This window comes from Mus musculus, chromosome 14 (assembly GCF_000001635.26).
Source record: "Mus musculus strain C57BL/6J chromosome 14, GRCm38.p6 C57BL/6J".
In the NCBI taxonomy this organism is placed as follows: Eukaryota; Metazoa; Chordata; class Mammalia; order Rodentia; family Muridae; genus Mus; species Mus musculus.
The window spans coordinates 111,566,900-111,711,078 of record NC_000080.6 but is presented as its reverse complement, the minus strand read 5'-3'; the positions used below and the strand labels follow the sequence as shown (position 1 = coordinate 111,711,078).

At 36.0% G+C, this 144,179-nt stretch overlaps 1 protein-coding gene and 1 long non-coding RNA gene across 11 annotated transcripts; one reads left to right on the top strand and one right to left on the bottom strand.

The window, feature by feature from the left end:
• Positions 1 to 27,934: 27,934 nt before the first annotated feature.
• Positions 27,935 to 35,964, bottom strand: Slitrk5 (SLIT and NTRK-like family, member 5). Of its 4 annotated transcripts, none has more exons than NM_001378768.1 (2): positions 35,545 to 35,962; positions 27,935 to 32,141 (listed from the first exon to the last, which is right to left on the bottom strand). In NM_001378768.1, the coding sequence occupies exons 1-2, from the start codon at positions 35,609 to 35,611 to the stop codon at positions 29,260 to 29,262; spliced, it is 2,949 nt and encodes a 982-aa protein (NP_001365697.1). In that variant the 5' UTR covers positions 35,612 to 35,962; the 3' UTR covers positions 27,935 to 29,259. The 4 variants fall into 4 exon arrangements, with proteins under 4 accessions (NP_001365697.1, NP_001365699.1, NP_001365698.1 ...); NM_001378770.1 differs by lacking the exon at positions 35,545 to 35,962 and adding an exon at positions 34,018 to 35,052; NM_001378769.1 differs by lacking the exon at positions 35,545 to 35,962 and adding an exon at positions 34,799 to 35,052 and having other exon boundaries at positions 27,938 to 32,141.
• On the top strand, positions 35,567 to 130,424 carry Gm30439. Of its 7 annotated transcripts, none has more exons than XR_001781448.2 (5): positions 35,761 to 36,718; positions 74,153 to 74,318; positions 115,130 to 115,268; positions 122,762 to 122,889; positions 126,610 to 130,423. It is a non-coding gene; the product is annotated as a predicted gene, 30439 (long non-coding RNA). The 7 variants fall into 7 exon arrangements; XR_003951223.1 differs by having other exon boundaries at positions 36,114 to 36,718; positions 122,787 to 122,889; XR_003951224.1 differs by having other exon boundaries at positions 36,249 to 36,718; positions 74,139 to 74,318; positions 122,787 to 122,889; positions 126,610 to 130,424.
• The last annotated feature ends 13,755 nt before the right edge of the window (positions 130,425 to 144,179 follow it).

The following is a 144,179-nucleotide window of genomic DNA, read 5'->3' as shown; positions in this document are numbered from 1 at the left end:
AACTAAATGAGTATTTATACTCCAAAGTAGTGCAAATGTTTTCCAATTTGCATGTATTCTTAAAAAAATGATGCTATTCCTAAATTAGGAGAGGCAGGGAATTTAATACTTCCATTATTACTATATTAATATAATTTTATTTATTTTCTTAGATATAATTTTGCCATATGGATAAGGGTGTATTTGAGGTCACCTTGGAGCCTCAGATGTCTTTGAACCTATACAACTACTGTTGGTTCTCCTGAATGATGGAATTACAGATATGATACCAATTATAATAGTCAGTTTTATTCACTCATAGATTCTACTAAGAAAAAAATTTATTGGAAAAAGGTAAATTTACGGAGCTTGTGGGGTCAAACGTGCATTCATATGGATTTGCTTTTTCTGAATAGAAGATTATTTGAAGAAGACAATGTGAAAGTGAGATTAAAATAAAAGATAGTACGCTGTTAATTAAGATGGTAATAAATAAATTGATTACTCTCTTCCCAGGTTTTCAGCATCTAATACTTGGGAGTGAGTTATATAAGTTATACTAAGAGAGTAGGATCCTCAGCAATAGATGGAGACACAGGAAAAGTCAGATTGCTTCTAAGAACTCTCAGTGTCGTCCTGCAACTTCAAACCCAAAATGGTGTTTGAACATAAAGTGAAATTTAAGATGTCATAGAAGACATACAGTAAGGAATAATGAACCAATAATTACACAAAGGCCATGAATCCTGATGTTATAAAAAATGTTGATCCATATATTCCATCTGAGATAGAAAATGATGTTTGGAAATATTCTGAGGGTTGAAGTACAGTGAAAAAAAATCCTAGCAAACATTATAGTAATTAGTAATGCTTGGTTTATATGGTTTCGTTATCCTTCTTTGAAGCTGTGGTGGGCTCATGTGATTGAGACACCTGATGCTGGAAGTACTGACTACTAAGCACTGGAACTCCTAGTGGAATAAGTGCTGTAAATCCTATGGGCGGTCAGCAGCTTCCAAGGTCTTGTTAGAGAAAAAAACTGAGTTGAATTCTCAAACTTATCAGGGTTTTTAATAAAAATGAAATATAAAACCTTGTTAGTTCAAAGGTTTGCCCAGAAGATATTTACACCATGGAAAAATGCAAAAAATTAAATTCCATTTATAATTAAATTTACACACACTTGCTATAAGTGTCTGGAAAAGAAAGATCAGATCATTTATTTATTTTACACATCAATGTTTAGATACATATCAAAGAGTTTATGAACTTAAAATTGAAATTTTTAAAAATTATGCAATCACTAAATGAAAACTAACCATTTTAAAATATAGGATGATATCTAATTTCTAGAATACTCATTCAGTTCCCCTAATGATATTAACTAATTTTTGCATTTTGTTAAGAAAATATTTACAAATAATAACTGGTCATTTTTCTGAATAGTATCATCATGACCACCTTCAGGTATCACCTTTACTATGCTCTCTCAAGGAAACAATAGATGCTTCAATTGCTTGTCCAGAGCTATCTCTTTCATCACCTTTGCTAAGTGTTGAGTAATTTCAGTTATTGACAAGTTTGCTGAGGAAATTGGCAGTAGTTATGGAGACTTGTATATTTTCAAGACTATACTCTTTACATTAGAACCTTGATTATCTATGAAAAGAAATATGACTAAGTTTCCAAGGAGAGTTCAAATGAAGCAAGTGTAGTTTATGCCAGCTATTCAAACTGAATTGTTTTAACTGAGTTATTTTAGAACATGCAAATAAGAACTATTCAGTACTCAAAGGATTAACTAATTGTTTCTCTTTAGTTTTTCGAATGTTTAACATACCCAACCAGTGTTTACTCTTTCTTTTTAAAATAAAATTTCTGTGGTTCCTTGTTGTATATGTAAATCGGTAATTTTTCTTGTAAGTTAAAATCAATAAACTTGAAATTTTCAAAATTTTTAACTGTACATTTACATTTTCAGTCAATAAAATTAAAATATTTTATTTTGACATTTCTTAAATAAGCAAAATGAATGGATTTTTGTAAGGTGTTTATATAAATTTAAAATAGTTTTCAAATTTGATAAATACATTTTGTAAGGTTTGGTTTGTTTGTTTGTTTGGAGACAGGGTTTCTCTGTATAGCCCTGACTGTCCTGGAACTCACTCTGTAGACCTGGCTGGCCTGAAATCCACCTGCCTCTGCCTCTCAAGTGCGGGATTAAAGATATGTGCCACCACTGCTCAGCTTTGTTAACTATTTTTAAATTTATCACAGATGATTTCCTGTGTTTCTAAATGTTTTATGACTCTGTTTATTTTTCATTAGTTAAAATCATCTTTGTATTTGAAATTTCCTTTGTGTGTCTAATTCTCCATGTGCAGGCTCAGTCTATAACTAACTCTAAGAATAAATGTTTGCTTATATATGTCTGGATCATCTCTGCTTCTTCAATAGTGTATATGCTGCTTTGAAATATAGGAAACAAAATAAAACAAAACACACAAAATTCCCCAATGACCACACACACAGAGTCTCGTTATCCCTAAACCAACTTTCAGGTGTATTGGCAAAGAATCTTCTAATAAATATATATTATCAGAAATAATAAGTGTTTACACAATATTCATATTTCATTTTCACATTTATTTTTAAATATTTAATTTTATTTATGATTACTTAGGTTCATAAAATCATATTGGATATTAATATTTTTTACTTTAAGTATTTTTCAAGGTCTTCTTTTTCTGAAAGCCATTTTAGAATGTAGTCAAGTACCATGCTATTTATTTGCAAAAACATATATAAAAACTTGGCATGGTTTTATTTTCTGGTGAATATTTTAAGCTCAATCAATGCTTCAGTCAATTAACTGATAATCCAACTTAGTATATAATTACACAGAATAACATGATTAATATAAACCATTCTTACATTTTACTATTTGCAAAACGTATAGTACCCTGCCTAGAACTATTTCTAGAACTGTCTAGTTTATCTATACTTCAAATTAATTAAATAAAACCCCAGGATATTTAATAACAAGATATCTATATATTTCTAACATATTTTCATTTTCTATTGTAGATGGGAAGACTCATCATGAGCTTAGTGGCTTACCATGGTACACATCAATTTTATTTTGATACAGTTTGGGATGTCAGATTTCTGAAAGACTGTATAGATTAAAGTCATTCCATTGGAAAGGTCACGTGCTCCTGAAGTCCTTTGAGGAGTGCCTCCTGAGGCTTCTAGAGAAGCTCACCTTTCCTTTGCTATGTCACTCATCTCCTTCCCTCATCCAATGCCTTGGTCTTTAATCTCCCTGCCTTTTATGAGGACCTTTGCCATCATATTTTGCTGTTAATTATGTATATGTAAGATAATTGCCCCATGCCAAATATTCTGACTAATTTTTTTTACTCTAAACTTCTTTACTCTGTGAAACCAATTAATCCTAGAATAGAAATCTCCTCCTCATAAATAATATTTGATAAAATAAAAGCAAGCTACAGTGTAAAGTTTCAATAAGAAAGAAAAAAGAGAAACATTGTATCTAAAAGAGGAGAAGCAAGAAAAAGGGTGCCAGGAGGGAAATGACAAGGGGAAAAGGGAGGGGAACAGAGCTGGGGAAGGAAGGGGGAGGAAATAGGAAAAAAGGAAATGGAAGGGGAAAAGAAAGGAGGAGGGAGGAAAAAATAAGAACACCAACAAGCATAAAAGGCACAAAAAAAGATGAAATTAGTATTTCTTCTGCAAATACAATACTAACAGAAATTATTGCTTTTAGAGGAATAAGTCAGAATGTTAGCTATTAGAGAATAGCTATTAAACAGAATTCTCTTCTAACATCTTTCTTCGTTACAGGCCTGAATGCAGACAATATCATAATGTGTAGCTAAAGTCTTCACGTTTTAGTTAAACTTAGATTATTTCCATTAAGCAAATACTGCATGTGAAAAATACTGTAAGAAATAAAAATACTGAAATATAATACAATAATTAATGCTAGAGATGGTTTATCTATAATTAGGTATATCCAAAATACTAATAGCAGACTAACAGTATTTTGCCAAGACACTGCAAGTTAGATTTCAAACATAAAGAGGAAATCATAACACACCTTGAAACTGCATATGATCTCATGAAGATGACTCAATTGGCAATAACGTTGCCTTGTGTGTTTTTATCTTTCCAAACATCTTTACAATAGAATATAGCATTTGTTTTCAAATTGTCATTGCTTTTATATTTGGAATCATACCTAATATTTAATTACAATGTTAGCTATTTTTATTTCTTTTACCTTTGTTTCAGGACTAAAGCAGTATTTCTATCATCATGAGACAATATAGCAGAAGATAATAGTAGTGAATATAATCACATACACCACAAAGTCAAAGCCTAAATAAATTTTAAAATACAGCGTGCATTAGATTATATATTAAAACTATGGATTGTTTCATGTTTCACTATTAACAAGGCAGCACAATATCACTGCTATTACCATTAAGGAGAAACAAGTACACACCAAGTGACCACCAGTGATGTTTCTTATAAGACTGTCAGGTTCAGGGGTCCTAGAAAAGATCAGTGCACTACAGGTGTAATCTGATCTCAAACCTTGATTACATATGCTTGAAAACCAAAAACCTCTCATGCCATCTCATCACGCCTGCTTCCCACATTTCGTGCCACGGCTGACCTATAAAAAGGAGGAAGCATCAACCAAAATGGGTGACGATGTAGCTTGAAGTGCTTCTCCTCCATGTGCAATCACAAATCACAGGCTGAGCCAAGATGTAAGGACACACGCCATTCTCTACTCTCATAGGAGATATTTCTACAGGTAAAGCTTCGCTGCTGAGGCTGCTGATCAACTATTGCTGACAGTGGGGTTTGCTTCTTAATAAGGAGGTAGTTATGCTTCTTGAGGAAATTTTCTACTTGGCATTTCGCCCGGAAAGAAACACTGTTATGACCTACAAAGTCAGGTGACCTTCCTCAAAACTCTGATTCAGCTTCATGTACTCATTTGCTTGCTTCATGAAGACTGTTCATTCACAAGAATTCAACAATTCCCAAAAGGGATGTTTTTAGTATTAATATGTGACCTTTTAAAGAGAGACCCACGTTTTTCTCAACGACAAACAGAACTTCCACTTTCACCCTTTAAACCTCACTTATCAACATCATCCCTAAGCTTACATGCTTGTCAAGTTGTTTCCTCCTAATTAAGCCACTAATTCAAAACCAACTTAATAGTATGGTGGCATAACCGTGAATAAAACAATTCCTTCTGCAGGAAGTGAATAATTTAGGATGGAAGAGTGACAGGCGTGTCTAATTATAAAACAGTCCATCAACCTGCTTTTAGACCTAAGAATCAAATTTAATGATGTACATGAAATGACCTCTGTTTGAGTACAGTGCTTAGAAAATGATGAGTTATAAGAACTTCCTGCCGAAGGTGTGGTCCAGAGGTGAGAAACGGCATTCCAGATTAAAGGACAGAAAGACCATAAGTGGTCTTGACTATGAGAATACTTGGACATGAGAATGAGAAATTGAACAAGGTTCCTAACATGTAATGAATCATTTTTTATACTAAAGACCTTAACTTAATTGGTTATTCTAAAGATCTTCACTTAATGAGAAAAGTGTGTGGGATGGGGTGGGGTGGGGGTGGGGTAATATCAGGAAGACTGCATGCAAGGAAATAGCAAGATCAAGTTTACACAAACTACTCTGATAGACCTGTAGAGCAACGATGAAATTGGGCAAAACCACAGCACAGTAAAAATATAGATAGGTTTGGTATATCTCAATTAAACTCAAATCACTGAGTGTAACAGCAAAGCAGTCTAAGGCTGTAAGTAATATACAGTAGAACCAAGTGTGGTATTGGATTAAGCAATGATTGCTTTGGAGTTTTAGCAAAGAACAGAGAAGAAAGGCTAAGAGTTCCAAGTCGACTACATCATCACTAAAAGCCAGTGGAATGCTATTAAGAAGTAAGCTCTTGCATTTGAGAAAACATGAACCAAGTATACTTATATAGTTACATGTATGTATAACATAAGTGATTGATACATAAAATATTAAGGAAATCCTGGCACTAAGTCTTGAAAATTTTCAGTCTGATTAAAAGTGGGGGACAATACAGACATTTATCTGAAGATATATACCTGCTCAATTACTGCATGACCAAATGTCCAATGTCAGGAATCAGATAAAAACTACAATTATGTATCTAACTTCACATTCATTGTCATGTTAATTTTGCTGAAGAACAGAATAACAAATGCTGGTGAGCTAGTGGTCAAATATATTTGTGTTTGTGCTCTGTAGAAACATATTTGAGTTATGGTGTAACTTCCATAAAAAAATCACATGCTAGCTCCTCAAAACAAAACAGACAAATAAAAATGAACACACAAACAAGAAACTCTGGTTATTTACCCAATGAACAGAAAGCAAGACCTCAAAGAAAGACTGTAAATTCATGTTTAAAGTGGTATAAGATAGACTCCACCCAAGTACACTAGTCAGGTAAATCTAAAGACAATTTAATAAAGAAATGATATTATCATCTTAAAAATGATATAAGATACAAAGTCCTAGTATAGCATCTAGGAGGATAGGATGGAGATAGCTCAGTAGGACTGAGAATTTAACATTCAAAAATGAGGACTTGAGATGTACTTGATTGCACCCAGGTAGAAAGCCAGGTATGCATATACGCATGCCTGCACACATGCATGCATGTGCCTGGAATGACAGCACTGAAGGGACAGGCATAGGGAGATCTCCAGATCTCTTTGGTCACTGAGCCTGGCCCAAGTAGTGAGTTTTTTGTAAGGTTACGGAGATAGAATAAAATTGAAAATTATCAAATGATATAATAAAAATTTATGGAGGGGAAGGAGGCTACACAAAATAGTACAATGCAGTATCTAGAATGAAGATATACTAATTAATCTGTTGCCTGTAAACTTTCAACAGTAGTGGTGTAGAGAGGGGCAATATATATTCTTTGCTCTCATTGCGGAATATGGTTTTTTGGGTAAGTCAGAACAACTGCTCTTACTGGTTGGGACATCTTCTGGGTATATGCCCAGGAGAGGTATTGCTGGATCCTCCGGTAGTACTATGTCCAATTTTCTGAGGAACCACCAGACTGATTTCCAGAGTGGTTGTATAAGCTTGCAATCCCACCAACAATGGAGGAGTGTTCCTCTTTCTCCACATCCTCGCCAGCATCTGCGGTCACCTGAATTTTTGATCTTAGCCATTCTGACTGGTGTGAGATGGAATCTCAGGGTTGTTTTGATTTGCACTTCTCTGATGATTAAGGATGCTGAGCATTTTTTTAGTGCTTCTCAGCCATTCGGTATTTCTCAAGTGAGAATTCTTTGTTTAGCTCTGAGCCTCATTTTTAATGGGGTTATTTGATTTTCTGGAGTCCACCTTCTTGAGTTCTTTATATATATTGGATATTAGTCTCCTATCTGATTTAGGATAGGTAAAGATCCTTTCCCAATCTGTTGGTGGCCTTTTTGTCTTATTGACAGTGTCTTTTGCCTTACAGAAGCTTTGCAGTTTCATGAGGTCCCATTTGTCAATTCTCGATCTTACAGCATAAGCCATTGCTGTTCTATTCAGGAATTTTTCCCCTGTGCCCATATCTTCGAGGCTTTTCCCCACTTTCTCCTCTATAAGTTTCAGTGTCTCTGGTTTTATGTGAAGTTCCTTGATCCACTGAATGGATACAAAAAATGTGGTACATTTACACAATGGAGCACTACTCAGCTATTAAAAAGAATGAATTTATGAAATTCCTAGACAAATGGATGGACCTGGAGGGCATCATCCTGAGTGAGGTAACACAATCACAAAAGAACTCAAATGATATGTACTCACTGACAAGTGGATATTATCCCAGAAACTTAGGATACCCGAGATATAAGATACAATTTGCAAAACACATGAAACTGAAGAAGAACGAAGACCAAAGTGTGGACACTTTGTCCCTTCTTAGAATTGGAAACAATCACCCAGGGAAGGAGTTACAGAGACAAAGTTTGGAGCTGAGACAAAAGGATGGACCATCTAGAGACTGCCATATCCAGAGATCCATTCCATAATTAGCCTCCAAACGATGACACCATTGCATACACTAGCAAGATTTTGCTGAAAGGACCCAGATATAGCTTTCTCTTGTGAGACTATGCTGGAGCCTAGCAAAATCATAAGTAGATGCTCACAGTCAGCTATTGGATGGAACACAGGGCCCCCAATGGAGGAGCTAGAGAAAGTACCCAAGGAGCTAAAGGGATCTGCAGCCCTATAAGTAGAACAACATTATGAACTAACCAGTACCCCAGAGCTCTTGACTCTAGCTGCATATGTATCAAAAGATGGCCTAGTCGGCCATCACTGGAAAGAGAGTCCCATTGGACTTGCAAACTTTATATGCCCCAGTACAGACCAAAAAATGGGAATGGGTGGGTAGGGAAGTGGGGGGGGGGTTATGGGGAACTTTTGGGATAGCATTCTAAATGTAATTGAGGAAAATACGTAATAATAAAAAATATTTAAAAAAAAAAAACATGGCCTTAAAGAAGGAAACAGCAAAAAACAAAAAAACAAAAAACAAAAAACAAAAAACAAAAAACAAAAAAAACAACTGATCTTGGGAAGGTCACTAAAATCCAATTTCTCATGATTCCTAGTAATCATAAAATTCATAAACAGAAAAAAATAGTTGATTATTTTGGCAAATATGGCAGAAATTTTGTATAAATCAGATTTAAATAAATAACCTTTCCCTTTTGCCTTTGTAGATTTCAAACCCGTTCAGTGTATTTCCTGACTCTTAAACTTTCTAAATTGGAAGAGAAATAATTATTTTAGAATATAATGGTTTTAAGCATGAAAACATTTTGCTTCAAATTTTAGTTTCTGGCTAAAGAACTTGAAATGTAAAGATTATGATAATGGTATTGATTAATTTCTTTGCTTCTTCATTTGAGGCTCTAAAGAAAGTGGGAGAGTGAACTTCCAGTTTTTTACTTTGCTTGTTTTCCTGGGGTAAGAGGCACTTGTATGCATGTTATAAGAAAGGAAGGCTTTCTTGTGTGACTCTACTCCAGTAAAGAGAGAAAATGGGCTGTCTGGCTGGAGCACAGTTTTGAAGTAAGCCGATTCTTCTTCAAGAACTAAGAGTTTCTTGTGGGTACCCCTTCACTTCCAACAGCTGCTTTGCAAATCAAGGCTTTCATTTGTAACACACTAATTGTACAACAGAGTAAGAAACATCCCAGCCATTGTGGGGCAACTGGAAAAGGTAACTAGCAATCATGAAGAAACGTAACAGCTTTGCATCAGCCTCTTCTTAAGAAAGGAAGCAGTTGAAGCCGGGTGAATTCAATTTAAATTATAAAGTGTATGGAATAAAATATATCCTTATAGGTCTGATACACAAAGACTCGTATGTTGTTAGGAACGTATGGGACATGTCTGGGGATATTCTATAAGGTAACATCACTAAATCCTCACGTGTCACAGGTAATCCAAGGGGTCATGATAATTCATGGTTATATGTTAATATCTTTCACAGTAAAAGGGAAGTTCACAAATAGGTTCTTCCATGTGAAAAGAGAGAAATATCTGCAGAATAATAGACATAGAAAAGGGGAAATTCAGGTAATCAGATAGATTATTATGTGCAAGAAAATACGATATGTTCTCTAAGGATATACATGAACACACACACACACACACACAAGTAAAAACTGTATTTACAGGACACTACAGTGAATTCGGCTGATTGCCATTGAGTGGGATATACTCAGATTTTAATGTGTTACTTCTCAACCTATAGGAAATGCCATGCAGTTATGTGGCTCTCAGCTTGTAACACTGTCAACAAGTACAAGGGGCCTTTGAAAAGCCCACTGTGGCTCTAGCAAGTCGGCTCAATGGGTAGTGCCGTGAGTTGCCAAGCTTCACAATCTGAATTTGCTCCCTGTATGCCACATAGCAGAAGAAAGAAAAAAATTAATCAGGTTGTGCTCTACCCTAGTCAAGTGCACTCCTATGCAAGCTTGTGCTCATGGGAGCTTACAAAACTAACTGATTAGATAGATAGATAGATAGATAGATAGATAGATAGATAGATAGATAGATTTAATATACTTTGTCATCTTACATTGATTTTTGTAAAATGCTTTAGTCCATAGTGAACACTGTAATTATATATTATATGTTTGAATTAATATTAATTTGTTAATTAAAATTATTTTCTGAATGCACCTTTGGTTCCAGATGCTTAGAAGTTAAGGCTCCCCAATAAAGCTTACTTGACAAAAGAAATATTTAATAATGTAAAATTCTGCATCAAAACTATCCTATAAAGAAACTGCTAATGTAACTTTTAAGGTTCCGGACTTTTGAAAAACAGTGTACTTCATGAATATACTTCTTTTATGTCTCCAAATAAACTCTAATATAAATGTTAAACTGAATTAGTCTAAATTCCAGGTTTTTACTTGAATTTCTGGCTTTCATGAGTTGAAAGCTAGATATTAGAAGATCCCCATATCTCTCTCTCTTCTCAGACATATTTTTAAAACAGTATATATTCTATTTTGTATATTGTCAAAAGTACTTTTCTTAGTGCAAAGTTTGTGATTTTACTGTTTTTTATTACTTTGGGTTTGGAGTGGACAAAACTGACTATGAGTTCAAACATAATCACTTATTGGATAAACCTTTAATTTGTTAGATTTTTGCGGAATTTATTGGAATACTTTAGTTTCCCTGTTACTCATTTTTCTACAATCAAAAAATAATATATTATTTTATATTTTCACAATTTAATATCTTATATTAATATAATTTAGTAGGATAAATTGTACATGTTGAAATCAATAAGGTATCTACAACAATAGTAGACTAATACGTGTAGAAGATAACTATGTTTGAAGAGAACAGGTAATCCTAGATCACTTCATGGCTGCAGGTACAATCCCTACATCATATTAAGTATATGATACATGTGAAATATACTGACTTAGAAAAAGTGAATGTTTTTGATGTACACCATGACTCCTAAATAATAGGCATTAAGTTAAAGAATTTACTTTACTAAAATTAATTAATTTCAGAAAAAAATTATCTCACAAATAGTGTTTTGTTCTTATGAACATAAAATTTAGTTTTGGTTACATTTTCTTTTTAAATTGTCATTATACCTGGATGCACATGCATTAATACATTAAAGTACATTAACCACACTTTTCTTTGTTCCATATGGACTAACCCCTTTCCTCACCACGTTTTCCTCATTGCTGGCATTAAAACTTTGGTTCAGTGAGCAATTCCAGGTGTTAGTACTATATATAATTTTCCAAATGTTAATGTTATAAATCAAGTTTCTGTTTGATATGAATATAAACCTTGTTCCTGATCCACTTTCCTTTATCTTAATGCATGCAGAAATCCAAAGAAAATTTAAAAAATCAGCTGATCAGAGTATCAATTTATAATATCCCTGTTGACACAGACAACATGTTATTATTTTCAATAAGACATTTTTCTGTAGGAGTTATGACAAGGAACATACTTTCTGGGCAACATCCATACTCTATGCCTATAACAATACTGAACTGTGTGCAGTTACTACAAGCATACCTAATTGTGAATATATAGTATAAAAGTCAGCCACAGTCACTAATATACTGAACACAGCCAGACAGGAAATATTGGTGAAATATTTTTGTGTGTTTTGAGTGATTCACCTCTTTACAAGGCAGCCAGTACTGCTTGATTTGCTATGAACTTAGCTAACTATTCTAAATGCTTACTAGAATGAAAAGGAGGAAGGAAAAAAGAGAAGACGACACAAGAAAGCTCACAAAAGAAGGAAGGAAAAGAGAAGGCAAATCAAGGAGGCTCTCTCCTCCTCCTTTCATCTGTGACTGGGGGATTTCCTAGTCGAAGGAAGACCTTCAGAGTATATAGATAGCACTTATTTCTAGTACTATTTGTTTTTAGGATCACTTTTTGAGTATCTGTTGCCTTTAGTTCTTGCTGCTCTATGAGAATATCATGTAGTAGATAAATTGGTTTCTAAAAAAATGTATCGGTTACATTCGGAGACTAGGGAATGTCCAAGAGCATTGCTCTGGTATCTGCCGAAGGTCTCCATGCTGTGCCATAATTTGACAGAGGAACAAGAACACACGTGTGAGACGAGAGAAAATTTGTCAGACTGTATCTCCCATAACTAAGTCCTGATATAACAGCCTTATTTCATTTATGAGCACAGAGCCTCCATGACCTGGCTACCCTGTAATGTCACCTCTTCATAACATTACAACAGCAATTGAATTTCAGTATGACTTTTGAATGGAACCTTCAAACCATAACAGGATCCAACCCACTACAGTGCTTTCCAAATAAATTGAATTGGTTTTGGTTAGAAGAAAGAAAATTAAAATGCACACAGGAGCCATAATTTCTATGAAATATAAAAGCTTTAGGCAAATAAATTGAAAATGTTTTCTTCAGAGGTTTTAACAGAAGTGTTCCGAACTAATAACCTTGTAGCGTGATGAATTTTAAGAAGAAAATATGAAAAAATTATGCGAATCTCTCTATAGAATTCATAGACAAAATGCATTGATATTTGATATCAATAAAATAAACAAAAATTACAAATGTGATTAATAATTTAAAAAGCATTGACTATTATTTCAAAAGAAATGTTTAGCAATTTTTCCAAAGAGTAAGATATAAATTTCAATACATTAATATTGCATACACACACACACACACACACACTGGCTTGTTGAATGCAAAAATCAATTCTGTTTTATCATCTTTCATTATGTTAAAGTGTCTATCTTTCTCTTTGCAAGTTTTTCTTTGAGGCCTTGTTGACATCAACAGTGAGTTTCCCTATGTGTGTACCTATTGTTGATCATGAGCAAAAATCTTTCTTTTGTTCTTTCAGAGGTATATCTTACTTCAATTTAACAAGAAAATCCTCAGTTCGTGACAGAAACCATCAATGTCATACAATTTTTAGATATTACATTCAACACCCCCATCTACTTTCCTTTAAAAGTAGACACTTACAAGTTGAATCAACCAAAAATGTGAGAAAAACGTTTCCAAGAAGTTAATAATCCCCTAGCGAGAGAAGCATGAGGCCATGTGCATTTTTCAATTTCAAAGCCTACTGTAATAAACACCTCTTAAATGAGTGCTCAGTACTCACTCTTCATATTAAATAAAATAAATATTTTAAATACATGTTTTTATTTTACTAAAAACACTGATTATTTATTATAAATAGTCATAACTATGGCATTCTCCAGACTTGTGTATTTTAGCATTAACAACAAACAAAAGCACACGAATTGTTCATGTGTGGTTTTATCGAGGTAAGAATATCTGTATGCTAAATCAAAACTTAGCAGCATGATATACTAAAATTAACCCTCTCAGCAGAATATTAACGAGGGGCTATATCCATATGCATGTCAATCATATTTTTACTTGGTCACAAGTTATAATAAAAGCATATACATCAGGCAAGCTACAAACCCTTTTATCTATAATAGTGTACTGCCTGCAAAATATATTAGTGCAATGGTGGCACCTAGCTTGTGAGAGTGATCACCATTGTCTGATTCAAATCAAGACCTACTACCTGAGTCAGGATTCAGACCTGACACTGCTGGTGTGACCAGGAATCTGAGACAAGATAGCTCTGGACCTAGTGTAAAACAAAATACTACTGTTCTAAAACAAACAAACAAACAAACACAAATGCCATCAGCAACAAAAACAGAAACACAGTATTGCTATAAAATGACTCCTAAAAATATATTCTGCTATGCTTATAGAGTAATGCCTTGCTCGTCTATTATCAGAGAAGCTCTCTCCTGCAGCAGATCAGAACAAATGCAGAGACATACACCCAGACACTACACAGAGTGTAGGGGATGTCTCTATCAAATCCTTCACCTCAGGGTTCCCTCTTCGCCAAGAAAGAAGAAAGTGGAATAAGTACAAAACTCAGAGGAGATGAAGGATACCAAGGAGACAAAGTCCTATAAATCAACATGATTGATTCTCTCGTATGAACTCATAGACACTGAGGCAGTATGCACAGGGCCTGCATAAACCTGTACCAGATGGGGTCCGAGAGCTGGAAGGGGTGGATACATGCCTCCACTCCCCAAACAGAGTCAATCGCCAATACAGAACCATTTGCAAATGAATGTTTAGTTCTCTCCCAGGGAGTCTCACAGGGACAACAAGCTACTCTGAGGATAGGCCATATGTCCAGCAGTAGATGGCCAACAGAAGATGAACTCAGAAGAAGAACTGGAGGTTCTTTGCCTCATCATGTCAGGTTAGGGCCTTGTTTTATTTTTTCTAAAGTTTATGTTTCTTTGCGTCTATAGTACAGCTCTAGTTTAGTGCTTTTATGGGATTCCTGAGTGGGTCTTTGCTCTCTATCTGTTTTTGTGCCTTTTCCAGGGCTCTTTAGGTTTGTTTATTTTATACTATTCCAATGTGTTTTTATTTTAACCATTATCATACCATATCATATCATATCATATCATATCATATCATATCATGTCTCATATCATAATATTCAATCCCTGTTTTTTTTTTAAAGAGAGACAGAAAAGAATCCAGAGGGAGGTGAGGTGAGTAGGAACTGGGAGGAGAAGAGGGAGGGAAGAAGTAATAAGAACATATTACAAGAAAAATATAGTTTCAATTAAACAAAAAGAAAATCACACACACACACACACACACACACACACACACACACACACACACACACACACACACATACACAGTGGGCCCAGTATTGCCTTAGCCTATAACATCCAAAAGCACACTTTCTCAAGAGTATGACCAACGAATAGTATAGCTTGCAAATTTTTCCGAACATCATTCTCTGCTAGTCACTGAAGGAGGAAAAGAATTGCTAAATTTTATGCTTCTTGTTTTTTCAAATCATCTACACATTACACTGTGAGCAACTCATACCAAGTATTCACAGTAGGTTGCTACCTGTATATTTTAAACGACACAAAGATTGAAAACATAACTCATTCATAATACAGTATTTTAAGAATGTGACTGTCATAATCTAAAGTCACGTGGCTCAAAAGGGACAAGATTTAACATTTCATTCCTAACATATACAAAAACACAAAATATAAGTCTGTCACATCAGTTTACAATTGCTTAAGCTCTTCCCTACGAATAGTAGTTCACATAAGTAAATTTGTATGAAGATACTCATAGAACCAAGTCTTAAGAATTGAAAAGTATGAGATATCTTATCAAAACATTATTCTATATTATCTTATGACCTGTTTAAGCTGCCCCTTTCAAGCTTGTATTTCTAACACTAAAAGCACTTCTGATTTAAGTTACTTTTAAAATAAAATGAATAAGCACAGAATCTATTTTACTCAGAAAAGAATCTCATAATTATACAAAAGTTACACACTTGGGTGTATCTTATTTGAGTCAGTATTAAAAGGCACATTTTAATATACATGGTCACTTGCTCATTTGAACAGATGTTCCATTAAAAAATTATATCAATAAAGTGGAAATAAAAAACATTTAGCAGTACATGACATGAGATCAAATGTTTATAGCATCTAAGCATAGGATTCCCAATTTTATATCAGTCAAATTTGTGTGTATGTTAATGTGCATAAAATATATATATACATATATAATATGTACACATATATTTATATATGTATATGTTTATACACACACACACACACACACATATATAATTGTTTTACTGGTTAGGTTTTTCTCACCTTGACACAAGATAGAGCTATATTTATGTTGAAACCTCAACTGAGGAAATACCTCACCCTACTGGAGTATACACAAGCTTATACTACAGAATTTTCTTGACTAATAATTGATGTGGATAATCCAGCCCATTGTGGGCAGTGCCATCCTTGGGCAAATCATCCAGGTTTGTAAGCTTCAGTTCCTGCCTAATTTTCTTTCCTGATGGATAGGTTGTAAGCTGTAAGTAGAAATCCTACTTTTCCTATGGCTTTTGTTCATCTTGATCACAGCAATAGAAAGAAAACTAAGGCATTTTCTAATCTACTGATTTCTAAAACAGAGTAATTTCTGATTAAATTTGTTTTAATTTATGGAAATAAGGGGGAATCATAAACATAGCCCAGTTTTGACTTTCTTTGTAGTAAAATTGAGGGGAATACAGGTAAGTTTTCCTTTTAATGGAACATAATTTATACTACTTACATATATGTATTTAGTTAAAACATGCTTCTAATTATTGTTTTGTTCACATCTTCAAAATTTCTCATCACCACAATTTTTAATGTTTTTCTAACAAAAGTTGCACATGTAATGAACAAAGAAATGAGTCTTTGTCTTCGGTGCTTCGTTTCCACAACCAGTCGGATTGTTCTACTGCATTTCATGTGCAAGGTCTTTCTCTAAAAATGTTCAATCCAGGGCTAAATTTGCTCTCCTGGTATCTTTCTTACTATTATTTTCACACAGACTATAATTATTTGAAGGAATACAATTAAATTTTTAACCTCAACATATCTTCATCTAAGAGGTTTCCACATAAGAGTAGCACTTTTCTGAATCAACAGAATGAACAAATGGTTAGTCAGTGTTTTAGGTTCCTAGAGGGATAAACTTCAAATTATAATCAAGGCCCAAAAGTACAATACTTCTAATGATGTGATGCTGTGTCACTTGCTATGTCTGTTTGCCTATGTGTTAGGAGTTCCAGTGACTCTCACAAATATAACAAGTAGAATAATTTAAATATTTAAAAGAAACAGATCTCAAAGTCAGGTTAAAAACAGTGATACTATATATAATACAATATTTCATGAAATTATATATCGCCACCATATACAAAGATACATGCTGTAAAATATCTTGATTTCTCCACATAAATATACACAGAATTACTGTATTCTGTGTGGTTCAACTGTCAAATTTTATGTGGGTCACTCATTGGCAAAATATTGCAAGGAAATAGATGTAGTATTATGTTAAGAATATAAAAGAAATAACTTAAAACAGAAGCAAATGTGTTAAAATTTATGAATTGTAAAAATTGTAGACATGGGCATTATAACAATACATTATAAAACATTCTTAGTCTAATAACAAAAATAACTCATATGAATAATTCATGGAAAGACAATTTTGTAACAATATTTTATATATATTGGGGTACACAAAACCAGAGAAAATACTCTACTCCAAACCTCAAATAGTGAATGAATTCTGAAATTCTATCATTTCAGTTATAAAACACTAACATGCTCAACAGAAAAAGACAGAAATCTTCACACATGTATATGTGTTCTGATTCAATAAGTACTTACATTAATTTACATCATTGCTCTTTCCTTTGTGGCACCCATGCAGGCAATGCAATAGGGTCCAGATCAGGTGGCAGTCTATACTTTGGGCTTTAAACACACAATGACTTCTAGAGGAAAAGTGTAGCAGTAATGTGACTTCACTGAGGAAATTTCCTCCAGATGGAATTTAATCTAGCACATCCCATATTTCAGCATAAAAATTAATACCACTGCTAAAACTTTACAGTACAATAGAACTAAGTATTTAAATTTTTAATGCAAATTTTATATTCTGATCATTAACTGCTTGATAGGTATTAAATGTGTAATTCTTTAAAGCTAACTTAAGGTACATTATTTTAAAATTGTCCTTGTTTTCTTATATCTACCCTCTGAATATCTTACTCACACCATTTCATCTGCATCAGACATTTTTTGATTCACAGAAATATTTTCAAATTTGAATTAATCTTACTCAGTAGTGAAAATAAAGACAAAAGTAAATGAAACAAAGTTGTTTGCATTATTATACTTAGAAATTTTCTGTAGTGGCATTCAAGGATGTGCAAAAATATTTTTTTAATCTTTGATTTTTAGTATTTGCTGTATTATTGTAATATAAGCTACCTTAAAATTAATTTTTATTTCAAAGTTTGCTAATTAGTGGATATCTGAGAGTATGAACATTCAAACTACTAATACAATCCCCATTTTTTAAAAAAAGTAGATAGAAACCGACATATGTTGCACCATACCTCAGAAATTACTTTTCTCACTAATTTAAATATCACCTCCTTATGATTTTCTCCTTTTGACATTTTTGAAGGTATGCTGTCTTTAGTATTATTTATAACATATTAGTGGGTTCAATCTGACACATGTTATAACATTCTTAAATAGATATCTAACAATAAAAACATTGACTAAATTTATTCATCATTAAGAAAAATATTAAATTTGTGAATCTATTTACAGAATTTACAAGAATCTATTTACAGCTTTCAAGATAAAGCTGCCTCATAAAAGTATTCAGAGAACTTTATGATTCAGTATAGTATGGCATTTTCCACTATTTCCTAATGCTATCTTTTCTTTTGTTGTCAAAACAGAAATTATAACTTCAGCTACTAAAAAATTATGTATATAAATTCCTTCCCCCTGAAAAAGAAGGCCAAAAGAAGTCTGCAGTTCAAAATTATTCATGGATCTACTTGATAAATAAAATACATGTATTTGGTAGAAGATTAAGAAATTTTCTCTTTTAAGATGTTGATTCCACACTAAACACAAATGGTTGATTTTTTTAATTTGTGAAATTCATTTCTAAGATAAGTTGTTTTTATTTCAGAATATATGTAATTCAGTTCTATAAACAAGTGCAGGACTTAAATAATAATCAAGTTGTATTTTATTTCAAATAGCAAACAAAATTTTATCTTTTACAACAGCAATAAAAATTTAAATTGTACAAATGATAAGAATAGGAAATTAATTTGATACTAAGAGAAGAGATACTAAAAAAATATCTTTCTTAAATATAAAAGTCTAACTTGCATTTTGTTGTACTAATTTTGGAACCTGCTTGACTTTTGTTCATTACATGTAATGTATTTTCTATTTTCCTTTGAGATTTCTATTGAAATATTTTGGTAATATTAGTGATAATACCTTCTTATGAACTGAAGTGACTTTTTATAGGAATTTCCACAACAATGGAACAGCATCCCATTTCAGTGTGTTAGAGTTGTGTATATAGCTGATGCTTTTAGGCAGTAACAAAGTTTCTAAACATTAACAAAAGGAGTATTCAAAACAAAAGCTTTAAATTTAATTTTCCAATATTATTTATAGCGGTTAAAAGAGTTGACCAAATTTTGAAATGTAGTAACCTTAGTGTCCTGCTGAAGCAGGAGAGGATGTTGCAGGAAACTATAGTTCAGACTCAACTCACAAATTCCCAAAACCTTTTAAGGGATGACAGCAAAAAATTACTTCGTCATTCAATTGCTCCTGAATGTCAAAATTAAGAAAGTTTGCACAGAAAAAAATAGCAAAACAATGCTCATTTAAAAAAAATATCTCAATGACAAATAGTGCTGTTTATAATTCATTATGAAATTCAAACACTTCTATTTAGTAAAGTGCCCTGTTTTCTGTAGTTTAACCAAATATGTAAGTCACATGTTAATAATTCTATTTTCTTTAAATATGGAGTTAGCTGAAATTCTCACCAAAGTTTCATGAATGATGACCAATCTATGTAAAATAATTGGGAAAAATATAACAGTATATATTCTCCAAAATACTCTTTTCTGTCATCATGGAGCATTGTAACAAAATGCAATATTTTAAAATATTAACATTCCTCACTGAAATATGCATGGAGTCAGGCTTAGGGAAAAAAAAAAAATGTCCCTGTGAAACAACTGCCCTGAGGAACGTACTATTCCTTCTGAACTGCTTTTTCCCTGGAGGTAACATTCTCATTAAAAAGATGAACTGATTTTATCATAGCCGTGGGCAATACACACTGTCCAGAAAGGATTTCTAAATAGATAAACACCTCACCAGGCTCAAAACACCAGGAGCACAATGTGCTGACAATGCCAAAAATTTCCCTTGCTTCACCAGCTTCTCTGCTGCAACATGTTCCTAACATTAAGATAATAATAATGTCATGGCAAAACAGAAATTACAGTAACAAACAAAAGTAAATAATTACAAGACTAGAAGAATAATTTAGGTCTGTATACCTTATTTTTAATTCCATTTCCTTTACCTTTTTCAAGTGGATAAAAATAGAGGCAAATTTGAAACATTTCCTAAGTTACAATCTATTTAAAATACATTAATATTGTTTCCAGTGTTTTCTATAAATTATCTATGTCGATTTACTCTCTGTCCCTCTCTGTCTGTCTCTGTCTGTCTCTTTGTCTCTGTATCTCTGTTTCTGTGTCTCTGTCTCTCTCAATGTGTGTTGGGAGTACAGTGATTGGGGGTGGGTGCTAGGGATTAATCCCAGGACCTCAATTTTGCTAGAAAAGAACAGGACTTCTATTACTCTAGTACAAACAAGCTCAATTCTAACTTAATGTTATTAACAATGTCTCTGACCCTGAGATTGATTCTGAGGTGGGTAACTCAGGAAGTATTTGATACTCACGGAATCCAACTGCTCTTCAAATATCTCTCACTGAGCATTTGTTCTGCAGATATCTCTCACTGAGCATTTGCTCTGCAGATATCTCTCACTGAGCATTTGCTCTGCAGATATCTCTCACTGAGCATTTGCTCTGCAGATATCTTTCACCCAGCATTTGCTCTGCAGATATCTCTCACTGAGCATTTGTTCTGCAGGTATCTCTCACTGAGCATTTGCTCTGCAGATATCTCTCACTGAGCATTTGCTCTGCAGATATCTTTCACCCAGCATTGGCTTACTTTTGATTGCCAGCCAGGTAAGTGCAAGACATAGGAAGGTGATCCAGTGACAGATACAGCCAACCCAATTAAAACACTTTCCTCTACTGTTCTTTTTTAATAATATATACTAAATGTGGCAGTAATAGTAACATTCTCATAAAGTTAGATGATTCTGGATCATTTAACCAGAAAGAAAAGTTATGTTCTACATGAAAATCAGTGAGTGCTTACGTAAAATAAAGCCACAATTTTTGTATAAGATAGTGCAAGTATCCACTAATACTCTTTATTAATGAGTTAACTTGCAACACCTCTAGAATCTTCTAGGACATTACTTTGTAGCACATGATTGTGTTCCTTAATAAATTAGGTAATGATTTAATTATTTATACCTGCAATATATTTGCCATAGTTACTGCCCAAAATTCTAATTATTAAAGCCCTCTGTAAAATTCTTTAGGGATTCTAAAGGCATTGGAGAAATATATGAGATTGTAATTAAGATGAGGAAATAACACTAGCTACAATATTTAAAACTAGTGAGGTCTTTTTTCAGTATTATTATGATAGTGCAATTTTTTAAAAAATAAAACCTGGAATACAGCCCTACAGATTAGTAGTCATTATGGAAGAGTATTTATCGACCTTTGGATATTAAAATAGAAAATACTGTATATTTATTGTATCTTTGACTTCATTCTACGAAAATACAGGAGGTTTTTTCTTTGTTTGTTTGTCTGTTTGTTTTTTAATTTTTGGTCATTATTATTTCAATCGAAATCACAATGATGGAAGTCACCTGAAATACATTTCCCAAATGTTTTAAATGCAAACAAACTAAGAATGAAAAATAAAACCATCATTTACTTTAAATGAACACTCATTTTAAAAGAAATAATGAAAATGTAGATTTAAATTATGCGAAAAGTTCAAAATGACTTTTTACTGTGAAGATTTGTATTCAAAACTAAAAAAAATGCACTGAAAAATTTTTTGCAAGTAAGTTATCATTTTAAACTATCTAGAAATGGACACTTAATTGAAATTGCACTGTGAAGTAACTTTTAAAACAAATATGCCTACATACTGCAGTAAATAAAGATGATTTCATCCACAAATATTATCATGCCATATATAGAGGAATCATTCCAGGACCAATGATAATCAATTCTTGCCCCTAAATTAGGATCACAGCTGACAAAACTGATTTGATTATTTTCCTTTTTAAAAATTAAATTAGCTAGGGCTTTTTACCAATGTTGCAAAAGACACACCAGAGGGGGAAAATTCTGAATTCTAGAATCATAACTATACATCTTAGCCATTGATTATCATGTGGCTTGACATAATATTAAAGAATTTTAAATATAATATTATTATCTGTGGTACAACTTAGTTCACATTCAAGGAAGGGAGCAATTATAATCATATGATTCAAGTTGATAGTAAAAAGAAATATCATATCCAGAGTACACTTACATAATAAACATATTTTTGCCTGAAAAGTAATAGAGGTAGATTTTTAAAATATCATACATTATAGGCTAATTTTATATTCCTCGAGAAAAACTTTAAAAACAGGAACCCATGAAGAGCTGGTGGGTTTCATCACAGTATTTGGTATTTTAGGAGGTATACAACCTACTGAAAGTAAGTTACCAGCAAAGTAAGCTTAATCAAAATATGGATCTAATGCACTATTATTATGTTCAAATACATTGACATCATTCTTGGCACTTCTGAATCATATTTTTAATTTCAGTCTAATTATAAAAAAAATAAGTTTGCCTAGTCATCTCTTTCATCCTCAAAGACATTGATATTTCAACTGATATTTGAGTTTTTTGTTTTGTTTTGGTTTTGGTTTTGTTTTGTTTTGTTGGTTTTTGTTGAGCTGGCCTTTAGTACTCTCTTCGAGCAATCAAAACTTGAACATTTTGCAAGAAGCAAACAGTACATGCTGTAATAATCATTTTCTATGGCAATAAGAATTAACTCCAAATAACTACTGCAGCTTTTCTTAGGACGGTGTGAGCATGTAGGAGCCCAACCATGCCACAAAGTAACCTAAATTATGTTTCATCTTTGGTAGACTCCAAGTAACTTTTAATAGATAACCTTGACACTCATGTATTTCTGGCATAGTATCAATGTTTTAGCTTAGAGATATTCTCATTTTTCTTACATTTAATTTGGATGTCTTTAGGTTATAAGCCTAATAATTCTGCCACATACCTAATAATTCTTCATATACCTAGCCAATATATTCTGACAAGCCACAGAGCAAGACCTTCAAATCCATAACTTTGCTACATACATTCTATATCACAGGGGCAGATTTTATTTAAACATGTTTGAAATTCAAGTACTCTTATAGCTTAACAGATAATGTAATATTATGTTAAATTGCTAGGTTAAGAGTCTATGGGAGACACTGCACTAGTCCAAAAAATAAGCAAATCCGATTTCAGTTTGTCTAGAAAAACTAATTAGTTTGTTCTGGTGAAATAAACCCCAGATTTTTATTAACTTAGCTTGTAGGTCTCCCATTGCATTAATTACTGTTTATTAAAGTACGATGGAGTATATGATAAAGCACAGTGGGGGCTATATATTGAAGCAAGTGTGTCATGTGAGTGCATTAACAACAGCTTTTACTTGTTAAAGATTCCATGCATACATGGTGATCATCAGTGAGTGACAAGCCTCTAGTGACAACTTAAAAGCCACATCCCACTTTTCACACTGCCTTGCCAGCTTCCTATTTAATCAGCATGGAATGAAATGACTTGTATTTCCTTTTAACACAAGGAGGTTGAATTAATATGACTGAAATTAATTAGTTAATTAGAAAGCTATACCAACTTCTTTTGTTAAAAATGGGAGGCAGAGAATGATTCTCATTGCAAGAATTAATAACAACAATGATACTGTTTCCATGTGTCTATCTAATCTTGGTTACTGAGCTTGCAAAAGATAAACAGATAAAAGATACAGTGAGACAAGCTGACTGCTCCTATGTATAAAATTTCCTGATCAAAACAATGTGGTATTTGAGGAACATCTTGCTAAACAATTAAATTGGGGTTAATGCTATCTTTTGAATTTTATTAAAATGCACAATTACCACACTGCAAAAATACAGCAAGTTTGGTGTCAATATGAAGCTTTGTCGTCAATGAACTATACAAAATTGTCTTTTAAAATATATAAGTTGAGAACACTAGAAATTGTCATTGATAGTAAAAATGATTTATAAGCAAAAGTTAAAAATATTCATTTCCTAAACCACTAATTCTTGTACATAGATGTATGATTATAAATTTGATTTGATAAGGAGTTATTACAATAAATATAAATTGAACTGAAATAACTTGATGTGTTAAAATATTTCTGACAATGAACAAAATGCCCACACTTTGTTCAAAGCATCCTTAGTCCCATGAGCTTTAAGTGAGGCATGGCTTCTTCTATGAACATTTTAAATTAAAAATATCCATCTAATACTGGTTCAAAACTTCAAGTTTTACAAATACATCTAAGTTTTACCCACATATCTGTATATTTACACTAGAAATATACAATATTTGCTCAGGTTTACTGATTATTACCCACCTACAAATCATTAGACAATTTTATTTTAACATAGTTTCATGATAATCCCTCTTACAGTAAACGGCGCTCTGATACTTAGTAGAATTATGTCTGACATACTTCGCAATATGCAATATATTGATATGTTTTTATTTTCTCAGAATTGTAGAAAGTCTAATGACAACATTTGTATTACATTGATTCTCAGTTAAATATCTGTATTTTGGTCTTCAACAACGTTTTTATAAGAAATAACCTACACCACTCCAAATTCTTAAATTAAATGTTACTCTCCTTAGAAATGTATATAAAATTATTCATTTTAATATCAGTATAGTTACCGTTAGATATATTTGATCTGTGACTTTTGAGCCAAATGGTCTGATGAAAACAAAAGAAGAAGAAAAAGCATTAGTTTCTTGTACATATTACATCACATTACTTTCTTTCCAATTTAACATTCTTCAATGCACAAAACATAAACATTTAATTTGAAATTCCAAAGGAGCAGTACAGGAAAATTGAATATGCAATGATTCATAGCCCATCTGCTGTTTCATGTCATACATGGTGACATACTCTCATGGACATATTATATGGGCACTGCATTTGCAGGAAGACATTAGCATTCATTTAAAATTAGGAGAAGATGAATTCGTTCAAGAGAATATAAATAAATATAAGATATTGGATATGCAAATTAAATTATTGTAGGCACATAACTATCTAGTTAATTTAGTGAAACTGTCATGATTCTGCATTGCAAAATGCTGGAAATCCTTACGTCCTCAAGAAGTAAATGTAAACAATTAAAGTTTAGTTAACACTTTTATACCACTTTTTGCCTTTTAAAGTCAAGTAATTAAATGTGCCTGGATTGTAGTATTTAAAGGAGTTCTTTCAGTATTTCCAGCTTGACTTCAGTACATTAAATTTTTATTCTGAAAAAAAATATAGTTGCAACAACTTTTTTTACATCAGCAAATATTTTAACTTTGACTTATCTAAAAAGTATCAGAACGTGCTTCAAACCTAATTCAAAGCCTATTTGGGTTCTGCTTTTATTTTCTGTAATATGTGGTTCTGTGATCTGGGAAACAAGAAACGTTGAATGGCCAGTTTTGGCAATTCAGACAAGAACTAAATATTTTTTGCTCAATCCCTTTCTCTACTGGACAACAACAATAACTACAAAAAGTCATACGTAAATAAATAAGTAAATAAAATGAGAGAGGAGATGAAAGAGGCCAAAAGGTAAGGAGAAGAAGAATCATAACTGAATAAGGAAAGAAAATAACATATAATAATCTGAGTTCCTTGCCAAAACTACAACTGATTATCAAGAATACCATCAATGTGTAAGGTGAAAATCTTAGGTCACTGTTTCCATGTATGTGTGCATTTTCTGTCTCCAAGTATGATTTCCCAGGTTGTGGTTAAGGAAAAATTATATGGGAAACAGAAGTGACATATGTAGACGTGACGACATTTGTAGAATAGGCATGAAGACCCAATGAAGATGTGTGAAGTTTTGTTTCACACACTGATGACAATATTGAGTGAAAATACCTATAATAATAACTCAGTGAGTGACTTTTCTACCAGTATGCAAATTATGGGAAAGACTTATCTAAGACCACTGGAGTTTTTACATTATAAGCAGAAAAAATAAAATAATATTTATCTCTACCTAAAAGGATATTTACATTAGATTATGCAATATATTTAAAAGAATAATCACAAAATGTAAGCTTAACTTGCACCCAAATTTTACTTGGTGACTGAAGCAAAGCAGACTGGTCTCCAAATGTTGATGGGGAGTATCTGCAGGGCCCCAGAACTCAATCACATACCACTGCACATGTAATATAATAAAGTATCAGGATAAAGATTAAACATCAAAAACAAAATACACAAATGTACAAATTTAAGCTTCTATTATTCATGGCAATGTATTGTTTGAAGCCTATATAAGGAGAAAGATAATTTCCATGTATTCTTGGCAATATGATTCTGAACAATTTTTTTTCCAACCTAACAAATTGAAGATTAATCTATTTTAACCTCTTAATTGGGAAACGTTAACAGATTTTAAAGTAACCTTTGTTAACAATCCACATAATTTTCAACTTTTCTGTTTTATAAAATATAGTACTCTAAAAACCTCAGGTTGCAGTATAGCAAAAATAAAAGAAAGAGAATTATCAAAGGAGATCACAGGAATTAGTGCTGATTTTTTAAAAAAAAAAAGTTAAATGAATATATGTTAATACATTTTCTTTGGAAATTGTATTGTTCAGCCATTTGTCTTGATGTTGATTATTTATGACTTTAAGATAAAAAGACTTGTTTCATGGAGGCTTCTAAACAGCATCAGCATTTTATCATTTATAAAATACTATCATATTTGAATGTAAGAGTGGGAAAGTGATAGTAGCACTCTCCAAGGGGAGAAAAAAATAACACAGTCTGTAAAGAAGAGTTCTCAATCACACTAATGTGAAATACTGCTGTTTTTTTGTTTGGTTGTAATCTTTGAATCTAAAGTAAAGGAGGTAGATGAAGAATCTGAGATAAGGTTTTATTTCCATGGTAATATTGTAGCACTACTAAGCTTATGCTTTTTCTCCTGTGGTAACATAACTTGGGAGAGCCAATGTGGAGAGTGGATAGCTCCCTGCTCTTGGTGAAAGTAGCATTGGCATTGGAGTTCTTTCTTTCTTTCTTTCTTTCTTTCTTTCTTTCTTTCTTTCTTTCTTTCTTTTTTTAAAAATAATTCATCGGGAAAACTGTGTCTACCATTTCAATCTGAATTGGAGTAGTTACTGTCAATTTACTCACGGGTGAATGCTGCCTCTTTGTGGCAGAATGCCATGGCCATTGTTCCTTAAACAGGAAGTTCATAACCAGCCCTTGCTATAGCCCACATTCTAGGTGAGCCTACGGTAGCAATGAAGTGCTCCATGTTTTCTGAGTTTCAGATTGAGTCAAACACTTCCTCTGGGTAAATGCTCCTAGAAATTCATGGGAAAGCCTTTGTCAGAGGTGCACAGCTCATACCCACAAACATTCCAAACATTTATGACATCCGTTATCTTTAGATAAGGTATCCCTCTAAATTGATGAACAACTTCACACAAGTTAAGATGTGAAAGCCTTCAGGCTGCAAAGACAGCTTGGAGAGGGCACATATAAAACTGCGTAAGAAGAATGAGAATTAATGTATTACTTACCATGATCCATGCATGTCCTAGAATCACACTCCAGTGAGGAAACATACAATTTAAATATCATTAAAAAACATATTCAGTGACATTCAAAAAATCATAATTTGTTGACCCAACAAAGGAGTAAATTCTATGTATGTGTATGCATGAGTGTACGTACATTGACATTTTTATAATTAGATGTAACTTATTCTTACTAGGAAGAAAATAGCTACCAGTCCCTGAAGTGTGAATAAGGGTGGTTCCACCATCTCAAGGAATCATTACTTAAATCCCTCAAAGTTGACATAGTTATCAAGTGTTTATTCAGAAACTATTTAAAAAATTACATGTGCTGGGATACATATGAGACTGTAACAATAGTAGTTCTGTCTTTCAGAGGTCCTGCTTGTCATTAGCATCTGCCCAGAGGGATAAAGACATCATACAGAGACTTGTACAGCCCATCATTTGGTCTTCTGAAGTGCAAGTGCACGTGGATCTGTACAAATGCAACTGGGTTTGGTTACACAATCAAAAAAATCGGCTACAATAGTAGTCAAATCAATACATCATTTTGGTTCACTAATAAAAATATTTTTCAAACTTCTCTGATACAACCAAAAACGTATACACATTTCCCCATGGAACAAACCAATTCATTGCCCCATCTTTTCTCCTTTTATATACTGGGATACAAACAGCTTCATTTTTTAGTTTCTTGTGTTTTTTTTTTTTTTTCTTTCTAATTTCAGGTCCCATTGGATGGGTGGTATGTACTTTTAAAGACTTTCACCATTATTTCTCCACGTCTTTAAATATTTAATAGGCCTTTCTGATATCACTCTAGTTTTGGGAACGCAGCGAATCCAGTGCAACGACGCCTCTGTGAAAATCATAGGCTAAATAGTGAAGGAAAGAGGAATGCTAAATGTGCATATAAAAATAGGTGCTACAATAAAATATTTGTATATTTCATCAATAAGTTATTTTGACTAATCAATTATGGATCATATAGCTCTGTAATTTTAATGATTTGTCCACATCTAGAGTGAGCCTTTCTGGATCACAAGATTTTTTTTTTTAATTCAGACGTCCAGAATGCATACAAACACATCCTTTAAAAACAAAGGAAAGGATTGAGGAGGGAAGGTGGGAGGGGTGGGAGGAGAAGTGAGAGAGAACAAACTTCCTATAACGTTGGGGTGTGCTAATCTCTCAACCAATGCTCTAAGGAGAAGAGTGTGGGAAGAGGAGCAAAAAGATGAGAAGAATCTAAGCTGCTTCCACCAGCACCCTCCTCAGAACTTCAGAGCTCCGCCAAAGGGACCACAACCTGTTTCAAGTCACTCTTGATGCAAATCGCCCTCCAGAAAGCCCTTCTGTCTTCCCCCACAGACAAGAAGCGAAAGTGATGTGCCTAGTTTACACAAATGTTTCCCGCGTGTAAAATTAAAAGGAAATTGCACACCCTTTCGGTTAGCTTCCACCGAAGCTGAGAATCCCGTGCCAAGGCACTTCGCCCTAAATGTTGAAACGACACAATTAATCAAATGGGTTCACCGAGTGTGTCTGCTTGCTTGCTTGTTCTAAACGCAAAAGCTCCAAGAGAGTTTCTTTGTTTTTTAGAACTGACTAAATGTGGTCTGTTTTTCCAGCACTTCGAGGTAGTCCGGCTCAACATTGAGTTTTGCTTTTAACTCCAGGTACTCGTTCCGGTTCGGTTCTACAAAGACAGCACCCGGAGGGCTGTAGAGCACCGGTTCCCGCAGCCTGCTCTCCCCTGCACCCGGGTGCAAATACTGATGGGGGCGTCGCAGGTCATAGTTTGGGGAGAAAGTGTAAGCAGCCGGGCTGCATGGGAATTTAGGGTATTCTGGGAGGCTGCTGCCCGCAGGGGTAGTGGAGCAGTGTTTGTCTGGCTCTAAAATGCCCCTGTAAAAGCGATCAGCGTCCTGCACCGGCGACAGTAGGTCCTCTCGGGGCTCGATGGTGCTGACGCTGTAGGCGGGGCTCCTCAAATGGTGGCTTTCCCGCCTCTCCTCCTCCCCAGGCTGCATCTGCATCTGCGGAGGGGGCTGCTGCTGGGGCTGTTGCGGCGGCGGCGGCGGCTGCTGCTGCAGGTGGTGGTTGCTGCTGTAAGTGACCTTGAGCTCGTGCAGGTCTTTGTAATCCTCCACGGAATTGCCTTCTCGAGACCGGTAGATGGGGTTCTTGCACATGTGGCCCAGGGGGTGAGGGATGTATTCATACACGTGGCCCGCGGGAGTCTTCACCTTGGGCAGCGCAGGCCCGCGATGGTGCACGTGTGCGTGTGGGTGGCCACCCCCGCCGCCGCCTCCACCCCCATACACGCTGTACTGCATGTTGAAAGAGCTCACGTCGGAATTGTTGGTACTGGTGTGGTCGCTCTGGTTCTTTTTCCTCCGTTTCATGACCAGCACGAAAAGGCCTGCTGCCACAAAGACGGACATGATGAAAACCAGCAGCAGACTGAGGATCAACACGGATAAGGGCACAGAGGATGCCCCCGTCCCAGCTCCTAAGCCTGCGGGGGTCCCAGTGCTATTCAACCTCACAGCTGGAGTCGCTGCGTTCGTCCTGGATGGTACCTGGATGGAAGAGGGCGTGGGCGTGGAAACCACCACATCAGAGTAGTCTGGGCATAGCAGTTCAGACTTGATGGACCGCATGTAGGTCTCTGCGAATTTCTTGGGCGCCTTACAGATCACTTCGTCCACTAACACCCCCACTTTGAGCTGCTCAATCCACAGCTTCATGCCCACCACGTCGCAGGTACAATCCCAAGGGTTGTCATGTAGATCTATTTGAATGAGGGAAGTCAGCTGATCCAAAACTCCACTCACTGGCAAGGAAGTGAAGCTGTTACCCCTCAGGTTCAGCCTGAGAAGTGTCAGGCCAGAGAAGACACCGGAAGGCATGGCCTGCAGTTGGTTGTTATTCAAGAATAGCAGCTGGAGGTTTGGGACGGGATCAAAAGTCCCAGCCTGGATCTCACGGATGAGATTGTACTGGAGGAAGAGATACTGCAGGCTCTGCAGGCCATAGAATAATTCTGGGCTCAGCCTCTCAATCCTGTTGCCATTCAGATAGAGGCGTCTCAGGTTGCCTAGATCCCCAAAGGCCCGGTCCTGGATCATGGAGATGCGGTTATTACCCAGGTGCAGGAGGTCTAGACCGGTGGCTTCCAGGAAGTCTGTTCTGCGCACAACAGTGATATAGTTCTCTGTCAGGTACATTTTCTTGGGATTGTAGGGCTTGGGCTGCAGCTCCGCGATGCTCTCGATCTTGCGCTCTTGGCAGTTGACATTGAGACCCAGATCAGAGATCTGCAGGTTGCAAGTACATGCTGTAGGACATTCCAAAGGCACCGGGGATTTGGTCTGGTAGGCTATGCTGGGGCCATAGTTACTGTAGCCCAAGTCTTTAGAGGGCTGCCTAGAAGTGGGGCGCACTCTGGGTTTGTTGGGCTGGCGGGTCCCCTTAGGAGGCTTCAAGGGGGGTTTGTAAACAGCAGAGGAAGAAGTGGCCACAGAGTTTACAGAAGCTGGGGTGGTATGTAGATACCCCGTGGTGCTTAAAGGAGTCTGTGGCCTCATCTCGTAGTCAGAAATGAGTTTCCTTGGACAAAGTTCCTGCTTGGATACCTCGTCCAAATCCCTGCCGTGTAGACGGAAGGGGGTCTCACAGACCACATCGCCCACAAGGGCTGAGTAGGAGATGCTGTCCAACCAATCCTTGAGAGAAATTAGTTCACAGGAGCAATTCCAGGGGTTTTCCTCCAGCTGTAATTCCACAACTTTATCCATGTGTTGCAACAGCCCCACATAGGGCAGAAGTTTCAGCCTGTTCCCCCTCAAGTCCAAGTGCGTTAAGGGCACAAAACGGAAAAGATTGTTGGGTAAACCTGACAAGAGATTGTCATTGAGGATAAGCACCTGCAGCATGTGCAGTTTCCCAAAAGCATTGGGTTCAATGACACTGATGTAATTGTAATCGACCTGCAGGTATTCTAAGTTCTCCAAGCCAAGAAAGGTATCATCTCGCAGAAGTTCCAATTTATTATTGTTTAGATGGAGTCGCCTCAAACCCCTCAGCCCATGAAAAGCCCCAGTCTCAATGTCTTGGATAACATTGCTACCCAGATGTAAAATTGAAGCCCCTGTGTAATTAACAAACTCATTGGGATAGAGGCGGCTCAGAAGGTTTCCAGACAACAAGAGGTGATAGATTGGGAAACGGGGAGGGCTAATTTCAGAGAGACTGATGATGCCCCGGTTTTCACAGCTCACAGTTAAAATGCCGTCCTTTTCCTCACAAGGACATGCATTGTCACAGATTTCCCCATAATAATCGATGGTTTCTGCACAGGAAAGGACGAGAGATGTTACAGCAAATGCTAGAGTCTGCAGCATCCAGCTATGCATTTTTCTGTGAAGGTCCTGTTCCAAAGTTACTGGGGGGCAGCAAACGTGCATTTTACCTCCTGCAAGGGAGAGAGGAAAGAAGGAAATAACAGAGCATCACACAAAAAAAATTAAGGGGGGTAATCAGCAAGTCTCTCCTTCCCAATAGTTTTTGTCTGAAATTCAGCAGGGCATATACACATATATAGCACCTCTTCCCCTGCCCGAGTGGAATATTGATGTCCTTCAGACTTTACCAAAATTGATTATTCAGTTTGGTTTGAAGTTTCATGTTATTTTCTAATGAGCATGCCACCAAACGCCAGGGCCAAAAAGTGGGAATGGGTGGGTAGGGGAGTGGGGGTGGGGGGAGGGTATGGGGGACTTTTGGGATAGCATTGGAAATGTAATTGAAGAAAATATGTAATAAAAAAATTTACAAAAAAAAAGTTAAAGGCTGATAAATTCCTGTGTTACTATTCTCTGGCCTCTTCCTATCAAAACTAATCCACAAATATACATAAAATGGCTGTCAGTACAGTTTCATGGCACCAGTTTAAGGAGAGAAAAAAAAAAAACCAGCTTTTTTTTTTTTTTAAATAAGGTTCTCCATCTCACCTCTACTCCTGCCGCCCCTTGCTTTCTACCAAAAATCTCTTCTGATAACAGTTTACTGTTAAGGTCTCCCGTTTTTACAGACAAACGTGTGGCCACCATACTTTGGGCTATTTTAAACCACCATAAGAAAAGTAAGCGTAGCAATGTAAAGAGTACTTTTCTGAGGCAAAGGGATGCAAGATCAGGCATCAGGGAGAGCCAAGAGAAGCTTTTAAATCGCCAGTTGTCCTCGGGTCGCTGAGAATGGAGGTGTGAGTGTGTGTGTGTGGGGGGGGGGGTGGGGGGGCGGGGAGTGTGCGTTTTCGCTTTGCTGGTGGACTTCACCACAGCTATTAGGCACAGCAGACGCCCTAATTGTATGCACCATGCCACTTAGCAGCGCTTCTTCTAGAGCGCTCTGTGACCACTTCTCCTCATTGATCATGCCAGCGACGCTGCTACCAAACCGCATCTTTAACCACTGTAACAGTTCCGCACGATGGATTACAAAGAACTCAGCAAAGGCATCCGCAATCTCAGAGCAACTCTGAAGACTGTGAGTTGAAAGAGGACATTTCGACTGCCTACCCGGAAGCAGCTACAAGTAAACCGTGGACCAGAGGCAAAGGCTCCAAGTCAGTTTGCCATGGCATGCAAAAGTAACCCCTTTGAATGAGCAAGATTTGGAATGAACCTTGCCAACATCTCCATCTTTGAAGTTGCTTAATATATTTAAATGCCAATGGTCCCTCCCTTATTTTCTTTCCTCGTAGAAATGATTGAGACAAAATCTAGACAAGTGTCACAGGTCAGTGTTTTACTGAGTAGTATCTCCCCAACAGACCACTTTGTAGTCCTCCGCACCCCCCACCCTCATTCTTTCCTGTCACTGGAGAGATTCTTTTGACTTATTACTTTGGGTTGACAGAAGCACTCTTAAAGGACGTACGTAAATGGGCTTAATGTGCTAGTGTTGCTTTAGGGAGTGTAGCTAGAACTGTTGGGTTCTGAAAACCTATGCCTTTTATCTGATCAACCTGATACCTGCCTCCCTACCGAAACCTAATGAGAATCTCAAGCCAGAAGTAAAGTCAGGAGGTTTCTGAAGCAGCGATTCAAGCTTGGAAACCTTGCACATGATCACCAAGTCGCACCAACCCGCCTGGCTCAGAGCGTCTGCATTCGCACGCACATGTGCAAGAGTGGCTATGAATCATTCACATTTGGCTACCCAGAGGGATCGAGACCAATCGGTGGAGCCACACACAGTACAGAAACGTCCCTATTATATCAGACTTCCCCTCAGCACAGCAGACGGCTTGGGCTTTAAACACCCTTGTATGAAAGCAAAACGTTTACCTTGAAATCTGGGTTCTCCGCTGGATCAAATGTGCACGTCCATTCAGCTGGATTGGATCCCCTCCCCCTCCCTCGCCGTGCTTCCCCGCCCCCATTCACCTCCTTCCCCATCTCTGAGACCATTGTAAATTGTGCCCAGCCAGTATTAAATTCGAACGTTTACAACTTTAATTCAGTTCTGGTTAGCCAGGGTCGAACAGCCTTTTCCAAACCTCCTCTCCATTCGCCCCCTCCCCTGTCGCCCCCAGCCATCAAAGGAGACAGAAGATTTAAGAAAATAAAGTTGAATGGGCTGGGAATGCTAACAGACTGACTGGGAAAAGCAGCGCCGATGTAAAATCGCGGGGTGCATCACACGTTCTCGTTTTATTAAAAAAGAAAAGAAAAAAAAAAGAAAAGAAAAAAGAAAGAAAAAGAAAAAGAAAAAAAAAAAGGTAGAGGGCGGGGACGGGGGGTGGGGGCAGTGTTTGTTCGCTCCCAAAGAATTTAGAGCCTGGATCACTGCCTGCCGTATCCCTGCATTAAGCAGCATGGAACCGCTCCGGCTGGAGCCCAAACCCAGGCCCGACCGGTGGCTCCCGGCACAGCTGCTGGAACCACCGCTCGGGCAGAGGCAACCGGAGTTCCAGGACGCGAGGCTCCCCCTCCCCCACCCCGCCCCAAAGCAAAGGAAGGGTAAAGGGAGGAAGAAGGGGAGGGAAGAGATGGAAAGAAAGCCACTTCGCCATACCACCCAGACACACACAGAAAACCTCTTTTGCAAAGTAAACCGCGGACTTACCCGGTCTCACATCTCAGGGGCCCAGTCATCATAGCGACCCTTTCAGAAAAACACCTCTTTGGGGTGTGCACCGATTTTTGGAAGCCTAGGCAGACACAGAAGGCTGCCAGCCGTGCAGGCTGAGCAGCCAGAGGGAAGCGGCACCCGGACGCCGCGCCGCTAGCCCCGGGCCGCCGCCGCGGTGGCGACCGCGGGTTCCGGGGCTCCCCGAAGGGCTCTCCCTGGCGCTCTCCGCGGTAGCCAGGGCGGGTAGTGGGGTGTGGGGTGTGGGGGAGGGGACGGCCGGCGACTCGCTGGAAAGGCAGCTCGCGGCTGAGGCTGGGAGCCGGAGCCGGCAGGGCGGGGAGGGCGCAGTGGGGAGGGGAAGTGGGGAGACCGAGGAGGGGGACGCGGAGCGGGCTGCCCGGCCCCGTCGCCTGCTCAACGTGCTGGTCAGCCTGGTCGAGCGCTCGCTCGCACCCGCTCTCACTCACGCTCGCTCGCACCATCGCTCCCACGCGCGATCCCCAGATCTCAGGGCCCCCTCGCCGTACCCCCCTGACCCGGCCGGTACTTACTGTTCCCATCTGCACTGGGGGCAACTTTCTCCGACCCAGCGATGGCAGCCGCCCCCTCCAGCCGCCTCGGGCTCTTGGCACCCTCCGGCCTGGGATCGCGCGGGCCGCCCTCCCCTCCCCCCTAGCCTCTCCGGGTCGGCGTCTTCACCACATTCCCCCCTAGTCAGTGTCGCACGCCCCAGGACGAACCAGAAGGAGTGGGGCTCGAGGGTGTGCGTTCATCGCCCGCCTTCTTCTTGCAGCGCACACTGTACATGGTAGTGAGGGGGCGAGAGAAGGTGGTACTGGCCCCCGGGCTGCTTCGGCGGCGGTTCCTCCGCTGCGCTCTTCTCCCCCAAACGCCAGGACCACCGGACCCTGGATGCCTCTGTCCCCAAGGCAAACCTGCAATCGCGGCCCCTAATTAGTATTTGAAAGGCTCCCGCATCCTCTTGGCGGCTTCACCGCTCCCGGGGTTTGCAGCGGATTTTTGCTATCCCTCCCCAGATGCGGCGCACGATCCTCATTATTTGCAACTCTTTATCTCCGACATCCTTTGAGGGGTCCAAGGGGGGTAGGAGCAGCGTTGCTCTATGCCTGTGGCATGTCCTGGCAGCTTGGACGCTCTATAAAAAAAAAAAAAAAAAAAAAAAAAGAAAAGAAAAAAAGAAAGAAAGAAAAAAAAAAAAGAAAGAAAGAAAGAAAAAGAGAAAGAAACTAAGAAAAAGTCACGTCTTCTCTCATGGGATCTGAGAAGGCAGTCACATCTGCTGGGTAGCGGGTGCAGGGCCCGGTCCGCGGCACTTGTTTATTGTCGCGCCGCTGGTGCGAGCCAAGCTGCAGCAGACATGATGGCCCGGGGCGAAGCAGGAGCCCAGTGGCCGGTAGGTGGCAGCCGAGGGCGAAGGCGTCCCTGGGCTCTGGAGGCATAGCCAGAACCCCCTTAGATGTCACATTCGTGGAGACAGAGGAGTCTTGGACCATGTGCGCAACTGGAGCGTAGGAGTGTGCACTCGTCTTCTCGGAAAGGAAGGGCTGGAAATAACCCTGACAGTGTTAGGCTTGGTGGCGATCAGGGACAGATGACTCTTACCGGTAGCCGTTTGCCCAAATGCTTCTGCCCTTTGGAAGAGTCTTTGTGGCAGTGTGAGTTGTCTCCAGTAAGGGACCCTGGAGGGAGTGGCTCATCCTAGCTATAAAGAGTGTGTTATTTTTATCTTTTTTTTTTAAAGAATCACTTTTTCTAAGTATGTCGGAGTGATTGAGCAGAGAGAAAAATGAATACCCTAAGCGAACTAGAAATCTGGAAAGAACCGAAATAGAGGCAGTGTCTCATGACACTTTACTTGAGGACTCACCTGATGAACTGCTGATCAACTCTATAGTAAGTATGACTGGCTTCTACCAGGAAACCAGACAACTTCCTCCCCTAAAGGAGGTCTGTATATTCATAGGATGTGTTTTACGTTTTAAGAATTTAAGGCCTGCAGCCTTCACAAGGAGCAAAGGAAAATTGTTTTGAGTTAGGGGCCCAGAGCAGGCTGCTCATTCGCTTCAAACTGTCTTAGATGGCCAGTTTGGCCATGCAAGTGAATTTTAATTTTTCTATTCTGAAATTATGTTTTAAACATACATAGAAGTCTCTCAGTTTTCACTAATGGGAACTTATTGTGGTTATAGTCTGATTATACGCGATTGATATTAATAGATTCCAGGGGTAGTATTTTATGTGTTTGTCTATAAAGAGTTCTTCACAGCATCCATGTATGTTCAATTTCAAGGGCTTATATAGAGGTAGTGAATTATTTCAACCTTTTGGAAATTTTAATGATTTTAATATTTCTTCTACATAAATATGATGAGTATATGTATTCTAGCTAAGCCGTAAACACTTTTTTGAAGCAGTGTTTATTTCCTGTAAGTTTGGGTGCTCTTCGAGGGAGAAAAGAGTGACGTAATCTGTGATGTCAGTTGATGAAAATCTTAGAACAAAATTAAGTTTGCATATTCTGTCATAGGAATGACAGCTACTGGGCTCAAAATCACTTAAAAGTAACACTTGCTATCCCTTCATTGAGTTCTTTATCCTATAATCTGACATCACAATGTATGAACTTTATTTTAAAGTGTAAAATCAACTTTATTCTTTAAAATTGTGAATATTTAAATTTACATGTTAATATCAATCATAGCCGTAAACCTTCAGGATGAAAATACTGAGTCTTATCAGCAACCTAATTTGTAATGATTATTAAAGCAGTATAATTTCTGATAGGTTGTGAACTGTCTCAATTATTAGGCTGAAATCTTAGGATATCTCTTTTAGAGTATTAGTGTGTGACACCTTCACAAGCCCACTCAATATAAACAGGACTTTAAGTTCTGTTTTGCAGTATTTCATTCTAAACAGTACTCTATTTAAAACAAATTTTGTCAAACCTCCAAGTATCAGAATATAGTTGTACTATGTTTAACAATTTTGCATGAAGCATTTATACCCACATTCCAGATTCTCCTGTATAATTCAAATAAATAAATGAAAGCTTTTAGCATTGGCACAGGAGCTCAGACACTATTACCACTAGATGTCCCTACAAACTGCTCTGCTGGGAAAGGACTTTTGAGACACCCTGTGACAGAGACTAGAATAGACTGCAGTAGGAAACCCACCACAGGGATAAAGCAGAGCTTCAATTTTTAATGCATGGGCTTCTATTTGCTTTGACTGTCGGCTATTTTCTAAGAAACATAGAAATTGATAATATACAGATGATATAAAAACCAAGACTTTCATTCACATGATCAAATATACTTGTTTGATCTCTACTGATCAATCGTGATATGATGTGTGCATGTTTTCTCACAAAATTTAGGTAAACACAATTGACTATTTAAAAGTATCTGGATACTGAAAAATGAAATTAATGATCAAATAGTTATTCCAAGAATTAAGGTTCTTAATAATAAATTCAATACTATTTAGCTAGGTTGGGTGAAGAAAGCTGAAGAAGACACCTGTCCAAATGCTTGAGAACATAGGAATACCATGATAAGCTATGAAGTAGCACCTGTCAGGAGTCCATGTCACAGATAGATGTATGATATGGTAACAGCACAGTAAGCTTTAAACTCACGTTACAATTCTATCTTCTGCCTTGAAGTGGAGTACATATTTTTCCACTACTTAAAATGTATTATTATACTATTGTCTATATTATTTTTGGTGACCTATGAATGCTTTGGGGAAATTCTTACAATAAATGTACTTATTAAAGTACTCTGTTTTATCACTGTGTTGTTTTTTCCTTCTGCATATCAAAGTGCTTAGACAAAAATTACATATCCTTGTGATGCAACCCAACAAGAATTATAAATGAGAAAATTCTTCAGTAATAACAGTGAGATGTTATGAGCATTGATCAACGTCACCAAAATCTAAAGCTATTAGGACTTCCATTAGTTTGTGTTAGATCATGCTTCGTGGGTAAGAGCTGTACAGCTAGATTTCAGATTTCCCCAAACTAGATCCAATGTTACTTGTGTGACAGTAATGAACAGGAATTTCCTACAATCCATTTTATATCTAAATTAAAATACATTTATTTCATGAGGTTGTAATGTCAAAGTTAAATCAATTATAGACCTCTAAAAGGAGAAATTAAACTCTCACTTGTATTGAGAAAAGGGAGTCATGATTGGTGGTTGCTTTGATTCAATTATAAGGAAAATAATCCAAAGTATATGTTTTTTATCTAGTATGCTACTCTCAGAATTAAAGCAAACACAGAATACTGCTTTACTTGTGAACTTCACTTTGGTGGGCATATTTGGTTAATATCACTCAAATAATTTATTCACCTATGAAATTAATGGATATATATATACCATAAACGTGAGTTTTTTCATTCCTTTATATACATCATTGTAAATATACTCTACAATTTTACATGTTAGATAATGTTATTGTGTATATCATATGTATATTCTTTGAAAGACAGGTAAAATATTGATCAAAGATAAAGATGCATTCATTTTTTTGAGCAATTACATTTTCGAAAAAATAGTCTATCAAAATCAAAAATGTACAAATGTTAATAACATAGTGACCATGTACAATTTGATATTGCAGGGTAATCTTGGCAGTAGGTTGTTGCATTTGAACATTGCTAAGGACAATTTCAATACAAAATTCGTAAGCATTCATCTATGCTTTGAAGAACTATTCTACCTTGAATGTAACGTGTACAGGAATACATCTTTGCCATTATTTGTACTGTATGTCAGTATAGCATCCAATGGTTTTCCATATAGAAAAGAGTGGAGGAGAAAAGGCAGAGGGAAGGGGGCAGGGAGGGCGAGCAACAGGCAGGGAAGGAGAGCAGAGAACGAATGGGTTTTGTCTTGAAGGATATACATGCACTAATCCATTAATGGTTATTATCTCTTAGAAGACAAGAACTCCTAAGAACTGAGGTTGCTGCTTTTGTACTTAACATGTATTCTAAACTTTACTACATAATATTTCAATTTATATGCACATTTATAAAATGAAATTTAAAAGATCAATATGTGCTTGAAAAGTCGCATTATTCGAAATAATGAAGAGAATTCTGATGAAGACTTGCAACGAGATTCTCAAAATGAATCTCTAGCCCAAAACTTCTGAAATATATTTTATGTTGTTTACAAATAATAATATTGCTGCAGACTCTGGATATTTTTCAAGATGAGTGTAAATTAATCAGTTGACATATTTATCCCAGCAGCTCTTATTTGTGGATTTTGTTTCTGGCTACCAATATCTACTGACAGAACAGCAACTAACAGGTTCTAGCATCCATTCTGCTGAATATCCAGCCACATCCTTTGCAGCAGAACGTTAGTTCCATCGTATTGTTGTGGATGTGAAGGAAAAGATCAACATCGTTCTGTAGAGCAGAAGAGTGAACAAACCTCTGATTTTTTTTTTAGGGTATTTTTGCTTTTTCCTGTTATCTACATGGGGATGATAAAAAATCAACATTTGTGTCATATTTAAATGTATAAGCTCTCCTCAGACCCAGCTAGAACAAAGGCCATCTGGCTTGTTCTAGCGCTGCTCAGACATGTGTGTATCACTGGACGGCAACCTGTTCTGCCAAACAGCTAGTTTGGGTTTTTATGTTTCTCTTTGCTAGAACAGTGACTATTCCCATGGAAAACACGGCTTCTTACTCCTAACTCACCTCTTGTCATGTTTAGAAATCCAGTCCAATTAGGTATCATCTTCTGTTGTATTTGCCCACGATCTTTTTTCTTTCAACAAAAAAAGAAATTTCTCTAAAACCCAGATTTATCACGAAAATTTCAGAATTATTTTGTATCTGAGATTCTGTTTTGATATTCTGTAATGAACTCTTCTAATTAGAATAATCCATTCTAATAGCATTCAATGATACTCCCAACAGCTCTTTATTCTCTCAAAGTGATGGTGTTTTCCCAAAGAGTAATGCACAATTTTGTATCGCTAGTGCATCTCACAGCCTCTGAACTAGGCCTTTACATACTCATAATAATCTCAGAAATAAAAGATGCAATTAAAAATAAATGAGGAAATAATATCAAGATTGAAAATAAGGGACATGACTAAAGAATAAAGCAAGAAATTTTCACATGACCCAAACTTCCCTATTATGGGTCCCTGGATTGCACATTTGTATTTGTGAAAACACTTCTCTAGGTGATTGATAAAGATTAATTTTGCTTTCTCATGAAAAACTATATGATGATCACATAATTTTATAAACAATAAAATTTAAAATGTCACATTCTTGGGAATATAATGATTAAATTTATCATTAAAAGTGCTAAATTTTATTACATATTGAATTTTTAAAAAAGTATTCTTCTCTCATTTTTCACATCCTGACTGTAGCTTTTACTCCTTTCTTTCCTTGCCGACTTGCTCCCCTGCAGATTCAAGATGGCCCGTAACTAGAGAAAGGATAAAGATATTGTTGTACAAACACAAAATGGAGTATTACCCTGTTTATATATTTTTGTAAAAAAAAGTGAAGTTATGAAATTTGCAGACAAATGAATGAAACAAGAAAGTTTGGTTTGTTCTATGCTACTTTCATGAAAAATTAACTTCTGTAAAAATAGATTTCACAGCTCAAATTTTTTGTAAGATTACATAATGTGATTTTGGTCGTTAAATAATACATCTTCAATCTACCGAATGTTTTGTAGTGACAGAATTCATAGTCAGTGTCAATAACATCTTATAATATGCTTAAATTTTTACTTATTATCACATATCTCAATGGAAAAAATAGTCAATTTTGATTTAAAGCATCAACCTGAGATTAAAGCTTAATTTTGCCATCAATATTTGTCTTAATTACTACATTGTCTCTGAAGTGACTGCTGTGTACACAGAATTTGATCAATGATTATGGTACTGCTTTTTCTGTTTTTTTTTTTTTTCTTTTTTCTTCCAATTTTTATTAGGTATTTACTTCATTTACATTTAAAGTGCTATCCCCAAATAAGTCCCATATCCCCATATGAGTTCCATATACCTTCCCCCCCCCTCCCGCTCCCCTACACACCCACTCCCAATTCTTGGCCCTGGCATTCCCCCACACTGAGACATATAAGTTTGCAAGACCAAGGGGTATCTCTTCCCAATGATGGCCAACTAGGCCATCTTCTGCTACATATGCAGCTAGAGACATGAGATCTGGGGGTAGTGGTTAGTTCATATCGTTGTTCCACCTATAGGGTTGCAGACCCCTTCAGCTTTTTGGGTACTTTCTCTAGCACCTCCATTGGGGGCCCTGTGTTCCATCCAATAGCTGACTGTGAGAAACCACTTCTGTGTTTGCCAGGCACTGGCATAGCCTCACAAGAGACAGCTATATCAGGGTCCTTTCAGCAAAATCTTGCTAGCATATACAATGGTGTCAGCATTTGGAGGCTGATTATGGGATGGATCCCTGGATATGGCAGTCTCTGGATGGTCCATCCTTTTGTCTCAGCTACAAACTTTGTCTCTGTAACTCCTTCCATGGGTGTTTTGTTCCCAATTCTAAGAAGGGGCAAAGTGTTCACACTTTGGACTTCATTCTTTTTGAGTTTCATGTGTTTTGCAAATTCTATCTTGGGTATTCTAAGTTTCTAGGATAATATCCACTTTTCAGTGAGTGCATATCATTTAAGTTCTTTTGTGATTGGGTTACCTTACTCAGGATGATGCCCTCCAGATCCATTCACTTGCCTTGGAATTTCATGAATTCATTGCTTTTAATAGCTGAGTAGTACTCCATTGTGTAAATGTACCACATTTTCTGTATCCATTCCTCTGTTGAAGGAATTCTGCGTACTTTCCAATTTCTGGCTATTATAAATAAGGCTGCTATGAACATAGTAGAGCATGTGTCCTTCTTACCAGTTGGAACATCTTCTGAATATACACCCAGGAGTGGTATTGCTGGATCATCTGGTAGTACTATGTCCAATTCTGAGGAACCTCCAGACTCATTTCCAGAGTGGTTGTACATGCTTGCAATTCCTCCAAGAGTGGAGGAGTGTTCCTCTTTCTCCACATCCTCGCCAGCATCTGCTGTCACCTGAATTTTTGATCTTAGCCATTCTGACTGGTGTGAAGTGGAATCTTAGGGTTGTTTTGACTTGCATTTCCCTGATGGTTAAGGATGTTGAACATTTTTTCAGGTGCTTCTCAGCCATTCAGTATTCCTCAGTTGGGAATTCTTTGTTTAGCTCTGTGCCCCACTTTTTAATGGGGTTATTTGGTTTTCTGGAGTCCATCTTCTTGAGTTCTTTATATATATTGGATATTAGTTCCCTATCTGATTTAGGATTGGTAAAGATCCTTTCCCAATCTGTTGGTGCCCTTTTTGTCTTATTGACAATGTCTTTTGCCTTACAGAAGCTTTGCAATTTTATGAGGTCCCATTTGTCAATTCTCGAACTTACAGCACAAGCCATTGCTGATGTATTCAGGAATTTTTCCCCTGTGCCCATATCTTTGAAGCTTTTCCCCACTTTCTCCTCTATAAGTTTCAGTGTCTCTTGTTTTATGTGGAGTTCCTTGATCCACTTAGATTTGACCTTAGTACAAGGAGAAAGAAATGGATCAATTTGCATTCTTCTACATGATAACCACCAGTTGTGCCAGCACAATTTGTTGAAAATGCTGTCTTTTTTCCATTGGATGGTTTTAGCTCCCTTCTCAAAGATAAAGTGACCATAGGTGTGTGGGTTCATTTCTGGGTCTTCAATTATATTCCATTGGTGTACCTGTCTATCGATATACCAGTACCATGCAGTTTTTTCACAATTGCTCTGTAGTACAGCTTTAGGTCAGGCATGGTGATTCCACCGGAGGGAGATTCTTTTATCATTGAGAAGAGTTTTTGCTATCCTAGTTTTTTTTTTTGTTATTCCAGATGAATTTGCAAATTTCCCTTTCTAATTCATTGAAGAATTGAGTTGGAATTTTGATGGGGATTGTACTGAATCTGTAGATTGCTTTTGGCAAGATAGCCATTTTTACAATGTTGATCCTGCCAGTCCATGAGCATGGGAGAGCTTTCCATCTTCTGAGATCTTCTTTGATTTCTTTCTTCAGAGACTTGAAGTTCTTATCATACAGATCTTTCACTTCCTTAGTTAGAGACACGCCAAGGTATTTTATATAATTTTAGACTATTGTGAACGGTGTTATTTCCCTAATTTTTTCCCCAGCCAGTTTATCCTTTGTGTAGAGAAAGACCATTGATTTGTTTTAGTTAATTTTATATCCAGCTACTGCACTGAAGTTGTTTATCAGGTTTAGAAATTCTCTGGTGGAATTTTTAGGGCCACTTATATATACTATCATATCATCTGCAAATAGAGATATTTTTACTTCTTCATTTCCAATTTGTATCCCTTTGACCTCTTTTGTTTTCCAATTGCTCTGGCTAGGACAGCAAGTACTATATTGACTATGTAGGGAGAAAGTGGGCAGCCTTGTCTAGTCCCTGGTTTTAGTGGGATTGCTTCCATTTTTTCCATTTACTTTGATGTTGGCTACTGGTTTTCTGTAGATTGCTCTTATCATGTTTAGGTATGGGCCTTGAATTCCTGATCTTTCCAAGACTTTTATCATGAATGGGTATTGGATTTTGTCAAATGCTTTCTCAAAATCTAAAGAGATGATCATGTGTCTTTTGTCTTTGAGTTTGTTTATATAGTGGATTACATTGATGGATTTCCATATATTAAACCATCCCTGCATTACTTGGATGAAGCCTACTTGGTCATGATGGATGATCATTTTGATGTGTTCTTGGATTCGGATAGTATGAATTTTATTGAGTATTTTTGTTGTGTCTTTATGTGGTTTAGGTATCAGAGTAATTGTGGCTTTGTAAGAATTAATTGTGTAGAGTACCTACTGTTTCTATTTTGTGGAATAGTTTGAGAAGAACTGGAATTGGGTTTTCTTTGAAGGTTTGATAGAACTGTGCAATAGACCCATCTGGTCCTGGGCTTTTTTTTTTTTTTTTTTTTTTTTTTTTTTTTTTTTTGGTTGGGAGACTATTAATAACTGCTTCTATTATTTTAGGGGATATAGGATTGTTTAGGTCATTAATCTGATCCTGATTTAACTTTGATACCTGCAATCTGTCTAGAAACTTGTCCATTTCATCCAGCTTCTCCTGTTTTGCTGAGTATAGCCTTTTGTAGAAGGATCTGATGGTGTTTTGGATTTCCTCAGGATCTGTTGTTATGTCTCCCTTTTCATTTCTGATTTTGTTAATTAGGATGCTGTCCCTGTGCCCTCTAGTGTGTCTGGTTAAGGGTTTATCTATCTTGTTGATTTTCTCAACCAACCAGCTCGTGTTTGGTTGATTCTTTGAATAGTTCTTTTTTTGTTACCACATGTTTTATTTTGCCCCTGAGTTTGATTATTTCCTGCCTTCTACTCCTCTTGGGTGAATTTGCTTCCTTTTGTTCTAGAGCTTTTAGGTGTGCTGTCAGGCTGCTAGTGTATGCTCTCTCTAGTTTCCTTTTGGAAGCACTCAGAGGTATGAGTTTTCCTCTCAGGAATGCTTTCATTGTGTCCCATAAGTTTGGGTATGTTGTGGCTTCATCTTCATTAAACTCTAAAAAGTCTTTAATTTTTTTCTTTATTCCTTCTTTGACAAAGGTATCATTGAGAAGAGTGTTGTTCAGTTTCCATGTGAATGTTGGCTTTCTATTATTTATTTTGTTATTGAAGATCATCCTTAGTCCATGGTGATCTGATAGGATGCATGGGACAATTTCAATATTTTGTATCTGTTGAGGCCTATTTTGTGACAAATTATATGGTCAATTTTGGAGAAGGTACCACGAGGTACTGAGAAGAAGAGATATCCTTTTGTTTTAGGATAAAATGTTCTGTTGATAGCTGTTAAATCCAGTTGTTTCATAGCTTCCGTTAGTTTCACTGTGTCTCTGTTTAGTTTCTGTTTCCATCATCTGTCCATTGGTGAAAGTGGGGTGTTGAAGTCTGCCACGATTATTGTGTGAGGTACAATGTGTGCTTTGAGCTTTACTAAAGTTTCTTTAATGAATGTGGCTGCCCTTGTATTTGAAGCATAGATATTCAGAATTGAGAGTTCATCTCGGAAGATTTTACCTTTGATGAGTATGAAGTGCCCCTCCTTGTCTTTATTGATAACTTTGGGTTGGAAGTCAATTTTATTCAATATTAGAATGGGTAATCCAGCTTGTTTCTTCAGTCTGTTTGCTTGGAAAATTGTTTTCCAGCCTTTCACTCTGAGGTAGTGTCTGACTTTTACCCTGAGATGAGTTTCCTGCAAGCAGAAAACGTTGTTTCCTGTTTGTATAGCCAGTTCTGTTAGTCTTTGTCTTTTTATTGGGGAATTGAGTCTATTGATGTTAAGAGAAATTAAAGAAAAGTAATTGTTGGTTCCTGTTATTTTTGTTGTTAAATTTGGGATTTTGTTCTTTCGGCTGTCTTCTTTTACCCTTGTTGAAGGATTACTTTCTTACTTTTTCTAGGATGTAGTTTCCATCCTTGTTTTGGTTTTTTCCCCTTTATTATCCTTTGAAGGGCTGGATTTGTTGAAAGATATTGTACGAATTTGGTTTTGTCATGGAATACTTTGGTTTCTCCATCTATGGTAATTGAGAGTTTGGCTGGGTATAGTAGCCCATTCTGGCAATTGTGTTCTCTTAGTGTCTGTATGATATCTGTCCAGGATCTTCTGTCTTTCATAGTCTCTGGTGAGAAGTCTGGAGTAATTCTAATAGGCCTGCCTTTATATGTTACTTGACCTTTTACTGCTTTTAATATTCTGTATTTATTTAGTGCATTTGTTGTTCTGATTATTATGTGTCAGAGGAATTTCTTTTCTGGTCCAGTCTATTTGGAGTTCTGTAGGCTTCTTGTATGTTCCTGGGCATCTCTTTCTTTTGGTATGGGAAGTTTTCTCCTATAAATTTGTTTAACATATTTGCTGGCCCTTTAAATTGAAAACTTCAGTCTCATCTACTCCTATTATCAGTAGGTTTTGTCTTCTCATTGTGTCCTAGATTTCCTGGATGTTTTGAGTTAGAATCTTTTTGTATTTTCCATTTTCTTTGATTGTTGTACCTATGTTCCCTAGGGAATCTTCTGCACCTGAGATTCTCTCTTCCATCTCTTGTATTCTGTTGCTGATGCTGGCATCTACGATTCCTGATTTCTTTCCTAGGGTTTCTATCTCCAGAGTTGTCTCACTTTCAGTTTTCTTTATTGTTTCTACTTCCATTTTTAGTTCCTGGATGGTTTTGTTCAATTCCATCACCTGTTTGGTAGTGTTTTCCTGTAACTCTCTAATGGATTTTTGTGGTTCCTCTTTAAAGGCTAGCTGTTTACCTGTGTTTTCTTGTATTTCCTTCTTAATGTCCTCCATCATCATCATGAGAAGTGACTTTAGATCCATGTCTAATTTTTCTGGTGTGATGGTGTATGCAGGACTTGCTACGGTGGGAGAGTTTGGTTCTGATGATGCCAAGTAACCTTGGTTGCTGTTGCTTCTGTTCTTACACTTGCCTCCTGCCATCTGATTATCTCAAATGCTTTCTGCCCTCAATATATCTGATTGGAGCCTGTCTTTCCTATAATCCCATTTGATTCAGGACTCCTCAGAGTCCAGCTTTCTCTGTGATCCTTTGATTGTGGGCTCCTGTGAACCTGAGATTCTGGGTGTGTCAGAGTTTTTGGCAGTCAAGCTTCCTTTGAGACCCTGAAATACTGGTGTGACCCAGGTCCTCTTAACCTGGGATACTGTTGTCCTTAGATCCTGGGCATGTTACAGTGCCTGCAAGTGGTGTCTTCTGTGTGGTCTGTGGAGCTGTCTGGTCTGTTCGAAACCAAGGTAAACCAGAACTGATCAAAAGGAACCCGAGCCTCTGGTCAGGAAGGGCTCTGGTGTCCTTGCTCCTGCTGTCACAGCCCTCTCACAACTGGTGAGTTGTGTTTCACTCACCAGTCCACTTTTTCAAAAAGTGATTTGTAAGAGCTTTATTCTGAGTAATTTTTAATTTATATATTTTGAGAATTTCATATGTGAATACCCTATATCCATTATTGCCACACCTCCATCCCCCCTTCTGACTTCTCCCATTTATCTGTATTCCTATGAAATTTATGATACATTTTCCTAAAATTCATACAACATACATGGGTATGTGTTTTGTACAAATACTCTAGGTATATAGATTGATCCACACTAGTGTGAAACGGATGCTATACCATGTGATTCATTGTTGTTTAAAGGTGTCACATCTGGGTCTGGTTACTTATTGCTTTTCTCCCACAGAAGAATGCATAACATTTTTGGCCACCATGGGCTCTATTATAATTAAAAATGTTTCATTGTAACATTGATAAAATAGCACTTTGAAGTAATGTGAATAACCTTATTTTTAGCGAAAAGGTGGTGAATGTTAACAACAGGACTCTATTCGATGCTCTTTGCTGATGTATAATATGATTTTTCAACCCACAGTTAAGCAAGAGCAGATAGCTTGCGCTGCTTGAATAGTCAAAATTAAAAGTAAGCAACTTATGCGCACATATACATGTACTCCTCTAGGTTGGTCATTTGGTTTTTATTGTCTTTTTTCCCATCTAACTATTTCAATGTTTTAATGAAATAGTCTAGCTTACAGATAATGTCTTGGTTGTTTTTCTGTTGCTGTGATAAAACACCATGAACAAGGCACCATGTAACGGAAAAACTGTGATAGAGCTCATGGTTCCGTTTCCTGATGGAATAGTTATACCATGGTGGCTGGGGCACCTGAGAGTTCACATCTTCATGTACAAGCCAAGGGCAGAGAACGCAGAGTGGGTGTGGTATATGTCTTAAGAAACCTCAAAGCCTAACCTGCCTAGGATACCTTCTTCTTCAAGGAAAAACATCCTTTTTTCCCCATATTTTTTACTTATTTACATTTCAAATGTTACCCCCTTCTCATTTTCCCCTCCACTAACTCCCTATAACCACCCCCTACACCCTGCCTCAATGAGGGAGCTCCCCTTCCTGTTCACCCACTCCCATGTCACTGCCCTAGCATTCCCCAACACAGGGGCATCAAGACTCCACAGGACCAAGGAACTCCCCTCCCATTGACGCTAGAAAAAGCCATCCTCTGCCACACATGTAGCTGGAGCCATGGGTCTCCCCATGTGTACTCTGTGGTCAGAGGTTTAGTCCCTGGGAGCTCTGGGGTGTCTGGTTGGTTGATAATGTTGTTCTTCCTTTGGGATTGCAAACCCCTTCAGCTCCTTCAGTCCTTGCCCTAACTCCTCCATTGGAGTCCCTGCCACTCAGTCCAATGGTTGGCTGCAAACATCCACATCTGTATTAGTTATGCTCTGGCATTGCCTCTCAGGGACAGCTATACCAGGCTCCTGTCAGGAAGATCTTATTGACATCAGCAATAGTGTCTGGGTTTGGTGTCTGCAGATGAAATGGATTCCTAGGTGGGGCAGTCTCTGGGTGGCCTTTCCTTCAGACACACATCTTAATACATACACCAATGAAAAATTAAATATTGAAGCATATGTGCCTGTTGGGGGGGGGGAGGGGAGGTTGCTGTTCAAACCAACAAGATAATAAAAACCTGAAATTCAAGAAAATAGTTTTGTATAGCTTACAAAGAACACATTCTAGAGGCTAGATTCTAGACATTGATCTGAATTACAAGGACTCACAGTACCTATCTGTCTGACTTAACTTGATGTTTTTCAAATGGATACTTGAGATTTTCACCAAAGTTTAAAGAAAAATAAATGTGTGTTTGTGTGTGTGTTCTGAGTGTGTGTAATTAGTTTTTATGTAAATTATTTCTAAATTTTTCAATACGTCTTTGATAAACTATTTTGAAAGAAAAGGATCAGAAGTGCATTCTAAATTATCAATGTTCAGATTGCTCTTGGGAGGGTTGTGCTATTACACTATCAATTAAACTGATAATAAATGCATCATGAATGCTGATATAATTCAGCCATATAAGGAATATTTTTATTGCTAGCAAAATTATTATCATGATGACTCAAGTATATAGAATGAACATAGCAAAACTTTTTTTTAATTCAGACAGTATTATTTATCATGAAATACAATATTTCTTCAGAAAGTCTATCAGGTGAAACAGCGGTCAAATATACTAGTTTTTAAAACTAAAATACATTTTTAAAAATATATATACAATTCCTTCTGTTTTGGTTTCCCTTATCCCAACTCCTTTCTAACTCTCCCAACTTATCCACAAACCCAAATAGAAACCTTTACTTTCTCCCTCTCGTTAACATGTAAATATGAAGATAATAAAGTAAAATAAAATAGAGTGAACTAGGACTAAGCAATCAGAAGAAAAAGTTACCAATTAAAAGCACATGAAAAATAATAGATGCAATGACATAAATATTTGCATATATAGAAATTAAAAAAACCATAAACAGGAAACCTTAATGTATATACAAATATCTGTAAGGTGAAATATTTTTACTAGTAATAATTGTAGTAGTAGTAGTAATTAATAATAATAATAGTAATAATAATAATAATACAACAAAGCAATGTGAGACAAAGTACTTCTTAAATGATGTTGTCCATCTACTGGTGAGCTTGGGGCCTGCCCTTAAGAGTGTTTTGTGAGATTCCTCTGGACAAAAGTAGTATTTGGTTTAAGAGTTCATCATAGGAGGAACAAAAATATGAACTAACCAGTACCCGTCAGAGCTGTGTCTCTAGTTGCATATGTAGCAGACGATGGCATAGTCGGCCATCAATGGGAGGAGAGGCCCTTGGTATTGTGAAGATCATATGCCAGGGGAATGCCAGGGCCAGGAAGCAGGAGTGGGTGGGTTAGGGAGCAGAGCAGGGGGAGACTTTAGGAGGCTGTGGGATAGCATTTGAAATGTAAATGAAGAAAATATCTAATAAAAAATGCCTTAAAAATAGTTCATCATAGATTGGAAGCAGCTTCTAGGCTAAGAATGGGCCTGGTAGTGTCCACATCTCCTTGCTGTAACACCTTGTGACTTAGACTTGTGCAGGGCCTGTGACTGCTGCCACAGTCTCTCTGAGTTCAAAAGGGCTTCTATCTTTCTGTGTACAGAAGGCCTTCAATCCTTGGTGTCCTCGATCCTCTCTAGGAATCTTTCTTTCTCCTCTTCTCAAAATTCCCTGTGGGGGGTGTATTTCATGGAGACTTTCAATCAGTATTGATTGCTCCAATGTCTCTTCCTCTCTGTATAGTGTCCAAATGTGGGTCTTTGTATTTGCTCCTATTTGCCAAAGAAGTAAATTAGTCTGATGATGGCTGAGCAAGAGACTGATGTCTAAATACAGCAAAGTGCCCTTAAGATTTTTATTAGCATATACATATATATGTGTGTGTGTGTGTATATATATATATATATATATATATATATATATATATATATATATATATATATATAATTATATTAAGCTACTATATATTTATCTCTGTCTGTCTATGTCTATGTCTATGTCTACATCTACATCTATCTCTAGCTCTGTCTCTATCTCTATCTCTATCTCTCTCTCTCTCTCTCTATCTCTATCTCTATCTCTATCTCTATCTCTATCTCTATCTCTATCTCTATCTCTATCTCTATCTCTCTCTAATTCAGCACAATAGTAGTTTTTTGTTTACTGCCAGGTAACTGACTAATCTAGTTTCAGATTCTGGGCTACACAATCACTGTTAAGGGTGGGGTCTAGCTTATGGGACTTATATCCAATTGGATATTGGTCAGCTATACACACCATCTTTGTTCCAATATCCACTAGTACTTTTTGCAGCCAGGTTACAAGATTGAAGGATTTGCAGTTGAGATGTTCACCTTTCTTCTTTGGAAGTGTGCAGGGGATCTTTCTTATAATTTTAATTAGATATTTTCTTTATTTACACTTCAAATGTTATCCTCTTTCCTGGTTTCCCCTCCAAAACCCCCTATTCCATCCCTGTCCCCCTGGTCACCAAAGCACCCACTCCTGCTTCCCTGCCCTGGCATTCCCCTACACTGGGGCATGGAGCCTTCTCAAGACCAAGGGTCTCTCCTCCCATTGATGTCCAACTAGGCCATACTCAAAATACAATTGACAGAGGTTCTTTCAGTACTGTGAACACCAGTCAGTAGGAATGAAGACTGTAGGTAGGCACCAACTAACATCTATACCTTTAGTGAATTGTATAGGTGTTGTGTTTAGTAATACGTCTTTACCATTTGTTTGTGAAGAAGAATCAATAGCCATTGGCAAAAACCCAGGTTGTTTGAGGTTCCCATGGGGACTCTTTGGACACCAACTCAACATATGTAACTGATTCTTGTACAGAGAGACCTTATTTGGTCATGAGAGGTACCTAATCAGGGCTTTTTCTCCTGTTATTTGGCCATTTGATTTAAATCATATTTGATATATGTGTGATCAAAATCAAATACATATATTTGTGTTGTGTTTCCATATGACCCCTCAAATGGCTCTTAGTTTTGTCTATTTCTCCACATTCCCTGCTTCTCCTTTGTTCCCTCTCCTTTTGTCTAGAAAGCCATTTCCTATACTAATGAATTTAAGACTATTCCCAACTTCTATCAGATTCAGTAGATCTTATGTTGAAGTCTTTGATCCATTTGGAGTTTGTTTGTTTGTTTATTTGTTTGTTTATTTATTGGTCATTTTAAAAGAAATTTTAATCTATTTTTTACACTCCATATTTTATTCCCTCCCCAACCCCGATCTACCCTCCTACTATTTCACATCCCATACCTCCTTCCCACCCTCTGTTTCTACTTGGATGTCTCCACCACCCCACCACACCTGACCTCTAAACTCCCTGGGGCCTCCAGTCTCTTGAAGGTTAGGCGCATCATCTCTGAATGAACACAGACCCGGTAGTCCTCTATTGTATGTGTGTTGGAAGTCTCAAATCAGCTGGTGTATGCTGCCTCTTTGGTGGTTCAGTGTTTGAGAGATCTCGGGGGTCCAGATTAATTGAGACTGCTGGTCCTCCTACAGGATCACTCTTCTCCTCAGCTTCTTTCAGCCTTTCCTAATTCAACAACAGGGGTCAGCTGCTTCTGTGCATTGGTTGGTTACAAATATCTGCATCTGACTCTTACAGCTGCTTGTTGGGTCTTTTGGAGGGCAGGCATAATAGGTCCCTTTTTGTGAATGCTACATAGCCTCAGTAATAGTGTCAGGCTTGGGACCTCCCCTTGAGCTGGATCCCACTTTGGGTCTTTGGGCCTGTCCCTGTCCCTTCTTTATTATTATTATTATTATTATTTTAATTAGGTATTTTCTTCATTTAAATTTCCAATGCTACCCCAAAAGTCCCCAAAACCCTCTCCACCCACTCCTCTCCCACCCCCTCAACTTCTACTTCTTGGCCCTCGAGTTTTCCTATACTGGGGCATATAAAGTTTGGGAGACCAATGGGCCTCTCTAACCAATGATGGCCGACTAGGTCATCTTCTGATACATATGCAGCTAGAGACACGAGCTCCGGGGGGTACTGGTTAGTTCATATTGTTGTTCCACCTAAAGGTTTGCTGACCCCTTTAGCTCCTCAGGTACTTTCTCTAGTTCCTCCATTGGGGGCCCTGTGATCCATCCAATAGCTTACTGTGAGCATCCACTTTTGTGTTTGCTAGGCCCCAGCATAGCCTTGTAAGAGACAGCTTTGTCAGGGTCCTTTCAGCAAAATGTTGCTAGTGTGTGCAACGTTGTCTTTTCCTCAGGTTCCTCTCCATTTCCATCCCTGTAATTCTTTCATGCAGGAACAATTATGGGTCAGAGATGTGACTGTGGGATGGCAACCCCATCCCTCACTTGATGTCCTGTCTTCCTGATGAAGGTGGGCTTCATAAGTTTCCTCTCCCTACTGTCAGGCATTTCATCTAAGGTCCCTCCCTTTGACTCCTGCAGTTTATTATTGTAGTTTTGTAGTACAATTTGAGATTGGGAATGGTGATAGCCCCAAGAGTTTTCTTATTACTATATAGGTAAATTAATTTGTATGATGTATAAAAATATAAGTAAAATAAACCATGCATAGCATTATGTTTTACATATCTTGTTTTTGTGAGTGTGTGTTTCAATATGAAACTAAAAATTATTTTGTCAAGGTCTGGAATGAAAAAAGTTGCATTGATTCCATAGATTACTTTCGGAAGGAATGATATTTTTGCTTTATTAATCCTTTATTATTTATTAATTGCTCACTTCTGTGAGCACAGGAGATTCTTTCATCTCATATTATCTTCCATTTCTTTCTTCAGGTTTTTAACATCTTTATCACACTAGTCTTTCACTAGCTTGTTCAGAGTTTCCTCAGGATATTGTGTGTGGTGTGTGTGGTGTGTGTGTGTGTGTGTGTGTGTGTGTTTGTCAAAGAGGATCCCAAGATAGATGTTTGTGAGCCACCATGTGGTTTCTGAGAATTGAAATCAAGAACTCTGAAAGAGCAGTCACTACTCTTAACTGAGCCATCTCTCCAAACCCCTTTTCAGGCATTGCTAAAGGGTTTTCTCATATTACTTTCTCAGCCAGTTTGTAATTTGTATATAAGAGGGCTGCTGATTTTTGTGTATTAAGTGTATCCTGCTACTTTGCTAAAAGTGTTTTTTCAGATATAAAAATTTCCTGGTGGAATATTTAGGGTCAATTATGTATTTAGTCAAATCATCTGTTCATTAAGATTCTTTGAATTATTTACTTCCTGTTTGTGTTCCCTTCACAGCTTCCCACTGTATTATTCCTCTATCTAAACCTTCAAGTATTATCTGTTGTAAATGGATCTGAAAATAGTTGCAAACTTTGTCATATTTAAGTTTCTTTCCATTTAAGCTGATTTGGCTATGGGTTTGAGGTATACTGCCTTCATCATATGGAGTTCTGCCCTTTCTATGGTTAATCCATAAAAGACTGTTATCATGAAGCAGTGATAGATTTCATCAAAAGCCTTTTTCTGCCTATGATGAGATGATTTTCTTCATTCTGTTTGTATAGCAGATGTTTTTATTAATTTATTTTTGTTTAATCATCTCTGAATCTCTGGAATCAAGATTACTTGAGAGTGGTGGGTGATCTGGAGTCATGTTCTTTGATATTGTTTGCAGTATGTATGCAGAAATGAAGTGGAAATTTCTGGTTTTGTTGGAGACTCAGTTGTGTCATGTTTTTTTTCTGGAAGCTGTCCTATAGGAGGGTGTTTTGCTGAAGCAGACACACAGAGGGAGTGTGTCTTTCCTAGATGCTTTCCTGATAAAAAGTCATGTGAGGTTTTATTAGACAGGACAATGTGATGTTTGGCAAAAGAATAAATATAATTTAACGGAGAGTGAGCAATGCTCTTGTTTTGGATTGACTTGCAACTCTTTGCTAGTTTTCATTGAGTTTCACTGATGCTGGACTTTGCTGATAATACTCTTACCTTGGTTTGACTTGCATTTTTTTTTTTTCACTGATAAGTGGAGCCTTGTGGTTCTTATGGATCAAGCCTCTGCTACTGATTCATGCTTGCCATTTGCCTAGTGGACTGGACTGCTGAAAACAAAGATTGGAAACACCCCAAAGAATTATTTCTAAACACACCCCAACCATTTCATATTAACCTGTCTTTTCCCCTACTTCTGGTGGGTGGTGGGCTTGAAGGGAGGTTGAAATGTTAAAGAACCATAATCAACGTAGTTATTGAAATATCTAAACCTACAAAGAATTTCTCTATCTATGTTTCTAAGGGAAATTATTTTACAGTTCTCTTTCGGTATTTAGGTCTTCCTGTGGTTTAGGTATCAGGGCAACTATATCATAGAAAGAATTGGAAATGTTCTTTCTGTTTCCATTTTGTTGAATAGTTTCAAGAGTATTGGTGTAAACTCTTCTTCAAAAGTCTGGTAGAACTCTTAGCTAAACCATCTGGCTCTTGACTTCTTTCATTGTGAACTCTTTGATTATCCTTGTTCTAGGGCTTATAAGTCAGTTTAAATTGCTTATCTGATCTTAGTTTAAACTTGGCGGGTGATACAAATCGAGAAACTTACTCATTTCTTTTAGAACTTCCAGTTTGGTGTTGTACAAATTTTTAACAACAGTCTTTATGATTATCTAGATTTCTGTAGAGTATCTTGTTATTTCCCCTCTTTCATCTCAAATTTTATTATTTTGCAATTCATTCCTCTACTTTTAGTTCAAATTTCTAAGGTTTATCAATCCTATTGACTTTCTCAAAGAGCAACTCTTCGCTTCATTGAGTCTTTGTATTGTTGCTGTTTCTATCTTTCTTCTGCTCCTTGTTTGATTATTTTTTTGTCATCTCCTTTTGGATATGAATTTCTCTTTTGGTTCTAAAGCTTCCAGCCATGCCATTAACTTGCTAACATAAAAACATAAAATTTCTCTCTCTCTCTCTCTCTCTCTCTCTCTCTCTCTCTCTCTCTCTCTCTCATTTTAATGCTGTATTTTAGTGGTATAATCTTGCCTCTGATATTCCCCTTTGTTGTGTTCTGTCCATTTAGGTATGGTGTGTTTTATTTTCATTAATTTCTAGAAAGCCTTGCATTTCATTCTTAATTACTATCTTGATCCATTTTTCATGGGTTGTATTGGGAGTTGTTTTGTCTGAGTATGTTTGTTAGCTTTCTGTTATTTTCAGTCTTGAAATCCAACTCTACTCCTGGTGGTCAGATATAGAATACAGGACATTATTTCATTCTCTTTGCAAGTGTTGAGACTTAGTGTACAAATACATGACCACTTTTAGAGAACAATGCACGAGGTACCGAGAAGGAAGTATATTCTTTTGTGTTGGAGTGAAATGTTCAGTAAAGACCTGCTAGGTTTGTTTGGCTCATGACACTATTTAACTAGTTACAGCCTATCCATAGTTTCTGTTGGGATGGCCTGTCCATTGGCTGGAGTAGGGTGCTGAAGTAACCCACTATCACTGTGTGAGGGCCAATGTGCAATTTAAGCTGCAGTAGTGTTTCTTTCATGAAGCTTGGTGCACAGATGTTTAGAATTGCAATTTCCTCTTAGTGGATTTTTCCCTTGAGGAATATATGGTGTTCTTCCCTATTTCTTCTGATTAATTTTGAATTGAAGTCTATTATGTCAGATATTGAAATTATTATGGCAGCTTATTCCTTTGCCCATTTAATTTGAATATCTGTTTTTCATCATTTTACCCTGATTTGATGTCTGGCCTTGATGTTAAACTATATTTCTTCGATGTTACAGAAGAATGAGTCCTATTTTCACACCGAGTCTTGGTTATTTTATAGATAAACTGAAACCATTGACTGTTGAAAACTATTAATTAATAGTATGAGTTGATTCCCATTATTTTGTTGTTGTGGTGTGTATTTTTTTTATTTTGAGTGTGGTAAACTCCTTATGGTTGAATTTTTCTTTCTTTGTGTACTGTAGAGCTGCGATGTCTTTCTTTTTCCATCTATTGTGCTTTAACATTTTTCTGGGTTTAATAGTCTGGGCTGGCATCAGTGATCTTTTAATCTCTGTAGAACTTCTGTCTAAGCTCTCCTTCTTTGACTCACTATTAAAATGGCACATTGTTGGAGTCTCCCACTATTATTGTGTGTGCTTCAATGTGTGTTTTGAGCTTTAGAAAAGCTTCTTTTGTGAATGTGGTTGCCCTTGCATTTGAGACATAGGTGTTCAGAATTGAGAGTTGGTGGATTTTTCCTTTGATGAATATGAAGTGTCCTTTACCATCTGGCTTGATAACTTTTGGTTGAAAGTCTATTTTATTGGATATTAGGATAGCAACTCCAGCTTGTTTCTTGGGACCATTTTCTTGGAAGACTTTTCCCAGTGTTTTACTCTAAAGTAGTGTTTGCCTTTGTTGTGGTGGTCTGTTTCTTGTTGCAACAAAATGTTGGATCCTGTTTGTGTATCCAGTCTGTTAGCTTATGTCTTTCTATTGAATGCTATGGTGTGCTTACATACAGGAGCCTAGCATGGCTTCCCTCTGAGAGGCCCAATAAGTAGCTGAACAAATCAGGCACAGATATGTATACCCAACCTATGGACCAGGGACCCCTGTGGTTGAATGGGAACAGGCTTGAAGAATCTGAGGAGGAGGGCCACCAGCAGTTTCAACTAACCTGGACCCCTGAGATATCTCAGATATTGAGCCACCAACCAGGAAGCACACACTATCTGATATGAGGTCCCTTTGACACATAGACAGCAACAGTCTGCCTGTCTAGCCTCAGTGAAAGAAGAAGCCCCAGGGAGTCAGGAGGGCTGGTGGGGATGCAAGGGGATACACCTTCTTGGATATGGGGGAGGAGGAATGGGATGAGAAACTATCAGAGGGCAGAAAGGGAGGAGGATAATGATTGAACTGTAAAAAATGATTAAGGATAATGATATGTTTATATGTTACTTGGTTGCCCTGTCCCCATTTTTTTTAAAGCTTTTAACATTCCTTTTTTTGTCCTGAACATTTAGTAATTTTTGGTTTTTGACTTCTTGTTTGTTTGTTTTTTTGTTTTTGTTTTATTTTTTGAGACTATGTGTCATGGGAAATTTCTTTTCTGGTCCTGTCTGTTTGGTTATATGTTTCTTGTACCTTGATAGACCTTCTGTAAGTTTGAATTTTTTCTTCTGTTATTTTGTTGAAATTATTTTCTGTGTCTTTGACCTGAATTTCTTCTTCCTCTATTCATATTATTTGGAAATTTTTTGTTATCATAGTTTCCAAGGTTTCCTGGATGTTTTGTTCCAGGAATCTTTTGCTTTTAAATTTAATATTCTTTTGGGCTAATGTAATCATTTATTTTACCTTGCCTTTATTGTGCCAGGTTCTCTTTTCGATCTTTGATATTCTGATGAAGAGGCTTGCCTCTAAGGTTTCTTTCAAATTCCTAAGCTCTTCATTTTCATTTTATGCAAGTTTAGGTTTTATTTATTGATGATATCTCCAAGTTAATGCCTTAAACTCTTTTCTTTATTTCCTTCCAGTGCTTGTGTATTTGTAGATTCTATTTATGGATTTTATTCATATCTTCTTTAAAGGTCTTGAACATATTCATTATGGCTATTTTGAAGCCCTTGTCATATGTTTCAGCTATATTGCCTGTATCAGAGTCTACTGCGGAGTTGCTGGGCTCTAAAAGAGACAAGTTGTCCTAGATGTTATTCCCAGTATTGTTCGAATGGTGGCTGAGCATCTTTGTTTCAGGTGATTGGATATCTAGGTGTTATTATCTGGTCCTGTCTTGTGTGTGTGTGTGTATGTGTGTGTGTGTCCTTGTGTGTTTTTTCACTGCTTGGTTCCTGTTGCTTTCTCTGAATCTTCAGAACTTGAAGTGCTTGTACAGTACCAGGCAGTGAGTGATTCTGTGTTATTGAAACTGTGGCAATTGGGATCTCAGGCAGATCTTGTTTCTAGGCATTGGGAGCTGACATGAAGGAATTCGGATGGGCTAGAATGATGGGTATGTGAAAGTAACCAAAGGAGGGAGGGAGGCTTGGTTTTCCATGAAGATCTCTGAAGTCACTAGGGAATAGAGGAAGAAAGGAAAGACAGACCCCTGCAGGGAGTCTGCTACTGGGGTGAAGACTCTGGAAGTGGACTTGGAGGATGGAATGGAGAGTGAAGATTACCCACTTGGTTCCCTGGCCAACATGGCCAGCTGGTTTCTTGAGAGACTGTGCTCCAAAGATGATTAACTTCAAGATAGTTACCTGATTCTACTCCCTGGAATTCACATGGTAACATGGTAGAAATAAAGAACCACATTTTACTGTTTTTTTTTCTGACCTCTGTTTAAGTGCTGAAATACCACACACACACACACACACACACACACACACACACACACACACACATAATGTAAAACATTATTGAAATATCTATATTATGACATTTTTGCTGTGTTTGAATTTGAGTAGTCCTTAATGTTCATTTGTATTTAATAAGTAGAAATCATAGAATCATTACATATATACTCCATAATATCAATAATGATATCAAAAGAAGAATAACGTCTACTTTTCTATATATAGCATATGAAAATCTGGAGCATAGTTCAAATCCATTACATGAATATTTTAGAACATGATTTCATGAGCTAGGAAATTTTCTTATAGCCCTGAAAGGCCCAGGACTTACTTCTCTGTATTTATGTCAGTATTTCTTCTCGATAAGTATACTGAGAATTGATAAATTGGGCATATTGTCAATTTTCACGTAATGAAAACTATGCACAATAAAATTGTTACTGACTCTCCTTTCTTCCTTTCATCTCTTTGTACATATATCCATGCTAAAACATCATGCAAAGAGTACATGTACACATCATGCAAAGAGTACATGTACACATCATGCAAAGAGTACATGTAAACATCATGCAAAGAGTACATGTACACATCATGCAAAGAGTACATGTACACATCATGCAAAGAGTACATGTAAACATCATGCAAAGAGTACATGTACACATCCACCTTGGGAATCCATGACCTTCTGACCTCCTTCGAATGCAAATGGATATTGCTGCTGCAGCACTAGAGGCTGAATCTTGGGGATTTTCCAGAAACTCCCAGTCAAAGAGCAATGAGTGCATTCTCATAGCAGCCCTCCCAACTCTCAGAAGTTAAATGTCCTCAAGGCATATGGTGTTGCTCTAGTGTTTCCTGCACATACCTAAGATTCAGAGAAACTAAAGTCTGATAACCATTTCTTCTATGGGAAATATATTGCAGAAAAAATATTTAGTCTTGACCTGACCAGTAATAAATAATTAAGCATTCACAGCTTGTGAACCATCATTGCCTAAGAACATCACTTCTGCTGTGGTTTTGTAGCTAATTTCCACTGCCAAAGAAAGAACTTTGTGTTGCAATAAACTGTCAATAACTTTCTCTGGGCAAACACCTGCAGATACCTGCTGACAGTGGTTGGATAAGTTTTAGGATCATAGAAATTACAACATAAACTAGATTCTGCAAAGAAGTATTAGATATGAAGGTGAGAGAGTCAAAATCTGAGGAATCTCTCCCATGTGCAAGTATTTTGTGTTTCTATTACACTTGACATAAAGAGCAGAATAAATTATCTTCTGAAAGGTGTTATATAGCTTAGGAAAGTCATATAAAAAGAAGTTACATTTGCAAGTAAGATTTTTGGTTTGCAATAATGCAATGCAATTTATTTTCAGATTTTTCAGGTGAAATGATTAATTTCCTGAAAATGTTTACTCGTATATTCTATGTTTCCATAGAGATCAAAAGATTAGAGTCATAACAGACTTTTAATTATGTTTTGTAAAATAGCTTTGCATGCTGTTTTTATATCTGAATATCTTAAATGAGAATTTCAAACTTCTTTTTCTGTAAGAGCTTAGCCCAGTTTACTCCAAACTGGAGTAAGTATATTAAACCATAATCTATTTAGGTTTGTTTGGTGGGTTGGTTTAAGCAAAGGAATGCATTTGAAATGTATAGATTGGTATTTGCTGATTCACAGTGTAGATCAATATGGTATGGATGAAGAAATCTAGTTTGGTATATTTAGTGAGTTACTAAGTTTTATTTTAGACAATTTATTTATAGCTACATTCAAATGTAACAACATTTAGAGCATTCTCAATGTTAATTTTAGAATTTGTTATCATGAGAAGTGATAACAAAAAATACAGTCAGTTTAAACGAATTTCCGAAGTGTTAGGTCTAATGAGGAAGATAGAGGATTGCATATTTGGTTCTTTATAAGATTTATTGGTTTACTCTTATGTGTATGAGTGCTTTATTTGCGTGTATGTCTGTGCACATTGGGTGTGAAATGACTGAGGAGGCCAGAGAAGGCTTTCAGGTTTTTTGGGAGTAAAGTTATGGATGGTTATTGGCTGCTAGTTCGGACTGGAAAATAACTGGCTCTGTTGGAAGAATAGACAGTGCTCTAACTGGGTGTGCCTCTCCAGCTTTTACACACATAAAGAAACAGGCAGCGCTATTGCAACATAGAGCTCAGTCTCCCACTGTTGGAAAATTATATGGATCTCCCCATATACTCCTGTATCAGTATATGGTGATCTGAAACAAATGCTTACATGAAGCTAGTAACTTCTTCTGAAAATCCCTGTGTAGAAACAACACATTACATTTCACAGGTTCTATGGTCTGTTTGTTTCTTTCTTTTTTTGTTCAACATGTCACATAATTTTCATATGATTATCAGGTACTGAATATATTATGTTTATAATTTGCTTGGATAACTGTAGAATTCCTTTCCATAGGGTGAGCAATGAGTTCATAAGAAAATTATGAAGCTAGAGTCATAAACACGTGTTCTCACTGGTACAAACAAGTCTAGTCAAGCTTAGTTTACTGTAGACAAAGTTTCTCTGTGATAAGTGTGTCCTACCATTTCTATAATTTAGACAATAACTTCCGCATGTTAATTTTCTTTCTATGATTTGATTAATCTGTATTTGTCTAATGCCAATTAATACATTATAATAGGTCTATATTTTAGATTATGTTATCAAACTTCATATTTTATCCTTATTGTTTTGATGAACTTACTTAGTAATTATATAGTGTGTATTCTATATTATGATTTCTCTCATTCTCTGCTTATTTGCCATGACTATCTATCACCAGACATCTCAATCAGTCACTTTTCTGATTCATGATGTGTTAACCATTTACTTTACCCAAGGCCATCTGTTTGACTATAGAATCAATACTGGATCCTGGTGTAGTTATCAGTTGGTACACAACAAAAGTCAATGATTTTCTCTGTTTCTAAATCTATCAGTAGACCAGAGATCAGCAATGAGAAGTAGAATTATGACCCCTGTGCCACCCGGCATTCATAACTGGCTGTTGTACACATGCATTATATGTACAAATCCATTATAGCATCTTCAGCTGCTGTGAGTTCCTGATTCCAATGCTTGTTCATTGTCTTGGAGAAAACTTTCAAAGATCAGTTGCCTAGCTTCCTGGCTTCCCAGATTCCTGCTCCCACTTTCTTACTGAATATTCTTTCACAATAAGTAGGAGACAACAGAGAAGCAGACATTCCTACAAATGTCTTCAGGAATATATGTAAAAAGACCAAACAGAAATCTAATGTAATATATAATGCTTTATTTTATTAAATCATTTTTATAGATATTTGTTTTACACTAAGCAAAATTTAATGTAGTGACTTAATGTATTTAATATAATGATTCAGTGGAGGAGTTTTTATGAACATTCCATGAGTTTCCAATGCTATTTTTCATATTTTATTAAATATTTAAAATGTTGCTTATTTTAGCTAAATATGTGCTTCTGTTTCCTAACACAATTTACATTACTTGTTTAGAGTTAATTTTGAGATAATCCACACAAACTGTTTAAAACCATCTCTAGAATGTTACAATAACTGAATAAGTGTTAGTGATTACTATAAATAGTTTATTGTAATATTGGCAATTGTTACAGGCATTCCTGTAGTTTGTATCTGTGTGACAAAGAAAGCATTGAAGAATCCAACATAAGATCTGCAAGATTTTCTCCCCCCAGAATAGACATTGTTTAAAGGAAGGCTATTGTTGATCTTAATTAAATGTGGATTTGTAACACCCAAGAATCTACCAAAAGCTTAAGTGCATGTTGGCTTCCAGATTTAAATAATTCTTTTTGTTTACTGGAATTTAAAATTGACAGTGTTTGAAAGATGGCACTTCAGATGATATCCACTACAGATCCACACATGAAGAAATTTATTAAAACTACCTGTAGCACATGGAAAATTCCGCTGTGCTATTCTGTTGATAATGTCAAAAATCATGAAATTGTTTGAGTTATTAAGTGAAGTTTCAGTATAAAACATATTTTGATATGCTAAAGAGAAATTGTAAAGAAGTCATTAAACTGTCTGTGGGATAAGTATGTGGTTTGACCTATATTAATGTATCTGTAACATCAAAGTCAATATTTAGATAAGAAAATGATGGATGCATTTATTGAAAATGAACAGTCACTTTAAGCTTTTAAGAATTCAAAGTTAGAACTTATTAGCGTATCACAGTTGTAAAGCAGTATAAATGTATGTATCAATTCTGAATGTTGCTGAAGTGTATTTTTATTAATATCAGTGTGTATGCATATACTGACATTATGTGAATTAAAAAATTCTACTTAAAGGGAAATAAATATACTTAAGATCCTTTGTTTCTGCATTTTATACAGTTTATGTAGTACAGGAATTTATATTTTAAGCATACAAAAGTTTTAAGTTTTTAAAAGACTAATGAATTTTTTCAGTGACAATTGGGCACATGTATAAGATTCGTTCTGACTACTGCCGAGTTCTTTCCGATGCTCTTCCATCACATTTCTCTTCCTTGCCTTATGAATTTTATCTTTCAGTTATTGCATCATGAGGATTCCACTTTTAATTCTATCAAACATTTTGGATTTATGACAGTAGCTCCAAAGTTATTTTCAGTTACATGTATAAAATACATAAAAGTTAGGTCATAATCCCAATTAAAAAATACCTTTCTTAAAGTGAAAATTCAAAAGGAAGAATATAACTTCAATGCTAAAATATAAAAAACGTGTTTTCTTGAAAGAAAATATTTTAAGCCTTGATATTTTGCTTAATTATATAGTTCGATTTTATAGGAATTTGCTGTTGGGCACTTTGTATGCAAAAGAGTGCTATGTGAGAAGTTTTTTTTTTTTTTTTCCAAGGTTGCAGATATTTTTGGCTTAGATTTTATAAACATAAGCAGAAACTAGATATTCAAAAAATCTCTTTAGCATGTGTGCCAATTCAGTGTTCAAAGATCAGAGAACAAAACAATATATTTACTACAGATTCTGTTCTGAAAACAACCCAGTTTGAAAACAAAGTTTTAAAGTGTATGTGACTATCAGCTCTGTGTGTGATTTTCCTGGCCTTGACTCCCTTTAGAATAGCAACTGCATACTACAAGTAACATGTCCTTGCAGCTAAACAACTCAATGACTGAAGTTACATAAATTGTGATCTTTGAAATTTGTGATTTTTTGGAATACTTTTCTATAATTTTGTAGAATTTTTTTTGCATTAAAATCTTTAATTACAGATCTTTTACTTACATATTATGGTTTCTGAATTTTTTAATCTGTTTGTTTTATTGGATATTTTCTTTATTTACATTTCAAATGTTATCCCCTTTCCCAGTGTCTCTCCCTCCCAGAAACACCCTATTACATCCTCCCTCCCCCTGCTTCTAAGAGGGTGTTCCTCCACCCACCCACCCACTCCCACCTCTCTGCCCTGGATTCCCCTACACTGGGGCATCTATGGTGCCTTCGTAGGACCAAGAACCTCTCCTTCCACAGATGCCTGACAAGGCCATCCTCTGCTACATATGCAGCTTGAGCCATGTGTACTCCTTTGTTGATGGCTTAGTTAACCCTGGGAGTTCTGGTGGGTCAGGTTGGTTGGTATTGTTCTTCCTTTAGGGTTGCAAACCCCTTCAACTCCTTCAGTTCTTTCAACTCCTATATTGGGGACCTCTTGCTCAGTCCAATGGTTAGTTGCAAGTATGTGCTTCTATTTGTAAGGCTTTGGCAGGGCATGTCAGGAAACAGCCTTATCAGGATTCTGTCAGAGTGCACTTCTTGGCATCCACAATAGTGTCTGGGTTTGGTAACTGTTTATGGGATGAATCCCCAAGTGAGACAGTCTCTTGATGGCCTTTCCTTCAGTCTCTGCTCAACACTTCATCTCCATATTTGGTCCTGTGAGTATTTTATTCTCCTTCTAAGAGGGACTGAAGCGCCAACACTTTGGTCTTCCTTCTTATTGAGCTTCACGTGGTCTGTGAATTGTATCTTGGTTTTTTGGAGCTTTTGGGCTAATATCCACTTCTCAGTGAGTAACTACCATGTTTGTTCTTTTGTGATTGGGTTACCTCACTCTGGATCATATTTTCTAATTCTATCCATTTGCCTAAAATTTTCATGAAGTCATTTTTTTAAATACTTGAGTAGTGTAAATGTACCCCATTTTCTGTATCCATTCCTCTGTTGAAAGACATCTGGGTTCCTTCCAGCTCCTGGCTATTATAATAAGCCTGCTATGAACATAGTGGAGCATAACTTGTTTTTCTTATGTGTGAATGTGTTTGTATTGTTTTCTTGTGCTTTGTTCTTTTTTGTTATTTATTTACTTGTATACAGTCTTCAAATATATACATTCTCTCATTTAGAAGAGTCTATATTGTGGATACTTTTCTTTTTTTCCTTATACCACTTTATTGTTCTGTTGTTAATTTTATGTCTATTTCTGTATAGATCACCTTTAATCAGACTTCATTCTCTGGTATGGACATTTTACTGACATTCACTTATATGGAGATTTACTGCAGAATGGTCTCTAGCTTTATATTTCCTTCTTCTTGTGATTGATTATGCTTAAGATAGAACTTTGGCCCTTACATTTATGTCTTGGCTAGCTTTATGTCAACCTGACCCAAGGTGGTTCAAGCTAAAAAGAGAGAAATCTCAATTGAAAATAAAAATGCCTTCATAAGGTCTGGCTGCAGTTGTCCTCTTCATCTTAATTGATGTGGAAGGGCCCAGTCCATTTCGGATGCTTCCATCTCAGGGCTGATATTCCTGCTCCTGGTCTCTCAATGAGAAAGCAGTGTGAATAAACAAGGTGGAATGGGTCAGTTAGAATCTCTCTTCCATGGCTTGAGCTCCGGTCCTGATTTCTTCCAATGATGAATGGAAATAGCCAAATAAACTCTTTCCCCTCGGTTTGTTTTGGTATTGGTGTTTCATCATAACAAGAGTAACCCTGGCTAAGTCAACATGTGAATGGAGAGCTCTGTCACTAAGCTATGTCCCCAGGCCCAATAGCCTTTGAAGGATTAAATTATCAAGTACAGTCTCTTTAGCTTATTCAAAGAAAAGTTACATACCACTCAAACAAAATAAGAATACTTCATTATTGCACATACAGACACTTCTTTTAAACATGTCATGGTTATTTTATTTCCTAACAGCATTATGTACTATAGAAATAACGTAAAATTTTTATAAGTATGTGTAATCTCTAAAAACCAATGATATGCACACATTCCTTTTTATCATCCTTTTACTTTATTTGATAAAGATAAAATATATGCAATGTACTCTAACATTAGGTTTACTTATTCTTTTACTTACTCACACATTTGATTTGAGGCAGGGTTTCAGGTAGCCCAGGATGAAAGTCACAACATAAAATGACTTGACTTATTAACCCTGCTGCTACCTCTTGGGTTTAGCTATTACAACCTCAGCCACACAGCATACCTTCATTTAGATATGTTGGTCTCTAGCGTTCAGAAAGGGTTTTTGTCCTTGTCATAGCTTATCACTACAGTCCAAGGAGTCTAACACAGGAAACACAAGTGATGCTTTTCCCAGGTGACTTCTCCAGAAACAGGCCAATGGTGCTAGTTTGTTTCTTTTCTGTGAAGCACTTTGTTTCACTATAATTTAAATGTAATTTAAACCCAGTAGTTCAGCATTTAACTAATACAGACCTGTTTGTTTGTTTGTTTATAGTTTGTGAACATTTTTATGTATTTTTTATTTTCTGTTTTTAGTTACTCAGTTTACATCCCACTCACCCCCATCTCCTGGTCACCGCATCCCATAATCCTTCCCTTCTGCCCTCCTTCCCTTCCTCTCTGAGAGGGTTTAGCCCCTTCTAGGGATCCCTCTTCATGGCACATCAAGTCTCTTTGGGGATAGACACATATTTTCCCACTGAGGCCATAATAGCACAAAATTTATGGGGCAGGGAGGAGGTATGGGGTGTGGACCAGCTGGAGGGTAGAGAGAGAGGGGAATAAAATCTGGAGTGTAAAAACATATAAATAAATAAATAAATAAATAAATAAAAGATTAAATAAAAAGGATTGAAAAAAGTGGCAAGAGCTTCCCCATCTCAGCTTTTATCCCTGTTGATTGTATAATTTCCCTCTCCCCACTTCTTATCCCCCTTATCTTTGATGTCAGTTGAATTATCCTGTCAGGTTTCTATTTCCTCAGTTTTTCACTTTATATTCAAGGGGAAAGGATTGTATAAGGGGCTTGTGAGCCTGCAAGGGAGCAGGTGAGAACGTTTCTAGGGATGCTCCTGGAAGGACTGTTTGCAGCTTTTCTGTACTCCTGAATTGCATTTCTGCTTGGGATTTTTAAGGACAAAGCCAGCATGGTTCCAACTACTGTAGGTTCCTTATAGCATTGGTGCTCTGTATGAGGATAATCTATTAAACAAAGAGATGTTTTGTTTAACTGCCTGGAGAGACAGCTCAGCAGTTAAAAATCACTGGTCACTCTTGCAGAGGACTCAGGTTTGGTTCCTAGCCCCAAGATGTCTGCTCACAGCTATCCTATAACTACAGTTCCACGGGATCCAGTACTCTGTTCTGTTCTTCGTGGGCATAGCACACATGTGGTGTCCAGACAAAATGCTCATATGTATACAGTGAAAATAAATCTTTAAAAAATATACATAATAGGGCCAGCAAGACAGATCAATGATAAAAATGACAGCTCAATTACCACTGTACTGCCCAATATGAGTCACAATCTATGATTCTAACCCTTTTTTAATTGAGAAATTTAGCTATCACATCTAGTTTTGAATTTAATTTTACATACAGGGGCATTTAAGGGCACTTAAAAACCTTAAAATTAAAATTATTGTTGTTGTTGTTGTGTTTATGCCAGAGGATAGAGTTGGGGGAGGGGGAGCAGCTTTCATGGGCGAGTCACAATTGTAAAAGAAAGAGAGTTTTAGCTGGCACTTTAAAAGCACTCTCCCCTGTATTTTGTAGTGAAGCATAATATGTTATTTAAGTTTCACTAAAATGCCATAAATAATTTACGTGGCATTGATCATGTCTTACAATTTACTGATAGGTTGCTGAAGAGTATGGAAGTACTCGTGTGTATGTGAACTCCCGAGGGAAAAAGCTCTCAGCCTTCAGAGTTACACAGCAAAAAGCTCTCAATTCTGAGTTCTTTCCTCAGTCGCACCTTTGTTCTTCTCTCTTACCTCCTGCAGTTGTATCCGGATCTCTAGCATCTCTGTTTCTATCACCCTCATCTCAATTATCGGTATCCAACATCTCCATGTCCATCTTGTTCTCTTCTGGTACTTTTCAATCTTGGGTCCTACGAGAGTAGAAACCTGTGAGGCTGATTAGAAGACACAATTTCTTAAAATAAATAAATAAATAAATAAATAAATAAATAAATAAATAAATAAATGATTTATTTACTTATTTATTTATTGGCTTTTGACGTTTTGACCGGGAACTTGCTTTGTACTCTAGGCTGGCCTCAAACAGACATCCACCTGCCTCCACTTCCTCTGTGCCAGAACTAAGGTCATGGAGCACCACACACAGATACAGTGAAATTTAAGATGCAAAAAATATACATGTCTGTAAATTAAAATCAACTTCATAATTAACACTGGAACCTCTGAAGTTTGAGTTCTCTGCTTTCTGAAAAGTCTTTCTCTTATATGTCAATGAATTTTATATTGTCTTTTCTTTTGCTCAGGAGAAACTTTGCATAGCTCTGTGATGAAAAAATACACAAGGACTTCATGCTTTATTCTTGTGACTTATTGTGATATAAGAATTGTGCACTTTAAAATTACATAAGAATCATATCACCAGAATAAAAAATAAATCCAGTTTAAATCTGGTTAAAGCAGGTTGTGGAAAGTTTAGTTAATATTTTTGAATGGAAACTTAATGTACTTGTGAACAAATAGTATAAATTCATTACTTATTTAAAATACAATTTCAAACTTAGGAAAGTTGAAGAATTTTTCTGTTGATAGTGCCAAGATTCAAGCTTATCTTCTATGTAGTCACCAAACCTTCCCCATTTTTCAATGTTTATTATTCACACTGTGTGTTCTTCTTTCTAATTAGAGTGTAACAATCGGCCATACACAAAAAATTATCATAAGGGCAAGTCAGGATAGACAACACATCATTTTTAGAATTAATGTTTTGGCAAATATTGGGATATTGTTTCTGATAATTATTGTAACAGCCCCAGTAATTGCACATTTTTAAATAAATAAATTCTTACCAGCAGCTTATTCAATTATGTGAGGATTCTTTCAAAAATCCCTGAAAACAGACATGATTAGCATTACAGATGGAGCAAGTTATATTTAAGGATATGTGTGTGTGTGTGTGTGTGTGTGTGTGTGCATGTGTGTATAGATATGCATAAAATAAAAATTGATAAAAAGAGTTCTTGATTGTGAAAGAGAGTAAAGCAGGTAACTGGTAATGTTTGAGGTAGGAAAAGGAGGATATAAATAATGTTATAATCACAAACACAAAATCAAAGAATAGTTTTGATCCTAAAAGTCAGCTGTTAGAGAACAATAGGAATCTTTTCTTTTAAAATTAAAATATATTGGTTATTTGAAAATGACTCCAAGTGACTGGATTTTGTTAAACTTTTTCCTATGAGTTTCTTGGTGTTAATTCAGATTTTTCTGGAATTAAAAATTGTGTGAAATTGCATATTTGTACTGTTATAAGAATCAACCATTTTAGTTTTCTCTATGGTTCTCATTCAAAAATTTTAACTTAAGGTGTATGACAACAACAGAAAATTCTTAAGGTTAATCTTGTGGTCTTGAATGAACACCATTCCTTTGAAAACTTTCAACTGCATCGGAAGACAAGTTGACTAATAGGAAAAGGAGAAGACGTTTGGTTTCATGATGATTTATATAAAATTAGAAACAACACATTCCTTATGATAAACAGTAACAATCGATGAGATTATGGCTACATTAGTACATCATTTGTAAATTAACTTTCATTACTTAAGAAGATATTTTACAACAGGATAAATGACAGTGCTTATTATGTTAGACATCAATGGGGTCCCATCAGTTTCTCTGGCTTCACTCTAAGAAACAATATCGAAATGAAACCTGCATGGAAATCCATTAAATAATGCAACCACAGAAATAACAATTTAGGCATAGGTTTTTTTTGCACAAATTTTTAAAATATTATAATTATAATATTCTCATCCTAATTTTGATTTTTTATTATTTATAAGATTTAAAATTTTTATTTTATTTCTTTATTTATTTTATTAGATATTTTTTTATTTACATTTCATATGTTATCCCCTTTCCTAGTTTCCCCTTCTAAAGCTCCCTATCCATTCCCCCCTCCTCCTGGCATAGTTTTAATAAGAGTTTTGTTTTAGGTTTATTTGGAGTTTTTTTTTCCTTATTCCCATAATAAATGCTGTAAAAGCTCTACTAGAATTTAAGTAATGTAAAGGAAAAAAGTTTGAATTTCTGCTCATTTAATACAGCTAGACCCCAAGCATCCTTGGATTACAATTTAATGAATGAGAGTAAAAATAAGAATTTTTTCTTGTAATTATTTAACCCAATCTTATAATTGATATCATGAAGGAGAAGTTTTATAGCTATATTCTACAGGCATAAAACACCATTTTCATTTGTCAATAGATGATGAAATTAGAAGTAAACATCCTAAAAATAAAAATATCCCTGAGGATGAAGGATGCTGAGCATTTTTTCAGGTGCTTCTCAGCCATTCGGTATTCCTCGGGAGAGAATTCTTTGTTCAGTTCTGAGCCCCATTTTAAATGGGGTTATTTGATTTTCTGGAGTCCACCTTCTTGAGTTCTTTATATATATTGGATATTAGTCCCCTATCTGATTTAGGATAGGTAAAGATCCTTTCCCAATCTGTTGGTGGCCTTTTTGTCTTATTGACGGTGTCTTTTGCCTTGCAGAAGCTTTGCAGTTTCATGAGGTTCCATTTGTCGATTCTCTAAGCAGGACATGTAAAGTGCATGATGGATATTTAATCTCTGTAATCTTAAAATTGTTCAAAATTTCATGATTGATTGCTGAGAGAGGTAGATTTAGCCTCAAAGAGATGATTTTCATAATTAGTTATCTGGAAAAAAAATGGTTAGCCCTGAAATCATAATCACTCAACCAACAAAAATGGAGTCAGAAGGTGATGTGTATATATTTATATGCTTCTCTGTGTAATAGTAATCAAAGAAAAACATGCCATCAATTTGAGAGATAGTGGGAGAAAAGGCACAGAAGGGGCAAATAAGACATGAGACAGGTTAAATGGAGAACAGAGAAGGGATGCAATCATATTTTAATTAGAATATTAAATTAATGATGTAATAGCCAGTGCCAATAAGCTTATCCTGATCCTAAGGCTCAGGGAACATTGTAGATGAGAGGGAATAAAGATGGCATCCAGAGGATCAAGAACTTTGCTATACAACTGTGTCTTCTAGTCACATCAGAAGGTATATCCAGTAATTCTCACTAATGTGACTATCCAACATGCCAAGCTATGTGCGAAAAGCCAACAAGGCCTCAGGCCTACACAAAGTACTACAGACAACTGACTAAACTTGGCAATGGGAGATGTGCAAAAACCATACCAACTAGCTTTCTGGTGCCAAATTGTCAGCCTAGAAATTATACATTCAAGTAAGTTTTCATAGAATTAGCAGGATAAATGTCAGAGTATATATGTATATACAATTACCTATACTCAGGCAATAGTAATTAATGAAGAAGTAGTCTGTCATAAAATCTAAGTATGTAAACAACGAAAACAGATTCAGCAGGCTCTCTCTCTCTCTCTCTCTCTCTCTCTCTCTCTCTCTCAGTGTGTGTGTGTGTGTGTATGTGTTTGTGTGTGTGTAAAATTAATAAAGAAGACATGGGAATAGTTGGAGTGAGAAAATAGAAGTTTATGTAATTGGATTTTAATTAAAAATATATATATAGTAAAAATTGCATGTGATCATCTCTATCAACACATACTTTCTTTAAATGATATATACATGTGTTTTTTACATTTCTAAGTAAAAAATACCAACACTCATAGCTTTATGCTTTATGCCCTTTTTTAACCTTTAAACTTTTGCAACTCATTTTTGATTTTTTGATTTTCTAAACATTCAATTGGCAGTTTACTTTGAACTCATCATTTTATTGACATGTAGTTCAGCCTAGTCTCTGAGATAAAGATTCATTTAAGTGTTATTTTTGTTTTCAAAACTCAATAGTAATTTCTTAATATCACCCATTAAGTAAAGTTCTAACAATCTTGCAATTGTTGCTGGGTCTAAACAATATCAGTGTATCTCAATCCACTGATAAACTTTGTGCTTTTTAAAAATATCCTTTGTTGTGATTCTTGTCATAGATATCTCTCTCTCTCTCTCTCTCTCTCTCTCTCTCTCTCTCTAGTGCTCCTTATTTTTGTCTTTCTAATCTAAACACCTTTGCTTCAGTCTCTGCTCTTGGTTTACACTGATTGTCCAGCTGGTGTGGTTTAACTTGTTTCTCATTTCCTTCTGTTGTTTCTAAACCACTAGTGAAATTGAAAGACAACCAGAGGAATTTTCATGTAACACTAGGCCAGTTCTCAGTCCTTTTAGCATCTATAAGATAGAATGATTGTAGCTTTTCAGCTGCATTAAAGCACATATATAAAATTAAATAATCAATAATGATTTTGTTTCTGTATAACAAAGATAAAAAAGATTCTCTGCACTGTTTTGTCCAGACAGAATTTAGCCAGAGTTATTCAGAAGCAACATGGGAATCAGTATCTCTTTATCTCGGGTTCTTTTTTGTCATTATTTTTATAAATGTACATGTAATGGAGTAATGTTTTGTTATGTATTATCTCACTCATTGGCTTTCCTAAATGACAGTATTTGCAGGTCACCCCCAGTTACCTGGTTTATCAAAAGGGATGTGGACTGAAAATGCTGCTTGGCCTTTACTTCTCTGCCAAATGAAAACCATTAGTTAAAAATGTGCTACGTCTCCTTTGCCATCATCTCTCATACTAATTTTATAAGCTGTGTGAGATATGCTGTGCAACACAACGTTGGCCCGGGAGGATCCATACCATTAAATTTGACTGAGGCTGGAGCCAGAGCTGTTTTACAGTGTGTGGTCTCCCCATCTTCATGAGAGATAGTCATGGAATCTGACAGCACAGGCTTTGTCAAGGTAGAGTGTGCAGAGTGGCCAACAGCTGCTTACCAGTTCACGGAATGTGTTGCAGAGGGTGATCTTAATGAGTGTTTCTAATTTCCATGTTTTTGTCTGAATCCCAGATTTTTCTTTCTAGGATTCCTTCACCTAACCAGAACTGACTTCATCAGAGAGTTATGATGGTTAACTCTATCAGTCTTCTACCTGAATGCCCCAAGATATTGATGAAGTCAACAAAAACATTGAGCCTCAGAACACAAGAAATCTTGGACAAACTGGGAGACAGCTTGTCAGTATCTAAGGTATTTATCTATTCAAAGAAATGTACATAACCTACAGGCATAATGTTCCCACAGTATTAAATAATATAATGAACTGAAGGTTTCTTCCAAAATAAAAATCATTTTCTTATGTCCAGTACTTTAGACATTAACATGTAGTGTTACAAGGTAATTATCAAATGATTTTGATTTGAAAATGGATAAACATTTTCCATAAGACACATATTAATCTAAACAGCCTTTTGGATACACACTGTTGCTATTCAAACAAAGTGTTCTTAGTATAGTTTATGTATCTTTGACCCTAGCATCAGGAAACATAAACTTTGAGTTGCTCTTTAGACTATGCTATCTTGGTCCTGTTGTACATGATGTTTAGCAAGTGTTTGATTACTAAGCTGTGTTCTTACATCTCGCAGGTGGTTTTAGTTTTGTTTTTGACAAGGTCTTCCTGAATATCCTAGGCAAGTCTTCTGCTTTTCCTGCCTCAGCCTCCCAGGTGTCTTAGTCTACAGGTCTGTTCTGGTGAGGTGCTTTGTTTTCTTTTCATTTTTTAAATATTTTTATTAGGTATTTTCTTCATTTACATTTCCAATGCTTTCACAAAAGTCCCCCATACGCTACCCCCCAATCCCCTACCCACCCACTCCCACTTCTTGGCCCTGGCGTTCCCCTGTACTGAGGCATATAAAGTTTGCAAAACAAATGGGCCTCCCTTTCCACTGATGGCTGACTAGGCCATCTTCTGCTACATATGCAGCTAGAGACATGAGCTCCGGGGGGTACTGGTTAGTTCATATTGTTGTTCCACCTATAGGGTTTCAGACCCCTTTAGCTCCTTGGGTACTTTCTCTAGCTTCTCCATTGGGGGCCCTGTGATCCATCCAATAGCTGACTGTGAGCATCCACTTCTGTGTTTGCTAGGCCCCGGCATAGCCTCACAAGATACAGCTATATCAGGGTCCTTTCAGCAAAATCTTGCTAGTGTATGCAATGGTGTCAGTGTTTGGAGGCTAATTATGGGATGGATCCCTGGGTATGGCAGTCTCTAGATGGTCCATCCTTTTGTCTCAGCTCCAAACTTTGTCTCTGTAACTCCTTCCATGGGTGTTTTGTTCCCAAATCTAAGAAGGGGCAAAGTGTCCACACTTTGGTCTTTGTTCTCTTTTTTTGGTTCCTACATACAAAAGGAGATTGTTTCCACTTTCATGTTAAAGCTTAAATTTTCTCATGGCACTTGCATCTACGAAACTCTAAGCCAAAGAGTCATAATCCCACTGTAAGACATGTAGCTGCCTGCTCTGGTGTTTTGTTTGTTTGTTTTTATTGTGGGGCTGCTATAATTGATTATTGATGGGAAAAAATTGGAAACAGGCTCTTAGCCATTTATCCAGTCTCCCTTCACTTCCTTCATGACTGTGCATCAGTGCAGCTTTTTAGAGCAGTAGAGGTATCACTATTTTGTTCCAACATTTCCTGACTCTTCTGTGGTTTAAGAAAGGTGACAGGTTGCTTTATACACTACTAAAGTTAACATAGTTTGGCCTTTGAGTGTAGACCCATCATATATCTGTTTCTCTAATTGCTTTATGGCGCCCCCTTCCACGATTCAGTCACCTAGCTTTATGTGACCAGTTAAACAACTATCATATTATAGAGAATCAACACCAAAATTTGGTGCAAAGTAAAAGTAGAGCAGGAGACATAAAGAAAGATTTTGTCCAAAATTATATGGGATATCAAGGTATTTTCCCCCTTTCTGGACTCACTATATTTAGAACAATTAGAGTGTGTCTAACTGCTTTGTCCAAGCATGCAGGTACATATTATACAACTTGCAATATTTCTGTTGTTGAAAACTCACACTCTGTGAACTCTATTTTTCCACTGAGAATTAGCATTTAATGATTGTTGGTAAAATATCAGGAAAAAATGTATGCCTAATAGAATATGTTTAATTATCTATACATTGTAACTTACAGTCTATTAATATAACAATGTAAAGTACATTTATGGCATTCATATAAAAGTAAATAAAAGGAGTACTCATGGCTATCCTAACATTTTTCTTCTATTTCCTTAAATCAATTTGAAAACATTCTACAAAGTGTTGTGTCTAACTCAGCAAATGGACAAATTTAAGGAAAAAAAATCACCATTTTTATAGATAAACCTTGTCACCTAAAAACATTTTTAAATATAGGGCATGCTTACTTTTACTCTTAAAAGGTTTGTTTGCCTGTAGTTATACTGTCAATAAAGTAGCTTCGATCCGTTAAGAGTAGTAGATAGCTTTTTACAGCTTTCTCCTATATATGCCAAGTACATTTTCCACTCGGCTCCTAAAAATGATTACTCTTCAAATTGTAATGTTTTGTTACATTTATTTTTATAATAGTCTAGATTTCTGTCTGCAAAGAAAGAGTTATAAATTTTCCTAAAAGCTTATTTTAAAGCATAGACTTTATTATTATTTCTTTTATCATTAAATTATTATTTTGTGTTGTAAGTTTGTAGTATGATTATATGAAATTGTGTGTGTGTGTGTTGTGTGTGTGTCTGAAAGTGAGTGTATACATGTGGATGAGCAAGGTCTTTGAGGTTGTATTTCATTAATGGATTTCTGTTTAAAAAAAAAACAAAAAAACAAAGAATTCCTTCTGAGTCTGACGCTCATCAGCGTTTCCAAGCTAACTGGTCCAGGAGTTCTAGAACACTCTCTATTCTTTAGTAGTAGTTATATAATTTTTTTGTTTTTGTTTTCTGGGAGAAAGTCATTGGTGTAAGTTGAATTTATTGAATGTGTGGTGCTTGTAGAGGTTTCAAAGATCTATGTTCATGATCAGTTATACTTGTAAAGTGGAACACTCAAGAGAATAGTATATAGATAAGTTATTCACAGAGAGTAACTTCAGGATAAAAGCAATGTTTTCTCACGGCTCTAAAGTTAGAGAAATCCAAGATGAGAGAACTCACAGATAGTGTGTATACTGAGAAATTACTCCCAGGTTCAAAAATAACAACTTCCTATACTGAGAAAAGAAAGAAAGCCATTTTGAGTATTGGTTAAAGTTGCTAAAATTTCACATTTTTAAACCTGTTCATCCAGACATAAAACAAAACAGGAGACAGACTTGCTTTTGAGCTACTTTTGGGCCTTCCAATAAAAGTTGTATGATTTTTTTTTATGTTCCTTTCTCGTTCAATTTCTTCTGCTTTCTGCTTGTATTTATTTTCATTTAATTTCTGCATTGGCCAAAAGGACATGAGAGACATTATGAAAATATATATTGCAATATAGAAAAACTAGAATGGATGTAAACTATGAAAAACTAGTGAAAAAATAAAACTGAAGATATAAAATTTAGGGGATAAAAATGAAAGTGATGTAATAATACCTGTGTAAAATAAGCATGCAGTTGGATAGCGTATGCCTGAACTATGCAACTCTCTCTTCTAACTACAGTTATGTAGGGAAAATAATTATTTTGTAACTTCCTGTTCTGTAATTCAAAGATTTGTAAGTCCTCAAGAAAAACACAAATATTTGAGGTATTTGGAATCTACTAAATGATGCTCCTCAAGTAAGTTTGAATAGTGGAATTAAGATATGATTTTAAGAAATACCATCACAGTTTACACATTGGTGAACTTTAAATAATTGGGCCATTCTTCAATAAAGACAATGAGTGATGACATCATACCTGAATTACTGCCTATTTCATTGACAACATAGCTAAATTCAATTTAGATTTGAGACTATCATGGAAAAATGTATAAATATATTTTTAAGTTTGATGTAATATCTTGATATGAGATGACAATTTGTTAAATGCAGTTATCTCAGATGATTTTTGTTAGCTATAAAGTTATTATACGTTTAATATTGAACTACATACTTCTACCTCCATTGGACTTTACAATAATTTTAGTGCCAAAAAATATTAAACACCATCTAGTTGAGATTACCAATTAGGTAAAACCTCACTCTATAATTTTAGAAATTATGTAGGCCTGGTAACAGTAGAGATATTGTGGAAGAACAACCATAGCTAGGCTGAGGGTCATCTTTAGCAAATTGTTGTAGAGCATCAATTTATATCAAAAGTTAAGGAATAAAAGTTCTATCAAAATACAACTATGGTAATCATGCTGACTTTGGAAACCCTAAGGCAACTGTAAATCCCCATCACTTCAAGAATTCATAAAAAGACTTTGGATATGATTGCTTCATCCTCAACTATTGCAAACCTTTTTTAAAAACTAGTATTGAGGGCTAGTAAGATGGCTCAGTGGTTAAGAGCACTGACTGCTCTTCCAAAGGTCCTGAGTTCAAATCCCAGCAACCACATGTTGGCTCACAACCATCTGTAATGAGATCTGGTGCCCTCTTCTGGAGTGTCTGAAGACAGTTACAGTGTCCTTACATATAATAAATAAATAAATCTTTAAAAAAATCAAAACAATACAAAACTAGTATTGACATAAAAAAAAGCCCTCTTTTGAGTTGTGGATCAAGGTTTTTTGAGAGAGTCCCACATTAAAGACTATCACTATTGTTTTAGGTTGCCATCTGGAGTTTTAAGTAATTGTCTACTACTGAAGAAACAAGACCCAGCAGACCCTCAGATGGAACTGAAGTAAATGCCTTATCCTTGACGAGTAGTTTTGATGTTACCAGAAATTACAATAAAAGCTTCCTAAAGATGGAAACAACCAAAAATTCCACCTAAGTTTATACCTATGAACCCCCAAAATGACTAGAACATCAAGATACTTCTAAAGGTGTAGCAGTAGTATGCCAAACTTGCTAGTAGCTAAAGTTCTCTAATTGGACTTAAGATTCATACAACAAGAGGGAAACTATTCCTGTTACCTAAAACCCTTAAATTTCTTGGTGCTAGTGACTTCATCAATTTCAGGGAAGAACCAACAACCCCCTCTTTAACAAATCAGCACAATAACAACTACATATAAATGTTTGTCATTATACCTCCATAGAAGTATAGTCCTGACTGTTCATTAACAAGTGCTTTTTACAACAGACAGAGACCATTGCAGGGACCTATAACCAATCAAAATACAAGAGTTGAGGAGCTCAGTCCCATTGAATACATCTACATAACAATTTCTGTACCAAAAGCTCAGGGAATATTGTGGAAGAGGGAGTGGAAAAACTGTCAAGAGTCAGAGGTCAGGGAAGTGGATCTGAGCTTGTGTTGACACTGAAATAGTTGACTTGTGGTTTATTCATTATTTACAAACAGTTCAAAGTTTTGAAGATTGTATTAACAAGGATTGTCCTTATAAGATATGACTTGATATTAGAACTAAAATTTTTTCCAGCAGAATGAAGGTTTTAAAAAGGTAATCTGTTCAGGCATCATCAGAAATTTACACTGCATTCTCTAAAATGTACACTATGTCTGGGTGTTTTCTGGTCATGTTGAGGCAAGTAAAGGGGAGGCTACGTGCCTGAGGTTCTTTCTGTTTCCAGCGTTCTTGTGAATCCAACTGAGGCTTTACCTAGAGACAATTCTCAAAACTGACTAGGAAAAAAAACTGTGCCCATACCAGTCACAGCCATCTGTCAGCCAACTGATTATATAATTATGGAATGTCATTGAACAACCAACGGAAATCCCTAGGGATAGAGTAATTTTTTCACGTTCCCTCAGAATTCTGCACATGAAGGCTCCTTTCCCACACTGCTCTGAGGGAAGTTCTCTGACCCTTTACAGTCTTGCCTGATGTGTCTTGTTACTCTTGGTCAACAGAACCTTTGCTAAATTTATTTTGTCAAAAGACTTTAGTTTACTCATATAGTTACAATGAATAGGAGACTGGAAAAGCTAGCTGCCTATGATTTAGTCTATCTAAAGTTCTTAGCATATGCCTATATCCCATTTACATTAGTAGGCATTTGGCATCCAGTACCATCCCCTTCCTCACCAGTTTCCACTTGCTTTCCATGGGTTCAATAATTTAGTGGACCTACTTTATATAGGTTATATGTCATTCTGCAGAGAATGGCACAGTCTCACTATCTTGGCTCTGAGCCACTAAAGAACTGAACCACCTTTTGGTCTGATATCTCTAAGCTGCATGTTAACCACTGGCTGACCATTTAATGGTGACCGTGGTTATCAGGTTGAATGTTTCACATATCAGTGCCTGTGTTCAGTGAGTCTTGCAGGGTAGCCTAACCATGTATTACAAGGCTGATGTCATTTTCCTCACCATATTTCTCCAGAAGATCATGCCACCTTATATCATCAGAGGAAACGGGCAAAGGTTGTTCACAATATAGTTTTATAAAAGAGTATCAGGTTTATATTACTCTCATTATAAGCATTGCTACCTTGTTCTACTTTATTTTTCATTCCACTTAATCTCTTACTGTACCTAACTTATACACATTATTATGTACATGTTCATGAAAAAGGTAATCTCTGAAATACCAAGTACCCATTAAAATCTTAGAGGACAACCCTGTATAAAAGGATTGCTGCCTTTGTGCCAGTATCATATTATCATGTCTATATGATTTTTTTATATCAAAGAGTCCTGTGTTTATGAACTATACCACCTTACTTCTACAGCATCAGATACTAAGTGAGGTCCATGAGTCTGCTAGCCACATTATATATTCTTTACAATGGTTTTTAAGGCTAGCATGATGTTTCATAATATAACAGCATATCCTAAAAACCAGCAAAACCTTACATAATAATCTAAACTAATTAAATTTTAAAAGTTTCTAACATGAGATACTCATAAAACATTTGTATAGAATGTAATCTGAAAGGGGCAAAGTTGCTGGTGTTTTTCAGTGACAGAGAAGAGAAGCTATTTTTCTAATGCAGAGTGATCAGCTTCGTTCTTTCCAGCATATGATCAAGTTAGGAACTCACAAGTGGGAATTATCTCTGAACAGTTTTAAGAACATTGCATGCTTTGCTGTATTAATTTTCATTATGTTATGGCCTTGTTAGTGATTTATAATTTTCATTATAATGTGACTAAATTGAGAACAGGACACAAAGTAGCATATTCAAAATTGCATTAGTATTTAATGATGTTAGGATACAACGCTATTTAAAATTTATCTGAAGCTAACTGTTCACAGAGTTTGTACTCCTTAACCCTAAGCATCGCACCCCCGACGCAGGACGACAATACTATTCATCCAGTAGTGGTGGATGTTGTAGTGTTAGGGACGGGTGGCCACGAGCCCTAGAAATATCGGTAGAAATATTACTTCTTGCCATACATATGACTTACTTATCATGTTTTGAAGAAATAGTGTAGAAAACTCTATGAAAGTGTTCACCCTTGACCTTATATGACAGCCATATGTGGAAAATATGTTGAGATATATTGAGCAAAATAATTAATCTCAACACTAGGGAGGTAGAAGCAGAAACAGTTAGATCTCTGTGAACTCAAGGCAAGCCTGGTCTACAAAGTGGGTTCTAAGAGTAACAGGGCTACCATATCTTAAAAAAAAATTAAAATTAATTTCACCCTTATTTTTAATCCCTTAAAGTTTCTTAACATTTCCAACATAGCTAGTGAGGAATCAAATACTAACTTTCAAAAGAAATTTAAATTTTGACCACAGTAATTATTATATTGTAGCAGAATTTATTTCTTGTACTGTACTCTATTGTCAAAACAATGTAATTGTAGCACAATAGAGTACAGCACAATTTGGAGTTTTGTGATAATTTGTATCTGGTGATATTAATTGGGCTATTATCATTTTAATAGTTAAAATATTTGAGAATCTATTGAAAAATTTAAAAAATGGCAACATAGGTCTTTATGCACATTGTATATTTGAGGGTTGTATATGTGTGTTTGTGCACTTGTGTGTGTATGTGAGTGTGTTTACATTTATATCATTAGAGTTTATTTATATATGTATATATGTATGTTTATGTATGTAAGTGAATATATATGTATGTTTGTACTTTGACCAGTGTGGAGATACTAGACTTATATAAGTCCACCATTACAGTATTTGCCATAAGCACATTCTCTAAACTCTAGCAAGAATATCATTGTTAAAACAATATCATGACATTTTATTAAATGCTTGCTGGTATAAATTACTACTCTATTTTTGACATCACCTGATTAAACATTCCATATTCTGTATTGCATTATAATGATATTGTTGATATCATTACTTCAAAAATAAGTGATCTGGAGCCAGACATGATAGGTCATGTTTGTAATTCCAGTGATCAAAAGGCTGAGCCAATAGGATCACATGAATTTGAGGCCAGCCTATTTTGTATAGTGTGTTTAAGTCCTAGTTGCAATAGAGAATGAAACCTTCTTTCTAACACCATGGCAACAATGTAACTGAATGGAGCCAACAGAGTTAAATAAACTTCTGAGTCTCGAAGGAATAGTAAAGGATGATAATGTTATAATGAAAGACAAGAAGAGTTGTGATTCATAGAGAAAGACCCTTAAACAAAGGGAAGAATTTTATGTTTGGCTAATTATTACTGATTTATAAGCTACTTTGAATAAAACACTGTGATATTTTTCCTTCATGTCTTTAATGTATTTTATAGTGGACATTAATTCTCAAATATTTCTCATTTTAAATGCTATGTTTACTTATTAGTAAATTCAAGCTTGTAATTTTCTTCTGTGATAAATAGATGATGGATAGGAAGACGGATGATAAAATGTTTACGGCATTGTATAAATGACAGTCAAACCCTGGGAATTGCTGAAACGGTTCTGAGAAAAAGCTATAATTGGAAATTATATGGCTTTATTATATAACCAGAAAAAGAAAGATCATAAATCTACTTATATTGTTAACAGTAAGCACTCATATAATTGCTTTTTAATTAATATGTAATAAATTGCTTCAACTGTCACTTTAATTAAATATACAGTATCTGAGTATTTGGAGTGTTTGTGAAATCTGTGATAAATTGTATCATTGAAAGCTCCTTTTATACTTCATTTGGTTGTGCACACTAAGATGAAAAATTTTGTAAGAAGAAAAATCCCTGTTCAAAATATTTACCTTCAAATTATGTCACTCGAATATACACAATTATTCAGATGGATAGGATCGCTTATTTGAAAATTTAACAATGTTTAAAACTTTAGTTTATATTGTCAAATGTTCTATCTCTATTTTATTGATGGAGACCTAGGGTGTTCATTAAGATTTTACCAGTTTGTATGTGCAAAGCTCCATATGTGTTCTTATGAATTACAGATTACTTCCCACTCCTCTTCTGGACATTGGAATGGAAAGTGATTTACATTTATGCAAACCCATTATGCTGTTTTTCAGGCATTTTATATAATAGTTTTAAGAGATTAGAAGTGACAACAGCCATAAAAAGGGAAATAACCATTATAAAATCGAATCTGAATCCATGACAATTTGTGGGAAAGTATTGTCTTTTCTTACTCAGTTTTCCCCCCATGTACCTCTTAGTATATCTAAATGGCAAACCATTTTCTACTTTTCTACTTAAAAATACTCTTTATTGAATAAAGGAAAAGTATTGCCATTTTTGGAGCTGAAAGAAAGTTGTTCCATACCATTTTTCACTGATACATAACTATATTTCACAGAATTTCGCCAGGACTTACATTTTCTCATTAATGTAAATAAAAATATTATTTGGTATTATACTTAGAATATGTATAATATTAAACAATATTCAAAAGTATGTGAAATAAACATTGGCATTACAACATCAGAAACATAAATACTGATAGAATTACATGCATTAATATCTTTGTATATTGATTATAAATAAACTTTAATGTAATCAGTAATTCTTAGTACTGCTAAGTTGTTCTGGAATTTGTTTATCTTTAGAATTTATTCAAAATTATAAATGCATGATTACACCCATCATTCTAACATATATATGTATACAATGTATATGCACATTGTACATTATATACATTATATATTCATTTATACACACACAAACACACATATGTATATTTCAACATTTTAGAATGAGCTGGTTGAATTGAGACCAAGTTTGTCATTAATTTTAAATCAGTTTACATAGAAGAGATAGTCTAGTATATTCTATTCTACAGGGAAATTTTGTTCATGGCCTTTCCATTATACTAGCCTATTTAATTTGTTTTTGACATTGTTAAAGCAACATAATAAAGAATGTATGGAGCATACTATGCTTTTTCCTATCCACCTTTTCTCGTTTAGTTGTATTTTTTTAGATCAAAATCTTTCTTCTAAATTTGATCTCATACTTAATTGCATTCTTTTTAAACTTCATTCATACAGAAATTCAAAACACTCTCATTAAATTGACTATAAAACTTCATATGACAACATCTCAGAGCCATAGATATTGTCTCCCCAACCCCCCGTGCCTTCCATGTGCAGCTATACAAATCCTTTTTTCCCATTAATTTATTTACTTATAAATTTAACATTCCAATCACTCCCCCTCATGGTCCCCCCTCACACAGATGTTCCTCACATTCTTTGTCCCACCTCTCCACTGAGAGGGCTGGGCCACCCTGGGTATCCTCCCCTCTGTTACTACCATGCTCATGTGCATTTAGAACACTGATTTTCTGTCCTGCATTTTCTTTGTCAGTTTTACCTAACAGAAGAACGTCTCCAGACTGTACATATTTCTTCACTGAGTTATGGCACTGTTCTCCAAAACGCTCCATATATAGAAATCAAGAACATCATTTAAATTTTGGAAGCCAATGTCGGATATCAATGTAAATATTCTTTCAAAGTATGAAGTTTCCTGTGGAGATGTTTTTCTTATGAAATAAGTGAAATTAATTTATAACCTCACTGTAACTAAACAGTCTAACACAATCAAGCTAGTCTAAAATGATAGCATAGAGTTGCTATTTACCAGGTTGTAAATTTATGGTTAAAAACAATATTACCTTGTTCTTCTTTCCTGTCATATCTATTGTTTGTCCTTAATTTCTAAGCAAGCATAATGGACACTATTACAGAGTCTCAAGCTACTCATTCTGTCCTACCAATCTGTCTAAATTCCCAACACTGAACTTGACTTATAAGTTCTGCTGAAGGCTTTGTCTCTGAAGGCAGTTTGAGTCCTCACCAATTGCATGCGTATACAAGTGGATTCTCTTGAGAAAAGGTACTGTGAATATACCCATCATTTTCAACATGATTCAGATTTCAACATTAACTGGCATCTTCCAATTTTGAACATGTCCTCTAAGGACCTGTAAGTGCCGGTATCCCATACTCATTTTCTTTTTCCTTAGAGATCTTTGATTGATATCCCTCCACTTTGCTTTAATTTATTCTTTCACCATTTCTGGCAGATTTTTATGCCTTCAAAATCTGTCCCTGAATTCCAGCCTTTCACTAATCTCATATTACACCCAGTCTTGTTGCTGCATTCCTAACTATGTGGTGATAATTCTAATCTTGCCATCTCAAACCCTGTATATCTTTAAGATAAGTCTACATTTCCCTCTGCCACAAAGTCTCTTGAACTATAATTTTCTTCTTATTTTTAAATTAATCTATCAGGTATTCAACATAGAGCTAGTGTACAGGAATTTGCAGTGAGGGCCAAATGTCATCAGAGGGAAAAATCAAAAACAGAAACATTTTTTTGTTTTCCATAGCAACCGCTAACACATTATTTAAAACAAAAATGATCATACAAAATCATGAACATTTACTCATACTTTATATGTAAACTGAGAACTGAGAGTTAGCACTATATTAACACTAGCAGAAAACACACTGTTATTAGTATTTAGGAGCCTCATAGATAACTGATTGATAACATGAAGAGCTCACATTCCCTGCCAACCTCACCCCAGCACACCCTGGAGTATTGTCATGGATATATCTAGCTATTCTTTCTATTTCTATTTCCAATTGTTCAGAGAGCTCACTCAATTTATTTCACACAATGGTTCAGATCTGTCCTTTCCTTTCTATTACCACTGCCACAGAACAGTCTCAAGGGTCCCATGACCTTTCATCCAGAGAATTATAGGAAACTTTTATGTGATTTATTTTCTTCTAAAACTTTTCTTACATTGTATATCCAATACATTCTCTTTTAATGATGTTTTCTTCTAAACCAGAATTTTGACCATCCAAATTTGAAAGGAATATTTCCCATTACTTTGAACTTAGATAGATATGTAAATAGATAGTAGATAAATTGATAATAGATAGGTAATAAATAATATGTAAATTGTTTTCTGAAATTCAGTATTTTATATCATAATGTGGTATTATTTGCAATGATTTTCAAACATACATATACCCTAAAGCAGTTCAAACTCACCTGTGTAAACTCATTTTGTATATTATTTCATTTTCACTTCTGCTGGTGACATATGGTTATCCCTCCTTCCTGTAGAATTCATGTTTTTATTTAATTTTTTCACCAGTCATTTGGAAAGACTTCACTGTCTTTGCATTAGCAAGAGAAGAGCCTAGATAATTTGGACTTTGCACGTTTGCTTTATCTGCTTACCCACTCTACTTATATAAATTCATTTTAAATGAACATATCATCAGATCTTCTGGTAGGAGGTACAGCCTCAGAAACAAGGGCCAGCATTAATTTGGCAGTCCAGATTCTGTCATCATTCGATCATCACAGATGAGGACTTCCATATTTCCAAATATTTTTTCTTTTGTTCTTCTATTTTGAAAAAAGAACATGAATTGAAAATATCTATAATAAAATAAAATGATGTGAATTCTTACCCTAAAAATGAGGAAAATTAAACACAGGGCAAGGGATTTTAAATATTACTTTTATATTTTGAAAATACTTTTTCCTGTTTGAGTTTTACTGAAATTAAAGATTAAGAGCAAGAAAAAAAACATATTCATGACATTTAAAAGATTTAAAATGAGATAAAATTGTCTTTGGCTTATTAAGTAAAATGTTTTAATCTATTTATTATTACTGAGTTGATAAATTCATTTTTACATACATCACTTATCATTTTACATACTTATATTCAATTAATATATTATTAGATGTAGTATTGCTGATTTTCTTATCATGTTATACATATTTTGTTTTAGTGAGTTATCAACTCATATGTTATAAATTATAAATAAAATATTCTATTCTTTGGCTAATAGGAATAAATTAATGAAGTACTTCTTATTCTGAATATACAACATATTCAATATTAAATAATTGTTTTTCATATTTCCTAAACTTGTGTAATTTATATTTACATTGTACTATGTATAATTGTTGAAAGTACAAAACACTTCAAGGTTAAATTACATAGTTTGTTTGTAAGTTACAATTATCAGAATATATAAATGCCTCTCATAATCAAATAGTTCTTGCTTATATAGAAGTTTCCAGTTATAACGTGACAAAATGTTTGGATAGAGTGGTTGTTGTTTTCTGAAGGAAAGTGTGACCCAAAGACAGAAGCCATACCAAAGGAAGCAAAATGTTAAATATTGGCATAAGGAAGCATTATCCCTATGCACTGCCATCATTAAAACGAACTGGGCAGTGCAATATTCATTTCAGAATGAGGTAAACATTTTTTCTCACAAATGAATAACCTGACTTACTTTATTTAGTAAAATACACATCTTAAAACTTTAATATGTTCAAACATAATATGTTCAACTGATGTAATAAGACAACATTGTAGCTTCAGGTCTTAGAGATCAGAGCAGGATGATCAGAAGTCCATGAGCCTTCTTTCTCACAATCATTTATAAAATCTATGTATATATCTTTGTGGACTTTTTAAAATATATATTTGGATTTATGTTATCTCATATCTTTAAAAACTCATAACCTTGAAATTATTTTAAGAAAGGACAATTATACTAATGTTTAATAAATGTTGCCTACAATTGATGTCAAAATTTGACTAACTCATAAATTTATCTTTCCAACAAGTCAGCTTTGACATACTCTTAGACTATTTAAAAACAAAACAAAACAAAACAGTAATCAGTGGTTGATGAAATAGCTCAGCATAGAATGATGCCAGCTGCAAAGCCCAATGTCCTGAGTTGAATCCCTGGGACACACGTGATGGAAGGAGAGAACGGATCCAGCAAAGACGCCCTTTGATTTCCACAAGTGTGCTGTGGAAAATAATTAAATAAGTAGGTAATATAAAATAAAATGTAGTAATGGATGAAATTAGCCTTTTTAGAGGCAGGCCAAGTTTCATCTCATTATTTAGTCAAAAAAGACCATTCACTTCTCATCTTCCTGCCTCCATCTTCTGAATGCTAGGTTAGTAAGCATGTGCCACCATGTCCAGTTTATGTGGTCCTGGGAATAGACAGCTATGCAAACACGCTGTCACATGAATTACATCTTCATTCTTACATTTCTTTCCCAATAAAGATGTCTATTTTAAGTTATTGTGTGTCCTTCCATATAATTTGTAGCTTCCTTTTCTGAGAAAAATTACAAGTATATCAAAAATATAAACTAGGTTGGCTATTTCAGTCCCTAAAATGTTCACATAAAGACCTTCATATATACTTTGAATTTTTTGAAATTTTTGCTTGTATAAAAGGCAGAAATAAAGTGGAAAGCATGGGTCTGCTCCAGGCTCTCTGCAAACATGTTGTGGCTGTAAGGTGGATAGTGTTATGGGTCTCCTAACAGTTGGAGTGGGTGCCTGCTCTTGAAACTCTTTTGCCCCCCCATTGAGTGGGCTTGTTCAGCCTTCATATGAGGGGTTTTCTTTGTCTTATTTTGTCATGCTTTATCCAGTTGGACTGTATGTAGTCTCTTGAAGGACTGCTTTCTTTCTGAAGAGGAAATGGAGGAGGAGAGGACCTTGGGGAGACAGGGAGTCGAGAAGATCTAGGAGGATCTAGCAGTAGTGGAGGGATGGGAAACTGTGACTGGAAGGTATTGTATAAGAGACGAATCCACCTTCAATTAAAGAAAAAACCCTTAATGTCTGCCTTCAGAACATTCATATGTGCAGTAAAAATAAGTTTAAACTCTGTGTGCTTTGAAGGAGCAATGTAAAATTTCATGTAGTGATTATATCAGATTTGGTTATTATAGACACTATTATAACAGTATTAAAAATAGATCAGACACCAAGGAAATACAGAATGAAATGATTTCACAGCAAGTTAAAATAGTTCCTGTAGATAATGCTAGGGGTCTTCAACCAAGTGAGATGTGGGAATTTTTAGGATTGAATTGGCATATTATCATTCAGGTTTTGAAAATATCTATAGTCTTTAATATAAGTCTCATGAAGAGGAACTATCAGATCAGATTGCTGCTAATTTAAAAAGTTATTTCTTACGAAAGATAGGGAAATGGTCGGATTGACCTGTGTTTAAGAAAATAAAATTATTTTTGTATATTTTAATTTATGTTGGTTATAGTGTATGCAAATGAAGATGTCCTGAAAAAACACTGGAGGGAAAATGATGAGTAGAATTGAAAGGTATTTTAGATGTTTAAAGATAAAACTTAGTTGCTGTGATTCCTTCACATTTGAATTTTTATCTTGTTAAAGTTACATTCATTAAGGCTATGCTATTTCTTTTAGAAAACGTTAATTGTATTAATATCATTTAAATAACTTTAATATTTAAACTGTAAGTTGTCAATGGATGTTAGCTAAAATAAACAGTAAAATGTGATATCTCCACTCATGTATCATCTGGGGTGAAATTTTGTTCTAAATAAATTGTTCTAGAGCCATATGGCCTTAAGAATTGTGCACCAGCTTGTAAGGAGGAGATAGAAAAATTATCATAAACTGAGCTGCCTGACAGGAAGACCAAGTTCCAGGATCATCTGATGCAATCCACAGTTGAGAGACAGCAATGGAGAAGCAGGGGATGGACCTGCCTGGGGCACGGGCTATTTTTATACTATTTTCACATAAATAATTATCTGTCAATAACCCTAACACTTGTCTAATAAGTCTAACACTCTTGAGTCAGCAGATCTATTGAAAGTTAAATAATTCTATACTCAGTTTTGTTTTTTCGACTTATACATTCTTTTAGCTCAATATCCATTTGTTTTGATCAGTTTTCCTTTAGTGATGTTCCTTTTAACTTAATTTAATTATTAATTTAATTTTTATACATCCAAACAATTTGAATTTTATCTCCTTATCATATTGAGCCATGTAATTAGGATGCAATATTTTGCAATATTTTCAATTTTCCTGTTAACTTTGAGTAAAAATCAACTTCATCACATGATTAGAAAAGATGTCAAATAAAAGTGTTAGGTCTAACACTCAACCACTGTACATTTCACATGTATGTTTAATACTTAATTTGTATTACACCTGTCCTGAAATGCCCATGGAAATGATGTTCTCTGACACCGAAATCTGATAGGAAGTTATATGAAAGCCACAAATAAATGAAGTTAGCTGCAGTGATAGTGGCACCGTGAATAAATGGAATTGAGCACTATAATAAGGTATGACAGCAAGGGAGACAGTTAAATAGGATGCATACTGAATTCACGAAATCAACATCAGAGATGTTCTGCTTCTGAGAAAACTGGAATAATTTGAAAGAGGAGCCTCATGAATCTGTAAATCAGTGTGAAACAATAACTGAGAATGGCAATGCCTTTGAAAATCCAATCAAAATCAAGTCAAGAGAGATTCAGTATTGGTAATAAATGTGGGTCTGTGTTTGCTTTAGAACTCATTGAGAAATCTTTGAATGGTTGTAAGAAGGGAAAGAACACGCAATTAGAGTTTTAGCTACATGCAAGACCACTCTGAGATTTCAACCATGAAAGAGCAGTGATTGGTTAATAGTGTCTGTCTCTAACCTAAGGCAAGAAAGCTTCATGTTTGTTATATAATCCCTGGACCTGGGAATGGGACGACCCAGAGTAGATATACATATGATATATGCAAAAATTAATCAGCAATTGAGAAGCATCTTTATTGCTATGCATGTCAATTTAATGAAACATAGCTTCACTGACCTACATATGTGTTTATTTTTTGGTAACTAGGTTTAAAGTAAGCATCCCAATAATAAAATGTGGAAATGATAAGGTGCCGTTAGATACATTGGGGACACTGGCGTATCACTTCTATCACATTCTATTGACTTTAGAACTTAACCATATTCTCAAATTGAAGAGAAATAAAATTGAATGAAAAATTGAATAATTTGGGTACATAGTTTTTCCTTCTGTTCTCTGAGGTCAAGTAAGACCTGGGTTATTTGCTTTGCAACCTACAGTTACCTTCACTATGAATTCTCATAATTTTCATGCCATCATGATATCATGAATAAGATAAATGGCCAATATCTCATCATCTTGATTACACAAATGTATGGATAATGTCCCTTAGGTACTGTTTCTTAGTTATGTCTGCTTAGGTATAGTTCCTGATGTCCTGCCTAAGGAATAAAGGAGGCAAGTCTACCCAGAATTTCTTGGTTTAATAGACAGTAGAAATTACAAGAACTACTGAAAGATGTAGATAGCACAGAATCACAATGCAGTTATGAGCCCCAAATAGTTTTAGATCCTGCAAAAAAACCTGTAGCTAGCTTATTGGCTATGTCACAGTAGTGTTACCTGGAACCTGTAATGGATCTTTTCTGTTCCTTACCTTTCTCTTCATTCTCCTTGACTTCTGAAGCATCCATTCCTGTCTATAATGTATTAGTCATGTTTGCTTCAAATACTCTTCTCAGTCCACATTCTTAATATATCAGGCCCTTTTAAAATTTGTTTACTGTCTCTGTTCCCATAAATCTAACAGAGTGGTGCTTCTATAAAAATAATTTATGGCCATTTTCTGAAAAAAAATTACTCCATTAGATAGAAAGAACAGCTTTTTCTATAATTTGAAGTTCTTTGGTGTCTGCTAAGTAGAAGGTCTGCTATAAAGCTGGTTTAGTTTGGGTTTGTTGTATGTGGGAACAGAGATGTGCCTGAAGCTTGTTAAATCCTCTGGGCTGCAGCTAGCTATGTCACTGCTGTTATGTTCTTGAGGGCTCAAAAATGTGATCTTTCTACTTGGATCAACTTACCCTTTATTGTTTGAAATATAGTAGCTAGATTCCAAGACAGAGTAGAACAATACAAGCCCATGGCCTTTGGTTGTTCAGTGTTAGGGATCCATAGTATTATTTGTTTTATAGACAACAGTCTAAGGAATCAAAGAAACACTGACAGCGCACTACTCCTCTATGCTAAAACTGCCATATTGTAGAGAAGCGAATTGAACGGAGCACAGAATTAGATGCTACAGTTAAATAACTAAGAATTAAGATGTGCACTGGTGTCCATGTATATTTTACTTATATCCATCCAGGAGAGACGTGACTGGTCTCATATAGAAAAGACAAATTCTCAACTGGTAGCATTTTACTCCAGGCTATTTCAGAAGGCATTAGAGCTCTGGATGTGACTAAAGGCCACAGGACTACATGTATTCCACATTCCTTCTGACACATGTATCTTTAGTTATCCTTTGATTTGGTAACAGTTGTATGACATAACAGATATGCAAGGATAGATGTCCTTAAGGGCAAACATGTCCCTTACTGATCTTATCAGTTGTGTTGTCAATGAAAGTATAAATGTTAGAAAGCCAGCAGTCTCAGCATCAAGTGGCATGATCTAATTATTGTTACTTTTAAATTTTCAAGATCTTATACTATATGAAGAATATATGAGATAATAGTAAATAAAAGTAGAAACAAATGATAGAAAGCAATTGCCATTTACAGTGTACAGACATAGAGTTTTGCATTGAGTAGCTAGAATATAATGTTATTGTTACTAAGAATATATTTTCTTTTATGATTGAAATAAAATCTAGAATTTTCACATTTGCAAGCATTAGTTTTCTATTGAGTAGAAAGCAAATTTGAAACTTGGCAAAATTGATAGAAACTCCTCAGAATTTTTAATTTAGAAGCAATAATATAAAAACATCTTCAGATGAAATATATAGGACTATGAGCTTACCTTTTGAAAGATAGTCAGAAACTCTCTGAAGAAGGAAGTGAGAAGAGGCATAAAGTAGTAGGTGTGAAGACTGCAGGAAGCCATACACAGTGAGGGGGCAGGCTGCAAAAACCACAGAAACTTAAACTCACCAAGAAGGCTGAAGTACCTGAATCCTCTTTCACTTCTTTCCCTATGGATTTAGTCATTTTCATTAACATCAATAAAGCCAGGATAATAAAAGTTTCTGGACTAATTATTTCGAATTTGCTTCCAAATTTCTTGCTTTGTGCTGCTCAAAAGCATGTTCCCCAGGGAATATTAAATCTCTTAACCTTCTCAGAGAAAAAGTGTCCTTCTTGTCCTACAAAATCTATTTATTTCATACTTTTACTACAATTTTTCCAATTTGAGTATTTAATGTCAAAATACCTGTATTAAACCATGGTAGAGTAGAAACACTTTTAATTAGTATAATATTAGAGTGCACCGTAATTTTGATTGTCATTAAGTATATATTTGTGAGTTCCCTCTTGTGCATGTCTCTCTGTGGTCACATCTTTGGCTCTATGTGGAGGAGAAGAAAGACACCCTGATAGAAGAACTTGAAGGCATTTGAGTCAATCTGAGACCCTTATGTGCTATTTGAATATTGATTTTTTTCCTGTCATCTTTTTGAGTTTTTTTCTGTAGAGCCAGCTGTCTTTGTTATGCGTTCAACATTAGAGTTAGAGTATTGGAAGAATGGTAGACACAAAGGACAGTGGGAAGGTTTCCAAGAGTCCAATTAGTGCAGCTCTTAGTAATGTTAAGCTTGCCAATGTTTTAGACAGATGCAGTTCTTAGAGCTTTATATAGACTAACCACACTCACAATTCCATTGGGAATTAGACCACAACACAGATATTTATAAAATTCATGCATTACTTGTTAGTATCCTTTGACCACCTTTTATTGCATGACTCTTGAAAATCCAGGACTGGTGATTCCGATTCACTATGTAGAAAGAAAATATAAATCTACTGCTGGAGATGATATCATTAGTGTTGTAATAAACATAAAATCAAGGATTCCCATCTGCAATTTCTAAGTTCATTAACAGATTTTAACGTATATCAAATGACATGTTGGGCCAATGACTATTAAGTAAAATAGTGGAAACCTGGATTCTAGCTAAGTTGGACATTAATTTGTTTCTCTGACAAATGATGATAACATTTAAAAAGGAGTGTCTCCCTCTCTTGAACTTTAGGTTTCCAGTTATACCAACTTTGACAAAAATAGAATGCTCTGATAAATTAGAGATAGAGGAAACATAGATACAGTGGATAATTTAGATATGAGTAGGAGAGAAAGATGGATGAAAAGTCTCAGAGGGCAAATTCATGGCTACAGGGTGAGGTGAGTTACATCATTGAACATTGTGCCACCATTGTCAAATAGAAGATTGGGACAAAGTAAGCAATTCGTTGAATTATTTCTGTCATTATACGTCTCTTATGTTCTCATGTGCTGATTGTGTTGGTTTAAGCCTTTGCATTTTAATCTATTACGTGAAATGAAATAAAGTCGCTTCACTGACTTAAGTGAGTTAAAATCATCTTCAGTGTTGGGAACAATCAATTCTTCCAATCAATGTTCTGTTAAAGCTTTATTTGGAGAAAATGTCTAAATCTTTTCACAAATAAAAGGGAATACACATAGATTGTTATGAAAGAGAAGTTATCAGAATTGTTAGGGATACTGTTATTTGCCATTTTTAAACATTTTTTTTTCTGACTTCGTTAGGATTTATGAGTTTCTCTCCTAAAGTGAACTCTATGCTCTCTCCACAAATCAACTGTACGAAGACCAGAACTTACTGAAACTCACCTAAAGTGCAATAAAACCAACCAAAAGGAAACCAGGAGTTCAGTTTTGCACAAATGAATAATGTTACAGCAGAGAATAATATCCATCTTAGCTCTCCTTCCCTCAAATGCCCCTTAAGAATTTATGCTTCCAATGAATGGCCAGTCTAGTGGGATGCAGTTTTCTAGGCTAAGATGTAAAATATCTTAAAATACGTTTGTAACTGAGTGACTGACTTTCTACTATTTTCAAATAATGGGACTGCAAATCAGAGCTATCATGTGCAAAAAGAATTGACTGGAAACAAAATTAAACTACCGAATGATTTTTTTGTCTTATACATTCTATGTCACCTGGAAATATATGAGTATATGTTGACTAAGTATATATTTTCACCATCAGTGACATTAAAAGGGGAACAATATTTCTTTTGGTTAGCCTGCTTTAAGCCAAATTTTCTGAAAAAAAAAAGTTTATGACTGTACATTATAGACTTATCTATTTGTGTCACAGAGATGAAAACTGAAAAAAAAAGAGCCAGGTAGAACAACTTTAATATGTTTCTGAAAGTGCTTTGAAATAAATATTAAAAAGTTACAGGTGCATTAATCACCTAGAATATTTTGTGGCTAAAAGTTCAGGAAATTTATTCTAAGTTATATTTGTACTTATCATGTAATCTTTTTGCCCATTTCATTTCTACATGAACCATACAGATTTAATTTCCTTATTTCTTCTATTTAAATATATATTTAGTAACTGAGTGGTGTTATACTGGGGGCTTATCTTAAAATGTCTTTTCCCTCACTATAGAAATATAGCACAGATATTGTCAAAGCAATATTGCTATTTTAAAGGAAAAACATTAAAATATAATACTATTATTTTAATGAAAAGGAAGTAGTATTGTTAATTTTTAATCTAAAATACAAATAGGCATTTTAAACTCTGTAGTCAAACAGATGATTAGCAATACTAGTTTTATAAATAACATGAGTTCATAAAAAACAGATATCCAAATTGGGAGATATTTAGGACACAAAATATCCATGGAAGAAATCAATGCTAACTAGAATATAAAATCATTAGCTTTTACAGCAATAAAGTAACACTTTATATACTTCATATTAACATTTGAAGAATGATTATCAGACATGTGTATTTGTGTGAAGAATAATATTTATTTTAACAAAAAGGATGAGGCAATGAATTTGTAAAATATCGTTTACTATATAATAAGACAGGCATGAGAACCATCTCAGCCTCGTAAACATACTGACAAAATAACTATTTAATGAAGCTATTGTATGGGGTGAGAAGTCAGGCATGTAATATTGTTAAATGACTATATATTGCTATTTACATAAAAGGTAGCCATCGTACTTATAATAGCTTATGATGTTTATAATTGTGTCTATATTTTCTAGAAAGAACTTTGGTAACCCTGTCTATTGATCTTAAAATATTTACATTCTTTAGTATAATATTGCCATCGCTACACATTTGTTTACTTGTTAAGTACAAATCCAATTTAAAGTTTATGATTATTACTATATATCTTGTACACGATAATGTGTTTTATTATGACATTTTCAAAATACATATAACATTTCAATCACAAGCCCCACCCATTGTTGACCATGTAACTTCTAGTAGATTGATCACAGTCCAGGGCAGGTCCCCAAAGCCAAGACTAGGGGGAGAGAGAACAATTATTTGGGTGAGAAGAGAGGTAGAAGTGTATCTGGGAGAAATGGGGTTCTGAATTTTATCAAATACATGTATGGGTTACTGAAAAATAATAAATACATGTTAAAATTTGATTTGCTCACAGACAATGCTTTCATAAAAAACTTTCAAGAACAATCATATTACAAGTAACATTTGAGCATTTTTCTTATGAATATTTCACCAATAAAGACTAAATAAGCATTCTAAAATATTGTGTTTAGTATAAAAGTGCATTATTTTTCTAAGTGATAATTTGAAAATTGGAATGAAATATAAATTTCTAAATCCAAAACACAGTCACTGTTTCTTAGTTGAGTTTATAGGGGACATTGAATGTGGATTTAGAGAGTGAGTCTCCACCTTGCCATCATTAAACAAAGGTTTCTGACACTCATGCCTAAGGTGTAAGAAGAAAAATGGTTCTTTCCAATGAGTCAGGTTTTGGTGGGGGGCGGGTGTCAAAAAATCTGAGAGATATTCTTAAACTTTACCATTTCTAACAGAATTCAGGAAAGTCCAACTTTGTTTGTAATAGTCTCAGGAATAAGGGTAATTTAAATGGTGCATGTAGAGCTTAGAGCTGTATTGTCTGCTGTTCTTAAGGCCTGACCCTGACTTTGGTTCACTGCGCTGGAAAAGAATCATACGAGTGATAAACCTTGATAAAGTAATATTTTTATTTAGAAGTAAAAGCATCCATGACATTTCCATAGAATTATAAATATTCCATTTTAAGCACAATTCTTTCCAACAAAAATGATCACAGTAATCAGCACCTAAACTACAGCTACAAAATTGTCATAGTTATGAAGAGACACCATGACAAGTAACTCTTACCACGGACAACATTTAATCAGGGCCAGCTTACGGTTTCCGAGGTTTAGTCCTTTATTGTGGCACAAATCATGGCGGTGTGTAGGCAGACATGGTGGAGCTGCAGAGAGAGGTAGGTGGGGAGAGGATGGAGGTCCCCCTGGGATAGCAAGCTACTCAGGGTAGCTTGGATTAGCCCACAGGGCTCTGCCAACAGGGAAGATTGGTGGAGAAAGGCAAGGTTACCTGCATGTTTCAGGAGTCTGTTCAAGGTAGAGGAGAGGTGGCAGGAAAATGGAGATGCCCCTGGGATAGCAGGTTGCTCAGGACCAAATTTTTATTCTTTGTTATTAAAATTTGTGGTGGTTTAAGGCTTAAGAGAGTAGGGAGACCCGTGTAGCCCTATGCACGCTCCATCAGTCTCTGTAAGTTCATATGAGCTTTGCTTAGTTGACTTATAACCCCTTGTTTCCTTGGTGTCTTCTAGTCTCTCTGGCTCCTATATTCTTTCTGCCTTCATATCCACAGCATTCCCTGAGTACCAAGGGGAGGGATTTAAAGGAGCTCTTTTAGGGCTGTGTTCCAAGGTCTCTCACTTTTTGCATAATGTCTGGATTTGAGTCTCTTTATTTGTTATCATCTGCTGCAGGAGGAAACTTCTCTAATGATGGTTAAGCAAGATATATTGAATATAATCAGTGTATTGGTAATTTTCTTTCTTTTGTTTTGTTTTAGAATAATAATATTTGGTTTTATCATGTTGTCTGTCTAATGTTGGAACCTGTATCACCCAGGCATTATTGGGTATAGGTCATACTCGAAGGATTGAACCTTAAGTCAAATTAGATATTAGTTGGTTACTCCCACGGACTTTGTGCCACCATTCAGCTGGCATATCTTGCAGAGAGGACACATTTGATTATCACAGAGTTTGTAGATTGATGGGTGTTTATGTTACTCTTTTGGAAGCATACAAAGTATTGTCCTGAAGAGCAACACTAGTCTATAGCAATGGTGGGTCTAGGTAGGAAACACCTAAACTGCCCAAGTCTTCAGAGAGTTGTTCAGATATTGCCTTTAGCCAGGGCCCTTGCTAGCAGTTTGCAAAGAGTCTTGACAACAGTCCAGGCTATTTGTGATTTCCCCTGGAACTCCTTTGGCCCAAAACTTAATTAGACGGAACCCAACCACAGGACTGGGAGCTTCTTTTGATGGTAAGTGATGTGCAATGTGGATTCTGTCACCACCATTATTTGAAGATTTTATTCAGATAGTTTTCTGTTTGCATATATTTAAGAAACTCCTATTCCATTAGGTTTCAATATTACTTTTTATTTCTTAAAGATAACCCTAGCAACACACACATTCTGGGACAGAATTGTTTTTAAAACCACCAGTACCTACAGTTCCATGACGACCTGATCCTTATGTCTCTGGGAAATTTTTCACACTTGTGAACATACCACACATAGACATATGCACATACCAGTCACCAGAAAAATCATTTTTAAAAAAGCTTTACAAAAGTTACATTACATTTTCATTATGGTATAATGGAAATGATTTAAACTCCATTGTACTGTGAATGCTGCCAAATTATAATATCTATAGCTGCTGATAGTGAGGATTAACGACTCAGACATAAACAAAACATCATCCCTTTTAAATCATACAGGACATTTTAGGACAGAGAAGGGAAGGTCTATAAAAGACAGCATATATAATGAAAGACTTAAAAATGGTACTCTGAAGCCCTGATATAAATATTGTGTTCATGAACTCAGAAAAACTGTGCATCCCTTCACTAAGACACTCCAGACTAGCCAGATCAACCATCAGACATAGCAGAGGGAGGGACTCATAAAGCAAAATCGCTTACTGCTTTATTTAGTTTTGATGGAGAAGGACCACTGCCTTCAACTTTGTACCCACTGGTGATCCCACTAGGTTCCAAAAGAAAGGTGCAAATCCACAATTACACAAGTGACACTAGTTAACAAATTTCACTAGATCACAAAACAAAATAATTAGACATAAGTATGAAAAAGTTATGAAGTAAAGAGGGGTAAATAGAGGCAAAAGGAGGCTGGGCAGTAGTGGCGGACGCTTTTAATCCCAGCACCTGGGAGGCAGAGGTAGGTAGATTTCTGAGTTTGAGGCCAGTCTGGTTTACAGAGTGAGTTCCAGCACAGCCAGGGTTACACAGAGAAACCCTGCCTCGAAAAACAAAAACAAAAACAAAAACAAAAACAAAAACACCAAAACAAAACAAAAAAAACAAATAAATAAATAAATAATCAATAATAGAAGGAAAAGGAGACAGAGGGATGAGTGTGTGATAATGATCAGTACATGTGACAGAAATATGTGAAGATATAAAAAAATGGTTTCCATTTTATTTTATGTATATATGTGTTTTACCTGTGTGTGTGTGCGTGTGTGTCTGTGTGTGTGTCTGTGTGTGTGTGTGTGTGTGTGTGTGTGTGTGTGTGTGTGTGTGTGTGTGTGTCTGTATGTGTGTGTGTGCACAGTCCATTCAGAGACCAGAAAGTATCATTAGATTCTGTGGAACAAGAGTTATACAAGATTCTGTGGAACAAGAGTTATACATGATTGTGAGATGTTCTCTGGGTAGTGGGAATAAAAACCAGGTTCTCTAAAGACCAAAAACTGGTTTTAATCCCTAAACCATCTCCCTACTCTCTTAAGCCTTAAACCACCACAAATTTTAATAACAAAGAATAAAAATTTGGTCCTGAGCAACCTGCTATCCCAGGGGCATCTCCATTTTCCTGCCACCTCTCCTCTACCTTGAACAGACTCCTGAAACATGCAGGTAACCTGTAGCTGAATAATGTGGAAGAAGAATCTGTCATCACTCTACGGATTAGCTCATCCCCTCATACAGGCTCTCTTCTGTATTTCACCGTTTTCTCTAATAAAAGCACAAGTAACGAACATTCCATAGTCTCAGCATCCAAATTGTTGTGTTAAAAGTGGGTCTTCAATAATACTCTAAAACAATAATTTTGTGTTGTGTGGGCTGTGTATGTCTTTATGTATACAGTTGTATATACATATATGCTGCATATCTGTTTCACATTTTAATTAATGTAGCTATTTCTTGAAATGGAGTTTTAGATATAGATCTATTACTTTTACTGTAGACACCTAAAATAGTTTTCCCGGTTTTATCTTGAGTTACTTCCTTCCTATGTAAAATTTGGTTATAATTTATAAATGCATATTTGCTACATGTAAGCAACATAAAATTTCTAGGACATGATATAAAACTAACTGAACATATATTATTTTAAAATTTTTTCTCTGTCTCCATCTCTGTCATCTGTCTCTGTCCCTCTCTGTCTCTCTATTTCTCTCTTTCTCTGTCTGTCTGTCTGTCTCTCTCTCTCCCTTTTCTTTTTGAGACTCATTCTAACTATGTAGCCTAGGCTGACCTCAAATCAATACTTCCCCCTCTCTTCCAACAAGCTGGATATCATGCATACAATGCAGCAGCAACTTCTTTTTCCTGTGACATTTAAGAAAAGATTTTTTTTTAAATTAAAATGAATTATGTAGCAGAAATCATACACACATACTACCTCATTTGCAGACTAAGCACTATGTAAAATGTAAAAGTACTTTCCACTTTGCTGTGCAATTTAAATTTCTAAAACAGAAAAAAAAGGAAACAAGATTATTTTAAAATTTGACAGAATATGCTACCCATATCAATATGAAGACCAGTTTCCCTTTGAAACGCAGGCAGATCCAGTGTCTACCTTTGGACTGAGGTGGGGGTAAATATTCAGGAGGAATCAGCATACGATGAAGAAGCATCATGATTTTTAATGTCTAAGGCTTCAGCTTATATCTTGAGATCGAATGAAATAAAAAGGGCAATATTTACATATTTTAAGTTTAAAACACTTTTGGTAACGTATTTTTAACTTAAGTCTTGGGAATTTCCTTAAGACCTTGACTAATTGTACAACATTTGGTACTCATCATACATAAACTGACTGAGATGTGAAAAATATTATTTATTTAATTTACCAGAGTATGTAATGCTATGAACTGAGGATCATTGATCTGATAATAATTGACCAATACTGATGTTATTACTTATATTTAACCCATTTTTACAAAGGTAAAATTTCAGTGGAAATTATAACTACTTATAATATTTTTAGTTTTTTGTTCATATTTCCATAATTCAATAGCATATCCTATATATATGTATATATTTGCACACACACATATATATGAAAACTAAGAAATTACATACATATATATATATATATATGAAAACTAAGAAATTACATACATATATATATATATGTATGTATATATATATGTATGTAATTTCTTAGTTTTCATGTCTTGTCTTTGTTTATGGAAGAGAGTATTTTATTTCTCCTGATTGTATGTGTAGGGGATTATTTTCTTGAAGAGAGCTACTAAATAATATTTTCAATAGTATTATACTGAGTCAAGGCTACAAAGGCAAGCTTTAATTAAAATGCAAACATGGTATATTTATACACAAGTGTTTTCCCCATTTTATGGATTTTCAGCTCCCTTCCCTTCATATTTGGTAGTGTGTAAGTGTCTTTGCTTAAATCCCTATCTGTGTTCTATGCATATGTTCCCATGCATTTCTGTATGTGATTGCCTAATAAAAACTTTGAGGATCATGAATGTCTTTTCCCTATGAGTTCCAGAAAGTCCTGTATATTTTACTCACTTGCCTCTTCAAGGTGTGCCTTTCAAACTACTTATGGAAAAGTAGAGTGGACTGAGAAACTGAGTCATCCAGGCTTCACAGAGTTCTCTGAATGTGGCTTGGTGGTGTATTTCGGTTGAGAGAATGAGGATAGTTTTATATAGAATGTAAGGTAAATGTAGACACTTTATATTCTGAATAGAAAGACATATGGGAAATATTTCATACTTAGCCCTTTATGTAGATAAATTATTTAGAATGTATTATATTCATACAAATTTAAGAAATTACTTATTAAGTGAATATCTTTGACATATGTTTTCTTGGTATTTCTGAGACACTGGATAAAAAAATAATAAATGCTATCAGATTTATCAATGAGTCTTTAATAATACTTGCACAATTTTAGCTTTCTTTCTTGAAAAAAAAACAGTATTACTTCTATACCACAAAAATAGTTTATTGGTTTAAGAATGAGATAGTTTCCCATCAAAATTAGGATCTAGACAAGGCTGGTCATGCTCTCTCTGTCTATTCAATACAGTACTTGAAGTTCTAGCTAGAGCAATTAGACAATAAAGGAAGTCAAAGGGATAAAAATTGGAAAGGGAGAAGTCAAAATATCCTATTTTCAGGTGATATGATAATAAACTTAAGTGACCCCAAAACTTTCACCAGAGAACTCCTAAACCTGATAAACAACTTGGACAAAGTTGATGGATGTAAAGTTAACTCAAACAAATCAGTAGCCTTCCTATACTCAAAGGATAAACAGGCTGAGAAGGAAATTAGGGACAAGGCACTGTTTAGTCAAAAAAAAATACCTTGGTGTGACTCTAACCTAACAAGTGAAAGGTCAGTGTGACAAGAACTTTGAGTCTTTGAAGAAAGAAATTGAAGATCTCAAAGATGGAAAGATCTCCCAAGCTCATGGGCTGGCAGGACTAATATAGTAAAGATGGCCATCTTAATGAAAGCAATCTATAGATTCAATGCAATCACCATCCAAATTCCAACTCAATTCTTCATAGAGTTAGAAAGAGCAATTCTCAAATTCATTTGGAATAACAACAACAACAACAGCAACAACAACAACAACAACAAAAGTCCCAGGATAGAGAAAGAAAACTATTCTGCACAATAAGAGAACTTCTAGGGGAATCACCATCCCTGACCTCAAGATGTACTACAGAGCTAGAAGGATAAAAACTGCATGGTATTGGTGCAAAGAAAGGCAGGTAGATCACTGGAATATAATTGAAGCCCAGAAATGAACCCACATATCTATGATCTTTGACAAAGGAGCAAAAATCATCCAGAGGAAAAAAGACAGCATTTTCAACAAAAAGTGCTAGTTCAACTGTACATCAGCATTTAGAAGAATACAAATCGACCCATTCTCATTTCCTTGAACAAAGCTCAAGTCCAAGTGGACCAAGGACCTTCACAGAAACCCAGATACACTGAATCTAATAGAGAAGAAAGTGGCGAAGAGCCTCAAATACATGGGCACAGGGGAAATTTCTGAACAGAACACCAATGGCTTATGCTGTAAGACCAATAATCAACAAATGGGATCTCATAAAATTGCAAAGCTTACGTAAGGCAAAGGACACTGTCAATAGGACAAATGGGCAACCAACACATTGTGAAAAGATCTTTATAAATACTACATCTGATTGAGGGCAAATATCCAATATATACAAAGAACTCAAGAAGTTAGACTGCCGAGAAGCAAATAACCCTATTGAAAAATGAGGTACACAGCTAAACAAAGAATTTTCAACTGAGGATGATTGAATAGCTGAAAAGCACCTAAAGAAATGTTAAACATCCTTAATAACCAGGGAAACGCAAATCAACACAACCCTGAGATTCCACATCACACAAGTCAGAATGGCTAAGATCAAAAACTCTGGTGACAGCAGATGCTGGCGAGGATGTGGAAAAAGAGGAACACACCTCCATTGCTGGTGGGATTTCAAGTTGGTACAACCACTCTGGAAATAAGTCTGGCAGTTTCTCAGAAAATTGGACATAGTACTATCTGAGGAACCAACTATACCACTCCTGGACAAAGTGTGGGTGCTTCAGTTCTTAGAAAGGGGAACAAAATACAGGAGCAAAAAGGGAGACAAAGTGTGGAACAGAGTCTGAAGGAAAGGCAATTCCAGAGACTGCCACACCTGGGGATCCATCCCATACACAGTCACCAAACCCAAACTCTATTGCTGATGCAAAGAAGTGCATGCTGATAGGAGCCTGATATAATTGTCTCCTGAGAGACTCTGCCAGAGCCTGACCAATATGGAGGCAGATGCTCACAGCCAACCATTGCACTGAGCAGTGGGTCCCCAATGGAGGAGTTAGAAAAAGGACTGAAGGAGCTGAAGGGGATTGCAACCTCATAGAAAGAACATTAATATCAACCAACCAGACACCCCAGAGCTCCCAAGGACTAAACCACCAACCAAGGAGTAAACATGGAGGGACCAATGGCTCCAGCTGCATTTGTAGCAGAGGGTGGCCTTGTCACGCATCAATGGAAGGAGTGGCCCTTAGTCCTGTGAAGGCTTGATTCCTCAATGTAGGGGAATGCCAGGGTTGGGAAGAGGGAGTGGGAGGGCGGGGGAACACCCTCATAGAAGCTGAAAGAGGGAGGATGTTATAGGAGGTTCCCGGGGTGGGGGTAACCAGGAAAGTGGACAACATCTGAAATGTAAATAAATAAAATACCCAATTAAGATAAAAAATAAACAAAAAATGTAAATTAACAAAAATTACAGATTTTTATATAATATATGATAAGCAATGTAACCATAGAATTCATAAATAAGCTTCCAGTTTCCCCTTTGTATCCTTTTAATAGAAAACATATTATCTAAAAGCCAAAAAGAATTGCAGTGTGCACGTTGTTGATTTGGTGTTCTCATAAGAAGTTGCACATCCAATAAAAGAAACTGAAAGGAATACCCTAAAACAAATGATCTTAATGAGAATTGTTACAAAATATCTATTTATCTCTTTACAAAATGAAATCTTTCAAAAGATGCTATATTCATATAAGTTAAAAAAGCATTATTTTTGAATATATATCTTAATATCTAGGAATTTATAGATGTATTTTCTTATAATAGAGTCTGCTAACATATTTTGCTCAACAACAAATGTTGTAAAAAGAGTAAATCATATCAGTATGATAAATAATATATGTTTATATTATTCCCAATATGTAATTATGGAATAAAATAACATTTTAATATTGACTAAATCTATAATATAAAATTGGGATTTCAGTATTGGACATTGCACCTACTCACGACTAAAGTTCAAAATTTTTGAACAGTGTAAATTTTGTTGTAAGAGGTCCAGAAACTATTAAGCACATTGCAGTTCTGACAGTGACCCTGTGTACTTCTCAATATTCATTTTTATGACCAGTGTTGACTTTTGCGTGGTATGATTTTTATATTACAAATGGCAATGGAAATATGTAAGCATGCCTAATTTCCTATATGTAAATGCTTAGGAGGCTGATAATAATCAAGGTACTACAAATATTAGAGTGAGATACTTCATGGTGTGCCCCAATATCCTTAATGTCAAAGTAGATTATAGGTTGAATTAATCACCCTGGAGAGAAACTTAAGGAGTAGAGCAAAATAGTCACTTTAAAATGTGAATAACTTTTTGGGAGGGGAGAAAATTACCTTCAAAAATGTCTAACATACAGTTACTAGACATGACAAAATGAAATATGACAAACCTACACACGGTGTGACCGGAATGGATAGTCGAGGCAAAGGTGGCAAAGTTGATAGCTTATTGTATATCACGGTGTTTGCTTGTATAAAGACAAGACATGTTCATGCGTTTTCCAAACGTTTTCTAGAAACTCTGAAAATGTGATGTTTCATTAAGCATGAACTTTGGTTCATATGAGACTGAGTTGTGAAATCATTTCCTGTGGGTGTAAATGAGCTGGGTGTTTTGTCTTGTTTGCCTCTCACACACAATATAAACTTCCCTCTGCGTCTTCAGTTTTGTATATCACTACTGGGATAGTAACATCAAGGACCACAGTCTGAAACAAAAAAAGCAGAGAAGAACAATGGGCCTTGTTTATAAACTAATTCATCTCTTTCCTATTTATTTCCAATGTTTTATGAATAACAACTGCATCATGAATACTGTTTGCTTCTGTGATGTTTGCTCGGATATGTGGGTTTACTTTGTTTGTTTGTTTATTTATTTGTTTATTGTCAGTATATTGTATGTAATGTGATAATGAAATTAGCCAGCAATTGTGGAGACAATTTCTTGATATCTTATCACAAATGCTGTAAATGTTTATTCAAATAACTGACAAAATATTCACAATTACAGTTATCTCGTAGTAGCTTACAAAAATGTAACTATTAAATTAACAAATTACATGGGAAACTTTCTGTCCTTTGCATGAAGCATAGATTGTTTGGGGGAGAAGAAAGCCCTTATTTGTTTTGGTGTATAAGGAGACATTACCATCTGAAAAGATAATTAAGACGGTAGGCTTATAATAAAGAAGATAAACAATTTCCATGCACTGAAAGGAACCAATTCTCTCAGAAAAGAAAGAAGTAGAAAAGACAGGGTTTCAATTGGAAACTCAAAAAGATCAAGGCAATTGAATTTCTCTTAAAGTTATACTAATAGAAAAGCACAGAGAAGAAAGAAAAAATGTCAATAAAAATCCCCAAGAGTAAACAGAGAATGTGAATGAGAAAAGCCAAGGTGGTTTTGGTGAGCATTGCAATACATCAGCATGGCACAGACTGCTCCTGAATGTTTTCAAGGGAGTAGGCGTTGGCCCATTATAGCTCAATAACGTAGTGTTCGTTTAAGGAAAGAGCTAAGGATTAAAGGCTGTATTAGATATAAGCTTAGAGTTTTGACTAAAATTTCTTTCATGTCCTAATGTGATGCCATACTATAACAAAGTCTATATTTCTGCAGTGTTCTTTCTTTCTTATGTTTTATATTTTCTGACATATTGATGACTTGTATTTTGTTTTTATCTGCTTAGTATTGCTACTGAAAAATGCATTTTTGTATTTTTAAATGTTTACATTTCTTTCTCCATAGTTTTAAAAGTTTATATGATAATTACATCACCCTACTTTATTTTTTCTGATCTCAAAACAATTCCATATATCCCTTTTTAAAATCTGTGACCTCTTTTTCTTCAATGTTATCAGATACATAGGTGAGCGAGTGTGTGTGTGTGTGTGTGTGTGAGTGTGTATATGTGTGTGTGCTCACAAACACACAGGCACACATACACACATGGACCTAAGTATATAAATACTTATATAGAGTGATAAGTTTATATAGTGATATTTATATGTTGAGTGCAGAAGTGCCAGTTGGGGCAAAGAACCACAACTCTGTATGTGATTATGTTTTTTTTATGATTATGTTTTTCCATAATTTCTTGTTGCAGAGTAGTACCTTGATGTGCGTATGCATGCAAGTATAACATTTGTCTTCATGTAAAAGGATAGATGTTAAAATGTGGCTAGGTAATATGCTTATTTAATAAAGAAGCAGTTGGCTCAGGCTTCTTTAATGTTTAAATAATCTTTGACTTTGATTTTAGTGCTTTGAAGTTTCAGTTTTCAAAAAAATCCATATTAATTTTGCTTCACATAATAAACAAATTTTGATTATGTGTATTCCGTTTTTTATTTAATTTGCTTATGTGTGTTTCCTGTAATCAACCTTGGTTTTCACTTTATTTAGATTCTGCCATGCTTTGAGGAAAGACATGAGTTTTGAAGGTTTCCAATATTTTCATGTAACAGGATACCTCTAAAAGTATATTTACCTGGTGTTTACAACATGTGTCGCAGCACTGCTAACAAGTGTTCTGGGCTGGCACTCAGGTTTTCTGCTGCTCAGCCAACCTCATCATAGGAGTTTATCCATGTCCTTTGTTATCATTGCTGTTTTTTTGGGTTTGGTTTTTGAGCTGTGTGTTATTGAAAAATTGCTCAATCCTGGAGTCCATATTTTTTCCTCTTTGTCTTTGTTTTTTAACCTCTCAATCAGAAAGAAATATTGAATCCCTGCCAACAAAATGTTCCATGGTTGTGAAGGACTTTCTCTTCCCCGTAACATTTTATGATTTCTGCTTTTTATATTGAATCTGCTTCTAAATGTACTGGAATTTAGCAGTAAGGACTTTAATAGAGTTTACTATTTTCTGCCCAGCAAAACAATAAGCACAAGCATGCCAAGTGAAAACATATTTTTTTTGATTTGTAAGCTATTTTTTTTAATTAGGTATTTTCCTCGTTTACATTTTCAATGCTATCCCACCCACTCCCCCTTTTTGGCCCTGGCGTTCCCCTGTACTGGGGCATATAAAGTTTGTTAAGAAAATTTATCATTGAGATAAGTTATCCAGACACCACTTCTGACTCTTCTACTCTTCAGGCTTCTACTTCAGAAATTAGATGATGATGTTCTTGTTGTTGTTTTTGGTTTTTGTTTGTTTGTTTGGGTTTCTGGTGGTGATGGTGTGGTAATGGTGGTGAGTTTTATTTATGTATCTTTTAATTTTGTGTGTACATGTTTATCTGCTAGGATGATTAGGATGGTAATATTTTTTCAATCATTAATTTATTATAATATAAATAATGTGTATATACAATTTAAAAAATAGCTCCACCTGTAAATGTGTTCAAATGTGTTTTCTATTATTATAACTTGATTTACATAAAAGTGATGTACAATGTAATACTACAATCCCAAAATCTGTATGGTCCACGTGACTGTATTCTTCAGTATGCTCCTGGAAATGTATCAATTGTATTATGTGTTACTTGTATAACACATGTGTATAATTCTAGATTGACAGTTTAAATACATCCAATGTACATGAAACTGTGAGCAAAACATGTATATGTATTGCATCGTCACAAAAAAAGCATCTATATGACTACCACATCTCAATAAACATTGTCAACTCTAGAGCTTTTTGGTCCCTTTACCCCATTTGACACAGCCTGCAAACATCTGCTTCAAATATTTTCCATTAGGATTTCCTCACTTTATTGTGACGTTTTGGTTGTTTTCAGCTTTAAGTAAATAGAATTATAGAATTTATTATTTCATATTTATTTTTGTCAATTTTGGAGTTTCTCCTAGAATTATCCAATATTCATTTTCTTCACAATGTGGAAACTTTTCTCTGTTCAAATATAACAACATATATTTATATGGGAAAATATGAGGCTTGTTTATTTTTTATTAGATATTTTCTTTATTTATATTTCAAATGTTATTCCATTTCTTAGTTTCCCCTCTGAAAATCCCCTACCCCTTTTCCCCTCCCTGATCCCCCACCTGCCCTCTCCCATTCATAGTCCTGGCATTCCCCTATACTGGGGCATAGAGCCTTCTCAGGACCAAGGGCCTCTCCTCCCATTGATGCCCAACTAGGCCATCCTCTGCTACATATACAGCTAGAGTCACAAGTTCCGCCATGTGTTTTCTTTGATTGGTGGTATAGTTCCAAGGAGCTCTGGGGGTACTGGTTAGTTCATATTGATGTTCCTGCTATGAGGCTTCGGACCCCTTCAGCTCCCTGGTTTCTCTAGAACCTTCATTGGGGACCTTGTGCTTCGTCCAATGGATGACTGTGAGCACCCACTTCTGTATTTGCCAGGCACTGGCAGAGCCTCCCAAGAGACAGCTATATCAGGCTCCTGTCAGCAGGCTCTTGTTGGTATCTGCCATAGTGTCTGGGTTTGGTGGTTGTTTATGGGATGGATCCTCAAGTGGGGCAGTCTCTGCATGGTCATTCCTTCAGGCTCAGAATCCTCTTTAGAAGGGGGAACAAAATACCCATGAAAGGATTTACAGAGACAAATTTTGGAGCAGAGCATGAGGCTCATTTATATATTTTGTTGTATTTATTTACTGAAATGAGCTTGCGAGAATATTCACATATCACAGATCTAAAAATACCTCAATCCAGAAAATAGTGTCCCTTAAGAAGGTTACTTTTAAAAATTAGGATGTTATTATTTTTTCATCAGATTACCTTGAGGATTTTTAGTTCAGTATTTTCCTGAAAACATTAGGCTTATTAGCCTTAAATATGCAAACAGAGTTATCATATTTGTATGATATTAATTTGTTCTTTCTGAACTTCAGTTTTCTATGCGATTGTACAATGTATACAGATAATTTACTTTATTCGTTTTTAAACTTAATGTAATAATTATGCAGATTTATGTGATAAATGTGCATTTTTGCTATAACCCAAATTTTCATAATTATTATGATTAATGTTAGTGTAAATTATTGACATGTTAATTTTAAAATTGGACCACAATGGACATATTCATAAGTACAGGGTATCTCTATGTCAGATTATTTTAATTTCCCTAAACATTGATGAACTTGTCAATTTTTCTTCTCTTTTGTAGTAATTTTTGGGCAAGCTCACTATTTTGGTATTTTTATCAATCTTCTCTGAATTAGAGACTTAATTTGTAGAATTGTTCTTCCTCACCACTCCCTGACCTCAAACCCGTCTTCTTTCCTGCTTTGCATCAACTAAATGAGCTGCTTGTTCTCAGAGACAATATATGAGACTGATAGAGAACTTCCTTTTCCTAGTTCTTTACACTCTATAGACTGGAGAGGAACTTTAATCCAGCAATGAAGCTGCTTGTTCAAGGGCTCACATCTAAAGACCTTCTAGGTTGTTTGATCCTAGATGGAAAGACATACTTCAACACCCTCTGGGTATAACATAGATAGGATCTTTGTACAAACGTTTAATGACAAATAATGAAGGTAAAGTTAATTTGTAGTAGAAGCAGCCATGTTTAATATCCAATTGAGGAACATATAAATTGATGAATTAGAAAAAAGATTTACAAAATGAGGCGGAGAAAGGATACTCTCAAAATAACAGACAGGAAAGAAAGGCCACTTAACTTACAAAGTGACTCTATTTGACCTTTTCCTCTCTCTGACTGCTTTCTCCCTCTTGTGTTCCCTCTCCACACTCTCTCTTTACCTGTTGCTGGCTGGACTCTTCCCTTCTTTTTCCTTCTCTCTCTCTCTGCCCTCTGCTTCTCTGCAAGTCAGGAGAGGCTGTTGAAGCTTGAGAATAAGATGGAGCCAGAAGATTAAATTGCCAGTTAGTTTGAGAACATGCAGAGCAATTCAGTTGGAAGCTAAGAGAAGATGATTTGGATTAGTCTGGTTGGAGAAAAGTTTGAGCCAGAACAGCTCAGTTAAACCACCAGGCATAGTTCAGAAAGAACTAGAAAGGGTCAGCTTGTTCATCAGTAAACTTATGAGATGAAAATTGGGTTTGACAAAAAAAATATATATATAGATTTACAACAGAGAAGCTGCATGTTTTCGATGTGGATGTTCTCCTCTGTCAGGGATGCTGAAAGACATTTATGGTGGAAGCATTGTCCCAGGTAGAAGAAGCTACCTGTGACCAAAGCATATCATACAAGAAGACTCACTGTCTGTTAGAAAATACAATGGTGTTAAAAGCACTGTCAAAGAAGTCAACATCTTTCTATTGACATCCATAATAAAGTTAATTAATGTATACCTATATTATGTAATGTTGTTTGCAAATTATTTAGTTTGTACCCTTAGCCACCAACAAATAAAATTTTCTAAATTGACAATACACTTATGTGGTAGCATTTTTCTCAATTAAAGAAAATTATTTATTTGTACTTCTTGGGAGTTGGCCTCATACATTAGGATTTGGGCAATGTTAATAATGTTTAAATGCATGAGTAGAATGTCAGCTTCCATGTTGATTTTTTTATATCTCTGAGACTTAGACACTTATTTAATTATTGTGGGGATTTGTTTTCTAGTGACATAAACAATAGTGATTCTTGAAAATATATATATTCAAATATATCATATATTAAATATTTGATATTCTATTATATTCAGGATTAATACATAGGAAAAGAATATTATGTGACTCTTTGTGGAATTTTTGCTGCACTAGTTTGAGTGATATTATTGTTGGTACTTGAACCTGAACACAAGATTTTGAACTTGCCAAACAGTTGCTCTACCACTGGTAATCCTTCGGGACATTCTCTTTTAAAATAGAATGGCATATACTGCTTGAGATGAAAAATAAATATTGCTTTTAAAATAAGGTCATGAAACTTTCAGTATAAATATTTAATAACCTTTATTAAATAAGTTACAATTATTCTATTATTATTTTTATTTTCCCTAGCTCATGACATTAAATCATTGCATAATACTATGCAATATAGCAATTTGGAGTATAAAATAAGGTTAAAACATGTCAAAGCACATAAGCAATTAAAAGGCAAGAATCAATACAGAGGACTATCATAGTTTATAAAGTAAGCTAAAGTAATCAATAGTAGTCCTTTGTAACAAATAATTGCAGTTGATTAACAGAAAAATCTGCTTGTGTTTTTTGGTGATACTAAAAGAAGTATTGCAGAGACTCACTACAAATTGGATTGAAGCATGAAATAGATGAAATTCTACAAACCAATAGAAAACTTTACAATGATAGACAATGGACTAGAAGAATTCGAAAACTACCTGAAACGTTTGAGGAGAACTTTTGGAAATAAACTTGCTCTTATGTCACTAAAAAAGAAGACATGGCTCTGAAACATATGTGCACAAAGTTAAATCATAGATTACTTACTTGGTAATGTTTTTATTCTATAATGAATGAATGTTACCTGTTCTACTTTTTTATTAGTGCAGTATTTCATTAATACAAATTAGTGTCTTGCCACTATAGAAAATATTTTGCCACTTTCCCTACATTTCTGGAAGTGATTGATTTCGTTTTAGTGGTTTCCACTCATGATTTTATTTTTTTGCCACGAGTCAGTTTGTGGCTGGTGCTAGAATATTTCAAAGATGCTATCTCTCAAGTGCAGAAACATTATTGGGTCATATTCATTACATGATGGCTGAGTGCGAGTAAAAATAGTTCTTAGAAGACTTATAGTAGGTGTAGAGCTCCTTTTTCCCTTGTTTTTGAGATTGTATTTTAATTACATTTCTGTTTTCCATTTCTTCCTTCCAAATACTTCCATATAACCCTTCCTTTCTGCTCTTCTTTAAGTGTGTAGCCTCATTTTACCAACGGTTATTGCATACATATATTTATTTAAATATACATGCATGTTTTCCCAAATAAAAGTTTTTGAGTCCATATGTTGCTTGAATGTATATTTTTAGGACTGACCTTTTCCCATTTGACATACCCCTCCTTGGTGAGAGTCATCTTTCCTGCCTTCAGTTATACTCAGTTGAGAAAATTCTCTGTGTGGCGCTGAGTGAGTTCTTATAAACTTTACCATATGCAATTTGAGATTTTTGCTACACTTATACTGCTTTAAATCCCATTTGGACAATCATGTTGATGAGTTTGTTAGTGTGGCATCTGATGATATTAAGAGATCTTATCTCACAGTGTAGTTCATGGTCCTTTTGTTCTCAAAATCTTCCTTTTTCCCTTATCAGCAATGGTTTCGAGCCCAAAGTATGGGAGAGTTGTTTAGATGTGTTCATTGGAACTATATATTTCTGTAGTCCTCTTGGTCTGTTGCTCAGAGAATTCTCCTTAGTGATGAGTGAAAATAGGGTTCATCAATCTAGACCCTGAAGAATGGCAGTTGAACTCTGGGTTTTGAGTAGAGTGGTGTAGATATTGCCAGTGATGGCATTCTTTAAGGCCTAGCTTTGTACTGTGCAAAGTATCATGCACACTTTGTCCAAAGATTCAATAGAAAAACACATCAAATGACCATTTTATTTTTATTTTTTAATTAATTAACTTTTTTTTAACTTATTCAAATTATATCCTGCTCAAGGCTCCCTTCTTGGTCACACCATCCAACAATCCTTTCCCCATACCACTATTCCTTTCTCTTCCAAGCATGTTGGGGTTCCTTGGGTATCTCCCTATCCTGGTATTCCAAGTCTCTGAGAGGCTAGGAGTTTCCTCTCCCACTGAGGTCACACAAGGCAGTCCAGATAGAAGAGCATATCCCACATACCAGCAACAGCTTTTAGGATAGCTCCATTCCAGTTGTTCAGAACCCACATGAAGACCAATCTGTGTTTCTGCTACCTGTATTCAGGGAAGCCTAGGTCCAGCCCATGTATGTTCTTTGATTGATGATTCAAATTAGGAGGACCCCAAGGCTTGAGGTTAATTTACTCTGTTGGTCTTCCTGTGGAGTTTCTATGCCCTTCGTTGCCTGCAATCCTTCCTCCTATTCTCCCATAAGAGCTCCATCCTCTGTTTGGCTATAGGTGTCTGTAGCTGCATAAGTCAGTTGTTGGGTAGAGCCTCCCAGAGGACAAAGTGCTCCTATCTACAGGCATAACTGACTATCATTAATAGTGGTAGAGATTGATTCTTGCCCATGGGATGGGTCTCAAGTTGGGCCAATTATTGGTTGGCCATCCCCTCAGACTCCGTTCCATCTTACTTGCCTATATTTCTTGTACATGGATAGATTTGGGTTGAAAATTTTTGGGTAGGTTGACATCTCTTTTGCTCCACTGGGCTTCCTGTCTGGCTATAGGAGGTGCCCTCTTCAGGTTGCATATGTCCAATGTTGTGAGTCACACCTAAGTTGACCCCCATTGATTCTTGGGTGTCTTCCTTATCTCAGGTCTCTGTCTTGTCCTGGAGATGTCCCCCATCTCCTCATCCCCATCAGCTGAGGATTTCCATTTGTTTACATGGCCCTCCAGGATCTCTCCTGCACTTCCCCAGACTTGATCCTGAAGCCTCCATTTCCCTCCCTATAGGTGAGTATATACTATGCATGGTTTTTTGGAACTGGGTTACCTCACTCAGGATCATCTTCCCAGGTTCCATCCATTTGCTGCAAAGTTCATGATGTCCAGATAGATAGATAACATTTCATTGTCTAGATGCACCATATTTTGTTTATCCACTCTTCATTTGAAGGACATCTAGTTTCTTTCTAGTTTCTGGCTATTGTGAATAAAGTTCCTCTGAACATAGTTTTGCATTTTGCAAGTGTCTTTGTTGGATGTTGGAGCATCACTGGGGTACATTACAAGAACTGGTATAACTGGGTCTTGAGGTAGAAGTTTTCCCAGTTTTCTGAGATTGTGCCAAATTGTTTTTCAAAGTGGTTGTAAAAGTTTGCACTCCCAGCTGTAATAAAGAATTGTTACCTTTGCTTATGACAGTAGAATAACTCTCATTTCAAAATCACAGAAGTCACTGGAGACATGTGTCAGTGGTTAAGAGTACTGACTACTCTTTTAGAGGTTCTGAGTTCAATTCCCATCAACCAAATGGTGGTTCACAACTATCTGTAATAGGACCCAATATCCTCTTCTGATGTGTCTGAAGTGTACTCGCATACATTAAATAAATAAATAAATCTTTTTAAAAATGCCAGGCGGTAGTGGCGCATGCCTTTAATCTTAGCACTTGAGAGGCAGAGTCGGGTGAATTTCTGAGTTTGAAGCCAGTCTGGTTCACAAAGTGTGTTTTAGGAGTTTAATGAGTTATAGCCAGGGTTGTAAAGAGAAACCCTGTCTCAAAAAAACAAAAACAAAAACAAAAACAAACAAACAAAAAAAAACCACAGAAGTCATGTTTACTACACTACAAGAATCTATCATCTTAACCTTAAATTCCATGTCTTTTATGTGAAAACTAAAATATTTACCTGATTTGTATAATGCAAATCTTCTAGTTTACTTCAGCAAAACATAATTAATATGTTGTCTGGATTTTTCAATAGTTCTATGAATTAGAAACATTTTTCATGAAGTTAGTCTGCTTCATTGGGTTGAGCTGAAGTAGCTTGCATCTGTTTTGTTTCTGTTACTGTGTCTTTGCTTTCAGTCATTGCAAGACTGATCTTTCAGTTATGAGACTCTCAGATTGTCACCCAGTTAACATATTCGTTGATGTTGGTTTGCTTGTCTCATTGATCATCGTGTAATACCTTATGTTCCTTTTCCAATAAAAAGTAACAGACATGAAACTGGGGGTGGAATACACTAAGGGAATATTGGAAATTAAAAGGATACTTAGGACTAATTAGGATCATATTCAATCATAATTGTAGATGGCACCTTAAGAATAAAGTAAACATTTTGAAAAGGTTCAATAAACTTGATGATTTAACAATGCAAATATCCTTCTCTTAGCTCAAGAAATGAGAATTGACAAGCAGGATGTAGGACAAAAGTTTGTGGTAGGAGCTATCCTACCTCGCACATGACAACCTTCCTTCTGCATCTTTAGAGAGAAAGTCAAAGTAAGTCCCCTATCTTTCTTCATGTTATGAAGTCTTCCCACTAATTAACTCACCTAATCCAAACTAACTCTCAAGATTTCCATCTCTAAACCACTCTACATGTATATTTTAGGATCCCAAACCTATAGTGGCTTTTATAAGAGGATACAACGTAGTTGATTGCAAACAGGTATTCCTATCTCACACTTTCTTCTCATGTATCATGAGAGTTCTCAGCACAAATCTTATCTATCACTAGATTTTTATTCATCAAATTATTTTTGATGCACTTATTTCACTATTTACTTTTGTATGAGATTAATATTTCAGTAAAGGTAGCTAGGTGTGTCCCATTTAGGATAATTCTGAAAACAAAGGCATCACTAGATAATGAACTATGCATAAAAATAATCAATAAATCAGTTACTAAATTTATTCTCAACATTTTATCTTTATGGGAATCATGTTCTTCAGCGTGCATAGATCAGGCAGGGTTTTTTTTTTTCTGTTTACAAAAAAATTAATATCAAAGGAGGATTTAAATAAATCACAGACCATGGTAGCCCTGTCCTAATTTCTCATTTCTCAACACCAGTTTATCCCTTTGTCCCTTGGGGGAAAGCCCATCATTAGGTCAGTGTTGTCTTCTTTTCTTTTCTTTTCTTTTCTTTTCTTTTCTTTTCTTTTCTTTTCTTTTCTTTTCCTTCCCTTCCCTCCCCTCCCCTCCCCTCCCCTCCCCTCCCCTCCCCTCCCCTCCCCTCCCCTCCCCTTCCCTTCCCTTCCCTTCCCTTCCCTTCCCTTCCCTTCCCTTCCCTTCTCTTCTCTTCTCTTCCCTTCTCTTTTTTCCTTTCCTTTCCTTTCCTTTCCTTTCCTTTCCTTTCCTTTCCTTTCCTTTCCTTTCCTTTCCTTTCCTTTCCTTCCCTTCCCTTCCCTTCCCTTCCCTTCCCTTCCCTTCCCTTCCCTTCCCTTTCCTTTCCTTTCCTTTCCTTTCCTTTCCTTATATTTAATTTATTTACATTTCAAATGTTATCCCTTTTCCTGGGCAGTTTTTACTCATTTCTATTTCTGTTATTATCAAGATAGAGACTATAAGGTCTTTCACATGAAAGGTTGTTCTTCAAATATTTGAGCAGAGCTGTCCTTTCTCATTTATACTTTATTGGTTGTGTATGCTTGCAGACACATTTATTGCGACAGGTTTCTAATTCTCTTGTCATTATTGACTTTTATTTGAAACTTTTCAATTATCAAATGACCCTTCTAAAGCTTAGCATCTCACTAGAATATTCTGCTCTAGGTAATGTCTCATAGCATGGGGATGTTATGAGACACCACTTCTTCCTTGGCACCTCTGAATTTTCATCTACTCAGAATAAAACATTTGTCTTGTCTGAAGAAAGTAGCTTACAACAATGGAATTCACATTTTCATTTTTTAAATTGTATAATTGTTGCCAAAATTAAAGGACAGTGTCTTGACAAATGCCAAACACCAAGGATTCAAAGTCCTTCTAAAACTGTCTTTGGGAACAAAAAAAAAAAAAAAAAATGGGAGTTATTTTAAATAGGTTAGATACCAAAATAAATCCAGAAGATTGACAAAAAACGAATCATGCTGTTTTCACATCCGAGATCAAAAGAAGCTTCCAAATAATTTATAAGACTTCTGATTTAATGCCATATGGTTGGCATCTTTGCAATAAACAGCTTGAACTTCCTTTTAAAATTTTTCTCAGACCATCAGAAAATAAACATAAAAAACCCAAACCTAAAATTAACAACTGATTGCTACAAACAGTTAAATATTGAACAGCTACTCTACTTTATCATTTGGTTAAGGCTCATTCTCTCATGCCCTATATCACTTTGTACGTCCAGTTACATCATCTCTAGAACTTTTTGATGACCATCAGGTTAGTAGTCAAGTTTAGTAAGTTCACATTTCAAATTTGGCACTCATCCCATTACTGGTACTGAGGCGGGATGCTTGAGGTACTTTTGTCTTACTTTGCTTATCTGTAAATTAAGAGCTATGATAGAAGCAATTTAGAAATGCATATAAACTATGAAAAAACACTTAATATTTTACTAAAACAGCTTACTGATAGGTTACTATTAAAAATAAAACTCTCTTGGCTTGTACTCAGGGCTTCAGTGATGGAAATGGAGAGGAGTAGCCTGAGGAAAAGAAGGTCCAGTGACCAAAGAGGGATCTAACTCAAGGGGAGGTCACAAGGCCTGACACTATTACTGAGCCTATGGATCTCTCACAAATGGAACCTTACTTGACTGCCTTCTGAAAAGCTCAACAAGCAGCAGAAAGAGTCAGATGCAGATATTTGCACCCAACCAATGGACAGAAGCTGCTGACACCTGTGGTTAAGTTAGGGTAAAGATGGAAGAAGCTGAGGAGGGAGGTGGTCCTGTAGAAGGATCAGCAGTCTCAACTAACCTGGACCACTGGACCATCAACCAGGCACCATACAGCAGCTGATATGAGTCCCCCAAAACATATAGAGCAGAGGACTGCCAGATCTGGGTTCAATCAGAAAAGATGCACTTAACCCTCGAGAGACTGGAGGCCTCAGGGAGTTTAGAGGTCTGGTTGAGTGGGGGTGTGGAGTGGGTGGGGAAGTGGTATGGGATGTGGAAGTCAGAGGGTGGACTGGAAGAGGGGAATAAAATCTTGAGTGTAAATAATGTTTATATAAAGAAAGGAAAAGAAAAAAAGAAAAGAATAACATAGATGGACATGAAAAAACCCTGAAATTTAAGTGTGCTTAAATATATTGTAAGAGAAATTCTGTATCTCTCAATATTATATTTCTCTCTGGCTGCTATTCAAGGATTTGAGTCTTTGAAGCATTTGAAAGATCATCTTTACCATCAGCAACACCACTATTCATGTATCTCAACTTCTTTTTTTTCCATTGTAACACAAGTTCAGTTCATCTCTTCAGCCTGCCTGCTTCCATGTCACTGGGAAAGTTAGAAATGCAGAACTTCAGGTATCATCCAAGGTACACTAATTCTGTATTCAATTTTTGACAAGTGCTAGTTTTTATTTAAATCCCCTTGGTTATAAAAGAAATACTCCTCCACTTACACTCAGAAGGGAGACGTACCTGCAAGGAACCACCTGAACCAATAGGTTTGAGGGTTAGAAAAACTACCTTTAACCATTTTAACTGTCAAGTCTTCTAACAAATTCAAATTTGCAACTATGGCAATGAATGTATGTAGTGCATACTCGGGTTAGCAGAAGATGGGTAAAATTCTTAGCCTAGTGCCATGGGATACCAGGCTGAATCCTTGGAGCCAGATATAGGGAACAATAAGTACATCTGAGAAATGTGACTTGTAGACTTTTAATTTGAAGGGCTTCTAAGAAGGCAATTCCATAATGTCATATTTTATTGCATGTCTCAAAGAGTCAAGGAAGCCATGTCAATATTTTCTCCTGCACCTTTTGTAGGATTCCTTAATACATTTCTGACCTTTATGTGATGGAATAGGTTATATGCGGTTTTTCAATGTTGCCAGAAGAGGGGATGGATCTTCTACTGATAGACTATCACAAAACTAGACATATAATATTACAAACCATATTTCTATGGTAATGATCTTTTACTATTGAGAGCTGGAAAGTGTTATCCAACTCAAGTTCAGTGTTTTGGCTACAGTAAGGTGTACTGTCTAACACGCGCTCGCGACCGGCCAGGAAGAACGCAACAAACCAGAATCTTCTGCGGCAAAAGCTTTATTGCTTACATCTTCAGGAGCAAGAGAGCAAGAGAGAGAATGGCGAAACCCCATCCCTTTTTAAGGAGAATTATCCTAGGTTGTGTCACTCCCTGATTGGCTGCAGCCCATCGGCCGAGTTGTCGTCACGGGGAAGGCAGAGCACATGGAGTGGAGAATTACCCTTGGCACATGTGCAGATTATTTGTTTACCACTTAAAACACAGCATGTCAGCGCCATCTTGTAACGGCGAATGTGAGGGCGGCTCCCCACAGTACTGATCTTTTGGATTTGTTTTGTTTTGTTTATTTTGTTTTGTTTTGTTTTCTTGGCTATGTGTTTTTTCTCTGAGTAGGGAAGAACTTACAGGAGTCCTGTTTTTCATCTTTGTTCCTCTGTATGGACTGAGATATAACCTAAGGAAATGGTGAAGTAACTGATGGTATAGTGCTTAGGGCTGGACACAGAGGGCATCAATTAACCTGAGATCTGGAAAGAAGATTCCTGCTTTGAAAAATTCAGTTTTCAATAAAGAGAAAGAACTTTGATTATTGGCATTCCCACTTTACTGGGCATATATTTTATTCGAATAAGCACTTTTAAAGTAAAAATGATTAGGAGAGTCTAGAACAAACAATGTAACAATGAACTATACATTTTCATCTGAAAAGTAAAAGTAAGGAGAAAAGGCATGTACACAATCAAGCTACACAGTATCCACACTGGGAGACAGGGAAGTGGACACAAAGTTCCATGAGAACCAGGAAGCTATCTCAATGAAACATGCTGAGAATCATTTGTCTCCAATGAGGTGTTACTGGGTCTATCAACCACACGCCAGGGTAGGCCTCCCAGTGGACTCTATGCTTTTGGTGTGTGGGCTTTTGTCTTGTTTTGGTACTTATAAATTACTCATTTTAGTTTGTCTTTACCCTCATTCATTCATTCATTCATTCATTCTTCCTTCCTTTCTTCTTTCTTTCTTTCTTTCTTTCTTTCTTTCTTTCTTTCTTTCTTTCTTCCTTCCTTCCTTCCTTCCTTCCTTCCTTCCTTCCTTCCTTCTTCCTTCCTTCCTTCCTTCCTTCCTTTCTTTCTTTCTTTCTTTCTTTCTTTCTTTCTTCCTTCCTTCCTTCCTTCCTTTCTTCCTTTCTTTCTTTTTCTTTTTCTCTAGGTTTTTAGGATTAAAAACAGTGAAACACACAGACACACACACACACACACAGAGAGAGAGAGAGAGAGAGAGAGAGAGAGAGAGAAAGAAAGAGCATTATGTATGTTGGGGTGTAAAGAGGTGTAGAATATATGGGAGGAGTTGGAGAAGGGAAAATAACATAATCAAACTATATTTTATATAAAAAATTTAAATAAAAGTATTTTATGCATGCATATATTTGTAAAATCATCATGAATAATGGTTTAATATTAATAAACAAATACAAGTATGTTAAAAAGTACTATCATTCCAAGTTCAGATATGAGAAAATATGAGTAGAGAATAGTTAATTTTTACCAATTTGTGTGTAAAGTATAAACCCAGTACATGATAACTAAAAGTTCATAGTGTTGTCTTTACAATGGCACAAACAATAAAAGCTCTACAACATATTAAACCTTAAAACTGTGAGCTCATTGCGTATAAAACAATTTCAACAACTCTTAATACTGTTCATAATGAAGGACTATTATCAGTAGAAATGAGACACTTAGTATCTTTTAACTTCAAGGAAGTTTAACATCAGCTCTCTGGAGGAAACTAAAGCAGACAGTTCAATGTAGTACAATGAATGTCAAGTGAGCGAGGCAGATGTGTGAAGGAGAGATTAGGATTTTAAGGACAGAACCGGAGCTATAGAAATAGAGTTGGTCTTGCTTACCTTATATTTAATATTCATCAGAAAAGTATTGCTTCATAGCTGTTCCAATTGAAGTCTGTCTCAAATTAAGTTCTCTGAGTCAAACTTGCCTCTGTGCACTTGTCTCCCATCTCAGTTACAGATGTTCTAGCATAGCATCTCCCATTGTTGCCATAGGATTTTTCTTACAGTTATGTTATCCTGTTTCTCTTACTGCTATTTTTCCTTCCTTAGTCTCTTGCCTTAAGGAATGTTTCCAGTAGCTGACTAAAACATTCATTTTGGAGAAAATTTTAAGAATATCATTTAAATCGCAAATCGTTTTGCCATGCATCTATACTTGATTTCTCTGTTGCAGAACATTTTTATTTGGAACACTTCCTTTGGTTTTAAATTCTGCTCTCATGTTTCATCCTTACTACAGTTTCCCTTCCCTCCATTCCTCCCAGTTCCTCTGCACACCCACCTCCCATCTCTGGTAGACCCACAACTCCTCCAAACTTCAAAAAAGTGCTGACCTTCCAGGGACATCAACCAAACATGGCATAACAGGTAACAATAAGACTAGGCATGTTAATATAGCATTGTAAAGACTATTTTATTCCTTTATTGCTTCCAACAAAATGTTTGAAAAACCTAAACTATTTGTAATACCTGACCCTTCATGAGGCATGGGTATATGTGTTCTGATGCAAGCCATTGTGAAGGTTGAGGGTCTCCCTAACATTTTCCTCCTCAGGAAATATCCACATGCTTTCTGAGACAAGTATCTGTCTTTTGTAGTGTCTGCTGGTCCCCTGTTGGGGACTGCATATTGGGCTGCTATCCCAAAGGATTTGCCCATCTCTGTCTTCCCAACATTGGAATTGTTAGTACACAGTACCACACCTCAACATTTTGCACCAACTAATTTATTGGCTGAGCTTTGGTCTTAATGCATGCACGGGACATTAAATGTTTATCTCAGAGTTAATTGACTTATCATTATATACAGTGTTCTGCTATTTCACAAAAGCTGCTCGTTCACATGGACTGGGCATGGTTTGCTTTCATCAATTGTGGTTATCATTCTGTGCTGTATTTTAATTAGATAATATGAATACATAAATACTTTGAGTCTGAAGAGATATTGGATAATTTTCATCATTCTACTTTCTACTCTTCTTCATTCTGTTGTCTACTTTGGGAAAGTGTCACATATTGTATACATGATTTTGTAATCTGATTTTATACATTAATTTTAAACTCAAAACTATTCTGTTATTAATTCTATATATTATTTCAATGTTTCTATTAATCTTTAGGTTTAATTATTTATTACCATATTTTAACTTCTAAGAATATTTTTAATTCTTGAAGTAATGCTTTATTAAATTGGTGATATATAAATAATTATATATATATATATATATATATATATATATATATATATATATATAATTACATTCTACTAACAAATGTTTAATTTTTCTCCGTTCCAAACACTTTTGTTGGTTGTTTGTGATATCAAGTTTTGGAGAGGCTGGTATGTACACTGCGATACACTATGTATTTCCAGCTACTCTGAGCATGCACACTAAGCTGGCCTTGAACTCACAGAGATAGATATGCCTGGACTAGGATTAGAGGCATGGACCATATGTAACTAGTTGCTTACATTTTGCTCTTTTTAAATCAGTTTGGCTGCTTTTGTCTGATATCTTATAATTCTTTATTATCAACTCGCCCTGTCATCAGATTCTATATATAATGCTGAGTACAGTCACCTTAAAGCCCCATGTAGACTAAAATAAGTCAGACATTTAGGAAATAATCTCTCATAACAATCTGCATAATTGTCAAAGCTCACTGATGAGGCTATTGGAGGTAAATATGTGGCTTTTCTTTCTCTATTTCTTTTTATTTTACCAGCATCTTTTCAAAATCTGGTGAGGAAAACTTGTGTCCTGTTACTGAGGCTAGTCATCACTAAAATCTAATGTGTTGTTAGTAATATTTATGACTATTAGAATTTCTTTCAGTTTACACTTGATAGACTATATATATACATATATATGCATATATATGTGTGTGTATGTTTAATAAATTGTATTATAAATGGAGTTATTTAATATTCATACTGCTCAATTTTATCTTTTTAATACTTTAGGACATTTGTAAATCTGAAGATATTAGTTGAAATAATTACACAATGTCCAACGTATTTTAAAAGCTATGATAATAAGTAATACAGCTTTGGTTGATGCATGGGTTCCCTTGTGAGTAAATGCAATAAAATTTATCAAGTATATTAAGGAAAAAAATCACATGAATAATAGTCATAGACTTTAAGAACAGTGTATGTTTCCTCTGTCCTCATGGGTTGAATTAGTTTCACAGTCCAAGATTCCATGAGAGTGCTAAATACAGAAATTTTCACTTAAAAAAAATAAGTAAAGTGAGAAACTGGAAAAAAATTAGGCTGTGTGACTCATATCACCAGCAGTTTTTATTTGTGGTGTATACTATTAAACAAATGCACAGAGTAAATAGTTTGGGGAATACAGCAATGAACTGCTCTAGACTATTTTAAAGAACAGGGAATCATGATTAAACAGAAGACACGAAATAGTAAATGGAGGTGTCTGAAGATGTCATCACAAACATTTCTTGGAGCATTGTTCACAGGGGCAGATAAATAAGTGACAAGGGGAAGGAAATGAGATTGAAGGTTTCTAAATTTCGGGGAGATTAGAGTTTTTAGCTAGATCAGGAAATGGATTTGGAAATTAAAAGGCAACCAAAGGGGCTGGCGAGATGGCTCAGTGGTTAAGAGCGCTGACTGCTCTTCTGAAGGTCCCGAGTTCAAATCCCAGCAACCACATGGTGGCTCACAACCATCTGTAATGAAATCTGATACCCTCTTCTGGAGTGTCTGAAGACAGCTACAGTGTACTTACATATAATAAAAGGCAACCAAAGTTAAAAGGGCAATGAGTCTGAGATGTGGGGAATTGTGAACATAAACAGTTGTGCACTTGGGAAGTCCACGCTGGACTATGTGACATCAGAGCAAATAACACTGTGGATTTATCCAAGAGACAAGAGAAAACCATCCATTTCATAGTACAGAGCATGGGTGTGGCCAGCAGGCTCACAGAATTAAAATTATCAGTAATGATCTGGCTGTTCTAAGGAAAGTTATCAATAAAAATTGACAAACTACCAATGAAATATTAATGAATATAAAATGTGAGTTTAACATGGAATGTGTGCTACAGATCTATAACTCCAGCACTTAAGGGGCAGAGGCAGACAGATCTTTGATTTTGAGGGCAGCCTGGTCTACAGAAGAAATTCCAAGTTAATCAGGGCTACTCAGAGAAACCCTGCCTCAAAAACCAACCAAACAACCAAACAACCAAACAACAAACAAACAGAATAGCAAAAAAAAAAAAAAAACGCGCAAACATTGCAAATCATAAAAATCTTTTCTTTGATTTGAAATATGTGGACAACAGTTAAGATGAATAAGTTATATAATTTTAGAACTTTTAGTAGTGCAAAATAGAGTATACTTATGATAATCAATCCAGGGCTACTCAGCACAGTAAATTTCAGAGACACATTCGGACTCATAGAGATATTACAACAAAACCATAGAAATGATGCAATAACAGTTTCCAGGACTCCACAGTGACTGTCCAGCAATTTGGAATATTATATGAAATCAGAATTAGTTTATCATGTACAGTAATTAATTAAAATAATTTCCTGAAAGTAGTTGGATTAGAAGATAGCAAATATATACCTAGCTATCAATAATATTTTCTTGTGACTCTGTATATTCTATTATTTATTGCTTAACTTTCTCCTGCGCTTCCTCTCCCTTTGTTCTGCGGGCTGTTTTTACATGCTGTCAACAGACCTTTAACCATGAAGCTGTGTCTTTATAAGTCTTGATCAAATGAATGTCCAAAGCAAAATGAAGAAAAAAGTGACAAATGCCATCATTGATATTTTAGGAAAACTGACACACTTATGTTTTTCATATGATTGGCTCTCTTTATAAATTCCCCCACTGGAAAACGAGAGAAGCAATTGGTGGCAAAAAATATTCACTATCAATTCCAGAAACACAGACACGGCTTCGTGCAAACCATCGCTGAAACAGAAAGTCTGCCAGCACATCAGCCAAAATAGGTCTGTTCTCAGGGAGCTGAGAATTTAATTAAAGGGATAAGAACATAAATAATAGGCACTAAAATGAGTTCCTTGTACATCTTTTATAAGGGAATGCATCTGGAAAAGAGACTACCAGCAGAAGAGCATAAAGGGGCGTGGAAGCCTAAACTGAACGAAGACCAAAGTGTGGACACTTTGCCCCTTCTTAGAATTTGAAACAATCACCCATGGAAGGAGTTACAGAGACAAAGTTTGGAGCTGAGACAAAAGGATGGACCATCTAGAGACTGCCATATCCAGGGATCCATCCCATAATTAGCCTCCAAACGCTGACACCATTGCATACACTAGCAAGATTTTGCTGAAAGGACCCAGATGTAGCTCTCTCTTGTGAGATTATGCCGGGGCCTAGCAAAGACAGAAGTGGATGCTAACAGTCAACTATTGGATGGATCACAGGACCCCCAAGGGAGGAGCTAGAGAAAGTATCCAAGGAGCTAAAGGGACCTGCAACCCTATAGGCGGAACAACATTATGAACTAACCAGTACCCCGGAGCTCGTGTCTCCAGCTGCATATGTTTCAAAAGATGGCCTAGTCGGCCATCACTGGAAAGAGAGGCCCATTGGACAGGCAAACTTTATATGCCCCAGTACAGGGGAACACCAGGGCCAAAAAATGGGAATGTGTGGGTAGGGGAGTGGGGGGTGGTGAGGGTGTGGGGGACTTTTGGGACAGCATTGGAAATGTAATTGAGGAAAATATGTAATAAAAAAATAGAAAAAAATAAAAAATAAAATTTGAAATGTAGAGGAGATTGTCATGATTTCTATCTGCCACCTAGAAGCTAATATAAAGCAAAGACCATGCTCACTCCAAGGTTTGCATTGACATAGATCAGCAAAGGGATGGCTTGGGTCCAAGAATTTCAGCGGAGGCTCTTCCACATAGTAGAGGAGTGGTGGCAATACTAATGTAATTAAAATTGGAGACTCGGGGAGGGAAACATAATTATTGGAGATAACTTTAGTGGTGAAATCTATTTGAAGGAAATACAGACACTGTTTTATGTTTTAAAGTAGCAGAAAGCATAATCCAATCTGTGTTTTGAGAGAAATGCTTAGATTATACATTGCAAACCAAGCTGCAGATGGGTGAAGAAGGAATTAGAAGGCTGTCCGGTCATTCGCGGTAACAATAAGAGACTGGGAAGAGATGCTCACTGAGCCTCCTGGTTGTTGAGACTTTGAGCAGACAAAGACCACAGTCTGCGAAGGGTTGGATTTCTACTTCTGGGCTAGATTTGCTTACTGGAGAGGACAGGACTTTAGTGACATCTATTGGTCGGCTATAAATTCTCATTTTTCACTAGAATCTCTTTTTCTACTATAATTCACCTGAGACAAGTTCTATAGTAAATTTCATAAAACATCAATATTCTGCATCTTGGGTGAGGTTACCTTCCGAAAAAAACTCTGAGTCATTACTTTCATATGCTGTCATAGCACACTACTGCAAGTGGGAAAAAACAGGGACATATTCTTTTCACATGGTCTGGATGCTAATACCCGGAATCAAGGAGCCATTAAGGCCATTACTATCCTTGATAGCACCGAGGAAGCACTTATTTTATCTAACCTGGCTTCTTTAGCTCTCTGTCTTTTTCCTGCCTAAAAAGCACGAATCCATTTTGTGACTCTTCTTTACATGTTATTCCCTCATGCCTGTGCCTCTGATTTTCCTTTCTTTTTCCCAACATAATATTTTAATTGATTCTTTCGGGATTTCACATCACGCATTTCTTGATTCTTCCAAGTCTGCCTCCTACGTGTGTGACCTCTCCCAAAAGAAAAAGAAAATAAATGAAAACAAATAGACAAATAATGAAAAACAAAAAAAGAAAAACAACACTAAAAAAATTGCAATTTGTGTTTTCTATTTACTCTCTGGACCATGGCTGCCTCTCTCTCTCTCTCTCTCTCTCTCTCTCTCTCTCTCGCTTGTCACTCAAATAGAACTGAATACTTCCCCTCTTGCACTTCTGCCAGAAGTCATCCATTACAGGGATCTACACTTCAGCATTCACATTAAGTTCTCTTTGATGGCTTCCTGTTTAGGCTACTTCTTTTATGGAATTTTGGGGGTGTGCATAGGGTTAGCGATTGTCACAGATGCCTTCTATGTTCCACGTTCTCAACTATGGTTAGTAATCACCAACATCATGTGTTGCCTGTGCCCTGGATTACTTGCTGACTGACCCTACCTGCCCTCTGAGTTGGAGGTCAGGTGGCTTGGAATCAAGGACACAGACTCCAGGAGCAGGGGAGGAACATCACAGAAAGCTTCTCTGAATGCCACTTGGAGCTCCTTTAATACCCTCCACCTGCACCCCATTGGTCCCAAGAAAGCATCTCTTCTAAACAGCAGTTCCCGATTGGCTGGCACTGTCCTTGTCAGCAATTCTTGGTATCTCTGGCTGTCCACAGTTGGGTCCTTCTTCAGGAGATATCTTTGGGGCTGTGCTCCCCTGGTGTTCATCCACTGCTGTTCCTCCTAAAATTATCTCCAAAGCACCTCTTTGCTCTTTACAGTCAGAGGAGCACAGAACATGGGCTTGTACCTGGTTTCTTATGACAGCACAGACCGCATACCTGGCCCTAGGGGCAGTAGGCTCACAGATCCTGACAAAATATTCAGAGGCAGTTTGAATACCAAACATCACCATAGCTTCACTCTGGCCTGGTGGCAGTATGACCCAGGGCCTTCAACATGTCTTCAGGCTGCAGCACAGAGTATGTGTTGCCTCTCTGCAGAGTGTACACATGGCCCCATTTTCTCTTTCTCATCTCTCCATCATGCAGCTGTTCACCAAAATGATATAAGAAGCCTGTGACTGGAAGCTGGGATGGCCTGGGTAGCTTCTACTGCCTGACTCAGATTCTGCTGCTTTCTTCAGTATGTAAATGCATCTTCCATTTTAACTCCTGCATTCGTTACTAACTTGTAACATACTAGAATCCAAATTTACTCTCATTACAAACCTTTGGGAGTCTTGGAGTTGCATTATCTCCTCGGGAAAAATGCATCTCTGTGCCTCTGGTTTTTCTTACATATAGGAATGGCTGGAAATATATAGCTTAGAAGATATAAATTGTTTGCTGAACAGATTTGAATTACCAAAGTAGAGCAGCATGTGCCCATAATTCTAGCCCTGTGCAGGTAGGTGCACAGGAGTATTCTAGGAGTTTCCTTCCCAGTCAGTTTGACTATTTTAGAGAGTGACCTAGGTTCAGTCAGAAAACCTGTCTTGAATGGTAGGGGGATTACAAGTGAGTAAGATAGCTAGCAACTACTATTGTCCTTCACACACACACACACACACACACACACACACACACACACACACACACCTGTTACACATATCTGTATATACACATAAATACGTATACAGACAAACATACAAGAGATACCTGTCATTTGCTTTAGTACCTACACCAAATAGAGTATAAACTACTCTTAGACTATTCAATAATATTTCCTCAGATGTGAGTTAGAAAAACAATAATCTATTTGGATATCTGTGAATGTGTGTTTAGGGAAGACACTTAAGCTCAATGTACTATGAAAACATAGTCAAAGTACTAGTGAAGAAAGAGTTGCCTATTGAAATATTATAGTTATCTACTTATGACATATACCCAGTAAAGCAGCTTTGCAAGCCAATCAAGGATTGAATCACAAGTTAAATATATTAACTTTCAGGAAATAAAATATAAAAAATGAAAACATCTATGCAAGTTTTACTTAGTTCTTAGTTCTTAGAGGGAAATTTATATTTAAAAATAATTGTTGAGTGTGGTTTATGTGGCTGTCACTTTTATTCTTACTATATTATTATTATTTTATTTTGTTTTTATTAGGTATTTATTTCATTTACATTTCCAATGCTATTCCAAAAGTCCCCCACCCGCTTCCCGACCCACTCTCTCACCCACCCACTCCCACTTCTTGGCCAAGGCATTCCCCTGTACTGAGGCATATAAATTTTACACGCCCAATGGGCTTCTCTTTCCACTGATGGCCGACTAGGTCATCTTCTGATACATATGCAGCTAGAGACACGAGCTCCAGGGGTTACTGGTTAGTTTATATTGTTGTTGCACCTATAGGGTTGCAGATCCCTTTAGCTCCTTGGGTACTTTCTCTAGCTCCTCCATTGGGGGCCCTGTGATCCATCCAATAGCTGACTGTGAGCATCCACTTATGTGTTTGCTAGGCCCTGGCATAGTCTCACAAGAGACAGCTATATCTGGGTCCTTTCAGCAAAATCATGCTAGTGTATGCAATGGTGTTAGCGTTTGGAGGCTGATTATGGGACGGATCCCCAGATATGGCAGTCTCTAGATGGTCCATCCTTTCATCTCAGCTCCAAACTGTGTCTGTGTAACTCCTTCCATGGGTGTTTTGTTTCCAATTCTAAGAAGGAGCAAAGTGTCCACACTTTGGACTTCTTCTTCAGTTTCATGTGTTTAGCAAATTGTTATCACAAGTAGATTCTTTATTTACCCTAGTGACTTATAATAACCTTAAATATAAATGCAATTTTATAGTGTGAATAAAACTTGTGTGTCTGCACATGGAAAACTACTAAAAGAGATCATGTAACGGAAAAGGAAAATTAACATTACAAGAGCTCATGCTTTTGTCGAAATTTCAACTCTTGTGGACTATTTCTTTGAATATGCAATAAAATCCTGAAGCAGTGTTTGTTTTGACTGAGCATCATTGTACATGTGTATGTGTGTCATAAACATAACATTAAAATAATTTTTAAAAATTTCATTTTATTACACTCTGAGAGCTACTATAAAATGTATAATCTTAAAAAAATTATTAATAAAACTAATTCCTGTCTTTGTGAACATCATTGTCAAAGGAAAAGACTCGCATCCATGAACAGAAATAGACATTTGGAAGAGCTCACGAGCCTTTCTCTTTTTTCCCCCTCTACCCATCTTTTCTTTTTTCTTTAAAAGCCCTAAGATTATAACACAGTTTCAGTTTCATCTACAACACACAGAAGACTCAAAAGATTAGATTAGAAGATAATCAACACTGTCTCTCTCTAGAGCGAACCAGTAAGAGGATAATTTGTTTTCTTTTGTTTTAATGTTTTTGATAATATTTTTATATTTATTTGGTAGTGAAATGCATTGCATTTATAGAATTATATACTAAGGATTTTAGTATGTAGGTTTATTGTGCAAACACAAGCAAAATAGAAGCTGGGGGGATGGCTGAATTGAAGAGTGCTTTCGCTCTACCATAGGACATAAGTGTATTTTCGAGTAACCATTTAGGTATTCACACACAAGTGGTAGACACTCACAGTGGCACACATGCACATAAATGGAAAAAAATCTTAAAAGAACAAAGAATTCCAAGCAGAAATTATTACAAATCAATGATGTTCTGCTCTTTTAAGGATGTTACTCTAAGAAAAGTGGAAGCATTGATGGGCAGCAAAGCAAATGCAATGTGCTTTATCAGTGACCTAAAGAATTGAATTTGAGGAGCTGGAGAGATGGCTCAGTGGTTAAGAGCACTGGCTGCTCTTTCAGAGGTCATGAACTCAATTCCCAGCAACCACATGGTGGCTCACAACCATCTGTAATGGGACCCGATGCCCTCTTCTTATGTGTCTGAAGACAGCTACAGTGTACTAATAAGTAAAATAATTACTTATTTTATAATAAGTCTTAGAAAAAGAATTAAATTTGGATGGAAAACAATCCTTTATTTTTCTAATTGTTCAACTTCATGGGTACATTAACTTTATAAGCAGTATTCAATGTGTAACTTACAAAATTAAAAGTTGGCAGTGAAGAAAGTTATAACACCATGCTTGAGATTGTAAAGAATGCAGTTAATAAGACAAAGTAACATAAACTTTGCTAATTTATCCTACAGTGTAAGTACCCAATATGTGGACAATTTAAGGATCAGGCATTAAAGATAACTATTGCATGGTCCCTGGATAAAGAAGACAATTATATCAGAAAAACCAACAAAAGCAAAAGAGTCAAGATGAAACTAAACTATAGATATTTTTAATTAATAGATATTTACTGTTAATAAATAAACAAAAGGATATTTGTTTATTGTCAGCATAGAATGTATCCAAATTTCAGTTTCTATGACTTCATGAATAATGTTTAAAAACAGAAGAAAGACAATTATTTGAGGGTGACAGTTAATTCACTAATTTTGTTTTCTTTCAGTCTTTTCTTACTTCCCTGTTTATCCATATCTATTTTCACATCAACATTTCACTCTCTGCAGGGTGTAGGGAACATATTACCCAGCTACTTAATATTCTTTTACTCTGTCCTACTTCTAATTTGCAAATCCCTCTTTAGGATTTGCACCTTGAGTTTATTATTTCTTTCTGAGCAAGATAACTAGCTAGTGTTCTTTCTTACCACTCAATCTTATATCTTTTTCCAAAAACAGCAATTGTTCAGTAGCCTCATGAAAGGGTGTGATAGAGGAAACTACCTACAATTCTCCTAAAGAGGTCCGTTAGGACACATCTGAAAATGAAGCCTGTTTTATCATACAAAACTACAAGATACTGATAACAGACTACTTTAAACTTGTAAAAAGAAGCTTCCAAAGCTGCTGCACTATGCATAACTTCACTACCGTTCTGATTATATCTTAAAATCAAATAGTCTCAAATGCAATTGTATTTAGCTATAGACATTGGTAGCTGTGCATATTAAAGAAGATATGCATAAATGAATTATAGATATACCTAATACAAGCTGTACTGTAGAGTAGTTTGCATCACTTCATCATTTCAGAACTACTAAAGCTAAATGAGTTAGTTCCTTGTTCTTGCTGAGATAAGATACCATGACCAACTTAATGAAGATTTTTATTTGGGCTTACATTTGCATACTGAGAGTTTATCATGGTGGGGCCAGACAGGGGGAAGGTGGTGCAGTACATTTTCAAACATAAGCAGAAAAAGTAGAGAGATTGGAAGTGGGGTGAGACTATGGTCCCTCAAAGCCTGCTCCAATGAAGAATTTCCTCCAGCAAGCTTCTGTCACTTATGTCTATTCCCTATGAAAGTGGCACCTCCAACATGAGGACGAGTGTTCTAATACCTCAGCCTATGGGAATCACTGTCCTTACCAACCATGACAAGAGAATAAACAGATGAATTCCTATCTTTGATAATTTTACAATCTAGAGTAGTGATGAAAACAGAAGTGACTGAAATTCCAGAAATGGAGATCTCAGAACCAAAGTGTGATATCTATGTGTAGCTTCATAAAGTATCTCTGTGCTGATGTGTACTATGGACAGACGTTGTCTTAGCAGAGGGCAAGGAGCTGTGTGGCAACTTGACCCCATGAATACAGAGAATGTGCCAATCTGAGGCTTCACAGGGAGAGGGTATGAAATCAGCAGAGCTCTCTCTCTCTCTCTCTGTCTCTCTCTCTCTCTCTCTGTCTCTCTCTCTCTCTCTCTCTTTTCTAGAATAATTCAGAATCAGGGACCAGTTGACTGAGAGGCTCGATTCAAAGTTTAAAATCTAAGTAGTTATGAGGAAATCAAATGCAGGCACTTTTCCAAAAATTTCAAACCATACAGACTGACCACATTTGCTACTTGCATTTATATAATCAGCCCCAACTCTCTGCATTTCAAAGGAGAGGGCACACCATCTTTCACTGATGAGGCTATTTTGTAGGCATTTTAAAATATCATCTATCATTTAAATAAAATTACTAATTATACCCAAACTACATAGCCAAAAATGGGAAAAGTGCAGAGTCTGGGGAGCGAGCTGTCTGTAAAATTATTGTCTGACAAGCCTTAGCATTTGGTTTAATCCCCAGATCCCACATGAAAGAGTTTGTCCTGGTGGAGGATGCTTTCAGGTATAGCAGAAACAGGTGGTTAAAATTTACTCACCATGCAGACTAGCCTATGGAGAGGATCTCAGGTCTCCCTGAAACAGTTTCAAGAAAAGAGTTTGTTTGCTGGTGCCTGAAGAATGATACCACAAATTAACCTCTAGCCCTCATATATACATGTGCAATCAGGCCAAATACATCTACATGCATACACACATGCACACCGATGCATGCAAGGAGAAAGAAGCATATACTAAAGTCAGATCTGATCCACATTTGGAATTCTCTGTCAAGAATATGAAAGGTTGTTGTTGTTGTCGTTGTTGTTGTTTTAATCTGATATAGAAGATCAAAGTAAAGTACTGACATTTATGCATACTTATTAACTTTAAAGAAATATATAGGCTAAACAGAAAATAGACAAAATTGAAAAGAAACATCAGAATTTCATTTTGTAATTTTTACTTTTTAATTTCATTTTCTCCTTTATTAAAAATATATTCTTTCTCATACAATATATCCTGATTACAGTTTCCCTTCCATTTCTTCTCCCAGATTGTTCCTATCTCTTCTCCAAGCCTGACCCCTTTCTGTCTCCTATTAGAAAAATACCTCTCCTTGTATCTCATCTCCACCCCATTCTCTGCTCCAGCCCCTCTCCCAGCCATTTCCCTCCCTTCCTCTACTTCCAATGACTTTTATTTCCCCTTCTGAGTAAGATTAGAATATCTTCCCTTGGATTCTCCTTGCTGTTTTGTTTTGTTTAGTTTCTTTTCGTATTTTTTTTCTTTACACTCCAGATTTTATTCCCCTCTCTATCTGCCCTCTGTTCCATACACCATACCTTCCTCCACCCTCCTTTCTCCACGAGGCTTTCCCCACCCACAACCCCAACACCAGCAGACCTCTAAACTCCCTGGAACCTCCAGTTTCTTCAGAGTTAGGTGCAGATTCTCTGACTGAACCCAGACCTGGCAGTCCTCTCCAATATATGTGTAGGGTGCCTCCTATCAGCTGGTGTATACTGCCTGGTTGGTGGTCCAGTGTTTGAGAGATCTCAGGGGTCCAGGTTAATTGAGACTGCTGATCCTCTTACAGGTTGCCCTTCTCCTCATATTCTTCCAGCTTTTTCCTAATTCAACTACAGGTGTCAACTACAGGTTCTGCCCATTGGTTGGGTGCAAATATCTGCATCTGACTCTTTCAGCTACTTGTTGGTTCTTTCAGAGGGCAGTCATGATAGGTCCATTTTGTGAGCGCTCCATAACCTCAGTAATAGTGTCTGGCCTTGGGACCTCCCCTTGAGCTGGATCCCACTTTGGGCCTAGCATTGGGTCTTCTTTTCCTCAGGCTCTTCTCCATTTCCATCTCTGCAGTTCTTTCAGACAGGAACAATTATGGGCCAGAGTTCTGACTGTGGAATAACAACCCCATCCCTCATTTGATGCCCTGTCTTTCTGCTGGAGGTGGGCTCTACAAGTTCCTTTTCCCCACTGTAGGGCATTTCATCTAAGGTACCTCCCTTTGAATCTTAGAGTCTCTTACCTCCTAGGTCTCTGGTACATTCTGGAGCGCACCCCTCCCCCCATCCTACTACCTCCTGAAGTTGCCTGTTTCCATTCTTTCTCCTGGACCTCATGGCTTGAGTCCTCCTCCCCAACCCAATACCAGATCATGTTACTTTCTCCCCCAATCCAGTCCCCTTTTTCTCCCAGGTTCCTCCCTCCCTCCCTCCTTCCATCCCTCCCTCCCTCCCTCCCCCTTATGGTGTTTATCTTCTTTGGATCTATGGATTGTAGTGTGTGTTTCCTGTACTGTATAGCTAATATCCATTTAAAAGAGAGTATATAGTATGTATATCCAGGAGAGTGAATGGGGATTGGCAGGAGGGAGAGCTTGTCTTGGACATGCCAGAGATGTGAGACATAGGGGAAGCACCAGGGAATAGAGAAGAGTGTCTCTAGCAGAGTGGCCACCTCAGGTATCCAGGCAGGATCCCAGTGGAGGAGTAAGATGATCAACACACCCACAAAACTTTTGACCCAAATTTTTTCCTACTTAAAACATATGCAGGGATAGAGTTGGAGCAGAGAATAAGAGAATGGCCAAACAATGATTGGCCCGATTTGAGATCCATCCCATGTGCAAGAACCAATCCGTGACACCAATAACGATACATACTGTTATGTTTGCAAACAGGAGCCTAGCACAATGTTCCTCTGCGTTGTTCCACCAAGAAAGTGAAACTCAGAGGTGAGGGAGAAGCCATGTGAGACGGGTGGCTTGGAGTAGTGGGATCCTGTGACCTGGGCGTGAAGTAAATAAATTAATGAAAACATTAGGAAAGAGTAGGTTTGTAAGAGATAACAACAAACCAATATGTAATAAAATATAATGGGACAAATTATAAAAAATAAATCTCATAAAAGTTGGGCAAGGTAAATCACTAGAATTAAAGAGCCCTAAGAGAAAGGACAATAGCCTCCTTCACACACTCAGGCACCTCATAAGCATCCTAATCTGAAAGCCATAGGCAGAGGACCTAGTGCATATTCCTGAAAACGTGTGCTTGCTGCTTCTGTCTCTGTGTGTTATTGTTATTATTTAGAGAGCCTTGTTCTCATGGTATCATCCATCTTCTCCAGATCTTACACTTTCTCTGCTTCTTCTTCAGCAGATTTCTCTGAGCTCCTAGAGGAGGTATTTAATAAAGTCATAGAACTGTGCTTCTCTAATCAATATCTCTGCCTTTGTCTTTCTGTCTCTCCCTATCTCTCTCTGTCTCTATAGCTCTATCTCTCTGTCTCTGTCTCTATATCTCTACCTCTATCTCTGTCTCTATCTCTCTCCCTATAATTCCTGGCTGCTGAACACTGTATTTGTTCCCATCAGCTGCAGGAGGAAGTTTCTCTGATGAAGGTGAAGAGAGGCACTTATCTCTGGGTCTATCAGAATATCATCAGGAGTTATTGTATTGTTACTATCATTTAGGCCATCAGTATTTGGTTTTACCCTAGGTTCCAGTGGTACCTAGGCTCAATGTTCTTCCCCACACAAACTATGTCTGGTATGGGTTTCATCTTGTGGGTGGATCTCAGTTCACATCAGATACTGGTGATCCAGCTTTGTGCTGCCATTGCCCTAGCACATTTTGCATGCAGGACAGACTGCAGATATGTTTTATGGCTGGATTGGTGTCAAACAGTGTTTAAAATTGTCAATAAGCAGGAGTGAAAGATTGCACTTTATTTCTCATCATAGAAATTCAGTTAAGATCCACAGAGCTACTGTCTCTCATTTACCATAAATGTCATTGAAGGAAAGTAAAAAACCAAAAACAAACAAACAAAAAACCAAAAACAAACAAACAAAACAAAACAAAACAAAAAAACCCAAGCATTTCTTACAGAGCAACTGCTTATAAATCAGCACAGTTGCTTTATCTAAGATTATTTAACTTTCTTTAAATCCAAAATATAAACACCCATTTTGACCTAAAATTTACACAAAACTTTGTCATGTACGCAATACTAAATATCCAAAATACCCTAGCCGTTATTTTCAGGAAATTGAGACACAAAATGTTCATTAATTTTAGAACTGGTTTATTATAAATAGTGGCTCAACAACCTATAGACATATAGTTATAAATGCTATATAATTCAAAATGACTGTCTAAATAATTGTGAGCACAGTATGCCAGACTCAAAATTTTAATCTATATTAGGTTAAAATAAAAGAAAAGCTGTTTAAGAGACTTTTTTCAATTTGGGTTGGAAGTATAGGAGTTACAAATGAAGCTCAAGACAGTGTTGGGGATATAAGAAATTTTGAGGCTTACTTTGTGAAAGTTCATGGATTGTAGCCTTACAACTTATGTTCTTTAGTTAAAGTTTGGTAAAAATTGCTTTAATAGCAGATAAAATCTTACTGACCAAATAAAGTTAATTTAAAAGTCATATATGTAGTTTTTCTTAATAAATCCCTTTCAGTAAGCTAGCATTATGTAATTTATTATCTTTCTTTTTGTGACTGATTTCAGATTAATTTGCACATGTGGAGTTTATTAAGTAAATGTATGTATCTAGTCTACATACTTATAACAATTAGTGCTGTAGTCATAAATTGTATAAAAGTATCCCTTGACCCTGACTGAAATAACAGAACTTTTGTTGTACTTTACAGCTAAGTTCATAACACCCATTAGATACTGGAATACAGACTTTATCTATGTGTTCAGCATGTATTCAGTCGCAGATTAAAATGCCATTAAAGGAAAAATATAAAAATTGGTCTTACCGACCTTGAGTTTTCCATGGATTCAGCTCCTAGAACCTAACTAATGCATTAACTAGCTTTAATCTTACGTTATCTTCTTTTCCATTTCCTTGTCCCAGTGAAATGTTGTAGTAAATACATGCTGAAAACATTCAAGAGGTTGCAAGTAAATTTATACAATAAATATCTGTCACAGGATTTCCCAGTGAAAGTACAGTAGTGTAGAGGAGGTCTGTGATTGGACAGGGAAAGGGGGTTCAGAGCTGAGTTTTGGGGAGAAAGGAAGGTATACGGTGGAGGAAAAGAAGCAGAATGGAGGCCGACGTGATGTTATCAAAAAGTTAGAATAATTGGCTTAAAGCTTTATCATTATCAATTGGCTCTGAAATTATTATATTGGCATCTAGTAAATTGTGATTTTTTTTATTCTTCATTTTTTTATTAGATATTTTCTTCATTTACATTTCAAGTGCTATCCCCAAATTCCCTATACACCCCCCTGCCCTGCATTTGACAAACTCCAATACACATTCATGATAAAAGTAAATTATGATTTTATTGATACATAAATCTAATTGGTTAACCGTAAGCTTAAGAGTCTTGACTTTACCGAGACATTAGGGGTTGAGATGGCTAACCAGAGGGATGGGGAATGGTAGGGAAGATAGGATTGATTAGTCTCTGATGTCTGTGTCCAGGACATCAGGAGTTCAAGCAGGTCAGTTCTGCATGTCTGATGAGGAGATTCACCAAGGCTCTATATTCTGTAATATAAAAATCTTGTGACAATCTTAGCTACTTGTGACTGTTTTAAACCAGGACGGATCAGGATCTTCTTCCTGTCCAGCTGCCGCCATGTTGGCTTATCCTGCTCCTTCTCCTCCTGCGACCTCTCTCTCTATGTTTCCCCAACTCCTAGCATTTCCTCCTTTCCCCGACCAATCACAGGCCTTCCACTGCCCTAATGTGATTGGACAGGGAAAAATCCTGCAAATATCCCCTATAAATGTTGCAACCACCCTGACCTGTGAATACAGGCTGATAGTTGGATTTTGCTTATTGCTCTGTATTAGTTGGGAAAAGTGATATAATCTCTTCCCTCATAAACTCTATTAAATATTTCTGTGAAGACTCACCCAACCCCTCCCATGTCATGATTTTTATGCTGTTTAATAAAGTCAGAGCAAATCTCTTTCCTAAGAGTAGCAAGAAAAACATAGGCACAATCTGACACCAGACATTTTTCAGGTAGGTTTGGAATTATAGATCTCTTAGTCTAGAGTTTGGCCTGTAAGACAAACAGAAGACACAAAGAGAGAAGTTGAGAGTTCAAATTTGGGTTTGTTTTGGCTTAAAATACCCAAAGAGAAGTTTGTGTCTTCATTTCTGAATACAATATAGGTGTGCTTGAGTGTTCTCTAAGATTATCTTTAATTTGTTAATGGATACATTCATGTGTTCATGTGTGCATGTTGAGGCCAGAAGCTCAATTCAAGTCTTTCAAATCTTTCCTCCAGTGGTTTCTATCTTAAATAAAAGGCAGAGGAGGAGCAGGAGGAGGAGGAGGGAGAGGAGGAGGGGAGGAGGAAGAAGAAAAGGAGGAATAGGAGGAGGAGGAGGAGAAGAAGAAGGAGAAGGAGAACGAGAGGAAAGATCAAAGAAGATTGGATCTTTCATTGAACCTCATTAATTTAGCTAAGCTTATTTAGTTAACAAATTTCCGAGATATCTCTCTTTGCCTCCAATTCTAATATAACAGGTATTAACTACCACAACAACTTTTCATTTACAGAGGTGAGAGATTAGAACTCAAGTCCTTCTGCTGGTGCTATGGAATGTGACTTTGCTGACTGAGCCATGCTTCTATGCCCTGAGTGTGTATTTATTTTTTTTAAAAAAAATGTTTAATTATCATAGTTATCATGATCATAATCATCATCATCATTATTAGGGAGTAAGTATATAACTCAGGATATCCTATTACTCAAAGAGTTTTACTTGTCTCTGCCTCCTAAGAGATTTGTTGCTCCATCACACCTGACCAATCATGTAAAAGCAGTGCTTTTATTTTTATAACTGTTATGCAATCTCTTACATCAATTTCAAACATATAAAGTGATAAAAATAAAAGCAGGAAAGATGGCTTAGTATGTACATGTTCTTACCACCAAGCTTTATTACCTGAGTTCCATTACATAAGGAAAGATATGACCTCAACACATTCCATAGCTAGAACTGTATGAACTCATACACTTGTACCTGCTATCTCTCTCTCTTTCTCCATATATATATATACATATATATATATATATGTATATATATATATTACATACATATGTAAAGAAGAAAATTTAATTTTCTTTTTATTTATACCTTAGAAATGAGCAAAAGAAAAGAAACAGATACTAAAATGTTCTACCCAATGATAAAGCATTATCTTCCACATGCAGTAACTTATCGAACAGTGTAATTTATTGGAAACAACTGACTTGCATTCATACCATGTGAAATTCTTAGGAATCTAAAGGAAAAGCAACTCAGATCATGTTGAAGTTCTCAAGGAAAATGAGGATGGCATTCATGATCTCACTCAGGCCATGTGACTTGAAACCTTGCAATAACAACTCTGTTGATAAAGACTTTATTTACAGTGTCTGGCTTACTCTGATATGACCAAACTGCTATCATAAACACCCTTTAAGATGCTTTTATTTTATAAGTTAAATCAAACTGCTCATGTGTAGCTCAACATAAGGACACAGCACAGGAAGTTGGCTCATGTTTGATATTCTTATCTGTTGAAAGTTATGTTGGGAGGACAGTACTATTAAGATAACCACAAGAGCAAGTTTGTATACAGAGGGACTGGTAGATTTCTTATCACTGTTATAAAACTTTTATTGCTTTGATAAGTACCCAAATTCCAATCCCTTTGTTATGTCACTGTCCTTGTAACTTGTATCTTGTGTATCAGCACTTCCTTTAACTTTCTATTTATTCAAATTAAAAGCAAAATTGGATACTGCTCATATGACAGTTTGGCTTCTGAATCATCCTTTGTAAGTTTTTCACTATGAGCATCATATCATTAAATGTCAAGGTGGTTGTAGCTGGATAAAAATTCATAGCATAGCCTGCTGACTAAGAATGGGGCAATAGTGGGCTTGGTTTTGTTATGTGTTCCTTCTCCACATGTTAGTTCTTGATGAGTCAGCTCACTTGAAATGAGTATTTTAAGTTTTAGTGTCTTGCAGGATATTGTTTATGATTGAGCTTCTTCAAATCTAACCAACTGAACTCAGTTGAACCACATTAACAAGGGGGAATAACTTAATGAATCTATTTTCTCTTTGTTATCAAAGTGCATCCAACAATGGTAATGTAGTATGGGTCTTTGAAAGGGCGTACATTCTCCATATTATAGGATCCTTCTGACTTTTTTCCATTATTAAAAGATTAGTGGTTTTTTTTTTGTTTGTTTGTTTGTTTGGTTTTTTTTTTATTCGTGTATATGCTTGTGTTTCTAGGTTGGGGGGTGGTGCACAAGGCTGCTGGTGTCCATCAAGGACTGGAAGGAAGCCTTAGGCCACTAAGACCCAACACAAGTCTTGATGGCAGAATTCAGCTCTCTGCAAGTGTGTAGGGGCCACTACTCTAGCCTCTGATTTTCTGGAGAAGACTGTTTTAAGGACTTCCTTTTAAGTTTGGTGGACTCCATGATGAGATCAAGCCTGCCTGTTCATGATGGGTTCTTGTAAGTTTCTACACTGTGATATTCAATTTCTTAGTATTTAACTGAGATTCTTCCACTTGTATCCATCATGGGTATACATTTGTTATTTTCTTCTTGCCCCCTTTTCAATTTTCTCTGAATTTGATCTTGTTATAGTTTCATAGAATCACATAGAAAGGTTCTCTGTGATATCTTGAAAGTTAAAATAATCTGAATTAATTCCTCTTAAAATTAAACAATGTGACTGGTGTCATATCAGAAACTTTCCATTACTGGTCTAGTTCTACCACATACAGATTTTAGTTTTATGTTTCAATTTGGCTAGGTTGTGAGTATATAAGAATATGCTTCTTGGCTTTTACATTTGTTGATTTGCTGATGTATGGGTCATAATATATATATATATATATATATATATATACACACACACACACATACATACACATATATATGCGTGTGTGTATGTATGCATGTATATATGTATATGTGTATATATATACATATATATATGTATATATATATATATATATATATATATACTTCTCCTGATTTTATATTTGCATCTCAGTCTGTTTAACATACTTGTAAACTAGAATTGCTACTTGAAAAAGAAAAATATCTTCCTTTCATTGGTCTTCTTTACTTTCTTTACTTTTTTTTGTTTGGTTGGATTTTTTTTTGTTGTTGTTGTTGTTTGTTTTTTGAGACAGGGTTTCTCTGTACAGCTCTGGCTGTCCTGGAACTCACGCTGTAGACCAGGCTGGCATTGAACTCAGAAATCCTCCTGCCTCTGCTCGGATTAAAGGCATGTGCCACCACGCCTGGCTACTTTCTTTACTTTTAATTTCTCCATTTATTTGTTTGGTCTTCATTTTTCCTTTCATTCTGCTAGTGATTAGCCTGGTTTGTTCTTGCATTTTGAATTCCTTTGTGGCAACCGGATGCTGTTTCCTTTGGCGAATTTTGTTTCCTTTCAAATTTAATCCGGTTTTTAAAATTTTCTTTTTTGATTTCTTAAGGGACCCTATGACATATCAAAAGTATTTGCATGAGTTCCAGTATTCCTCTTGTCAATTTATTTTAAAATGTGTATGTGACAGCCTGTGTATGTGTGTGTTGTGCGTGTGTGTACATGTGTGTGAGAAAACATATGGAACTGATGAAGGAGAATTGACTCCCTCTTCCCACGTGGCTCCAGGCTTTGAAATTGGGCTGTCAGACTTTGTAGGATGTGTCCCCACCTGAGGATTTGCTCCACTCTTGTTGATTATTAGTTTTATTTCTAGAAGTATCTTGACTTTTAAGATTTCTTGAAGGTTGTTCCTATCATTATACCTGGTGCATTCCTGAGAATATTCCATAGATTGGTAAGAACATTTTTTAAGTGTTGGGTGGAATATTTTGTGAATGACTATGGTTTCCACTCAGTCTATATTATTGTACATTTTAAATCCAAATATTGGTTGTTAATATTTCTGGTAATTTTGACCTGCCCGTCTTAGTTCATATCATGTTATTAGTATAGGTCTGAGTGCTTCAGTTTGGTAGCACATGTATTATTTTAAATGAAAATAAAATACACGAAATACAGTTTCCCCTCCCTCCATGTTTTCTAGCTACTCCCCATGTCTCCTCTCCCTCAGATCCACTCCCTCTCTTTTTCCTCTTCAGAAAACAGTAGACTTGCAAAACAGGTTCAACAACATACAATGAGACAAAGCCAAACTTCTCATATCA

Bases quoted from the DNA above. Each gene is read 5' to 3' on its own strand.
- Slitrk5 (NM_001378768.1), bottom strand. From the start codon at position 35,611: ATGTACAGTGTGCGCTGCAAGAAGAAGGCGGGCGATGAACGCACACCC. The intron at 32,142-35,544 runs GTTCGTCCTGGG...TCTCCCTTGCAG, and splicing joins CTCGAGCCCCACTCCTTCTG to GAGGTAAAATGCACGTTTGC.